Source organism: Amblyomma mixtum, chromosome 3, assembly GCF_055824585.1.
Source record: "Amblyomma mixtum isolate Tamu chromosome 3, ASM5582458v1, whole genome shotgun sequence".
Classification (NCBI taxonomy): Eukaryota; Metazoa; Arthropoda; class Arachnida; order Ixodida; family Ixodidae; genus Amblyomma; species Amblyomma mixtum.
In genome coordinates, this window is record NC_143014.1 from 57514955 (window position 1) to 57658381 (window position 143427).

Consider the following 143427-nt stretch of genomic DNA (forward strand, 5'->3'; position numbering starts at 1 on the left):
GGCCCTTTTTTTGTGTGCGGGGTTTCATGTCGTACTGTTCTAGGTGCCCAGTTGGAGCGCATTTTCTTTTGTCACAATGCATTGCATCAGTGCCGGTGCAGGAAAGTCTCACAGCATCTTCTGCTACTTTGACGTTTTCAGCGCCTCTCTGTCACCTGGGTACAGATGCTTATTACTGGTCCGTGAGATGTGAACACCCGTTGTTGCAGATGCGCCATCACACGTCTTATGGCCCGCGAGAGGCTTCGAAATGCACTGCAGTTTGTTTTTTTTAACACAGTGACCACCATGATAATGCGCTTTAACTTTGTCGAGGTTTTGTCTAATTTCGACTTCATTCCACACAGCTATTCGCTGAAGCAGACTTTTATCGATTGGTCTTTTTTTAAGACCTGAATGTCTATTTTTCTCCTTGATTAATTTTACTGGACTACTTGCTTTATGGACAGTTCAGGCCGGGATCCATAGTGTCCACATAAAGAGGCATGACCATATTCGTTCTAGTATTGTCACAAACTTGGCTTTTCTAAACAGAGGTATGAAACGCCATATGCACATATTGATGCAATTCGCCCTTCAACACTGGCCTCCGTGAAAGACATCTTGCTGATGAGTACATGGCTTGAAAACACATGCCGTCTACGAAGCCGGGAGATTAATTCACTCTCCCGGCGCCGCAGAGCACAACATTGATCCATGGGTGCGCCATGGTCGCGTCCATATATGCACATATATGGACGAGTCCATATGCATATATGCATTTTGGCGGAGGCGAAAAAAACAACGCAAGTGCTGATTGGTATCAGTGGTGGGGTTTAACGTCCAAAAGCTGCACATGGGCTATGAGAGACGCCGTAGTGTCGGGCTTCAGATTAATTCAGGTCAGGTTGGTTAATGAGCAGTGACATCGCATAGCATCGACACAGGTGTTTGCATTTCGCCTCCATCGAAATGCGGTGAGTACTGAGATTCGTCCTTAATAAAAATTAAACTGACGACTACTGTATGCAGTGCCCATTTGGTCACAGAAAGTGGAGTGGCATTGACTGCGATTCACGCGCGTTTAAACGAATTCTATTCGCGAGGGAACCGTTGCAGTATATATCCATTCTAGCGGCAACGCGGCTGTGAAAAGCTATCCAGGACGTACGAGCCTGGAGAGGTCTTTTACTTGCAAACATCCTGGCGAATGTGCTCTTGTTATTTCCCCAATGTTCGCCCCTCGCTGGGCGGTAAACTGACAAATTTTCGATTACTATAGAGAAACCCTGATGGGCACATTCGAATGGTATTGATTGTGATGGAGGCAGTCTGCTGGGATCGGCATGGCTACGAGGTTAAGCTAACGACATGCGTCGCCGATTAAGCCAGACTGTAGTCAGTTCAGGGTGAACACAGTGGCATATGCAACATATTGTTACGTCTTGAGATTTCTTCCCGCGAGTGTCTGTGGACTCGCCAGACCTTTCTAAATTTTGCATTTTTCAAACAAGCGAAAGCTCTGGAACGCGGCTTAAGGCTCGAGTAGCGCCTTGTATACCTTATTATACAACGTACAGCCATAAATGAGATTCATCTTCATCGCTGTCGTCCCCGTAGTCATCATCATAGCCCAACTAATGATGGTGCAGGGTGCAGGACAAAGGACTCTTCCCATATTCCTTCATTAACCCTGTCCTGCGCAAGCTGCGGCCACCCCAGGGATATTTATACCTGCAGAATTCCTAATCTCATCCATCCACCTGATTATCCAACGCCCATAGCGCATACGTTTGCCTTCTCTTCGAACCTACTCCGTCACGCGAGGCGAACTGAAATTAATTCACTGTAACTTTTAATAACGTGCTCGATAATAATGCGGAGCCCCCCCCCCCCCCCCCCCCCCCCCTCATTTCGACTTGGCTAGCCCTGCAGGAGTATAGCTTTAGCGAGCAAAAATACTGAATCTTTAAAGGAATGCACCCACAAAGCCTTAGTTAGCGCTGCACTCAATCAATATCACGAAGCCGCAAAAATATATACTTTCTTTTCCCTACTTGTATTTTCTTTTTGTCAGCCTTCCAGCATGCAGCGCATTCACCTCCTGTTCGTTGCTGTCAGTGCTGCTTTCGAATACCCCTATCTTCACATCTGTATACTCTCCGGGTCAGTAGCCAAATACCGACGCGCGCCTCGCGGAAGAGCCTGCGGAGGCTTTGGCTCGATCGTCTCCATCTTTGGCTGCAGTCCAAGGCAGTGCCGAGCGTACCCAGTTGCCTTCAAGAATGTGCGAAGGCATGCGTGAGGAAAAGATCAGCGACGCGCTGATCCTGGGGTTTTATGGGCCTTTCTTTGTCCTTGTCCCTCGTTGAGCCGTATTCTCTTCAACTACGAACCAGCTAGCCCGAACCAAAGTAGTACAGGTACCCTTGTTTTGCAATGCCTGAAAGAATTCGTCCGTGCGAAGAACACATCCTCGTTTCCCTTCCAGCGACAAGAGCGGCGTGCCGGCGGCCACTTTGTAGCAGCGACGGCGCACGCTCGTCGGACGACGTTCCCCCGCCCTCCTCACGGTCGTGACGCGAGCGTCACGTCAGGGCCGGGCTGTTCCAATGGTGGCCGCTGGACAGGCGGCAACACCTTACGCAACCGACAGCGGCGCACATGCCGGAGACTACGCGGCGCCCCGGTGCTGACGCGCTAACATCAAACGGTTGAGACCCGTTGCCTTCAGCTGAAACCAGGCGCAACAAGCTCTGCAGCAGTGTGCAAAAAGGTAAGCTCTACAACGGTGCCTTCCTGCGTAAATAGTCGCTGTAAGGCGAGAGAAACGTCGAGTAGATTGACGGCAGTGCCACGCGTTACCCGTTGTCACCGTTGACAAGACCCTCATACCAGTGTTCCCGCTTCCCTTTAGAATTCATCTGACTTCTCTGTACAGAGGTGGGTGAAGACTAGCACTCCACCTCCCCCCCCCCTTCTTTTTTTGAGGGGCAACCTGATGAACCGCGTAAAATGAGAGAAAAAAAAAACAAAAAAAGCGTTACATTCTGGATCATTCAGAGAGAATTTTGTGCAGTGTGGCAATCTTCAGGAGGTGTTGTTTGAGGCAGAGAGTAATAATGGGTCAAACCGGTAAACAAGGCTCTGCAAACAGGGCAAGTCATCCCGACGTACAGTCCAGGCTATAATATTACCGAGCACGCTTCGGTGATCGAACTTGCCACACGTTACCTAACGCAAATTAGGAGGTACTTCTTACACATCTTGGCACACGTCACGTCACTGGTGAGTTCGCGTATGAACAGAAGACACACTCATATCTCCTCTACGGAACATGTAAGAAAATTTAAAACGCTGAAGCGTGCTTCGTAATATTTTGGCCGAACCTAGCTGTATACATGCAATACTGGGTATGTAAGCAACGTAGGATAATAAATTTACATATAGTATAGGCTAATAGGCAGAGAGCGAATGACCAAAAGTACCTGTAAATACTTCCACCCACACTTACACATAAAGCCTGGCGAGCGCTTTGGAGCTTGCAATAAATACTGTATACGAGTGCTATTGTGGTGCCATGAGACTTCTACCTTCCTTCTGACCTAAAATATGCGCCAAAATATAATCGGTGCCAGAGCGACGCGTGTCAAGAATATGCACAGACATGTGCATGGGCGTTGCGCATCCCGACTGAGTCAACTGAGAACGACGGAGAAAGATGTTTTGCATGGACGGGAACCCGACGAGGGTATGCATGTGGAAAGGGGGGTGCGTTATACAAGCTGTCCCGCGTCACGCGTGGCCGAGTCCCGCGCAGGTTGTTTGCTCTCCCCTTCATGCGTGCCTTCGTGAAATCGAGCGCTCTGCTGACGAGCCATGGCGCTTTTTTTTATTATTGTTCTGCTACTGCGCAGCAAATGACCTTCTGTTGTTTACGCGCCCGTTTCCGTTCGGACTTTGCGCTCCGTACGAGAGAGAAGAAAGTTGCCGTACGCCCTTTTAAGCGCGGGAAATAGACGAACGTGGGTCCTTTGAGCTTGGCCCGTCCACTATTTCCCTCTTTTGTGTGCACGAGCTTCTTTACCTAAGCTGCGCCACTCACGGGCGTTATTATGGCTACTTTGCATGTGAGAAACTGCTTTCCTCTGATGACGTAGCGTTCATCGACTTTTGAATATCGAAACTCGGGTTGCCATGCAAAAAAGTTCCGCGGACTGGAAAAAATGACCATACCATGAGCCTATGCGCAGTTACCTCAAGGGCAGTCAGTCACCTTCAGTTAACTGCGCAGCTGAGGTATCTGAACGCTGTTCGCTTCGTGGCGAAAAAAAAAAAAAATTAAGGACGCCGCGCTGTTGGCGCCTGTTACCTACGGCTCTTTGACCCTTTACGAGATTGAAGGAGGAAACACGCAACTTTGTAAGCGAGCTGGCACAGGAATGCCATAGCAAGGCACGACGCAGTGCATGCTGTTGTTTCTTTCCTCCTTATATGTCTGTTGCGTGTAGCTACGGACACAATAACTAAAGAATTCCTGCGTCGCTTAATAAAACTTTGTAAACCAGAATCAATGCAATAATAACCAAAAAAAGGTTAAGCCCGAGGCCGTTCCTCCCGCCCCATAAAATTGGAACGTCGCAAGGAACATGGAAGCGTCTTTTGCAACAAACATGCTGTAAGCTTCATCCGCCAGTTTGCAACTATGCTGCCAACTGGCAGCATTCGTGATTTAGTCGGTTTAGTCTCGCTTTGCCAGCCGCCTGTGGCGTATTGTGAGAAACGATGGGCCACTTTAATATGTATCGACCTGACATCGTAGTCAGCGTGCTTGTGGTACTTGCATGCGTACGCACACTCGCACACCCGCACGTACGAATAAATGTAGGTTCGTGCCAGTGGTTCTCGACGCCATCATTTCTTTTTGCGTTGCGAGCGATGAGGAAACGGAAGTTTTAAACAGGCGAGAAGCTGCAAATTGCATAATTTTCCTGTTCTAGGTGTTTTGGCTTTCGCTCTATGTAAAGGGTCATCCACTCTTAGGGTGAACTTCAGAGTGTGCGGCCGCGTTCTTCGGAGCGCCAATGCGTCAGTCCTGGCCTTGCGTTAATTAAAACGAAGTGGCAGAGCGACGCGAGGCCTCGCCCCCAGGTCCTTCTGTGCCTGTACCACTTTGCTTCGATGCACGGTCGTGTCGAACGCACGGCCACTCCGAACAGCGTGGCCACATACACGCGTGTTCACCCTATAAGAGTGGACAACCCCGTACGTGAGGTACATGCCTAACGTTCCTTTTAAAGGAATGCTGACGCTTAAGAATTTACGGTTGACAAGGTGAGAACGGTCCACGGCAAACCAGCGCCAAAGGCGCGACGTTAAGAGAAAAGATAGACGGTGCGCACAAGGATCTGCTTTACCACTTATCAACTCACCCATGGCATTCAACGCTCCCGTCTTCTGTCTTAGCCTCGGATGAAGTTGCTTTCCAAAGACAAAGCAACAAAAAACTAACAATATCAGTGTTTTAAGGAAGAAATGAATCAACTGCGTATGTACGCATTCTCGTCACCTTCCCTGTTGCCCCAAAGAGCCGCCTGCTGATCGCCGCCCATTAATACGCCAGCGCGCTACACCTACGCTGAAAGCTCGAACACGTTTAAGCGTCAGCTTCGTGACGGCGGACAAAGCACGTGCGAGCCCGTCCTCGAAGGATCTTCGAGTCGCTTCGCGGGCGCGTTCTCTTGCGAAACTCGAAGAGCGCGGAAAGCGGATTGATTCATCGCGATATTTTCGCCCCCTTTGTCCTCTGCAGACGAGGCGGCCGCACAGCGCGTTCTCACTGAGCCGGTTGCCCTCGGGCGCAGGATCCCGCATAGCAGCGTGTGTATGCACGCGCCCGTCTACACGCGTTTCGCGCCGCTCACGCCACATTCATCGGGCAAATGCGAGGGCCACTTTCCGCGAGTGCGTCCCTCACGCCCCTGTTTGTGGAGCTGCGGTGGTGAGGAGGCGCGTGCTTCGGCGTGGGCGGGCGTCCGGCGCACGCATGCCGGCACTCTACACTCTTTCATGCGAAAGCAGCGCCTCATTCTATAAGAGGCATGCTTTTGTTGGTCATCTCTCTCTCTCTCTCTGGGCAACCTATGGTGTCGTGTTTTCGTCACAGGGCCTCGTACCCGAGTGAGCTCGTGGACAAATATGTGCACTGTGCCGTTCGTTGGCCCATTCAGGGACGCGTCTAAACCTGCAACGCCGTAAGACCTCCCCAAGGTCGTTTAGGCGGAAGGCTGTTTCCCCGGGCTTTTTTATACTGCGTGGCATCCAGGAGGATGCAATTACGCTGGAGTGCGGGATTCGTGCTGCCGGAGAAAGGCGCGAATTACCGTTCGCTCGGTAATTCGCGCCCTTCTGCGAGGAAAGGGCGGCGTGACGGAAGCGGTCTGTAGCTGTGCCGTTTTCAATTCAATTCAATTCAATTCAGTTCGTTTATTTCACCATATACATGGTAGGAACTCTTGGGCAAAAAGCTCCTCGAGGCAGCTTGACTGGCCCCAAAAGACCACAACAAGGCAGGCCAGCGTGGCGATACAAACACCAAGGGAGAAAAAACAAATATAAAATCGAAGCTGACATGTTCATACATGAGGACACGCAATACAAATCAAGTAGGTAGACAACAGTTAGTATTGCAATAGTGCAGTCAGTCACCAATGAGCGTATTAAATTAGATGTTCAGTGTACATTCTAGATGCAGGAGAAACAGCATTTGAAAGTTCAATATTATACCAATTTCAATACTAAGTCAGACATTTTCTAATGTGGCGCATAAAGGAAAACATACTGCATGCATAAGTGGAAATAATAAAATAAGAAAAACCAGCTTACACATCTTTAATTTCAAAAGCAACAACTACATTAGATATAACAAAACCAACATTTTTGAAGTGAGAAGCATTCAAGGCAGTTTTTAAAACTTTGTCATAATGTGTTAAGAAATTGCTGCCTCAACTGGTTTATCGTAGGCTTAGTAGGAAATAAGCCTACTACTGAAACTTCTGCACTGAAACTTCGAAACAAGAAATAAAAATGCATCACTGACTGCAGTGGAAGTGAACTTTCGGGATATTTTGTTACACTAAATGTAAAAAAGAAAAAAAAACGAGGGAGGATTCAAAAGAATCCGAAGCCTGATGTAAGAGTGGTAAGAGTTCTGAATGCTAAATTTACCGATTCAGCAGGATTATTTACGTTCATGTGGGTGCTGTTCGCGTCTACCTCCCTCGAATAAATTCCGAGCTCCTGTTTGACCGCCATTTCGGCTTACGTCAAAGAAATGCCCGCCATCCAGGTATTCACATTTGGGCCGCTTGCGCTGGCCTGTGCCACAAGTTATCTGACATCCCTTCCCCACAGTCGCTCCATAGCCGCTATTGAAGTGGCGACTGTGTAACCAAAAACTGAGAGCTCGGCTTTTCCTCTCTTTAAGACGATTTGATGGTATTTGTCGATTTTTATGCGCTGCAGAGACCTGTCGCGACAGGCGTGCTAAACTTCAATAATTAGAAGACAGTGTGCTTTTCTACACCTTGTGTGTCAATGCGTGGTTTTCCCTCGCATTTCGTCAAAATAAGCTCGAAGATCGAAGTGGAATATTCGAAATATTCGTATCGAAATTTTCGAACGCGGTTTCCGGAGCTGCGATGCAGCAGACAGCGAGTTTGCGAACAGCTCGTTAGCTACGCGGGGAGGAAAAACTGTCAGCACTCAGACTGCTACCGGTGTGTCGCCCCAAGCCGATGCAAGGTGCCGCCGAGCGTCTCTGCAGCGCCGGAATGAACCGGCGGGCTCGGCGTGACAATGGCAGGCCACTGCAGCGGGCCGTGACCCTGAAAAAGGCATCGCGCGCTTCGTTTCAGGGACGGGGACACCCACTCATTGCCACGGAAGCGTGACAGCGACATATCGACGGCGCGCCGTCGATGCTCTGGAATGACGCATTCCGTAGAGTCTTTGAAACGCGTCGTGTTACGTATAACAGGGCGAACAGCAGGGAAGACAATGGAAATGCGTTGCGCTTCTTTTTTTTTGTCTCTTACGAATATCAGCGAAACATTTAGCCACGGAAATGCGACACATTTGATGCAGAAGAGCTGGAAGAGCCTGTGATCCTGGACCGGTTAGAAAAGTCCTTCTCCGTCTGTCCCTCTGATGACATAAAGGAGCAACTAGTCCCACCTTCCGTCGTTAAATCGTTCCAAAATTGTTTTTCCGGAAAGCCGTGCACAAATACCGATTTTTGCATTGCTGCATTGAACTTTTTAAAGAACATAAGTGATAGAGAAAGCGAAAAACTGAATTTATTTGCGCATAAAACTCCAAGATAAATTATTGAAAGTGCAACAGAAAGTTCGGCTTCACTGCAAACCGTTTGCGGCAGTTAGGCTTCACTGTGCACCGTTTTTCAGCAGTTCTTGGTTGCGGCAAGCGTGTTTGCACGGAAAGTTCGCTTTCACACGTTATCGCCAAGAATGGTTGGAAGTAACAACTTCTGTGAAACAGCCGGTCCGGCAGCTGAAGGGTTGCGTTGGCACTAATCTCAAAGCGGAGTACCGCGCACAGCGCCACACTATTTTCTTCGCATCACGTCCGCTTTTTTTTTTGTGGGTGCTTTTTGTTTTGTTGACCTCTTACCGATTGAAGCAAATGAAGCAGCGATGTGTAACTATAGCGCGAAAAGTGATACACAATGAGACCTGGCACCAAATTGTCGAATATCCTTCCGAGGGGAAGGATGTTGTATTTCTGTTGCTAGGCTGAAGGTCTTCAGCTATCCGATTCTCCACTATGTTCAGCCTGAAGTTCAATGCGTCTCCTTCCAACCTCTAAATGGACGACCTGGAGGTGAAGGCGAAGGATAGTCGGTGTTGACCCTCGTCCACTGCTGGCATGTTGAAACGCCATCGTCTACGGAATACGTCGACTCCGAAGTGAAGCCCAACAACTCAGTGGTAGCACCCGTACTATCACAGGAGAGATTGATTCCTGCTTCTAAATTTGAGGAAACATCGACACACCTTCGTTTTCGGCCCGTTATTCTAGGAAGAATCGTCCGCTTGGCAACCTTACCCACCGCAGGCTGTTCAAATTATTTTCGCGCAGATTTATTGTTGGCCCATCAAGATGTTTTTTTTTTTTTAGTGTGTGTAGTGGCATATGCTGATGGCAGCGTACAGCAGAAGCATTGGGACAACCAAGCTCTTCTTCGCGACGGGGTGGAAACCTGCGCGAATGATGACGTGTCCAGCTCGTCATTTGGGGAGCGATACGAATTGTGTGGACAAACCCAGCTCGTCTTGGGTAGCGAAGGGTTATTTGGCTTTAATAATGTCTGTTGGAATGCTGGTACATCATTATGAGCGTTTCAGCGAATACTTTTAAAAACTACAGCTTCTGAAGCGAGAAGATAGTCTTATGGGCAAGCGTGGTGGCAGACGTCAGAAAACAGGCGAGGTATATTAATCATTAACTGTTTAACTAAAATGTTGAACTAAATGTAATTTATCATTTAAGTTAGGAGAATCATTGCAATTAGATCTTTCGGCGGTCAGTGCCAGCGATATCGGTTTCTACGTTTCAAAAAATTACGACTATGTTCGGCGTCGCGGTGCAAGGTATTATGGCTTTTCCGGCGTGTTTGGCGAATAAACGCGCTCAGCCTCACCCAAGAAAAACCTCCCGTTTGCTGCCACGTGACGCGTGCGCCTCTGAGTGACGCTGTTCTCTTGGATGGGAGCTTTGTGCGTTTTATGGCCGCCCGATTTTGGTTTAACATGCCGGGAGGGCCAGAATACCTTGCACCGCAGCGCCGATCAGGATCGCGTGCAAGCGAAACTCACGTCAGCGAGAACGTAATATAGTTTGTCTGCACAAAATGTTCAGATTTCAAGCTCTCTCACGAGTCCAAAGAGAGCGTCGGTGGCAAACAAGTCCAAGCATCATCGTATGCGCACTACATGAGCTTACTTTTGATCCGTGATTGTAAGCGAAGTCTGTCACAGTGCATTTGAGGTGGCTAACTTTGCACTGAAACTTGATCGCAGCCATGAACCAGCAGTATAGCAATAGCAGCTGTGATTTTTGGTGGCGGATTTACGGGTCACTCCTTGAGAGGCGGTTAGTTGGTTTGGGGGGGGGGGGGGGGGGGGGGGGGGTACTGCATGTAATTCTTGGACTTTTTCTTCGGGAAGAAATGGGTTAGAGCATGGTTTTCCAAAGTAAACTTTATCTCCTATACTTTCATAAGTTGCATAGAAACGACAGTGCATAAAAATAAAAGGTGCTCTCCACGTCACATATTTATTGTTGCGAAAGTAACACTACGCGAGTCGCCGAGCCATTTCGCGGAGCTGACGAAAGGCTATACTGCGCATGCGCGAGGAGCAGTGACGTCACACGGCGCCCAGCTGGTGCTCCGCCGTCGTCGCTGCGTGGGTGGCTCAGAGGTGCCGCCGCCGCGCTCGCCAGTTGCGCATGCGCAGTAGCAGCGCACAGCTAGCGTGCCGGGGCCGCTGCCGCGAGCTCTCCATCGCCTCTCTCTCCTCGTTGCTTTCGCAATCCTCAAGGTTTAACCAGATCTAAACCACTGCCAATTCTTTTTGTCTTTTTGTGATCGTCGCCATTGTTATCATCTTGCGTAGCGTTTCTACATCTCAGCTGGGCCAGCCGCCCTTTGTACAATGCAAAAAGATTCAGCACCACAGCGGCCATTTGAAACGCCCAACAGCCTTGGGACAGCACGTCGTTAGCATGTGTAGGACTTGATATAATGGTGCCAATAAAACGTCCCGTCAGTGCCTGCGTTTGGGCTTCTCGCTTACTTAGCGAACTTACCTAATGATTAAACCATCCCGCAAACAAGAAGCATTAAGAGAGGTTTAAAATGATCAGCTAACTCAGAGCGCCGCTCCAGAAAAATCACAAGACATCCGCTAGTTTTTCTGCTGTGCCATCATCTAGCTTTTCACACTGACAGTCTGAATGTTCAGATAGACTTTCGGGTAGAAATCGGGTTTTACCCGAAAACGAAGGGCCTTAAATATAGTAGGCAGAGTTTAACTAATACATTGGGAACTAGTGTTTACTTAACGAGGTGCCCTTACCTTGCACGCTGCCGACCTGAATCCGCAAGTTCGAAGGAATTTTCATTTCTTTGGAGGAGAAATTCTAGAGGCCCGTGCACTGTGCGATGTCAGTGCACGTTAAAGAACCCCAGGTGGTCGAAATTTCCGGAGCCCTTCTCTACGACGTCTCTCATAGCCTGAGTCGCTTTGGGACGTTAAACCCCATAAACCAAACCAAAACAACCTTCTCCTCTTAATGACACCGTCAGTGCACCAGTGGGCAGCACAGATGTGCGCAGAGGGGGGGGGGGGGGGGGGGTTCTTTCCGTCAGGTGCGGTTAGTGGCAGCTCCACCCCACCCATCTCTTTTTCAGGACTAGCGCGGTACTGCGCAAATAGACAAGAGCAGAGAAGAGCAGAGGCGCCACAGATCGTTACTGTAGCGCTCCCTCCTTGTCTTCTTGTCACTATCATGTACTGCGCAAAACGCAACGTAAACTGGCGCCAACAACGAATAATTCCGTCCCTGCTCACGTAATCGACCAAATTTTTGACCCCATGGGAAGGCTATCGGGAGCGACGACTCCGCCAATCCTCCTCAAGACACGATCGAAAGTTTCGCATAGTTTACGAATTAAATCCACAGTCGCGGCTAGTCTAATTGGCGACGATCTTAGTTGGGCTGGCGTAAAGAGGAGAAGGGGCTCCTGGGCCCGCATCACGCCTGTGGGGCGCGGAGCGCGTCACGTAGCGGTGCATCCCGTGACTGTTTACCATCAACACCGACGGCGAATGCTGGCATCGCCTCTACACGCACCGCTAGGCGCAGCCTCGCGTAACGAGTGGACGATTAGCGGGGACTTCCGGCGGCGACGGCGGTCGCATCCAGCGCGCGTCGGCCTTGGAGCGGGCCGCGCGGGCGTCGGCAGCCCGGCCGGTTCCCCGGCTCGTCCGCGGGATCCAGGTAAGGCGGTCAAGCGGCCTCGTTCGGCAGAGCACTGCGCGAACCCGCTCCGAGCTGCTGCTGCTGCTGCCAGCGATCGCGGGCACTGCTGGATATCGGGCGCCGTCGACCGAGCCGACACGGGTGCGTACTTGCGGCCGACTGCGCCGAGCACACGCCGCCCACTGCACGGGCTCGGGTTAACTATAGGGTTTCTGGGAAGCGAGCAGACGCAGGCGCGAAAGTCATCGTTAGGAATAACGGGTCATGCACTTTGGGCAAGCAGGAAATCCCACGCGGGAGCCACGTTTAATGTGAGCGCATAACCTGTCTCGTCGAGGGCATCGCTCCCGGAGCGTATATGGCGTCGTCGTCGTGGGCAGTCATGCACCTCTGCGTCAAGAATTTCCTGCTTATTGTCCGTCCTTCTCGTTCTTCTTTTTCCGATTGAAGCACAGAACGGAAGGGGAAGGATGAAAAAGGGCGGTACTTTTCCACTCGGCTTGCGCGTGCTTTTGTTCCTTTATTCACCCCGAAGCGCTTTACTGACAGTGCGCGAAGAGCGCGGCCTTGGTGCACGATGCCGTGTTCTCATTTATAATTTATATTACGCCGAAGAGCTGCTTCCATTGTTTTCAGCGCGATATATGCACCCGCTGTCCGCGCATGCTACCGTGGAGCCCTTTTCTTTTTTCATTTGGCGCTGAGTGTTCACGGCGCATGTTCATTTTGCGCATGTGCTGTTAAGGGGGCTGTAGTCAGCCAAATGTCTGTACGCTTGGAAGTTGTTTAGGTTCACGCCCGTACTGTGGCGGCACGTGGCAGCCGTGCTTCTGGCCTCTGTGCGGACTCTTCGCCCCCGCAGGGCCCGCGTCATCTAAACGAGCGCTTGTCCGTATAATCTGGCGTACATATGAGTGTCCTTGTCACGAACTAGCGTGATTCCATTAAGTTACGTGTGCATGACCAAAACAACTCCTGTTGGAGTGGCCTATATAGTCCATTCTGTTTGTTACTTTTAGACTGCTATGTTTCTTTTCTGCGCTGCAAAGATATTTCGTAAAAGCAAAACTGGATGCAAAGAACGCGCTGCGAATCCCAGAAAAGTTGGATGCCTGTAAATCAGTGTGGTTATAGCCAAAGACCGCGTATCCAAAACACCTCTTCCAGTTTTGTCACACGATGCTGCTTGTTGTATATGTGTTCGTTTGATTGTGCTTCTCGAGTCTTTTGAAGCTTTGTGTTCGTAACCGTTTCTATGCCCTCCAACACCCTGCCCGCGCGCTTGGAACTACTTTTAACCACATATCTCAGAATAAAATGCAAATCGAGCCTGTAAGTAGCGATTATCACCCTTAGGCAGTCGCGGAGAAAGAAAAAATAACAACATAATACGCTTAAATCATTCCGCATTCATAACGGAACTATATATACAATGATGCCGTGCGAAGAGGTAGTTATCTGACAATCGCGTCTTTCAGTTATACGCCAACGTAAGTGAAGGAGTTAAAGTACCGCTCAGTGCAGCGTGTCCGTGACAAGGCTAGCATTCAGCGCCGGATAATCGACACTTGTCATGATGCAACAAGCGACTTTGGCACGAGGCCATGAATTCTCGAAGGCGGTTGTAGCTGAGCCAATTAGCAATCCCCTCCTTGCCCGTGTATGAACGTGCGCTTGCCAACAACACTGAACAGGGTTGTGTCGAAACAGCAGGTTTCGCTGAGTTGTTCCGTCCGACTGCGGGATCAACGAACGAATCAGAACACTCTCGCAGCCGTTGTAAAAGAAACATTTCGCCAGGACTTGAAAGGCACGGAGTGCGAAATGACGTGATCGGGAGGAGCCTGTAGAGTTTACTCGAGTTAACTTTTCTTTTTTTGTTTTGCAAGTGAAAACACCTGCCAGAACTGCTGGTAGGGGCTCCCACCTGTAAAAATAGTGTTGTTTGTTTGAACGGAAAAGAGCCTATTTCGCACGTATGGGCTACTTGTAGCACCGGTGTGGACATGACAACGGGCGGCACGCTGTTAGACTGAAACAAAAGCAAATAAACAAGCAAGCAGAGAAGGAAGGAAATATTTTCAGGATATCTAGAATGCGTTGCGCGTTGGTGGGGGCACACATTTTCGCGCTCAAGTGCGACGCGCCGCGCTGCAATCTATAGCTGTGCCAGGTCAACACTCGCATAAACGAAACTGCGCAACATCCGCGAACGAGTTGGAGCAACGCGACGTGCCGCGGGCCGACGTCCCTAATGCATGACATACGGGCGTCGAACGCATGGCCACCAAAACATGCCGCGGCACCGACGCGCGACTCCCTCGAGCGACTACGTTGCCTTGGCGACGGGTGCTCAGCGTACGATAGCCGTCACGCGAGGTCGCAGATGCGAAGGAAAGCCCAGGACGATCGGTCGCGGTCTCGCGCCAGTGCACGGAGGCACACACGTATATAGGTATGATGTGACGACGTCGCCGCCATTCGGATGGGGAATTCACTCTTCCGTCGCCATATAGGCTGGGATTAACTGTTTAACGACCCCCGCCCCTATGTCGATGATACAACCGCTGCTGTCCCAGCTTATCTAACACTGAACAATTCCTTTTCCCGTATACGGATGCGGCACCTAGAAGATGCGGAAGTACGCGCTTGCACTAGCGATATGCATGTTGCACGATGAGAAGCCGCATATAAGCGAGATCAGTGGGTACTCGTATCCGGCAGCGCGTTTCGTAGTGCTGCCTGTGCGACCCCTATGCACCATAGAGCTGATATACCAACTATGCACACTATTTTGTCATCTAGCCATTGTCAACGCAAGCCGGTCTGAGCAAGTTTAACGCTTGTGGCTGCATTTGTTATTGTCTCAAGTGCTTTAGTGCACTTTCTTTGAAACAAAAAATCACCTGAAAAAAAAAAAGCACTAGCTTTTTTTTTTCCCAAAAAAAGTGGGAAGGTAGCACTGTATACAGCCACGTCGGTAGTTTCGCGACAGCTGGAAGGCGCTCTTTCGCTCGGTCTTTTTCACGATGACGACAGCTCTGCGCGACGATTCCTCCTCGTGCGTTTCTTGCACTCCCGCACGCACAGCTGTTGAGGCAAGGAACAATGCTTCCGCGGCACCCGATACGTCTACAGTTACCAGACGGAAAGCTCCTCTGTCAGAATGCTCCCGCTTGAGTGTCACATGAGCCTGAAATCCCGGCGATGCGATACCGATTTCGCTTGCCTAGAGCCCTCTGCATTGCTCGAACTGCTGCTGCCACAGAGGTTTTTTTCTAGGCTTGGGATCTCGACGAAGCAGGTGAAGAGGAACCGTGGGAACGGGGAGCGGCAACATAGTTGAACAGAATGGATATATAGCATGTGGCATGTGTTCCGGGAAATGAGCTGACAGCGCGAACAGGAGATTGAAAATCCCTCCCCCCCCCCCCCCCCCCCCCCCCCCCCCCCACTCCTCCCTCCGGTATTCTGCCTAATTTATTCCTTACCGAGAAATAAAATGCGGAGAGGGCGCGCTGCAGCAGGCGCCCGCGGCTCTTGCCTTCTGCGCCGGTGCATCGCCTTCTGGCTGGGAACAGCTGCGTATAACATTGGCAAGGAATGCGAGTGCTTCGTCCGGCTGAAGCAACACACGCTGCGCAGTCACGAGTGCCTCGATCGGTGCCGTCGAAAAGCGGCTGACAGAGATGGGTGCTGTCCGCAGGTTGGCTCCAACCGAGGGAACCGTGAGTGAAGGCCGAGGCGCCATGGCGCGGCCCGTCCGGATGCTCTCTTGCAGTAGCCTGCTGGTGGCCACCGGAGTGGTGCTGCTCGGTAAGTCAATGTCTGCCGCCACTCCGGCATTATGCGTAAACTTTATACGGCGTTGCGAACAGCTTGGGACTCCATCATAGGGTAGGGTCAGGTGAGCACTGCTCTTCATGCTTGGGGCAGTGCATGTACACATATTTCTCTGTTTTAATTTTTCCTGCGAACACTTTGCTCAAGAAACTCGTGCCTTCGCCTGTACCCGGAGAAATTTAGCGAAGCTCAAGAAATTGTTACTGCTTATAGCGTCACTCATCCTGTGTCTGTCCTTCCTTCAGTTTTTTTTCCTCTTTTCATAAGTTTCAAGTTTATTTGGCCCCAAAAGATTATAATGCTAAATTGCGCGGTTTACCGTTCCACTGCGACACATGATTATGAAGGACGCCGTAGTGGATGGCTCCGGATTAATTTAGACAACATGGGGTTCTTTTAACGTGTGCCGACATCGCACAGCACATAGGCGTTTTTGCATTTCGCCTCCATCGAAGTGCGGTCACTGCCGCCGTGATTCGGTCCATCGACCTTGGGATCAGAAGCCGAACGCCACAGCCACTGATCCACCGCAGCGGGTGGTCACATAAAATTTGTACATTTATGTTAAATGAGCCCAGAAAAATCTCCCATAGTGAAGCACTGTACCGGGACCTCTTTAACTGCGTAAAATGAGGTAAGATGGCAGCAGCGATAACATATCACATGTGAGCAGTACTGATTAGAATACAATGTATTGAAACAAATAGAATAACGCAAGGTGGTAAATAGTGAACAAAAAAAAGCAAAAAACTAACCTAAATCGAAATCAACGCAAGGGCCAAGTCAAGCTTTCTTGGATATAACTTTTAATTGCGATGCAACTGTGGAATATTGTAAGATAGTATTATGAACATATTGATGGGAATGGTTTAACCTTTCGATGCATAGCAAAATCTTGCATTGAAAGTTTGTCCTGCGCTCGCAACGAGTAATTAAGACTTCCATACAAAACCAGTGGGCTGCGTTTTTGACTAAATATGAAAAATTACAAGCGTCCCGAGGGAGGTTCTGCGGATATATTGATTGTTATGGAGCAATCTCAAGATATGCGGAAAAATTTCATTCATAAACAAGTTCCCGTTGAAAAAAATCTGCTTGTCCAGAATTGCTGTTTATGTGCATGCACTGTAGAAATACCACTACAAATACAAAAGTGCGCTGTACTAAATTTTTAACGCCGCAAGCTTCCACATTGGTTTTTAATGGTGCTCATGGAATATTTCATTAAGTGGCAAGGTTAGATGACAGAAGAATAAAAGCCCCGCCACGGTGGCTAAGTGGTTACGGCGCTCGGCTGCTGACCCGGAAGACGCGGGTTCGATCCCGGCCACGGCGGCCGAATTTCGATGAATGCGAAATTCTAGAGGCCCGTGTACTGTGCGATGTCAGTGCACGTTAAAGAACCCCGGGTGGTCGAAATCTCCGGAGCCCTTCACGACGGCGTCTCTCATAGTCTGAGTCGCTTTGGTACGTTAAACCCCAATACATAAACCAAATCTGAAGAATAAAAGGTTGATATGAGCGATTGTACAAGTGCAGCGATGACCTAGATTTGATGTCCAGATTGTTCCATACTTTAATTTATGCAAATCATGGATAAATGTGATTATGCAATGCTTAGTGCGGACTTTCGGGGCTACTTCTTGATGAGAACCTTGTAACACTGGGATTAGCAAGATCTTGTCGATATATAAACTGAAGGATATTAAGATCGTTGAGAAAACAATGCGCGGAAATTTCGTAGTTATGCACATGACTGGGTCGGAAATGGGAATAATATAAGGTTGCTGAAAAAAAGTGCAGAAGCGTTGTCATCGTATGAAAGTAATGATGCGCAGGGCTTCGTTTTGTGAAGTGTTGTCGCGGTGCGATGTTGTACGAATGATACGTGAGACTGAGTGTTGTGATAAAATAATTAAGATGGCTATGAATGAAAGCGTAGTATAGTGTTGTTAGGCTTGTCAGATGGAAATAATGTGAGGCCTCTAAGAGAGCTCCGATGCCGTAACCAGTTTTTTGCGAAGAAGAGCAGTATGTAGGTAAAATTTTAAGGAGACGTGAAGTTGTTGTCTAAAAATGATCCAGACTTAACATTACGTAGTTTCATGTGCGCAGTGGTCCCGCAAACTTCGCTCTCAGGTTTCCTCTCAATTTTTTTTTATGTTCACGCATCCGCAGCGTAAAACTTGCGGGGGGAGGATAAACCAGGTCTCTTTTCCCACGGCTATAATTTCACAAATTATGTACTTTTATCTTTCTTGCATCAGTAAAAAGAAGCGCGGATCAACAGCACATTGTTTAAGGAACGAAAATTCCTGTGTTTTTGTTTCAAGCTTCTGCAAGGCATCTAGAAATAGTTTGATTTTTTTTCCCCCTTCTGCGTAACATAACCAAAGAGCATCAGAATCAACAGAATACGGCGAAGGAGTAGGGTGGGAAAAATGGTTGTGGCGGACCTGCTCCCCATCAACGTCGTTTTACGTGCCGAAAGCTTAGAGAAAACTTTAAGCATTATATAAGTACAAAACTTTGGACAATAATAATGCTGTTGGATCTCGATCCCAACCTACAGAACCTGCAGGGAGACCGCTAGGCTGGGATTTTCCTGCTACATAATATCATTGCACAATGAAGATCAGCCAAATAGCGGTCTTCTCAGCTGGCTTTCGACTGTCTGAAATTGGACGATAGACGAAGCTGTTTCACAAGCAAGGGTTCTACGCTTCCCCCTCGGGGAAGCCTGGAGCTTCTGAGCCGGAAGCTTTGATGTGATCTTTAGCACAAAGCAACAAGTACACAGTTGTATTTGTTGCTTTCTACTAAATATGTAAGCTTCAACAAGTACACTGTTTCTGTTAAACGTCTCACGTGCAAGATTAAATGGGCTTAAACCACTGCAGTACAGTCGTGGTCAAAATCTTTGCGGCAAGCGGATTCGCGAAAAAAAAAAAATGTTTCTGCACCGCCAGGCAACACAGGTCAAGGGAATGCATGAGGGGAAATGCGTGTTCCGTCTGACCGAACAAACCCCAGCTGACTAGCTAGCGAGGCAAGGCAAAAATATTTTTTTTTTCATGCATGAATCCGCATCCGCAAACTTTTGTCCACTCACAAAAGGCCGCCCTTTGAAAAATTTATATTTTGAGGGAGGCAGCTTGTCTACCGCTTTGTTTCGCAGTGCCTCATAAAGAGATTAATAGCGCTCGACTAGTTTCATTCTGAGGCCACAGTGTTGTATTGAAGCGCCGTGTGTTCGGAGTCCTGGCGTTCTCGAGTTGCTCGTGTGAGTTTAACTTCTTCCTTTTCTGCTTCTTTCAAGCCGCGGTTGGCATTGCGGTCGCATGCCACGATCTCGACTACTTTCGAACCAAGCAAGAGTGCGAGCACCAGTTCGAGAGGGAGATTCGCAGGAGTTACGATGAACACCACGACCAAGTCAGAAGTCGGGAGGTCGCCTGCTGGTGAGGCTTCCCGTTTTTCCTCTCGTCCGAGGCCCTCTTCTACACCATTCATTCTTTCAATCATTTCTTGCTGCTCTCTCACATTGTGCAGGACACATCTCACGTAATTTGTGCTAGGGGTGAAAAACTTAAACTTTTGACGAATGTAGAATGAACCAACATATATTGGTGCTACTAATTAGTTACAATTAAGTATTGAAGTCTTAAATCGTTACAGATGCACGAAACGTTTCGTTTATAAGTTTTTGCTGAGCGCCGAAAGAAACCACTGATGGCGCAATTCGTGATAGGATAACAGTACTCTGTATGTTCCTTCCACGCTATGTAGGAAGCGCGCGATAAAGACTGCGCGGTGTCAGTCGCGTCGAACCGCGTCACCCGGTACACACATGCTGCGTGACCTTCTCTATCCCTCCCGCGCTGCGGCCCCGACTGCGTTGCGCACCGCTGCTCGCTGTTCCAGCAGAGGCGGGGCAGAGGAGGTGACGTGTGGCACGTGCGCTGTGAAATGACGTTCACTGGTGGCCATGGCTATGCATATGTAATAGCCGGTGCCAGTGGGCGCCCAGCACTACTGCAGGTGCGTGATTTTCGACTCACGCGAGAAATGGCCAAAATTTGTCGGGCCACAGAGCCGAAGGTAATCTCATTTTCGAAATTCTACAGACCGATATGGCAAGCTATAGGTATCTCAATTGACTATCTTGACTAGCGCATTCAGACGAGATTAAGAGTAGACAGGCAGGGAAGACGCTACACAGGACAGAAGATTCTTGTCTTGCCCTCGTCTGAATGCGCAAGTCAAGACGCCTCGAACGATCAACCAACTTGCCAAATTAAGAGTATTTGCTTGTATGACTAATTCTAATGGCCGCTGCAAATCTTCTAATCATAACCAGATGATGGTCGCTACAACGTCTTGCGTCAGCAGTGCCTGTGTACTTACTGTGGGTTATGCTTTAAGTTGCCGTAATATATCGGCCACCACAGGGCAGCAAAACAATCGAATGGAGAATTGTGCTTGTGAAAGAAGCACCAGATAGAGGGCTTGGACATATGCTTTTCAGCAAAACACAAGCTAAATTGGTTGTTGCGCTGTCGTCTTTCCGGACGTCTGTCCTTGTCCTGGGAGTTCTCTTGTTCGATTATGTGGAGCCAACTATAGTCGAATTTCGATAATTCCAACTCGAAGGGGATGCAGATCTGTTGGAATTGCGCGGAGTTCGAACTGAAGGGAGCTCCTTCGGAACGAGTGGCTGATGCGCGGTATAGGCCTTTTAGGGAGCGTCCGGCCTGAGCTCAGCTGAAGGTTGAAGTGATAGATCGGTATGGCCTCCGACGAAATAAACCGGTCCCCCGCCACATCAGGTGCGCGGCAAAAGAAAGGATGAAGGAAAAGGGAGGGGAGCTATACAAACGCCATAACGGATAGGCAGTACCCTGACTTGCCATAACGGAAACAGGGCAGCATGGGTAGGGCACACCAGGCAGTGGGAACACAGCTGGCGACAAGCGGCTTATGCTGACGGCAGTTGCGAGCCGTACGGGCAAACGGAACCAGCGGCGCCGTGATAACTGTTTGCCAGGTGTTTCAGGGAAGCCCGCTACTAATTAAAAAACAAAGTTGTTTTTGGTAAAGAGACGGTTTTTGCGGCATAGTAATGCTAGTGTTGGCGGACACGAGAAAAGAGGCGAATAATGTTAGGTAGCCGAGTTATTAAAATCTAATAGTTAACATATAAACTATTAAAGATAGGTGCATAGTTTCAATGAGATATTTGTAGCTGGCCATTAGTAATAACCATAACAGTTTGTAGAATTTCGAAAACGATTACTCTCGACGCTGTGGCTAAACAAGTTTTGGGCATTTCTCGCGCAATTCGATAACCACGCGCCTGCGGTGCCCGCGCAGCGACGTCCATCAAACCGCCTCACCCCATGGCGCGCATGCCCCGTGACTTTCTGTTCCGCCTCGGCTAGAGCAGAGGGGAGCGGTGAGCACCATGGAAAAAGGAAATAATTTAGGAAAGGCCGTTACGCCACATTTTTTGAACTCTACAGTAGGATACAACTTAAAAAAAAAAAACAGCAGTTGTACCACTGGGCCACGGTCCGCGGCATCCGGTATTACACCGCTGGTCAATCACAACAGTCAATGAAATAAGTTTTTTAATGTTTGGCTATGTATTAAACAAACAAGGTACCAAAATTCTAGAGCTTACAATTTTTTTTTCTTGTGATTAGCCTCTTGTTTAGGTAACAAGACAAGTTATAACAAGCATGCTTCTATGTCGTGGAGGAATGTTGCGCGGCGGTGCTGAATGAGGGCGGAGCTTAACCTCAGACTTGTGTTTAGGCGCTGCAGCCCAACGTAACTACTGGCTGCGCCATCGGCCAAAGATTCCCAGTTGTTCCACTTGCGAAAACACGACTTGAGGCGCACTTTTTATAATTCAGCTTGCACAGCGAGGGAGGCGAGAGCCTATTCTAAGCTTTCCTTCCTGCATGGGTGAGTACCGGAGCGCAGGCGGGACAGAAAATGTCACGTGACGTGTGCATCAGTTTAATGGAGGTCGCTGAGCGCGCACCGCAGACACGTGGTTTCGCTGAGCCATAACAGTGAGGGTAATCGCGTTTTCGAAATTACGAAAACTGTTATGATTATTACAAATGGCCTGCCACAAACCTCTAATTGCAAACAAGTGACATCGCCTCTTCGCACTAACCCCAAGTCCGAATTAGCGACATTCCACTTGTAATCATCACAACTAAGCCGAAAACGCTAGCGCTTCAACGGTAAAGAGGCGGAAAAAAAATTGAGGAGGTGGGAGTGGTATGTCACTTCCGTATTACAAGTCGCACGCCAAGGCAGCGAATTCGTGGTAAGTTGCTCAATGATTGCGAAAGCTAGAGGATTACCAGCATATTCGGCCGCTGATTATTTGCTGACGGAAGCTGCGATTAGCTTCCCTGTGCTGGCGCACTCAAGCTCAAATCACGAACGCTGCTCCAAGGGAAACTGCAGTTATATGCTGTCTAGAAAACATTTATCGAATGTATCTGCATTGCGCTCTGAAAGCTTCTGCAATAAAGGAGTAAGACGCAATAGTGCGCAGGAAGCAGCTTTGCGCATGCCTGACCTATCTGCTGCGACACAGTAGACACATTGAATCAGCAAATGATGTCCGAATAGCTTTTTCTGGGAAAAGGCACGTGTAACTCTTACGGCAGCACCCCCCCCCCCCCCTCCCCATCCCCCTTTTAGCGTTTATCTCGGAGGACGAACTCCGACAGCTCTGCCGGCGCACGTTTCGCCACGGCAGCTTGGAGAGCACTGTCAGTTGCACCTGATTGCAAGCGACTGAGTCAACCCGCTTATGTAGCGAATTCATTGGCACTGGTGTATTAAGGAATATCAGCCTAGAAAGTTTTCATCACTTTTGCCAAATCAACAGGCGCAAAGTTTGCTCTTCAGACTGGTAGGAATAGAGTGGCAGTCAAGCATTAGGCAGACCATCAATATTTAGAAGGGAAGTACTTGCTCTAAGTCCTCACTATATGAACACAATTATCATACCTCAAACTGAAAGATGTCCTGAACAAAACTGGCTCTTGTCCTCACGTCAGATATAGTTGCAAGCACTTCCAGTGGTTTTCTAGCACACTAAGCCTCAGACATGGTGAACGCTATGGGCATTGAAAAAATAAATTAATTAAAGACCAATACCAACCGTTACAAATGTAAATAAAAGCCAGAAAATTCCAAGCAAAAGCACATAATTCCAACTGCACTGTCAGTTAAAAAAATATGAGTGAATTAAACCGAGTCGGAGGTGCGAAAGCACTTGAGGCAACACCGCCTCGAAGGCAACCGCATGAAAAGACATGACATGAGCAGGGCGCGTCCATCGCCGCCGCGCGGTCGCTCGCGCCGATGGCTCCCGCGCATCGGAAGCGGGGACGGCGCAGCGCGTCGGGGACGGAATGCGAAGAGTCCATTTCCTGGCGCAACAACGACCAGACCTAGAGAGGGAAGAGGCAGCTCCCCCCCCCCTCCGTGCTCTCTCCACCCCTCTCTCAGGGGCGTTGCGTGAGCCGCGGAGGCTTTGGGTGGAGGCGGTGACGGCTGCTGACGCAGTCGCGCTGTCAGCGCGCGGGAAGAGCGGGAAGGGGGCTGCCGTTTCCATGCGTTGACGGAGCAAGGCACAAGGCCTCCGCCGCTGGCCCGTCAAAAAAGAAGGTTCAGGTCTCCCAGATACCTTGAGTTTTTCAGCTTTGCTAGTGAAGTAGCACTTTCGCTCTAAAAAATGAGTGCTCAGCTGCCTGCTGAGCAACTAATTTTGGAATAAGGGAACTCATGGCTTGCATGCTGTATTGCTAGCGAACAGCACCACTATTGAATGAGTACCATATGCTTTAGTGCATGCATGCCTTTCAAATTTTCTAGGATTACATAGATGTTTGGTGGATATTGTTTGGCCAGTTACTATATGCTCGTCGGTTGGGACTGCCTAAAATTCAGGTATGTGGAAGGAGTGCCCACGTAATTTGAGGCTTTTGTCATGCTATGTTCTGAAATAAAGTGAACAGGTAATGAACCTGAAAACTGAGAGTCATATGTCACTCAGTTAAAAAAGATACCCAAAGGCTTTAGCACAAAAGCAGTTTCCTCAAGGTCTCACAGGCATCATGCACACTCAAACAGAGCTCCCATCCAGGGCATACTTCGGAGGCGTGCTTTCTGCAAGAGCTAATTGAAGCATGCATTTATCAGTTCTGTATATCACTGCTTCTTTCTGAATGCACACCTGCATAAACAGGGTGTAAAATTTTGCTTCTTTTTGTTTCCTATCTTTCAGTGCACTGATGAGGGCAAACCAGTGCATCAAGAATCTGCACGATGCAAAACGTTGCGACGACGTCAGCCACGAAACACTGGCCCATTTCTCTCGGAAGGCCCAGAAATGGAACTGCGAGAGCTTCGACTACACACCATGTGGCTCGGGTGCCTCCATTGCCAGTGCTTCAATCTTGCTGCTGGTTGCCCTCGTGGCATTCGTTGTAAACAGGTCATAATCAGCTGCAGTGTGGCAATTGTTCTCACAGCACACCTCTCCCATCTACACTGTTGTGTGATTTCATGTGTCAAGCTTCCAGCAAATATGTGCTATGAATCTCGCATACAAATACATGAGCAAAAGTGTGAAGGAACTGCAAGTAATGCATGTGTGATTATAAGTAGCGCAAGTGTACACATGCTGAAAGCACAATACAGTGAAAACTGAATTTGCTACATTGTCAAATATGAGAGATATGTGTACAATCTTGCTTTAGAAAGCAAAGATACAACCCAAAATACATGCGGACTCCAGTTTTAGACTTAAAAACCACTTCATAATGTCAGAATTTGCATTTACCGCCATCAAATGTTCACAGCTCAGGAGCTTGCAATTTTTCACTGGCTACAAGAATGAACACAATTGCATGTTTACAGGTTGCAAGCTTTGTTGATATAGACGTGCGACAAGTTGGATGGCTCTGATTGAGAAAATTCATCAGGAGTACATGTTTGAAGAGCCAATGTTAACAGCACTATTCATGAACTCACTGCATGAAGCATAAACTAAGAGAAATTTTCCTAACTGAATTTTATAAGCAATGGCTATGCAAGTCTGGCCAAACAAATATGCATTATGTTGAATATTGTTGGATTTCATGACTTCATTTTGATTTAATGCACTCTATGAATGCAGTTGACTGCAGAGGCACTGCTGGTTACACATGCATGCATTATCACAATATAGTTATAATTTGGTAACAGAAAATACAGCTAACGTTAGTAAACATTCCTGTATAAAAAGAAAATATATGGGCTTGCGAACTACGCTAACATGAGTAACTTCAGCAGTTTAAGTCATTTCATCAATTAGCCGTACTTTCTCTGTGCAGTTTAGTCAGCTGCATTTCATATGCACAGGAAGCCTACTTTAATTACATTCTGCCTTGTTTTTGTCTCACTGGTGAGACTTACAGTTAATGCAATTTTTTTGTTGCTAACTCACATTCAACAATGCTTTTCTTTTCTTTTTTGATTCATTAAGCAAGCATTTTCGTAGCTCGGCTGACAACCAGCCATTGGCAGTGGTACGCACACGGCATGATACTTCACTAGAGATATCTAATGCGAATTGAGCTCTCATAACATAACAGTGAAAAGTACTACATGCATTGTAGTTCATATATCTAATAATCAAAAATAATATCTGAGTGTTGCCATGCAAAAAAGTAACTAGATGTGGCAGAATAACTGCTAAGTACTGAATGATTTCCTGGTCATGCACAATGCAAGTTGGTACCAGAAGGGAAAAATACTGTATTTACTCCAGTAATTTGTGCCCTCGTGTTATTTTTTGCTCACCCCTACTTTATTACCAGGGTTTATAAAAAAAAACTTTTTCTCGCATATTTTACGCTCCCTGCTGTGCCAGACCACCAGCATGATATTAACTCTATACCAGCATGCACCCGAGTGCGTACAAGGCAGCTGGGCTTGAGAAGATCGGCGCGGCGGTATCGCTGTGTGCGGCTGCGAAAGGCGCAAGAGGTGACAAGCCGAATTGCGCACCATTTACCTGGCTTGCTCGCGCTAGTTGTTGGTTTCCTAAACGAACAATTGCGGGAGAAAACATCCGGTAACTGCCGGCATGCGCCAGAATCCGAAACTACTGAAACCTTTGCTGTTCGGTTTGCCAGTAGTCAGCCGGGCCGCATGGGAGGGCATCGTTTCATCACCATTTACCTCCATTTGCCTATGACTGTTAGCTTTGCAATTGTACCGTTGCGCATTTATTGCTTTGAGCTGCATACGCACCGTCATATGCCCTGCTGCAGGGCACTACATAACATGGACGGGAAGTGGGAGGGGGTATGCGTTGCATATTTGGAGTCAACTTTTTTTCTTGGTCTGCGAGGGTTGTGTGTTGGGGGTCGGCGTATAGTTTTGTAGGACATGTTTGCAAAATCTTGGTGTAATTTGCGAACCCCCTTTTTAAAGAATTATTTAAAGAAAAAAAAGTGCGCAAATTACGTGAGTAAATGTGGCATCTCAACAAATGAAGCTTATTTGCTTTTAAAATGCTCGGAGCAGTCACCTTCATGGCCATAGGATTAGAAGAAAATGAACATCACATAAAACACTTCTTTACACTGTTGCATTTCATACAATGGTAATATGATGACCAGTGACATGTCAAAGCAGAATTGCATGAGTTATTTTCCAACAAGAAATGTAAATAAAGACAAGAAATAGTCATGATCTCCGATTCTTAAAAGAATAAAGAGTTAAAAATGCTTTCTTGTGTTGAGTATAATGGCAACCATGAAGCGTGCTGATCAGTAGAGCGTTTTGTAAAATGCATCATTCTTATTCACTATTCGCACAAGTGGCACAGCCTGTAGGTGCTGCATGTTATCAAAATATGCATCATTAGTGCTTTTTAATTCAAAGGAGCAAACCTGTGCCATCTAAACTCTGCTCATTTTGTGCAAACAAGGCTGTGCTTAAGGAAAAGCAGGGTACATGTGTAAGCTACACTTATTAACATGATAAACCACTTCCTTCACCACGGTGTCCCTTTGGTTAGTTCTCGCAACCTTCATAAATGCAGTGATGGCTGGATTTATATGCTTTGCGGCATTTATTTTCACAATAGAAAGACAAATTACTATGATTTATGTGCATTCTCGGTCATTATAAAGGTATGCTAGGAAACTGCTTTCCTCATTTAACGCACAGAAATGCCAATATAGGGTGTCTATATGCACCATGAATATGGACACAGAAATCCATAAATCAGCCTCAATAGGCTGCAAGAAAAGTGATGAATAATTTTTCACTTGTAACTGTGCAAAGGAACTTCCACAAGAGTCAAGAGAAAAGCTTCCATGCAGCATCAAACACATAGCCATGTAATACTACGCATTTTATAATTACGTACATGTACTCTTGCACTATGGCATGTTTCCAGACTAGTTACAGCGATTCTGCTTGGGTGGGCCAGCTTGACCATTGGGACATAGGCGTAGCAAGGCAAACAGGGCCCATTGCTAACTTTCTTCATTAAAGTAGAAAGTCTGCAATGTGTCTTCTTTGTCTCTCTACGCCCGTGTCCCAATGTTCAAAACGGAAACTCTTGCTTTTCCTGCTCATGGGGCACAGAAAGTTTTGCAGCCCATGCGTTTAAGAATTTTTATCACATCTGTTTTCCCCAAGCTTTTAGCTACTTAAAGCACCAAAAGTGAAATCTATGTCCAAACAAACTCCGGTTCTGAAGCAATTCAACATTCTCAATTACACTCATAAGCATAGCATGTACAATATGTAGAGTCTTTGTCAAAAATATACAGCCCATCACGTTTGTTCCTGGGCTGTGAAGTGTGGCTTACTTTGCATTTTCAACATTCTAAATCTTTCAAAGTTGAGAGGAGAACTCGTCCTCACCTCTACAAAGAGTAGGACACCTAGGGTGCAGAGCACTCCACTACATAGCTTAGAAGTGATTCACTTGTGCTTTGTATTTCTGACAAAGGCTGTACATGAAAAAAAGCACACTGCAAAAGGGAACAAGGGCACAGAAAAGCACAGAAAACACAGGCCCGATGCCTGTCCTGTGCTTTTTATTCGTTGCACCATACTGTTTGACTACGGACCAACTAGCCGAGACCAAAGTATTATATAACATGTACAATGATTTAGTATTCATTTTGTATTCTATTGCCTCAAATGGTATTCCAAGATGCAAGGTTATGAAATCTACAAGCTTCTGACAAATAGACCTCCTGCAGCCTGCATCACCGGCACATGTGGAGCTGTTGTAGTGGGCGAAACATCTGACTGCTGTCAGCATGGTGGAAGAGGTACCCGGGGCTGCTTTAATTACATGAGCAAGGGCAGTGAAACGGGCTTATATCAATTCCGTCAGAATAACAATTTGGAATGGGCACTTTTGCCCACCTAGATGCACCCCTTGACATCACACTGCTGGCAAGCAAGGATAGTCTAATACTCTGCAGCACATAATCAGGATAAAAGCACACAATTTCAAGCTAGCCTGTGCACTGGGATTCTAAATAACCACTTGTTATTTAGTTTTGTTAACTCCTGAAAGTCTTGGGGGCCCTGAAGCAACAGACAAGGCCAAAAATGACAAGTGCGAACCTTGATACCAATTAAATAAACAGAAAAAAAAAGGAACAGGGGAAAAGAAATTGGATTGGTTTATGGGGGTTTAATGTCCCAAAGCAACTCAGGCTACGAGGGACGCCGCAGTGAAGGGCTCTGGAAATTTCGACCACCTGGGGTTCTTTAATGTGCACTCATATCGCACAGTACACGGGCCTCTAGCATTTCGCCTCCATCAAAATGCGACCGTTGCGGCCGGGATCGAACCCACGTCTTTCGGGTCAGCAGCCGAGCGCCATAACCACTAAGCCACTGTGGCGGCAGACTCTAGAGCGGCTGCTAGTAAGCGCAATAGGGTAATAGTTGCTTCTGACCGGTACCCATATTTATAAAATGGGAACAAGTCATGCTTTTACAGCGAGAGCAGTTTATCAGACACCTTCCTCAACTGATGATGATGAATAACCCTGTTTCGTGTGGCTCAGGAAGTGCATGACAGAAGCTGGTAGGGGAGGGCTACTTGCAGCGGCAATGCACTGGGCTCTCCCAGAGGTGTGGGTGAGGGAAAACAGGGTGGAAACTGGGAGGAGAGGTCGAGGTTGTGTAGCCTTGATTCTAGCAAAGGTGGCATTTGCAAATGCTACACGAGGGTGCACAACGCTATATAGCATGCACACTTTAGTGCATTACGAAACATAGCGTAAGCATTGTTAATTCTTTTCTGGCTGCGTGGGGCCCCATCAGTACTGAGGACTGTAAACAGAAATGGCATTTTACTTGACAGTGAAATAGTACTGAGCACTTTTGTGGTAATTTTTTCCAAAATCACTACTTAGTGCCTAAAAAAACCAAGTAAGCAATGCTAAGTTCAGCAAATAGTTTATTTTACAATGTTACCCAAACTGTATGAAAGAAACTACACAAAGGAAAAAGTCTTCAAGGATTTCTGGCCAACAGAAAACCTTCAGGAACGTGGGTTGCAGAGATAAACATACATACAATGAGAAAATTAATTTCTTGCAATATATTTTGATTGCACTGCACCACAGCTTTCCATCCAACTAACAGCACTGCAAACGTCCCTTTCTACATAACTAGGATCAGACATGATAAGCTGACTTGCTGAGATGTTCCCACTTATACCGAATTATTATTTGGATGTCTGTAGTCGTCTAGGCCATCTCATACAGCCATTTCTAGCACAACATTTAGACCATCAATTTTTTTGCCCCTTCGAACAGAGGTTCTTGAATGACAAAATGTCCGCAGCCTACACAATTTGACATTCAAGAAGAAAAAAAGACAAAATATCAAAAAATATCCACAGTCACTTTTCGAGCCCTCTAAGAAAAAACACTTATGGATAAAAAAAACAAGTAGCTGAGACATCAGTGCAAATACTGGTTCAGAGCACAAACTTTTAAAAAGATTAAAAGGTAATCAATGACAAAGGTGCAATGCTCATATTGGATTAAAAAAAGCTGTGCGTCACCAAACACTGACAAAGGGTTTAGTACACTTGACTAGATAAGGCAACTTCACATAACACTGTCAATTATCGACAACAGTAAATTGTGCAGCCAGCATGGGCGTACAAAGAAAAATCAAAAGAGAAAACATGGAAAATTTGCTCATCCACTGTGCAAGACTAATTGCTCCAAATGTGTACACAGACAAGGAAAGTTCAAGCACTTTGAATTCAAACTGCAACTCTGCAACAGCCATGGAACATTCTCATTTTGAAGAGTTGTTTACTCGCTCACCCGCAGTGAGCACAAGTGACTGTTTCTGAATACAAAGCAGATGGCATCCTGTTTTATTCTACACACGAATTCCAACATGATGGCTTGTTCTACATTATGGCTCCCTGCATTTTCTCATTTTCCAATCAAACCTTTCTGCACACTTCTCCTGCCAGTGTGTTCAGCAATAATAGATAGCCATCAGCATGCCTACTAATGGCTGGCAGTAGGAGAACATTACATTAAGTACTGCATAGGATAATGAACAGCATTTTGGTTGCCAAAATGATGAGATTATGCAGCAGCAACACTTTGTAATGAAACTGTTTTTGGTGAACAATATGTGTAGTGAAAGGAAAACTTTGAGACTGAAATTGACCTAGGCCATTAAGGGTGGTGGAGGAGCAGCAAAACAATGTCTTGCACTCTCTACAAAACATATCAATCAATAACAAAACCAGGACAACACCGATACTGCAAACCCACACATAAGGAAGTGAATGTATCATGCTACTTTGCTACTGTGACATCAGTCACTCTTTAAAATGATAAGGCAAAGTGCGAAATACTTATGACAACAAGCTCACTCCAATACCTGTGCCCCTTAAACTGAGGCAAAACTATTAGAGCAAGCAAGTGGGAGAAAGCAACTTAACCTCACAGTGCTCACATGTACAGATTTTGGATTCACAGCTAGAAATTTATGAAGCATATCTTTCAACTGCCTGCCAGCCTCCAATCATTGCACCTGAAGTGCTACAAAAATTGGGCAAAAAGCATACACATATGATTCACAAAGAACTTAAGGACTCAAAGTCAAAAAAGAAAAAAAGCAGCACAACATATTCCTCTTTACGGGAATCTCAGGGTCCAAGAGGAAATAAATTGGGCATGTTCAGCATTCCTTACACAAACATGAAACTTTTAATTACTCCAGCTCCTGCGTGACAAAAATTTTTTCACATACACTTCACAGTACTGTCCTGAAGAAACACAATCATGTTACTTATGTAAATAGGCCACAACTGCTGCACAACAGAATTGAGCAATTCGCAACTCATGCAGGAACGGTTGGCTTCAGACCTTTATGACTGGGCCCTTGCTGTCAGCTTTGGCCTCGTGCTTTGTAGTATGCATGTGGTGCTTCAGCATTTCAAGCTGGCGCACACGTGTGTAGGCTGCTGAACCAAGGAGAACCAACCCATTGCTAACCCACCACAAGACAGACTTCAGTTCAGAGAACCAGATTACAGCCAGCACTGTCTGCGTGCAAGCTTTCGCAGTGCCGCTGACGTTGTGGGTAAGAGGGGATGTAACATGAATTTGCAACATAGTGACATAGCCAATCAGAAAGCCAAAGACTCCACTAACAAGCATAAGGCTCCAGAACACAGGGTCGGCTAAAAAGGGAAAGTTGTAGATGACAGGCACCTCACCAAAGAGTATGACTAGGGGAAAGAAAAGGATAATCGCGTTTACATTGTTGTAAAAGGTGAGCAGCGATACGCTGTTTTCAACTAGCGGCAGCATTTTCTTCGTGTAGATACTGTACATTGACAACGTTGCACTGGCAAGCACACCACACGTCACACCAAACACAGACAAAGATCCCATCTGACCTTCCTGGTTCACACCCAGAAGAAAACCGGCCACGATGACGCCGCAGCAAGTGATGGCGGGAACTGACGTCGTCTGGCGCAGCACAAAGTAGGTGAACATCACGTTGAAAACGGTTGTGAGAGATCGGCTGACGGTGTAAAAGGCAACACCAACGTGCTTCAGGCAGAGGTTGTTGAAGGTAACCATGGCAACGAAGAAACCAGAAAGAGGCATCAGCGTTTTCAGTGTGCTGAAGTCGTGGCTAACTTTCGGAAACCGAAATAAGCTCGGAAGCTTCTCGCTCAGGAAGCTCAGGATAATGCACAAAATATAGGACACGAAGCACTGGAAGAACGTGATGAATAGCGGGGCGTCGAGCTTCCGCTTCTTGTCCGACAACAGGGAGTTGTTGATAAAAACGAGTGATATTGATATTAACCAATATGCACTGACAACGCCAGCAATTTGGAAGTACTTCATCGCAATCGGCCGGTCACCCATGTTTCAATGCGCTGCTTGGGAGTGTAACTGAGGCTACAGGATGCCAGGAACAGCGCTATCGGGACGTTTACAACAGTAGGAGATGATGCAACACGTAACGAGCATTCACTGTAAAACACTATCACACCGTTTCAGACTGCCGCGTCGGCCGTGTCGCGTCTCCAAATTTGTTCCTTGAGGATCGGATTGGCCTTTCAATGGATTCGCCTGCAGTGTTTGGTGGCGTCACCTAGTGACTCTAAAAAAAAAAAAAAGATTATGAAAAACTTGTTAAGATACTTCATTTATTTTTGCGATAAATTTTTGAACATAAAGTTTTAAGGGAGTTTTAATTTAACCCTTTGTGCTTCGTAAAAACAAGTCATAAACAGTGGAAGTTGTCGCGCCCTCTAAGGAGTAAATGTTATACTATAGTGATACTAGAAATAGATAGTTGGATGTGATGAAAGGGAAGGCGCAGTACTGTACTAATACTGTGTTTGGGTTTTTGATCACATGCGAAGCACAATGCTTGCTAAATACCTCGACTATTTCTACTCAAAACAGAAGTATACATGGGTGTTGATGATGATACCAGCTCAAAAGCGCTTTCGGTATCAATGGCGCGAGGTTTGAAAAGGTTTGCGCCGGCGCCGGTGCATACGACGCGTGTCGCACAGCGATCATTTTTAAAAAGCGCTGACGCAGAAGACGAGTGTCGCGCTGGTTTTGACAAGGCAGCGTGGCAAGCAAAGCATTCCGCGCAGCGTTTTACAAGGCGCCGGTGCAGTGACGCGCCAGCTTTATTTGATGCCTCTCTTTTTCCCTGGGGTTATTGCATTGCTAGAAAAACATGCCCGTACAAATTCTTCAAACAGGAACTGTTCTGGGCCTAAATCTCAGTGTTACAACAACAAAAACGTTCGACAAAATCGTGTATACAGCGCAGAGCGAAAGACGAACATGATTCTGGCTCTTTTATCGTATCGTACACTTACTGCAGGCACAGCCCCGTTTCAGTGGAGGTGAAATGCAAAAGAACGCTGAGGTGCCCATTGAGAGTGAGACAGCTACGCTTTTACCTTCCTCATTACCAATTTTTATGAATGAAGGTGTGAAAACGGCTGGACTTGGGGTGCTTAGGGTGCCTAGACGCAAGGCGCATGGGCATCGAGACGCCACTAGTCGGACTAGAGTTGGACTGGGGAAGAGCGCTCCCGCGACGCTGCGTCCAGACCGGCAACTGGTCATGTGTTCTCATGGGTATTGCAGCCAACATGACAATGCCTGCGTCTCCTAACCCTTGTAAATTTGCGATTCAGAGTCTTGCATTCCAAGTAATGCCTGTAACCATGTTTGGTTGTTAGCAAAAGGCTGTGCCTGCAATAAGTGTACGATACTGTAAAAGCGCCAAAGTCGTGTTAGCCTTTCTTCTGCACTGTATACTTCCCTTCTGAGTGGAAAATAGTCGAGGTATTTTGCGAACGCCACCCTTCGCATGCGTTGTGGTCGTTTCGTAGTGCTCTTGCTCAGCCTAACCGCGCGCGTAACTGCACTTTTTTTAAAAATTTAATTAGTTAAACCAGACCGGAATACCCGGGTTCGAATCCGACCACGGCGGCCGCGTTTCGATGGAGGCGAAACGTAAAAGGCACCCGCGTGCTGTGCGATGTCAGTGCCCTTATAGATCCCCAGGTGGTCGAAATTATTCCAGAGGCCTCATACGGCACCTCTTTGTCTCTTTCTTTTTCCACTCCCACCTTCCCTCCCTTCACTTACGGCACGGTTGAGGTGTCCACAGAGAAGTAAAGATACTGCATTTCGATCCTTTCCTCAAAAACAAGAAAATTCAATATAAAAGCGCAGAAAGCTGACGGGCTTAATTGTTTCTCGAAACATTCAACCTTCCCTCTCATAATGTGTAAATAGAAGAAGCGAAACTACAAGGGCGATTCTCTAGTTTATCCTTTTCGCAAATATATACTGTGCTCTCCCGCAGAAAAAAAAAAAGGATAGGCGGCGAATGAAGGCGATCATCATGTTCCGGCCGCCGAGCTGGGTCCCAATATTAATAACGGCCACAACTCCTGAAAAAGAAAAGAATTCACTGCTCATCTAGAGCTCTCCCTTACACATCTCTGACATAGTTATAGCACGCGATCTGCAAGTCTGATTTAAGATATAAAAATTTATGCACATGTGTAGTGACGCTCGCTCGCTTTCTTAGTGTTCTCGCACCTCTAAACAGTGTACTCCCTTCCAATTCCAAGAAGGGACATTTGCAATTAAGATAAAAAAAAATGACTGGCGGTTTAGTCTTGTAAGCATGAAATACTGTGTGAAAACGCAGTTTTTTGCACGTGGGCACCACCGCCACGTACCTGAAAGCGCGATTGAGGTGTCCACTGACTCAGGGAGCCAGTTGTGCTCGTCTTCAACTTTTTCATCGCCAATGCCAATTTACTCAAAGTACACAGGTGGCCAGCGAAGCGAACAGCTTTTAAGCGCCATGAATGCACAGACTGTCGCTGCGCCCACTTTACAAAATACTGATGCGCTGCCTCAGGCCAGTGCTGCCGAGGCGCGCTGTCAATTTCCGAACAAATCGACGACTTCTTGAGCGGAGGGGGCGCACACAGCCGACCTCTACGGCACTGGGGGTCGAACGCTGCTGCCCCACATGGGTCGCGTCACGGATATGCAATGCTGTTGCTCTCGCGGAACCGAATGCCGCGCATCCCACCGCCGGTCACTGGGCGTCCGTCCAGAGCTGGACCAAAGGGCGCCCATCGGCAGGCTTATCACGCCAACGCGGTCGATACGTGCCAGCGTTCATGTTTTACGCATCCGGCGGCGCTCGGCGGATGCCACCCCGCTTCGTCGCGCACCACTGCCGCCGGGTTGGAGTAGCCAGGAGGCCGCGCTCCAGCAAGGTCAAGCCGAACACGGTGCGACGCGGCAGTGTGCCGCCGAGATCCCACTTCGGCGTCGTAGCCGTGTCTCACCCGTTGTATAACACACACTCTAACCATTTCGATGCCGAACGCGTGGGGTGCACGTACTTTTACACTGTTTCGTGCCGTGCCTGCAAAAAAAGACCTTAAATCTTGCGTTCAGCGCCTGAACAAAGGCGCGAAGTTATTTTGATTTCATGATACTGCGTGAGCAACTTAATAATGATTTTATTGGCCCGTGAAAGGGATGCGGTCGAAGCTCTTTTCTCACTTTCAAATGTGTTGCCTGTGCTTTTATCTTGCGATACGGGGGCATAGCGACTTTTGTGTGGCGCTCTCGGTGGGAGCCTATGCGTCGAGACAACTAGTTTCTCCCTCTGGAGTCTGGTGGAGCTGGTCTTCAGCACTTGTTTGTCCATCAGCTTGTACAAGGTTTTTAATTTTTAAAATGGCAAACCATCCCTTCCTTGCAGCTACATGTGGTTAACAGACGATTAAGTGTCCATTTGGCTATTCTGTTCGCGCCCACTGGTCACGCGTGAGGGGCTTTGGTGGAGATTTCTTGAGGAAGTTGCTGATACATTCCATTTCCTTACTGTAAGTTTTTCCTTAAAGCAGATAATAAAAGTACTTATTGAGAAGTTATTTACTGTACCGATGTATTCACAGCCTTTCCTCGCCTTTCTTGACAACGGTGTATTAAAGTGGGACAACAGGTGTGTGTTCAATCGGCCGGCCGCAAAGGTTTTTTTTTTTTTTTAAACTTCACACGTCGGCTTTACAAGTCAAAACGTAGCTTCGTACTAAGGGGACGTTTGTGCCATGGTCAGTGAACTGCCGCCTGCCACAGCTATGGGATCAGCATGCCTGTTTGAAGTTAAATTATTCCAAAAATTAACAACTAAGTACTTAACATGCCGAAATGTGGCGACCTGGTAATTATGTCTCGGTTCAGTACACAGTCAGCATATAGTGGAATTTTGAATGTCCCACCCAAACCGATATTATCTATAAAGATTAAATTCAGAACTGGTCCCAGCACGGATCCTTGTGGCGTGCCAGCATTACAAAAACTATTGTTCCTTTCCAAATACCTCTCAATACTACACACCTGTTACCCACTAACGTTCTATGCTTCCTTACCGCGGCATTTCTGCGTCATTGCGCCCTAGTTGACTGTTTGCGCTCTTTCATGTATGTATTTTCCATCGTTTCACCTATACCTTGAGATATTTGTACTCTGCCGCCCTGGGTATCTGATGATGTGATGGCTTTATATTGAAACTCCTGATCACTGGTATCGCTGAATGTCATCAAGCCCGACTTATTTGCGCTAAAAGTAAAACCTAAGCCGTCTCCTTCTTGTCCACAACTATTAACTGTCCGTAAATCTCCTTGGCTGTAAGCTAATAATACAATACCATCAGTATGCATTAAACCCGGGAGCCAATTTACCGCCCTTGCAAGCCTGCCCTGAACAAAACGTCCAGGTTTCGCTTCCCAGAACCTCCTTTCTCCTTCTGTGCGGAGATGCTTGCCGTTCTAGAGGCACTTTGCTCAGTGGCCGCCGTTCCCCTACTACCCACGGCTCGCATTGTCATCCGCACCGACGCCCTTCACGTCGTACGCCTACTACGACGCGTCAGTCGCACCCCAGGCATTTGCTAGGACATCCATCGTCTCACGGCACGCATCCAGCAGCCAATACGAATTGAGTGGGTCCCACGAGACCTCCTGAGTTCGCAAAGCCGTGCAGATTTTGCGACCCACCTTGTGACCCCAACTTCGTCTTCGCCTCGAGTCCTAACACTGGATGACACCACTCTCTTTTTTTTTTTAAAAAGGAACACCTGCGGCGCCGCACACGTGCTCTAATCCCTCCGTGTGCGGTAACCGTCCCCCGTGGTCTTACCCGTGCAGAGGAGGTTGCGCTTCGGAGGATCTGGGTCGGGGTTGCCCTAACTCCAGCCGTTGCACGAAATTGGCCGCAATTCGAAGGTGTATATCCCCGCCCCAGGTGTCCAGTCTGCAAGAACCGAAATCTTGAGGCCGACATTCACCACCTGCTGTGGGTTTGCCCGGCGTTGAAGCCGACACGAATTCGGCACCTGGCTGCAGCGAGTCTTTGGCCCGACAATAGTGCTTCATACACCGCTTGGACACAAGGACCTCATCATAGTTCACTGCTCGATTTCATTAGATCAGCGAACCTATACTCATTTATTTAGGCATCCTCATCTATCATTACATACCGTTTTATGCACTGGGGCAATCAAAATCGCTTAAAAAAAAAAACTCGGGAGCCGAGAGATTATATTCTAGATTACTTTCTTGTAGCCTTCTTTCCATATTTATCATACAAATAATGAACAACCCTGCTTTAATCATTTACGTTTTTCAACCAGCTTGCTTGTACTGAACTCTATATTGTACTGATTGCCCACCTGCTACGGTCTCTTACTGAGACTGGCAGTATTGTAAATAAATAAAATAAATAAATAAATATCATCCCATTTCAGATCATCCAAAAATGGCTCATGTCACTTTACACTTCACGGCATCGCAAAAGTTATCGATTCATTGAAACTCACGTCATCTGCAGGCATTGACGGCATCAATGCAAAGGTTCTGAAAAACACTAAACATGCAACAAGCAAAATTCTACCACATACCTTTCAGCAGTCTGTATCAACCGGCACGGCACCTTAGGACTGGAAAGTGGGCAGGATAGTTACAGTCCTCAAGAAAGGCCCAGGTAACACATATCGTTCCACCTCTCTCATAACTGTGGGTTAGAAACTCATAGAACACGTTATTTACTCACATTTCATAAACCTCAGAGCACGGTTTTCAGAAAGGCCTGTCCTGCGACACACAGCTGGCATTGTTTTTAAACGAAGTTACTTCCAATTTTGTTCCCGTTGTTGCACTCCTTTTAGATTTCGAAAAAAAAAAAAGTTCCTCACAAGCGACTCCTACTAAAACTTTCGAGATTAAACTTGAGCTCTTCTGTATTTCATTGGATCAAATATTTTCTCCCTAACCGCTTGCAATTTGTTTACGCTAGCGATTACTCTTCCAGCTTCATCCTTGTGGTCTCTGGTGTACCACAATGTCCCGTACTAGGCCCTCTTCTTTTTCTCAAATATATTAATGACCTACCCAACTGCACCTCTTCTAACGTCCGTATTTTTTGCCCACGACTGCGTTATTTACCGTACCATATGTGATCTATACTGACAATTTAGCGCTTCGGAACGACCTGGAAAAAGTCGAGGAATGGTGTCGAATTTGGCTAATGACTCTGAATGTTAACGAAACAGCTCTAATTACCTTCCACACACGTCAGTACTATCCTTCCCACAACTACTTACTGAATTGGTTCGCTATCTCTTCAGTCCCCTCCTCGAAATATTTAGGTGTTCTCATTTCCAGCGGTCTCAAATGGTTTCCTCACATTATAAATATTACTAATGTTGCTAACCGCACTCTTGGCTTCCTTCGACGTAACTCAGCTCATGCGCTTTCTCGCATAAAACAACTAGCCCGCGTAACCCTTGCGAGGCCCAAACAGGAGTACGCTTGCGCATTATGGGACCCGTATCATCGTAACCTAACCGCTACCATCGAATTAAGTCAAAACCGTACTGCCAGATTTATCTTCGCTGCTTACCCTCGCGATACAAGCGTCTACTCTAAATGTTAATGCTGGTCTTCCAAGCTTACAAGGGTGCGCAAAAATATCTAGACTGCTTGTTCCATAAATTCTATAATGCCTTATAATTTATCACGGCAGTCATCATGCCAATTCACCGGACCTCCAGCCTCATTACCCACACCATGGCCGTTTAGCCGCCACATGCCTGAACAACGACCCATCTCAACTCCTGTTTTGCTAGGACTGCTATCGACTGGAACGATCCTCCCGCAGACGCCATCCTTCGCTCTGACCCCAGCCATTTCAAAACCGCTATTGAACGACTTTTTCTGTTAATCATGTCTAGTCCACTCCGCCCCCATGAGGTCTTTAAGTTACTGGAAATAAATAAATAAACTGTTGTCGCACTCCTTATCTCTCGTCAGGCAATTTGAACTCTATTATCTCGATAAATTTCATTTAGCAATTCTATTATCGCACGACCGATACCTTCATCTCTGAGAATGCTCCGCAGGAGCTCCCATGAATTAAGGTCCGTTCGCGACCCTAGCTATTTGTATGCGTTGAATAAGCACGAACAGGTTATCATCTAAACGCCTACCGCTGCTTAACCCCTTCTGACGTTCTTCCAGTACTTTATTACTTACTCTCTATGTCTGCATTTTTAATACCTTTTTAAATTTTACTGCTGGCATTGCCAGCCTATAAGTAACTGCCGTTATCGTAATAATCGGTCTGATGAATTTTGTAATGCCGTATATCGCATTTCTCCTATAGATAAAATTAATTCTACTCTGTCGCCAGCTGTCCGGAATTTTCTTATATGATATGACTGTTTCCAATTCTTTTAAAACATTTCCTTAATGCTTGGACTACATTCATTAATTAGCTTGATTGGAATTTCGTTTATCCCCGCTGTTGTGCATTTAGGAATATTTGCTTCCGCTTCTGCCGGTTGAGATTGTTCAAATCTAAACTCCTTTCGATTATGTTGCCCTCTATTACTTCTCCTTTCAAGGAATCGCCATACTGTCCTTCGTAAATGGCTCTGCTATAACTATTATTTCACTGACCTACAAGCGCTGACACGCGGCGCTAACCGTAAAGGAGCAGTTTTAGGCCAAGACTACAGGCGCGGTTGGCTGTGTACGGTGAAGGGCGCACGAAAGAACGCGACGCAACGAAGGCAGCGGAAACTTTTCCCCTTCCTTCCCTCCCTCCCTGCATCCCGTCCCCTCTTCCTCAGTTCACAGTACACTGCTCTTGCTCTTTGTGTGGGAAAGGCGTCTTTGACCACATACCATCATCGGAGTACGAACACACGCTCAACAGTGCACCCTTCTGCTGTGCTTTGAAGCAAGCTATTCACACTGCCGAATACGCGAGCGAAGAACAAGAGCTCAGCTTGCAGTAGCTGTGTCATTCAGAGCTCGCGATATGCCACAAGCTGTATAGTTTCTTTATCGTCAGCAAGCAGATGTATGCTTGATTTTGTGTTTAACATTAGATAGCAGAGGCCTTTAGTATAGCGGAGACGTAGCGACGTAGGCGGATACAGGTTTACTGGACGCCGGCTGCGCACGTGCGGCTACGCAGGCACCCTAGGGAGGGGAGGGTTTATTTAATGGAACTAAGGGAGACGGCAACCCCTGTTTTATTCAACTGACGTCATGACGGCAGCTAAGTTGGGGCCACGCGCGTCTTGTGACCGTCGCGCATCCGATTGATGCGTCACTTTTCTGACATTCTACGCGAGAAAAGGAAATTGGCTATGAGGAAAAGAAAGGCGCAGTAACAGTTCCACCTCAACCGCACATTGAGGGAAGAGGTGAAAAGGAGTGAAATAAAGAGAAAAAGAAGTGGTGCAGTTGAGGGCTCCGAATTAATTTAGACCCCTTGGTGTTTTTGACTTGCACTGACATCGCTCAGCACACGGGCGTCTTTCGCATTTCGTCTCCACTGTAACGCAGTCGCCGCAGTCGTGAATCGATCACGCGTCCTCGTGCTCAGCAGCCGAACACTATTACCAATCAGCCACCGCGACGGGTTCCGCATGAGCTTCTTTGCCTCTTTCTTGACGCCATATACAGTTCGAACGATGAAACTTGTGGCAGTTGCTGAGCTCTATTTTTGCAATGTTTCGCGCTGACACTTAATGGACTCCCGATAAAAGGTCGACTGAAATAAGCAGAATGCCTACATAGAATGTCAGTAAACGCAAAGGTACATGACGCAAATGTGCAATAGTTCCTGTGCTTTCGTGAGGTGGCACGGCAGCACCCGCGCATTTCAGGAAGCAAGAGAGAACCGAAAGAACTGGCATGCGATGGCGGTTTTTCGGCGACAGTCAGTGAGCGAGACGATGGAGGCCGTTCCTGGTACGGAGCGGGCACGGGAAGGCCCGTGCGGCACGGCGGCACGGGAAGGCCCGGGCTGCCCTGGTGGCGCGAGTCGCCATGGCTACGGCCGTTACTAGCAACAGCGGAGGCGGTGGCCGCGGCTGCCGCAGACGCGCGATGGACGCGTACGGGGCGGGCGGCCGGGAGTCGGCCGTGTCGCTCACCTGCCCGGCCTGCCGGATCTCGGCAGTGTCGTCGCGGGCACGTGCCATGTGCCCGTTCTGCGGCTCCTTCTATAACCGGGACGCGAACTCCAACACATCCCTGCGCAGGAGGACGGCGCCCGGAGACAGTCTGCCGCACATAGTAAGTCGTGGAGCAGCGCGCACTTCAATACACGTGCATGCATCGCCACAGCAGACGACAGTCAGTTGGCAGGAAATGTTCCATTGGCTTACTCCCAGCTTTGCCTTGCGCACCGTCATGTTCTGGCCGCCCAACCAATCAATCCTGCTTCTCAGCCTAGTGACAGGGCATCCTGTCCGGCCTTGGCAGTGGCCAGTGTTGACACCGCTGTCACGCGTCAGTGCACACAGCACTACCAAACGTGAAGCGATATTTAAGCCGTGCAAACTATAGCCTGGTGGTTAAAGGTATGGGAAGATTACGTTACGTGTAAAACGGGGCTACGCTCGTGTACTGGATCTAGAAAAACAAAAGGAATGTGCTACTGAGACGGTAACAAAAACAATCTTTTCCCCCAAAATGTCTGTTCCGCTCTTACGTCCAGTATCCCCTTCACAGAAGCCCCACATGTACGTTTGCTGCAGATGTCGAGTTTAGACAAGCTTTACTCGTCGCCTATAGGCTATGTCGATCGCACAGTGACTGCACGCGTACCTCGCGGCCTTGCTCCTCCGTGCCACGTCAGCACCGGTATGGGTGTTGATATAGTGCCCTGGAAACGAGTTTTGTTCCCCAAGGCACAATGTGCACGGCATTTCGAGAAAACCTCTGTTGAACTAGAGCTAGCTACTTAAAATTAGTGTGCCCATTAATCGGGATTAAGGAGCACACTACGCACAATGTGGAAGTGCAGGTGTTGACGCGTACACGTTAGTTTTGCCTTCTACCTCGTTTGACGATTAACGTTACGTCTCGTTATGGAAGAAAGTCCGCTAACAATACGTAACGTACATTTCGAACTAGTAAGACACGTCCAGCCTTTGAAGATTACAGAGCCGAAGGAGCTTGCTTCTGGACCATGCAGTGTGGGTTGTTATGCATGGCCAGCTAGCGTTCCAAATCTCTTGAAGGTATGAGGAACTCTCGTCCACGGATGCTACACTACACTGCTCAGAAACAAACTTTAACCTTTGGATTTTTACTTTTGACAACGGCTGTACGTACCGGTAACGTGCGGTGTGTGCTTACTCTGGTGTTATATCCGCAGAAAAAGCCATCTAGAGCGATGCGAGAATATGCACACCTGTGTTTTTGCAGTGAGGTCGGATTGATTATGACGCAGTTTCACAGCGCAAAAAAAAAAAAAAAGAAATGGCCTGGTCATCTGCTTGTATGCCTGCAAAGTTTCATTATAAGAAACCAGATTGCTCAATTTCTAGCCGTATTTTAGATAAGAATACAGGAGCTTGAACAAGTGGCACTTCCAAAACTTTTTGAGTTTCGAACCAGAAAGCAGTTCGTGCGCAAACTGGGTGGACCCGTGCGCTGGTCAACCTAATTTGCGAACGGACTGATAGCGAATCGTCACCCGATATAAGTACGAACACCTTTGTGAATATAGCCACTGTAACACCGTTCATTTTTTTCTATCAACAATCGAACATCGTTTGAAATGACCTTGCGTTGAGAAATGTTCTTTAAATGCGAATGTAAAAACTTGCATCTGAAAGGTATCAGGAAGCTCCAAACTTCCTTCATGAAAAGCAACAGGCTACTATGTGATTTTTTAAAAAAAGATCTACATGTGTAAATGCAGCCTCAGTGAGAATTAATAGGAATTTTCCCGGTTGTTCCACCATTTTCGAAACGCGCTCGTATTGGTCGAGCATCACCCTCGTTGCATTCTGGATGTTCCCAGTTGTGCCAAAGCTACGTCCATTGGACTACGCTTAGATGGCGAGGACAGGGAGGAAAATACTATTCATTGACACCACTCAAACTGGCGTTGAATTTTTTCTGAACGTCCCAGTATATTACATCGAGATCTTCAGGTGCCAAATGCACTGCGCTTGATTTGACGACGTGACGGGCACGCGAAATTAGTACCCTCAATGTATGGCGACGTCACCATGACGTTCAATTATCTGGCGAGGTAGTATGTCATGAATTGCCAGGTCACAACAAAAAAAGGAAGCGTTAAGACAAATTATAAAGGAATGCATTGGATAGGTGCTCTCAGTTCATGAATAGCGCTCGTCCCTGTCTGCTCCTTCTTTGTCCGTGCTGTTTTAACGCTTTCGAAAAATGTCAAACGTGCACCAACTAGTTCGATCCGCCGCCCTTATGAATAGAAGCCTACCAGTATCTCTTAAGAGGAAAATATTCAGTACCTACGTATATTTTTGCCAGTACTAACCTATTCGGCAGAAACTTTGAGGCTAAAGAATAGGCTTGAAACAAAAATTAGGACAACGCATCGAGTCTTGAAAGGCCAAGTTTAAGGGACAAGAAGAGAGCAGAGTGTGTGAGAGAACAAGCGTGAGTTGATGATATCAAATCGAGAAGATGAAATGAACATTGGCAAATAATGTAACGAGGAGAGAAGATAATACATTTTGTGAGGATAGGGTGACCGTAACTGGCGCTGGACTGGGCTAATTAAAGGTGAGTGGGAGAGGCTTTTGTCATGCGTTGGACGTCGTTGGGCTGATGGCGGTGGAGTCAAAATCAGCAACGTTATTGTGCCTGGAAAAGGCAAAAATATCTCAGGAGCCTGCCAGTTTGAGCGGACCCATGACCAGACGAACAGCCACTGGTCAGTATCAAGAAGGAAGCCAAATGTGCGGTTTAGAAATAAAAGAAAAACAAACAAAAAAGTGATATTGTTGGGTCTGTTAACGTCTTCTAATGTTCTTTTCAAGAGAATTGTTGCCCTTTGACTGTGCGGCTAAAAAGTCACTTTCACACGGGCCATTTGGAAACTCTGTGAGAACTCCACTAACGGCCGTGATCGAGAGATTTGACGTCGACGCCGTACGATGCTTGATACTTTACTTGTTGCCCCAAACAAAATGTACAAAAAAGGTCCGTGTAGTATTGATGAAAAGGAGTGATGTGACAGGTGCTAAAAATAAGAAATATGCGGCGCAGAGCCAATCCTGTATCTTAGCTTCTAATGTGATTACAATCTGAGTCATAGCTTCTAATTTTGGCAGCTCTCACTGCCGTCAATTTTAAATCGCTGATATATTCAACACTCTCTTAATGGTGACACCGGCAGCAAAAGTGGGGTCTCTCCACGCTAGTCAGTAGTAGTGTTACTGTATAAGTACCTAGAGATGCGTGTTTGCTTTCCCTGCGGCGCTCGCGCCTCTATTGGCTAAGTGCGATCACATCGTTGATAAGCATACCCTCATTGCGGAGAAGCCAGCTTCTTTGCATCGTTTAGCACTGGACCATTGCTGGCAGTCCATTCGTACACCAGCTGTTCTCATGCTTTGAGGCATTTTATTTTCTGCGAGTGCACATGTTTACTGAAAACGCTGTTTTCTTGCCAATAACACGCAATTTTATCACAAGTGTTTCTAGATTGTTAAAAAGAAAACATTTGTGATTTGGTGTTTACAGCAGATGGCTCCACCCATCTACCACATGGCGAATATTTTGTTCATAACTCATTAAAATAGGCCTTGGTGCAGCCGACACATTATTAGCAAGCTGTGCTATTCAATGTCATAGTAATCTGCCTAGAATAAAGAAAGTTGGGTAGCCAGAATCAAGCGGACTAAGCTTGCACTTGCCCTAACCACTGCACTAAGTCCGGCTCCTGGATGCGATAGTGTAGGCTTTTCCTCATAATTTGGATGCTAGGGGGAGCAGTATGGCCGACCTACGCGCAACTGTGGGCACTATACAGTAAATCTAGTCAGTAGGCCAAGCGGGCTTACGCCTGACGCTACGTACTTAATGCCACGTTTTTTTTTTGTGGCCCTGTCGCCAGAAGAACAAGCAGGTAAGAGCAATCCTGAACTCCGCACATTGTAACTTATGCAAAGGGTTGGCTCTGAATAGCGCAGTGTTACTTCCGGCCTTGTTTGACAGATGGCCCAGACATCCGCTCACTACTGAGGCGAAAGGCAATTCGTGACCACAGCAGAATCCCTGCCACGTCTCGCCATCACCTATTTAACTGAATGATATTGCGCGCCGATGTAGAACAAGCTTAAACAGGCGCACAGGAACAGGGCGTTGACTGCCGTTCTGAAAGGAAACGAAAAAAAAAAGCTGAGGTGAGCGCAGCTGTCACTCAAATGTCGCTCAACTTGCCTTAGGAGGCCGGAAGATATGGCTGAGTTCAGTTCGTTAATAATTCTAGATGCCAGCGGCTCTGGAAGCACGTGACAACCGTTTGTTATGACGAAAGGAGAGGTCGGCGAACTGGTCTGTTGTGTATCAATGAGACGCAATAGATGGGCCTCCCAAATGGCTGACATACGCACGACATTTCGACCTATTTGGCTCCTTTCATGCCTTATGAATTACTTGAAACCTTTACCTGCAGTAAAATTCATACCGCGGCATTATGCTCCTGTGCACGAATCACGACAGAGACAAGACAACTACACATGATTTCAAAAAAGGAGGAAGAAGTTCCAGACTAACAGCAACATACTCGGATTAAAACCATTATGATGTGGATGGGTTCGGATGTTGCATAGTTGCAGAAATTTAGTCATCTTATTGTGTTGTTTGTGCTGAAAAGCAGGCATCTAGGTTTGAATGTGACTTTATCACGGAACATTTAGAAAAACCAAGAAAAACCTTTTCAGCCGCTTGTCACTTGTAGGTTACCATAAGAGGAGGCGCGAGCATGGCTGGACCAGTAGGAGCAGGTACCAGCACTCAACAGATGGCGGCACTCGTGAAGATTCAGCTAGTTGTTCAAGAATTGCAACAATTGCTCAGGAATTTGGATTCAACACTCTTTGTGTTTCGATAGTTGCATAGAAGTAACATGTTTTCTGCAGAAATTATCATAAGATTGTAGTTTCTGCTATGATACACGGTGCTTTGTAAATATATAGAAATTCCGCGAAAAACAATACGATGAAGTATGTAACTCCTTAACCGAAAATTCAAACCATGAGCACCATGATCATTCCCCGCACCCCCCCCCCCCCCCCCCAAAAAAAAAAAAAGAATAACGGAATTAAACTGAACTGAGATTAGACCGAGGGGTTCGAATTGGGTTGCATTCGTTGAACACACCTCGGCGCCGACGTACAGAATTTTGCGTATCATTGTTCGTGAAGTTTCTCAAAATGCCCGCATCTGGCGCAGCAGTAACGAACTCCGGCCACCCGTTGTGTTCGTTATTTGATTTATTTGTTCCTTTAGGAGATAGAAGGAGCACATTAAAAGCTCACATGCAAAAAAAAAAAAAAACACTTGAAAGCGCAAGAAAAAAAAAAAACCCAAAAAGTTGCATATTTCAAGTTCCCTACTACAAGTCGTCTGTTTCGCTCTTTCATATCAAATCTATATGTATCTCCTTTCGCTTCATGTTCGTGCCGTCTGCATCGACGTGCTCTACGTTCGCCCGTGCGAACGTAGCGCACGGACTCCACTCAAACTTTCGCATCCAGCATGCTAATGCCAAATAGCCAGAGCAAAGAGAAGCAGGCCAAAGCGACGTGGTAACAAGGATCGCGAAGAAAAATGGGCGATCTGTCGGCCCCTGTCACCAATAACTGTCACCGGAGGGAGCCCGCGGATGTCACGTTGGAGGCCGCGCAACGTATGTGTGTGTGTCCTGCAGGGCGTGTGCACACCTACATCGTGCCGATTGCCCCGCTCATTTATACGTCATGCGGAAAGCGCACGTTCTGTGCTGTTTCGCGTGGCTCGCGTCGAATCGAGTGACCTCTGCATATCTGATTCGCCACCGCTCATTGGCATGGCCACGTGCGCCTACGCAACAGAAACGAAAGGAAATGAGAGGCCTGCTAGCAACTGCGCAGCACGCATGTGCGAGAAAAAAAAAAGAGGAGGAGGTCATTCCAGAGCCATCGGTTCGAATGCCGCGCATTCGATTGGCCCAGTCTCCTAGACGACCACTGCGTAAACAAGATCGACGCAGCTGAGGGGGGAAAAAAATAAGGAAAAATAAAAGGGAACTGCACAATCAATGTCACGCTTGTTCGGCGGACGGAACGTCTATATCGCAGCGTTGTCGAGTAAGGTATAAAAATACGCTTCCGTTTGAAACCTGCATGCTGACATGGTGGAGGGGAAAAGAATAAAAGGAAATCAGAGAGACATTGTGACTGCGCTTCTCCGTAAAAGGCAGTACAGGGGCGCGAAGAGGGAGGCGTATGCGGTTGAAAAGCTCCCCGCTTGTGCTGACACGCTGTAGCTGACATGTGGCAACTGCTTGACGTCGTGTCATTAATAGCTACCCGCGTCACGTGCGCACGTAAGGGGATGACAGGACGAGGTATCGCTCCCATTTGACCTTTTCTTCCAGCTGTAACCGAGACAATCCGGTGAGATAAGACTACCTAATTACGCTAAGAAAGATATGGGCTTAGCTTGGGCTGGAGGAGACGCACGGACGTTAGTTATGGAAATTTTTTTGATCATAGAACTTCAGTGATAGATCGCACAACTGTGGTATGAATTGCCCGTCTCGAAAAGCGTGCGAGTACTTCCTCGCGTGAAACGAAAAAAAAAAAAAAGAGAAAAAGAACTCTGAATAGAAGTAGATTCTCTTAAGTTGTGGAAAAAGGTAATGGCTCTGATGTATGTAATTCACATTGCTGGCACCCCTTCCGTTACAGTGATGCGGTTTGGCAGTCGAATAGCGAAATGCAGAAACCGCAAGAAACGCAGTCGAAGGAAGTTCGATAAAATTCACGCGGTATGCGGTTCTCTGAATCACGTCATGTTCTCGATGCACAGATATCTATATCTTTCGCGCTACCTGTACTTAAAGTGTATTCTCAGCCCAGCCTCTTAACCGTTGATCAAAATGTCAAATGATATGTTAAGTTCATAAGACGACTCATCAGCTTCGAATAACGTGATTTCTTTTTTTGTCATTGAGGAACTGCTTAATTCACTACCACGCATGTCCCGCCACGGCGGCTCAGTGGTTTTGGCGTCCGGTTGCTGGTACCAAGGTCGCGAGTTCGAACCAGGCCGCGGCGATCGTGGTTCGATGAAGGCGAAGTACAGAAGCACCCGTTTGTTGTGCGATTTTAGCGCACATTAAGGAACCTCAGGTGGTCTATAACAATCGGGAGCCCTCACTGTGGCGTCCCTCATATCCCATGTGTCGCTTTGGAACCTTAAACCTTACAATTTACAATAACATGCATGAACGTCTGCCTATCCAATATAGTCTGCTAGTTCAATTAACGGTGTCCTTCATCTCTTCTAAAATGATTCCTCATCAACTTATACCGAAGGTGGTGCGCCGGAGACTGTTTACTAAAAGGATAACATTAGATTTTCAACTTCGTACAGTGTTAACGGTGGTGATCATGAGCTTTGGAAGTAATATGACGTGCTTGGCTGGCACAAATGTAGAGAACCGATACCACACCCAGAACAGTGTTCCGGCACGCCGCAGTTCCGTCGTAAAACCTAGGTAATCCATTTCGAAAACAACATTCAACGAATTACCATGAAAAGTACCCGGTTAACGGGTCAGTGCGCGCGACCACACATGCATACGTGAAAACGGAACCGTGACCTTCCGCCAGTTGGTACGGACCGTCTGTGCCAAAAGTAACCAGACAACGGGGTTGGCTTCTCATTCGTGTAGTGGAGCCCTTACGGCACTCCTAAAGACCAAAAGTTACCGAAAGGTGAAGACAATGGTTCTCCTTACCTTACAAATTTATAGCTTAAAGGGTGCCATAAGTGCTCCTCTACGCGGCTGAGAAAGAAACCTCCCGTTGTTGATTGCTTTCGCTAAGGCGGTACCAGTATGTGCAGATTTGGTGACAAAACGCTTGAGAGTTTCACTTGCTCAAACACTCCGTTACGTTTCGGGACATTTGAGGTACAATGAAAACGACGCGCGATCATCAGCGAGTCTCTCGTTCCTAACCAAACCAATCAAAGCGAGTTGTGTAAGTGTCCGCGGTTCCCAGCTGCAGTTTTCTAGAATTTACAACCGCATGTTATCTGATTGAAGCTGTGAATAAATTTTAAAGTAGAACACACGGTTTTTGTGGGTCGACATCGAGCGTTGCAAAGGTCTACATTTCGAGATCTCCTTTTTTTTTTGTATTTCTGCGTACTTATCTTCTGCTGAAAGTTATTACTATTCTCGTGAACTACACATTCATGGGAGGCCATGTAAACTGCAATTATTAGAGTCATCCGATAATCCAGGTAATTTCATTGCGGGTGAAAAAAGTGAAGAAGGCAATTAGAAATGACATGTTTACGCAAAAGGCGTACTGGCGCTAAAAAACGAAGACAACACACACAACAGGACAGGACTGGCGCCAGTCCTGTCCTGTTGTGTGTGTTGTCTTCGTTTTTTAGCGCCAGTACGCCTTTTGCGTAAACATGTCATGCTACAACCAACTAGCTCAAATCAAAGTATTGCAATTAGAAAGCATGGAAATATTGTGTGTGAACGCACAACTTAGAAAACTTCTAATATTGTGCTAAGTCTTTCGTACGATGATCAAGACGTCAAGTACTGCCATGAAATGAAGCAAAGGCCAATTAGTCGGCTTCAGTGAAAGCGAAGTTGTTTATGGTTTATAGGGCTTTAACGTCCCAATGTGACTCAGGCTATGAGGAACGCTAAGTTGTATTGGGCTGCGTAATTTTGTCTTTTAAGATTAAGACTGACAGGAAAGAAGAATTACACTCCGCTTTCGCAAACAGGGAAGGCTGAGGTTTGTTTGTGTTCCCATGCGAAAGAGCTAGCCATTCGAGTGTTTTCGAGTGCTGCCCGTCGGCAAGATCCCTTTTGTTTTTTTCTACACTGTTGTTCGGGTCATTGGCTAAAAAAAAAAATACGTCGCGTCCTTGGGAGCCTTGCGCGGGGTTGCACGTCAAGGTCTGCACTAGTCACGGCAGCTTGCGTAGTCACGGCATATGCAATGCAGCCGTCCGAACATGCCACATTTAGTTCGCCGATTTCTCTTGAAACTCCCTCGTGTTCCACCGCTTGAAACAAAATAAACTTCTGCAGAGTTAGCTGAGTCGCTATATACTTGCACGATATATGAAGGCACCGCACGGCAGTCCCCAAAAAAGACGCCGTTTCTCAGCGGGCGGGTAATTTTCGTGGGCACTGGGCTCATACATGCAAATGGTCTTAAGAATGGGTCGCGTAAGTCTCCAGGCTCAAGGATGTTATCGAAGTGAAATTGTGAGCAGGCGCTCCACTGATTAAGTGCACTGGCTGCTTGGCGTGGCGTTGTTAATTTTACTGAAAGAAAGGGCGGGTAATGAAGCGCGGCTAGGCCAGTTATTTGTTTTGAACTCCACGCATGTCTAGGTTAGGCAGAACCTTGGCATCAGATTCCTTGCTCCTTCTGACAGGTGAAGTGGTGTTATGGTTCAGGAAGCAACATTTTGCGTGCCTTCGCTAGTAGGTATGCCTCACGCAACCCCAAATGTCTTCATTTTGGCGAGACGAGACAAATGCGGTCTACCACGCTGTGTGGATTGGGTAGCCGTCGAAGGCAGGAAGAAAAAAATAGGACGCTGGCCATGACCGGAGTTAGAGAGGAGGGCCTTAGAATATGCTGCTTCACTTTCTGAGGACATTCGGACGGAGTGACACGCTGTGGTAGTTGTTGCGCGCTTCTACGCATGTGCGCGCACAACTCCTCATGTTTACCATGTTTATTTTACCTAATTCGTTTCCTCCATGTACAACCGGAATACAAACAAACAAACAAACAAACAAACAAACAAACAAACAAACAAACAAACAAACAAACAAACAAACAAACAAACAAACAAACAAACAAACAAACAAACAAACAAACAAACAAACAAACAAACAAACAAACAAACAAACAAACAAACAAACAAACAAACAAACAAACAAACAAACAAGCAAGCAAGCAAGCAAACAAACAAACAAACAAACAAACAAACAAACAAACAAACAAACAATCAAACAAACAAACGAACAAACAAACAAACAAGCATATATGCAAACAAACAAACAAACAAGCATATATGCAAACAAACAAACAAACAAACAAACACAACAAGCTTTATTAACTATTCTCGTACTACTTAAGCTTCATTCTGTCTGCCTCGGTAGGATTAGAGGGACGTCATCGAATAATGGAATAATAACCTGCAGGCATTTGTAAGTCCTCAGGAAAATTCTCCCCATTTCCTTATTAAGGTAGTGATATGCATCGATGACACTGAAGTCTAGGTACTTCCCCTTCTTCCGGTCATCTGTCTTCAGTACGCCTACACCTGAAGACTAAAGGTGCAGGCTGTCGATATTAGTTTGGAGCTCTCCGCTACGGCGTGATTTGTGGCCCACAGTATTGTTTCGGCGCGTGAAAACCCATCACCTCGTTAACACTGTCAGCGCTCCTTTTTAATTGCGTGGTGCTTCACCTGGCCTTGCATAACTGCCCATTTTTCCTGCGCAGGACTCCCAGCGTTCTCTGGTGCGCGTCACCGGATTCGGGCCGCTCATCACGGACAGCCTGGGCGCTATACACGCGTACATTACGGGGCTCATCCTGCGGCCTCCGTCCCCGGGCGCCCTCTACTCGTCGCTGCCGCCCGTGCAGCACGACGCCGAGCGCCGCCTCTGCACCCAGAGCGCCGGTTCGCCGCCGGAGCCCGCCAAGGACGCTGGGTCGGTCTACGGCCGCGAGCAGCTGCTGCTCGAACCCGAGTACCCGGTGCGCCGCAGGGACGTCCGCGAGATCAGGCGAGTGGTCTGTCTGCTGTTTCTGGGAGGGGGGAGTTGAGTCAACGCCGTGAACCTGCATCGAGAGCACGCTGCCACAAGGAACAAGCTTTACAACTTCCTCCGGTTTCTTCCCAAGCGTCTCTTCTTAATTTCACGCCGAATGAATCCATGCAATACGTTATCAGAGCTTCCTTGAACGAACGAACGAACGAACGAGCGAGCGAGCGAGCGAACGAACGAACGAACGAACGAACGAACGAACGAACGAACGAGCGAGCGAGCGAGCGAGCGAGCGAGCGAACGAACGAACGAACGAACGAACGAACGAACGAACGAACGAACGAACGAACGAACGAACGAACGAACGAACGAACGAACGAACGAACGAACGAACGAACGAACGAACGAACGAACGAACGAACGGTCGAACGGTCGAACGGTCGAACGAACGGACGGACGGACGGACGGACGGACGGACGGACGGACGGACGGACGGACGGACAAACGAACGAACGAACGAACGAACGAACGAACGAAACTGGCTTTCTTAGATCTAAGCAGCCTTATTAGATATATGTGCACAGGATTGAAGTTAGCTTTTTTTGCAGTGCTGCCACGCACGTGCCTTGTGGTACAGCATCCGCTTGGCCACACAGAAGTGCATATAGGACAGTTCAGACAGCTTCAGACAGCTCTGAGATAGTCAAGTAAACCAGTCAAGTAAACAGTCAAGTAAACGAGTAAAACAGTGTCAGAAATCTGAGCACATATTGCGCAGCAAAAAGGGAGAGAAAAAAAACTTGGTACTTCAGGAGCACCTGACAGCCCAGGTTTTTTGATGCACCCAAGTTTATTTCGAGCTGAATTCGAATTCATCTGTTTTTTCCCCCTCGTTTTGAAAAACAGCCAACTGAGCGTTCGATCGGTAATTGCATCCGATTTGAGTGCTCGTACGCAGTTGACTCGGGGATCATATCTGAGCCGAGCGCATGAGCGTTCGGACCCTAAAAGAAATCAACGCCGCATTCAAAGCTGTGCCACCAGCACAAACTGGTTCGGGAAGTGTCATGCAGAGATGGTTCAGGTCAAAAACATACCGAGAGCAGCTTGACCAATGCGAATGCAGAAGCATTCTGTGCGCTTTACTTCCCATACAGTAAGCGCTCGGCTAGAGGTTTGTTGCCGTTTACCATTCATCGTGAGTGAATTAGAGCTACGATTATTTATATATGTAGTACATGTTAGCAGCTATAGTTGTCGCAGTTGTAGTTAGCCATTATTTCTTATGGCGGTATGCCTATAACTCGCTGCCCAAGTGCGAGAGTGTGACCAGTCGCTACTCGCTACTCAAAGCTTTTTATTTTATTTTATTTATTTTTTCTTTCTGGTACCGAAATAGGAGCAAGAACAAAAGACGAAATGCCTGACGATGGCTCTTGCACCTTACAGCTCAGTCACTGCAGAACTTTCTCGAAGGTAGTCGGAGGAATTTCATGTGGCTAAATTCGTGAAGGCGAATCCGTAAACACCCCATCTCCAGTCCTCCTCTCCGTCCAGCATTTTCATTGATAACCATGAAGTTCTTCGATATTTGTTCATTTTCAATTGGTTTTAAATCCCGAAAACGTATTCAGTTCAGCTAGCGACGTAACAGCTGCGAGCACAAGGCTTCATGTACGTACACATCGCGTCATAAATAACGAGAACACGGTTCTGATTTCAAAGAGCACTGATCCATGACCACATGAAACTTCGCCGGCATACTCTGCAAAGTTAATGCGCCTATGAACCATATTTGCGCGCTATCATGCATCAATGCCAAAATTCTAATGCCTAAGACGCCAGCGTAATCAGGTTACGAAATGTAGGTCCACTTACTTCTTGCGACTGGATCGTGCCGTGCACACGGAGAAGTATTAATGTGTGCACCTGTATCTGTGCGTGTATGAGTTTGATAGTGAGCTCGTGCGTTCGAGCATGCGTGCCTGTTCTTACGTAATAAGTATTGCAGAAATTTACTGCGTTCACACAGTTTTGCCCGTTGAGTGAGTACCGCTAAGGTATAATCTAAAAAAATTTTCGCGAATTGAGACTCGGTACCCAGCATCATGCAATCAACAGGCTGACCAAATATTTAGGGGATTTATATATTATAAATATTTATATTATATTCCCCTAAATATTTGGTCAACACTGTTCCCACTTCGAGTTATTGATCAATTGGCTCTCGCCCTACCATAAGCTTGACGTACCGGTTAGCTCAATTGGTAGAGCGACTGCTCCGGTGAAGCCGTGGTCCCGGGTTCAAACCCCGGACCAGGACGAATTTTTCTTTAACCGCGAAGTTTATCAGAAAACTGTACAGCTTTCCTTTGTAGCCGTATGGCTGCGCTCGGGTGGACGTCAATGAGTAATTACTCCCTTAATACAAATAAACAGGCTCTGTTCAAATTGGCGACCTTTGAGGGCCACGAAGAAGACAGTGTGCTTCGGACATTTCGGGCGGATGTCCTGCGTCATCGCCGTTGTCGCATGAAGGCTGGCATTAAGGAAGGCAGATTCTGAATTTAATTTGAAGCTGCAGGTGGTGAAAGGAAGGGGATATTCCCTAGTAGGCCATCGAGGTGCTGTGGCGTGGGTCTGTTGGCTAATTGGGTCCATATTCACTTGTGAAACCTTAAATGAGAGTGCGGGCCTGCGGTGTTGATGGAGGTGGTCATATTGTGTTCAAAATGTACAGGGATATTTCTCTCCTCGTTTAAAATCAGCAGCAAATGTTTACTGCACGCGTGTTCTCGAAAAGAAAACCTAACCTACCCATTACTACCAGCGGACAGTGCATGTCCTCTCATACCTTGAGACGTTTAAGGCAATTTGGTTTCGTGATCGAGCCGAAATAATTTTTTCCTCCACACTCGCCTACCATAAAATTGTGCTGCTGATAGTTATTTTAACACGAAGGGGCGCACGCCATTACGCACGTCCTGCACGTGGCCGGCTTGACGAACAGGGCCACTCAAGTTAACCAACCCGCTGCCTACATTTACCGCCATGAATTTCTTCCCCCTCTCAGTGTAAGCTGCTGGCTTACCGGAAGGAACTGCTCGATTTGTGCGAACTGAACTTTCGAGTGCTCGACGGCCTTGCCTTCACGGTACGCAAGCGATGCTGTTGTGTGTTCACCGGGAACGGCGAAAATACACTGACTTTTAGCCTAGGCTTGGAAGGCCGTCACATTGAACAGATTGGGTAATATCTCTTGAGCGCCGAATTTTCTTTGGATAAAACTTTTTGGATGTGTCATGAATATTTTCCATTGAGAAGACACTGTGTAATGATAACGCTATGGTTTTCTTATTGATGAAGAAATTTCGATAAGTAGTCAAGTTTTCGTTTATCAACCATATATGCAGAGAACTCGTTGAAGAGGGCCGAGCGTCATGCTGCTATTCCAAAGTGCAAGAGTTCTACGAACAAACGTTCAGTTCATTGGTCGAGCTGAACGCGCTTTTTAAGGTGAGCTACACGGAGCATTAACAGCGTTGTTAAGTGTGTGTCACAAAGGCTTTGTGCAAAAACGAATATTGCACAACCCCTACGACCTGCCGCGGTGGTTCAGTGGTTAGGGCGCTTGGCTGCTGAGCCGGAGTGCCCGGTTCCAGCCAGGCCGCGGTGGCCGCGTTTCGAGGAGGCGAAACGCAAAATGTGCCCGTGTGCTGTGCGATGTCAGTGCAGGTTTAAGATCTCCAGGTGGCCAAAATTACTCCGGAGGCCTCCATTACGACACCTCTTTTTCTCTTTCACTTCCTCCTTTCTCCCTTCCCACACGGCGCGGGTGAGCTGTCCACCGATAAGTGAGACACTTGCTGCGCTGTTTCCTTTCCTCGAAAGCCAATATTCAATTTTCAAGCTCTCAGATCGTGTCCAGATGTCACGCGCTAATGATTAAGGCTGATAAATTCTATAAAAGGCGGTCAAGAGCGGTCCCTTGCAGGCTTTCTTTATTGATGCTAATAATTAGGAAATTTGAAAGCCCCGTCGCGGTGGCTCAGTGGTTACGGCGCTCGGCTGCTGACCCGAAAGACGCGGGTTCGATCCCGGCTGCGGCGGCTGAATTTCGATGAAGGCGAAATTCTTGAGGCCCGTGTACTGTGCGATGTCAGTGCACGTTAAAGAACCCCAGGTGGTCGAAATTTCCGCAGCCCTTCACTACGGCGTCCCTCATAGCCTCAGTCGCTTGGGGACGTTAAACCCCAATAAACCAAACCAATTTGAAAGCTTGTTCTCACTGTCTTGTTTACGATTATGTACGTTCCCTGGTGTTTACTGCTGCTCAGTTTTTCTTGTGTCCATTTTTTCTCCACAGCTTTCGGTGAACATTTTCTTTTGGTGTACATTACTTTTCACTTTTCTAGGAAAACCCAAACCAGGACAATGCAAAGCTTGAAGATCCCGAAATTAAAACCGATTTGCTGCACGTTGTTTATGATATGTTGGAAGAATTGGTAAGCCTTTCAACCCCTCTCATGTTGCCAATATTTTTGCAGTTGGTCGCGGAAATCCTCAATTTATGTCACTTTTTTACAGCCAGCATACGTCAGCAAAGCGGTTTTGAAAGGAATTATTAACTCTTTACTTGCCACCGATATCAGGTAATCGTTTGAGATGCGTTTGTCCAATGCGCACAAGACAAAAATTGGCTAAACATTGATTCCACGCTCTAGCCAAATTGGCATATCATAATTTCTACTCTTTTATTTTCAGGCTGAAATCAAAAGATGACACGCGTGCTGTATATATGCTGCTTCAGGTATTGTTTAGTTTTGATTTGTTGCATCCCTAGTTTTAGAACTGATTTCCTCTCATAGCATTGCTGGTGCAGCGATGTAAGGTACTTTTTACTGTCATTTCAGAATCCAATTTTCAGTAGCCAAGCGTCGTACACAGTATTCGCACACCTTCTGCGTAAAGTGGTGTCCTTAAAAAGTTCGGATCACCAACTGCTCATTCACTGGTTTTCAAAGTTAGTAGCATTTCACCATGCTTTCAACGTGTGTTCACATTCACCTGCTCAAATTATGAGCCTTACCTGAATCAACTGAATAAATCTATAAATATTTGATTCTGTGCCTTTGTGTTTCTCAAGAGCAATTGTCTCAGGAATGAAATGAATGTTTTTATCTCGCGATACAGTATCCCTAATAAATTCGGTGCATTGTAAGTTGCGACAAGGCACAGCTTTTTAGGTTTTTTCGTTTAATATGCCCTACTTGCAGGGGATATCACAAACAAAAGAGGACCGCATAAATATCAAGTATCGGGAAGAAAAAAAACAGTTCAAAAAACGAGACGAGATATTGACGAACTCCCAACGCCAATCCGCCCAGCAACGCACAATGTACAGACACAAAAGTTCACGGGATGCTGGTGTGCGGGAAAAAAAAAAAAATATTTCGACGCAGTCACCCAAGCCAATCTACCGCAATGTCTGAGGCCATGTGGGAACGTACTATATAACGTACAGCTGCCGGGTAATATTACCCGGCAGCTGGGTCGCGAGGCAGTGATGCAATTAATTTTTACTGAGAGCACGCATCCCGTGAGCTTTCTGTGGGGTATAGTACATTAATTATGAGCATATGTGAACAGTCCGATGACTGATGTCTTTTATAGTTCCTGAAGGTTTAGGAAAACATTTCTGAATAATGTTAAGGTTAACTGCTACTCAGTATTGACAAAACAAGCTCACAAAAATGAGACCCTGCAGAAGCAAAGGATACATGCCTTACTAAACTGCTGTTAGGAAATCAATACGTACATTCAGGCCGGAAGAAAGGCGCACAACGCCCGTGAAAAAAAAAAAAAACAAAAAAACAAAATATGTAAGCACTTTTTTTTTTAGCCGCATAAACAATAAACATGATTCTTGTTTCCGGGCAAAGGGTCTATCAAGCTTAATATATTCATGAACCGGTTGTAAAAGAATGCATCGCTGCAAATTAGGAATTAATGGCTGTGTGTGTTCGCGTTTCATTCCGGCCTGACCGCATAGCTCATTTTATTTGCAGAACACGTTACAAAGCTCATTTTCACCTATTGTCATTTTTTGTGTGGGCATGGGTTTTACGATGCTCTGCGAGAAAAATAATTATCGGAAATAATTTTCCGAGAGTACGCTTAATGTACTTATGCTCGTGAGGTTTCAACATAGCGCCTGTGAAGACTTTCCATTCGAAGAAGCTGTATAGCTTGGCTCAAAGCACTGAGCGCATCAAGAATCGCTCAGCCATTCTTATTTGTTTATTTATTTTTTTGCTGTTACGTCCTCCTGTCTTTCAGCTCTTCACCTGAGAGACTCCGGGCTTTAGTCAAGCGCCTCTTGCAGTTCATCACCATCAGAGAATTTCCCCCCGCAAATGGGCACAAACTGCCCTCTATTAGCAAGAGCCGGTGGTGGATTCCATGCGCAACCAGAGTGCTGGCTTTGATCAGTAGGTGTCCTTTAATACACGACGCGTTTGTTTTTGGCAGCGCCGCGATTCTGGCGTACAGACCTTTCTCACTGAACTCAAGGGAACATTGCTTTTGAGAAAAGCTGCAACTACGGCATAAATTTATATTAGACTGAGACTTACAAGATTGCTTTTACTTGTCATGTAGAGCTAGACTAAATTGATTCCCTCCCATATTTTCTTTTCTGGCAATGTTCTTTCTTTAATGCGTTCAGGCTTGCCTGTGGTGGAAACAAAAAATAATGACACGCAGCTACATGGTACACTAAATTTGACGAAGATACATGCTACTGATGCTTTGGACCACTAGACGCATCTTCGCAGATTAATAGTAGAAATATAAGCACAATCATGTGACCGTGTGCTTTACTTTTGTTGGCAATCCTGATGCAAACGAAATCCATCGTATTGCATGCCTGTAAAGCGGGTTCCTTTTCATGCTGATGTGCACAAGGAGATGCCGACTTTAAAACACCATTGAGGAGCACTTTTTTTTTTTTTCACGTACACTAATCAATTCCGCACGAGTTGTTTAGAAATAGCGAGTCCGATTATTTATGAACGTCAAGTGAAGAAAATTAAATAGGCGGCGAAAGCCTAAAAGCGTAAACAATGGTTGGAAAGGACGCGTACAGAGGAAGGCGCAAAAGATCGGTGGTACGTGACATACACAATAACTAGGTCAAGCAGACAGTTCTCCTGTGACTCGAAAGTATTATAATGACCATATCTCATCAAAACAAGTGGTTAATATAAGAACTAAAACATGTCTGCCATGTGGTGCGTTTTGTTCAAAAGTATGACTACACAAAACATTTTCGGCGAACAGTCAACCTTTTAACGACGGCGGCACTTAATAAATACACAAAAATATTTCAGTAACTAAGGCAGAAAGCTGGGATAGATAGACAACACAGGCGCTAGCGCCTGTGTTGTCTTTCTCTACCCTGTCGTCCTTGTGTTTTTTAGCGCTACTACTATGTCCTCTCAATTTCAGTAACGACGAGACAAGCCGTATTCTTTCCCGATGTTGCAAGATCGAAAGGAAAACAGATGCGGTCGTAACCACCCTAAGAGGCCACGTTTTATTTGTGCTAATTCAAAATATAAGCAGCTGCACCCGTACCAACCGCATCGCTCGCATGCCAAGAAAAATCACGCAATTTGATACAGCTTGCGCAGCCGTGCCTCGGCTATCGCTCGCAAGCGGAAACTACCCATCATCTCATTCTCCGAGCAATGTGCCAACGAAGCAGACAGTGCGGCAGAAGAGCGCAGCTAGCAAAACAGGAGTAAAGTTAAGTCGTTTATTTACATGACAGATATGGGTGAGCACGGGTAAAAAATAATTTGAAATCACTTGAGGGACCCTGTGACCACCCTTTTACGAGGCATACAGCAATAAATAAATGTCAGTATATTGGTAGAATCGCAGGTATCAATAGGTTAGACATTTCTCATATAGCACTTTTTACACGCATAGAGCATATGCATGTAGTATATGTTATACACGCATGGAAATATAGTTAAACAGTGTTACATCGATGTTTCCTCTCACGTTAAGACGGCAAGAATTACTCGCAAGCTGTTCTTTCCACATTCTGTACTTAAAGATAGCAGGTAATATAGCAAATGTGGCATTCTAAACCATAGCATCTTATTTCTGTAGTTGCTGCGGCAAAAACTAATAACCCATTCTTCTGTGCTTTGGAGGGTATAGGTTGGCGTAATTTGCGTGAGGCAAGGTAAGTTTCAAATCTTCGGTGATCATATTGCAGAGCTCATTTATATCCGGTTGCTAAATATTAATCATCCAAGCTATGAACTGAAATAGTCTGGTAATGTGAAAATCGGTGATCGGTAGGTGCATGGTAGGCATCATTAGCTATGTAACGGACTGCTTTTTTTTTTTTTAAAGGACGGACACCGCCGCATTTGTGTTTCCAGTTGGTCTTTGCGACACAATTTAATAAATGTTCTCGACGTTTCAGATGCTGCAAACAACAAGAAGAATCCCAACATTTTGACCTATACTGAATTCTACAACAGTGCCTTAGACCACATCGACCTGATGTCCGAATACTACCGGTGGCAGTCTCCTGGCAAGCACACTAAGTAAATCATTTCTGTTATTTGTACACATATAAAATCTCTTTGTTGATACAATTATGTCTTACAGGAGTTCGCGAGGCAATTTGAGAACGAATGCAATATGATCATGACTTTATGAATATAAAGCCACTGCTATTCGGAGCCGGATTAAACCACTCACTTTCACTTTTCACTCTACCAAATATTCTGCACTTTTTTAAATAAATGCACAAATTTTGCTCTGTTAAGCCTGACAACCGAATAAGAAATCAGTGTGTTCACCGTGAGCAGCGACAATGTAGTCAGCATGTTTCGCGTGCTACAGGTGATGCGAATGCATGAAAGTAAAAGTTATGTGCGACTCGGGCTAACAATGTCGCCAGGCTTATAATTATTTTGGGTTAAACTAAATTTAAGAGTAGTGCAGATGCGCTGCGGTCGCACTTAAGACGTTGATATTTTCGTGCAGGTTTTCGTACTGCCAGTACCCTTTTATTCTGAGCATCGTGGCCAAGAAATCCATCTTGCAGAGAGACTCGGAACAGCAGATGATATTAAACGCGAGGGTAAGCACATCGATTGCTTTAGAACATCGCGTACTCTTGCGCAGTGACAGTTGCACAGAATTTAAGAAGAAACCGGCTGGCCTGCTTTAGAATGTGCGCGTGGCGTTCGTTCCATGTTCCTTTCGCGCAGCGTTCACTTCAGCTGAAGGCTCCACGTGATGCTATACATTCATATAGGTGGAGGCTTGCTAATAGACGCAATACGGACGCCAACACCTTCGCTTCTTCACGACGTCGTGGCGTGGAGGAAGCCTGCAGAGGACTTTCTCCACAAAACTATCGCATCACAGCCGTTGAAGGAGAATGCTAGGCAGGTAGCCCTTGGAGTAGGCGCTCTCATCAAAAAGAGAGAGGGGATGGGGGAGGAGGGCAGAAAGTATGGGAGTTCTTTTATTTATATTATCAAGAAGACACCTCTAAATTCTTGTCGATTTTTCTGTCTCGCAGAGGAGCCTGCTAAACCGGGCGCTTCACCACCAGGCGCCGGATATTGATGTGTTCTTTCTCAACCTCAATGTTCGACGGTCTCATCTCGTGTCAGACTCCCTGAACGAGGTAAGCAATCAACCGCGGTGCCTGGTTTTCATGCCAGTGACTGAGCACAGTCTGGAATAGCTGAGAAAGATGAAACAACACTCATTTCTTCGTTGCCTCAGATTGCCCGGAAACAGAGTGATCTGAAGAAGAAACTAAAAGTTACCTTCGTGGGCGAACCAGGCCTGGACATGGGAGGCCTCACAAAGGAGTGGTTCCTGCTGCTTATCAGGCAGATATTCAGCCCTGACTACGGTGGGTGATTTATCCGGCGGAATTAAAACTAGAAATGCTCGTTACTAATTGACCAGTCGTTGTTTCACGGATATTTGCAGGCATGTTTGTATACCACAACAAAGCAAGGTGCTACTGGTTCAGCACTACGCAACTCGGAAATCTACGAGAGTACAACCTTATAGGCGTTATATCCTTTACTGTGCACTCTGCAGGATGATGCTGAGCAAATTGGTTCACATCGAGTATAACGAGGTGGTTCATATCTAGTATAGCACTCTTATCGTCTTGCCTATCTTGTGAACGTCCCTAATGCGGTATCTATCTTGCTATACTGTGTGCCGCCTGGCACAAGCGCATCTTGTCGCTTGCAGTGCGCTTTCATAACTGAAACTGCAGCGGGTGTACAGCGAACGTGGTGTATTCCTTACATTTCGCACCTAATGGGGCTCGCTGTCTATAACTCCATCATTCTGGACCTCCATTTTCCCACGGCGTGCTACAAAAAACTGCTCAACCCTCCCGTCGTTCCACACAACATTGAGAATTCGTACGTGGGAATCTGCAAGTTCACGACGGACGACCTGGCCGAAGTGATGCCGGTACGGCTGACTTGGCTTCTCTGTTTGCTTTTCAGATTACTTTCGTAAACAATTACAGGGACTCGCCAGATGAGCTGTCTATGACCCTAAATGCTAACCGCGTTCGATATGGTAGAGGGCTGATCACATAAATACAGACTTGACAGAATGATCTTCAACTGTTTATTTCCTTCTTGTTTGTGCTTTAATTTTTAGTCAGGTGCTCTTCTGATGGATGGATTTTTGGTCAGGTCTAGTCTAGCACGATAAAGATACTTTTGATTGTACATTGCCTTTTTTCTTGATGCGCCATGCATTAGTATATTTGTTAACCGTGGGCTTCTGTAGAAATTGCAACGTATATATAGGTGTTTGCGTTTTTGTCTGTACCATTTCCGGTACTGCCTCGTAGGAAAAGCGCCAGCCAGGAGCTCTTGCCTTTTGTCCCTTCATCTAAGGGTCGCAGATTCCCACTCTTAATATGTTTGAGTTCAAATCGGAAAACAGTTAAGTCGGCTTGATGTTGCGTATAATGTTTATTTTTTTCACAGATGGGTGTAGGACGTATCTGACCTAACTTGTGGGCCCAGCCATGCAATTCGCGCAAGACGATATCCGGTGGGTTATGAGCCATTAAGCGGATATTTGATGAATAAAACGCTCCATAAAGGGGGAATATAGGGGTCAGGTGGTCACTTCTCTTCCCCTCTCATGGAAACTGCGAAGGTGATGAGAGACGGCACTGGAAGAGCAGACGGCTATGCGCGAAAAAACGTAAACAGTGACAGCGTGGAGGGCATACACTGAACTACAGTGTTCTTCACATTATTTCCGCCGATATAGAATCCTAGATGGGCAATCTTTTTCCTTTTGATGGAAAACTTTGAAAATATACTTTACCAGAAATATGAAGCAGAAATCCATGGATATTGCTTTACAAGCGGTTGACAAAAGGAAAATGGGTTATAAAGGTTGTGTAGAGAAAAATAAGCCAGGTATAATGTTTGTACAACGCCCTTCTCCTCCACTGCGCAGTGGGCGTTTTCGTTCTACGTAGGTCCCGGGCCCTCTGCTTTATTTTTTATTCTTTGCCTGAGCGTGAATTTGGTGAACGAATGGCGGCTAGTTGACGTCTGCGTAGCCTATTAACTTCTTTTATACATCTCGGAAGAAATTCTTCGGTGTGAGAACATTTTTTTCCCTTGTACTGATCTCTTCTCTGGAACACAGCGGCACCAGGGTTCGAATGACGAACTTGGGCAACCTATATGGCATGCTTCGCATTTAATTTTTTTTCATTGATATACACCTGATGACAGTTTGAAAGCGGCAAGACTGACCTCGGAAGTGCTGTGCACTTTAAACAGCAAGTTAATCGCATTAGGCAAATTAGTTCGCAAATGACCAAACATGTCCTTGTTCAAATCAGGTAACAGTGGTGTTTTTTCTTCTGGATCAGTTTATCATGGGCCGCTGTTCACAAGATTTCCCTCACGTAAGAGCACATGCCCGTGATTGGCCGCTGCACGAGCGCTGGCCAACAGTGATGTGCAACTAAAAAGGCTCCGGCCAACCATGGACTGCACTTACGCAGAGGTCTTATGAACCTCCTCCCAGTTTTTTTTTTGCTTGTAATATATTTGCTCTCGTTTAAGCATGGGATTCTCGGTCGCAGTATTCATCACCTAACGAAAAAAAAAGTACATTTCTGCATGCGTCTCCCTCTTTCCAACTTTCCACGCTCAGGACGTTGCTGTGGGCTTGAACGAGCTGCTGGCGTACGAGGGCAACGTTGAAGAGGACTTCTGCATGAATTTTCAGGTACTAGAAGGTCCCAAACACTTTCTGCCTTTGCGCATTTTGCGTCTACTTTTAACTGTGTGCCCGCAATTGATTGTTTTTTTCTCGAAAAAAGGTATCCGTCGAAGAGTTTGGAGAAGTAAAAACTCACACACTCAAGTACGGCGGTGAGGACATTCCAGTTACAAGCGAAAACAGAGCAGGTGAGCCGAAAATTGTCCAGAAAAGTGTCTGATAAGAGATCATGCGTGAAATTAGTGGAGGCAATGATTGCCATGCGATAAGGTTTCGTTTTTGTGTGAAATGTTTGTCTTGTGAAGACGCTACCTCTATGAGTGACGGCTGCGCTCCATAGCGCACTGAAGCATGGTATCAGCGCAATGATACCAAGACTGAGGACGAGCAGACGAGTGTTTGACCGTCTTCAGTCTGCTCGTCCCTGTCTTATCTCCAGCTAGTGCAGCTGTGCTCGCTATATGATATCCATATCACAAACTTTCACTACGCGTAAGCAACACCATAATGCATTGTATGATAAAATACTCGGAAATCGGATACAGGATGCTGATCTATACCGAGAAAAGTAAATGAGCTGACATACAACTGAATGAAATGGTTTCTGCGCGCGACCTCGAGCATGAATACAGGACTGGTGTGAAAACGACACTGCGCTATTTTGCCTTTTGCGCAGAGTACGTAGATCTATACGTGGACCTGGTTCTCAACAAGGCCATCGCTCAGCCCTTTAAAGCCTTTTATCTGGGATTCCACAGCGTTTGTGCTTCTAATGCGCTCATTGTAAGTAACATAAAAACGAAAAGAGAAATTAAATTATGGCCCCCTCACAGTCTTCTCACAGCCCGCGGTTGCATTTCCTCGAACGGCAGATGCTTCGCCCTGAAGAAGTTGAAATGCTCGTCTGCGGGTGTCCGAAACTGGACCTGGATGAACTGCGGAAAGTCACCGTGTACGACAGCTTCGAAGAAGACGAACCAATAATCAGGTAAGCAAACCGTTTCTTGCAGCATGAGCAAAGAAGCTGTGAAAGGAGACACAGACACAGAAGTCTAATCTATTATGACCTTGGTCCTGTATTTTTCTTCGCATCTGATTTTAAGTTGGAGCGATTGGAAAGCCGTAACAAGCAGCTCTCTGTCTCTGTACCGACCACTATCAAACACGTAAGACGAGCGAACCCTGTGAATGCCGTGGTATTCCTTTTACGCGCAATACCGGATGGCGCATACTGTAACTACTGTAACTGTTGCATTTGTGGCAAGCTGTGTACAGTTGCCAGCCAAGAAGTCCGTACGGTTCAAAGCAATGGCTGGTGTAGACGCAGATTTTTGCTGCAGAAGCCTTCATGCCTATACTGGTTCCTTCGCCGAGGCTGAGCGCGGAATGCGGCATAATAGTGAGGGTCATCATGCACTTGCTTGTTCCAGAAAGGCGCAGTGTGATAAGGTGGGCTTGGCGCCTTATAATACAGTGACGGCTGGGGCTCTGAGCAGTCAGCGACGAGGTCCGAAAAGGAATACACGAATGCTGCGGAACTTGAAACGCGTTCGTGCAGCCTTTCACAGAGATCCGGCCACTCAGCGCAACGTAATGCACGAACTCGTCAAAGAGCTGACGCGAAGCTCATTGCGCCGCTGGTGGATGTTTTAAAGTTTCGTAATTATAAGCTGTAGGCGGTGCGTGAGTTGCGAGACAGCGATAAGCAAAAGAAGCGTGGCTCCTGCTTTAAGATTCTTGGTATGATGAAACAAGAGCCACCCTTGGTCCGACACTTGGTACTGTCAGCTGAAGCACTCCTTTTCTTTTTGCTTATGAAGGGAAACAAGATAAAAATGAAGAGTCAGAAGAAAAAGTTTGGTATTTCAAAGGAAAATACCGGAGATATAAATAAATAACTAAATGCCTCGAAGAAGAGGCTTCGTACAGTGCGCATAAGAAAAAGGAAGACATTTATAATTGTTATTTTCATGAAGCACATAAATTTTTATCGTTCACACTATACACTGTAATAAATAAATGTGTGCCCTATGATTACAAATCCATCAGAGTTTACTACAATCACTAAATGCCTTTCAGTTCAAGTTCGCAGCAAGGTTAAGGAGACACGCTATACTGGACATAGGAAACAAGCATTGGTGTTGCTAGAATGGAAGCTTGGGCGAGTTGTTTACGGTTCACTTGCCACATAGCGCTGAACAGACACGGACACAAGGAGACAAACAGGACGGATAGCGCCCGTCCTGTGTGTCTCCCTGTGTCCGTGTCTATTTTGCGCTATGTAGCAATGTAGCAATTGGCGTTGCTTTTTCGTCCAAATTTTTTTGCCAAGCAACGTTCCCGTGATTATGATCTCTCACAGGATATTTTCGTGCAATCAGTGGTTCACAATGTTCGAAAATCTTTGCTGCCTGGCTCAATGAGGTTTCAGTTTTCTATCGGCAGCTGCACACAGCTTATGGAAACGAACTCCTCTAATGCCTCTTAGAAGGGAATAATCCCTTGTGTGGTGAAATGCATTGGCACCGTAAACAGCCAGTAGGCAGCAGACTCGAGACAGAGCGAAAAATCGGGTGAAAGAAACGTAAAGAAAAAGCGAAGTAGCTATTCAAGACTATTACCTAAAATCGAACAAACTTTTGGCTTCTCATCAAAAGCGCACACTCACTACACTGTTCGCGCATTAACTCAAAATCCTATAAAAGCAGGATGCATGCTCTAATAGCGATCTCAGTGGCTGTTTCAAAATATTCTTTTTTTTTTTTTTGCCGTGAACTTGTATCGGTGGTTTGTTTCTTGTGCTCAGGGACTTCTGGGAAATCCTCAAGTCTTTCAACCCGGACGTGCAGAAGCAGTTCCTCCGCTTTGCAACGGGCAGCGACCGAGTGCCCGTCGGAGGCATGGGGGAAATGGCGTTCAAGATATCGGCTCAAAACAGCAACACAGACATGTAAGCAAACTCATGGTATGAGGAAGTGTTGTTACATATTGTTAATTTTAGGTCTATTCACAAGGAGACTGAATTTCGTAAAGGAAGTGTCGGATCACTGCGTTAATAGGTTGTCGCTACAAAAATTGTACGCCATTTCTTGCCATGCAAGTTCCAAGCTGTGGAAAATCCATATTCCGCACATCTTGGGCTTGAAATTTTTTCCCTGTATTTAAAACACGGGTAGCGCTTTTGTGAAGAACCGTTTGTGTCGTCGCCATGAGAGGCTTCAACATTTCATATTCAGAAGTGTTTATTCGTACAGGATCACATTCATGGTATACAGCCTCTCTGCAGCTTGTTTTCAAACTTGCTCTTAACAAGCAGAGTTACTTGCCCTGCTCGTAAGGTTTTTCTTTAATTATCTTAGGAATAAAGTGCAGTTGACGCAGGAAGAGAAAATACATTACTTTGAAACGCAATGGACGATGTTTTTCCGTAATTCCACCTCTATATTCGAAGTCGTCGATTAGCCCTTTTATGCGTAGCGTAAACTGGCCACCCCTAACCCCCTAACAATTCATTGCATGCATATTTGAGCCTATCGATTGTTTGATTGATTGATTCATTCATTCATTGTGACGTGCGCTTTAGCGCATTTCGCACGCGATAATTTAGTCAATAATAGATATACATTTAAAGCCGCCAGCCGATCAATATTCCTGAAGAACTTTCAGCCGCTTTGAATTATTTTACTGCGCCGGAACTTATAGTGACCATTCGCCGCATGCATTTAGCCGGTGTGTGTTTGTCTGTCTGTTTACCTGAAGCCGGTTTCATGGCAGGCTGCTTACCAGCACACCGTGTGGCGGGCAATCTACCCAGGTGCTTACTCGTATATACAGGGTGTTTCAGGAAAGACTGAGAAATTCTCGAAAATAGGTTTTTTGAGGCAAAAAATAGGGCTTTTTCAATATAGTATTATCACTGTTAGCGGACACCAGAAAACCGGTCAATCCTTTTATGTAGCATGCGGTTAACTAACTTTTGATAACTAACTATTAGACTTAGGCTCTTAGTTACAAACAGAGATTTGAAGCCGGTTGTTAGTAATAGTCATATCAATTTTTTAAACTTAGAAAACGCGATGAGCATTGGCGCTGTGCCTCGACAAAATTAGGCTTTTTACATGTTACGTTCACTGGAGATTCTAAAAAATCTAAAAAAATGAAATGACTAGTATTAACGACCGCCTACTAATCGCCTAACCGCTAACTAATCGCCTAATAAAGGGTAAAAGTCAATTATAAAAAAATTGAGTTAACCAGCTTAACCAGTTGCGGTGTACGCCAACACTGGTACTACTATGCCGCAATAGCCATATTTTAACGCCAAAAAGACTATTTTGAAAATCACTTAAACACTTATCTGAAACACCCTGTATGTACCTGGGCAGGTTGCCCACCACTTGTTGGGCAGGTAAGTAACCTGTCCACACTGTCAGGCGGCAGCTCAATTAATCGCGACAGTCTGCTCGGGAAGAGCAACGAAGAACTGCCATCCGGGAACACTGTATCTGAACACTGGAACCGAAGTGTAAACCGAACTGCTAGCGCACCTAATTCGCATTTCACTTAATTACGCAAATCGACCATTATTTTGTAGCGAGAGCTACACTACGGCAGCCGCTTTGCGAGGTCAGCGTGGCTGCGCGCTGAGCCATGGCACCACGGGCAAGGCGTCGCGCCTAACGGGCGATGGCGTTCCTTCGTAAAATTGAAAAATGGTATTTGAGGAAAGGGAATACGGAGTAACTGTCTCACATACCTCTATGGACACCCGAACCGCGCCATAGAGGAAGGGATAAACAGTGGGATCAAAGAAATGGTTTGTGGTATATGAGGGTTTAACGTGCCAAAGCGACTCAGGCTATGAGAGCCGCCATGGAGAAGGGCTCCGGAAAATTCGACCTCCTGGGGTTCTTTAGCGTGCACTCACATCGCACAATACAAGGACCTCTAGAATTTAGAATCCTTCGAGATTCCAGCCGCCCGCCTCGTCAGTTGTGCGCATGCACGGAGTATCGTCAGAGATACGGCGGGTATACGAGGGGGTACCCAAAAGAAACCGGACTTATTTTTGTTTGAACTTATTTGTTCACATTTTAAGCACAGACCTTCAATCTCCTTTAAAGTATTCCCCACTTGCAATGATACGCTTGTCGAATCTTTCATTCAATTTTTCAAAACATTGTTTAAATTCATCTTTTGTGATGCTTGACAGTGCCTCCGTCGTTTTTTTCTTCACCTCAGCAACACCAGCGAAACGCTTTCCATTCACCTATTTTTATCATTCTAGGAAATAAAGAAAGTAGCATGGGGCAAGGTCGGGAGAGTATGAGGGTTGAGAAATATGGGTCATGCCATTTTTGGTCCAAAATTGTCGTAGAGACAGGGCTGTGTGAGCAGGGGCATTGACATGATGGAAAAACCAGTCACCCGACTGGACAAATCTAGCCGCTTCCACCGCACACTGTTGCCCAATCTTTTCAAAACATCCAAGTAGAAAGCCTGGCTAACTGTCTGACCCTGCGGAACAAATTCTCAATGGACGACTCCTCTCACGTCGAAAAAACAAATCAGCATTGTTTTGAGCTTTCGTTTCACCTGACGAGCTTTCTTGAGGCGAGGGGAATTTGAAGTTTTCCATTGGCATGATTGTTGCTTTGATTCAGGATTCGATTCAGGAACACTTGAGTTGTCCCCATAGCATCGTCCTTGTAAGTCTTTCTTAATATTGCAAGAATTTCCATTCAACTTTTTCCGAGCAAAAATCAGAATTTTACTGGCGCACACTCTTCAAGAAAATCACTCATTGCAAAAACGACATTCACACAAAACAGTCGTCACTCTAAAGCTCTGCCTAAACTAGTCTGACCTCCTTCAACGACGGCACTCGGCTTACTGACTCTCGAATGTTCGTTCTATGCGCCCCTAGTGGCAAAACGCGGTACCACAGAAGCTTTACCGACCAAAAAATTTAGTCCGGTTTCTTTTGGGTACCCCCTCGTATATATCCCAACGATACGGAGCCTGTGGTAGAAATGGACAGCTCGGAGGAAGCTAGGGCTCGTCGTAGGAAAGAAGGCAAGAGGAGGCGGCGGGCCGAGGAGACCGAGGAAGAGAGCGCTAAGCGTCTCGATAAGCGACGTAAGGACGACGCGGCTAGACGGGCCCGCTTAGCGGACGTCAGTGCATCCACGACGACAGATGACGATGAATTCAGTACTGCTCCTCTGAAAGGAGCTAGACTCTCGCTACTCGACGAGGTTTAACCAGAGCTAAACCACAGCCATTTTTTTTTTCCTTTTCGAGTTCCTGTCTCTGCTTCAAGCTAAAAAATTGCGGAAACACTAACTGCGATGTTGATGTAGAGACTAACGGCGGATCCATCGGAACGAAGAAATTTATGGCAAGAATCATTGCTTCAAGTCTGTAGCAATGAATGCTTGCCTGTTTCCCCTGCCCTTCCGCACCCCCTCCACACACACAGATACACTCCACAAACGCACACACAAAGAATCAGACATACCCCACAATTTTTTGGGCGTTTTGATTGCTCCCTAACAGGGCTTACTCATATTAACCAAACGCTAACAGTCTTGCCTGTATACGTGCGCAGGTTACCCGTGTCCCATACCTGCTTTAATCAGCTGGTGCTGCCCAAGTACAAAAGCAAGGAGATCCTTCGGGAGAAGCTCACCATTGCGATCTCCAATGCCGAAGGCTTCGGCCTCGAGTAGGACCAAGACCAGCCACCAGAAGCGGACCGGAATGGGGCCTTACAAAGTTTTTCCACTTGTAAACAGGGCACCCTAATCGTACACTGGGGCCGTACATGAATGTAAAGGATTGTACAGCATACTTACAAGTGCGCCTCACAGTGTTCGTCTTGGTGTAGAAGCCTTTCTCACATGGCCCTTCGAAGGTGACACAGAATGCTTTCGAGTCAGTTTTTTTTTATCTATTCCAATACAACCAATGTGCAGATGTGCAAAGCGCACAGCGGTTGAGTGCCGCTGCTGAAGCAGCGAGAGTATGCCCTTTTATATCTTGCGGTGGGGACCTTCAAAATATCGAGTGTCATGTATCACACCATTCTGCTCTTTCATATCCATGACTCCGGAAAGAGATAATACAATATAACTCGAAAAACAAAGTTTTGAAGTGAACTCTTTTTGGTAAAAGACGGGAGCAGTCAAGTGGTAGATGGTGATTGTTACGAGGATGCGACAATAAAAGAACGTGTTTTAAATACGCTCACGACCAAATGATTCCAAGGCCTTTTGTACAGGGGAGAGGTACGAAAGCAACCCGAGGCTGGCCGGAAAACCCGCCCCTTGGGTTTGTTATGACTGAGTGGTCAGAAGGACGCCGAAATTTTTGTTGATTTTTTTTTGCGTTATTACTGTACTGAAGAGATATCGTGGAATGCGGACGAACTACGCAGAACAAAATGCGTAATTTTTTTTTGCAAGGCATGCAAACAAGAAAAGAATTCATTTTTTCCTCTGTTTTCGTGATTTCATGGCTACTTGAAGAATCTTCGCATTCTGCGTGGTTCGTCCAAATTCTGGTGCCCCTTTTCTCAATACTGAATAGCTACGACACTGCCCTTTCATCTCCCATAGCCTCATTAGAGCTTCTTCGGGTATCATTTTGAGCAATCATCATTATAGAATATATATTTATGTAACGTTATGATAATGGCCCAACCGACAAAAATTAGCAGACATAAGCTTAATGACTTGGCGCATTAATCAGCGAAAGCTGACTGACCTCAGTGGCCGAGAGGTGTATAGTGGCAGGCCCGTTTTGGCGTCTGTATTCTAACGTGCATACTCGGCACAGTTTGAATTGCGGTGTTCGGTTCGATCGCGTTCTCGGCACTCTTCAATGATCCCAGGGCCCACTTGCACGAAGTAAACGAGACAGTCTAGTTCCGAGTGGTGTCTTATTTGCAGTCGTAACCCTGAATAAGTTTTGAGGAAAGGAAGAGAACATAACTGACTCTTTGGGTCTGTGAACACCTAAATCGCGCTTTTTTGGGATGGTGGTTCCTACCTACAAAGTGAGACAGTTATGCGCCTTTCCTTTGATCAAAACTAACGAAGGGTTTATACAGCGAATAGGAAAAGACTGGGACACTGCGCTGTAGCCGCTCCATGCTTCGCTCCATACACTCAGATCGCTCAACTCTTGTCGAGGCAGATCTCGTTTTCTCGGCTTGTGTCTACACGCTTATAACACAGAGATATTTAAAATAATCCATCCTTTCAGTGCCACAAAACATTGCGTATGTTGATCTTTCTTGTGTTCGAGTCTTCAAGACAACACGTAGTAGATAAAAAATTATGCAAAACTGCGGAAAAACATTGCTGGAAAAGGCATATACGAAAAAAAAATACGCGGTAAACGGCATTGAGTGAACGTTAACTGACTTACACATTAAAACTTTTTAGCGACTTTGACGAGGACCTGGGCACGAAATAGCGTGGCTTTTAGCATACGGCAATAGATAAAGTTTCATCCAGAAGCTTATTGAAGATTCATGTTTAGAAGGCATGCAGGTGAAGCAAGCGCGAAGTTAAGCTTTGTATAGATCGTAATCGGGAACGACTACAGGGAAGTGCCAAGAAGCGTTTACATGTGTTGGCGAAGGGGCTCCAGCGTGGACAAAAAGGCAACGGGGTGCGAACAAGAACATACCTGGAATCATAGTATACTTCAAAAAGCACGAATCGTTGACCACTCGAGGAAGGAATGAGCATGGAAATAAATTTCATTATACGTCCATCAAAATGTTTAATTTACTTGCACTAGGTCATGCAGAACAAGTGTCGCAGAATATCCTCAAAAGCATCCTGAATAGCACCAGCAGACGCAAACAGGGCTCACTTTCATTTGTAATAAGATTGCGCAACACAGCCAGCACTGTCGATGGTACACAATATCCTTTATGCAATATAGCAAATTATATTTATTTATATTCTTCTATTTTGTTCTTTAAACTTGATGCTCTGGATGCGGACACGGTGCTCATTTCGATGTGATGTTTAGCAATTAACTGCCTGTATGAGCCGAAGATGAAGCATTAGAACCACGCACTTAGACAGGATTTTTTTTGGGTGCCGGCCGAAGGTAGATTCTTGTACCCTGGGGGAGGGGGGCTGCGGGTGAGGGGGGGAGGGTAATGGGTTCTGATTTCGGGGAGTGGTGAGCCCGGGCCCTCTGGGGCCCCGCCTTAGATACGTGCCTGTTTGACTGCTATTCGTGCGTGCAGTTGCGTGGTATTTATATGCGGAGAACCTTGAATCCCTCCACACGCACAAAAAATATTCGGCTCAAGTGCAAACATTGTCAACCTCACAACAGCTGTGCGAACATTGGTGCCGCTCCTCCGGGCTGTTTGCTTGTAAAGTTCCGATAGTTCCAGTCAGCGTACAGTCAAAACTGGCCTAAACTCGATCATTTACGGCAGCAGGTTATGGGGTTGCGTGAATAAGATCTAACACTGTGCACAAGACAGTAAAAGTGCGTGAACACGAACTCAGATTACCTAAGAAATCCCATTGTCGTGCTTAACTACAGCTGTGCTTTCCACCGATGAGTGTCCGACCGACGCCTGCCTCCAATGCTTTCCAATGTCTCTAGTGACGCCTGCTTTCCAATGGGTACAAGATTCCACTGGTCTGGTGCTGTTTTTCTGGGGTAAAATTCTCGGGGAAACGGACATTTTGTGCAGTCTCTAGCGGTGGAAACATCTTAACCGTAGCGGTTTTAGTGAAGCTCTCCTCGCGCAATTAAAATCCAATAATCATCATCACGGCTGCGTGATCCGCATACTCCTCTCATCGCCAAATTTATCAGGAAGGGTATGTACGAAAAGACAAACATTTAACCTTTCCACCTGCTTTTAAAGTCTGTTCTAGCGCCGCGTGCCGTTTATGATGAACCCCATTCTTGCTTAGGGATGTCATTGCAATCTCTGTTACGCCCATTTGCAAAATCCCGCGAACCTCTGTGCCTGTGTAGATGCGAAAAAAAAAAGAACCCTCTTAAACATATGCATGAAGCGAATTGCCGTTGAGAGGGAGCATTATTAGTGCGGAAGCAGAAACCCGGAGGTTCAAAGCCTAGCAAAATCGCCTATTGCCGATTTATTTCCGCAAGGAAAAAAAAGGCAAAAGAAACAAACGACACCACCGAGTGGTAGTCAAGAACGCAGCGACGCGAGCAGTTGAGTTTCAATGGCTGCTGTGCGAGACCACTAGGCTATACTCTCGTGCTGCGGATTGCATATCGTCCTCTTCATCAACTTCCATCTGCTCAATCCGGCGGAACTGCCCAATCATCGTCGTCTTTTACTATAGCACAAATCCGTGCTTTCGGACTGATGAAATGTCGTAAACATTCTCATTAGCTTTTTGAAAACTCGCTCATTTATACCGCTTACAACGGCAACTCCTGGAATTTTATAGTGCAATGCCGGTATCGGTGCTACTTGATGAAGATGGCCGAAATTTTATCGTCAACCATAAAAACGCAATGATGAAAAGGAAATAAAGACAGGTGTTCGGGCTGGGAGTAGCATTTTAATAAAATTTCTGGTATGAAAGAAGCTCGGTGTTGATCCGGGGTCTTCCTTGAGCTTCCATGAGTACGTATGGCTGGTTGCGTGGTTCCTTCCGTGAAGATCGAATAAGTCATCCCGGAACCTTTCGTCCTTAGTTGTTAGCACCGTGATTTTCTCGCTTGCTTATTCCAGACCTCGAGCGTCGGGCCTTTTTGCGGCCACCGCTTGCCTTCTTCCGGCCCCGCTTTGCCATCGGCTCACCAGTGTCAGTTTCCGTTGTGTTCCGAGCCTCCTTGGAGCCTTGCCTTTCGTTCCCGGACCGGTCGCTCTCCATGGTGAGGTGAGGTCGGTCTCCTTGGGGTACGGCGGCCGGTGCTGTCGGTGCTCGAGAGAGCCAGGAACAGGATTCTGCGAGGACAGGTGCGGGCAGCCTCAGGTCTCGAAGTGATGGGTAGCCACGCTGCCGCTGCTGAAGCGTGGCAGGGACCGGAACAAGCCGCAGCCTGTCGGCGCAAGGCTCTGGGGAAGCGGCGGGCGCGATCGCCGAGGGCCTGAGCGAGCGTCGCAGCTCACGGCCAGCAGGGCGCTACTGCGCGTGGCACGCGAACGGTGCTGGCTTCCTTGTCTTCTGCTCGCGCTCACATGCCTGCGACGGCGCATTGGGGAAGAAGTGCTGAAGTCACTGTGTCTCAACAAACTGCGCGTATAAAAAAGAAAAGCGAATTACCTTGAGAATACGTAAAGTACCACGAAAACAAAAAAGAAATGTTGGTCATCGCTAGTTGTTGCAGTCTTTAGTATGGGAAGATGTTCAATGAAACGCGGGTGAAGGGCCTCAACTGTATAGAAGAAAAATCGCGCCACCCTGCCGGTTGCCACATTCACACGCTTCCGACCCGCTGTTCTCTGTGGGCGGCTTGGTCTCGCGCTCGGGGTGCGGTCCTCACTGCTGCACCTTCTGAAGGTGTATCGATGAAATGCTCAACAGAGGCGTAGAATGCACAGCTGCGTATAAGGGCTTCCGATTTACCGGCAGAGGCAGGGGCGCGACTTCGGTGGCTTCGGAGGCGACTTCGGAGATGTACAAAGCCATCTCCGGGCATTTGCCGGTGGAGGCGGCGAGAGCGTCTGCAAGTCGTAGCTGCTGGGAGCTATAGTAAGTTTCAACCCTGGGCTCACCTCTCACCTTTGCGGCTCAGTCCGGACGCCTAATGATGATGACGGTCGGCCGAGTCGAGACGGAAGGGGAAACAAGTTTTTCACAATTTTCACTGCTACCTTGCGTTTAGTTGCTCTTGTATTTGTATGCTGAGTGGGCATGGATTCATCTCTCCAGACACACAAAAACACCAAATATTCCACTTAAGTAAAAGGATTGTAGTAAAACACGTTGTTGGGCTAGTTGGTGCAGTGAATTATGAAAGATAACAGCAGCTAAAAGAAGACGCCCATAGGAAAAGGGGAAGGCGACAGGAACCAGCCTCTTTCTCTTTATCTTCCCAGTTTCCTGCGTGCATATTCTTTTTTCTGGTGTTATTTTCCTTAATGAAATAAACGCATTATCAATGTACAAAAAACTGCGCCAACATTGGTGCCACGCCTCTTTCTGGGCTGTTTGTTAAGTGCCTCATGTTACAGCCAGCGTACAGTCAAATGGGGCTTAAACACAATCTTTCAGGGCAGCAGGTTCTGGGGTTGCGTGAATAAGGTGCAACAGTGTGCACCGGTGCGTGAAAAGCGACGCGGATTACCTGAAACAAGCCCTTTGCAATGCTGTGCTAGAGCTGTGCTTGATTGTCAAGACTGCGCTTAGCAATGCCCGCTGAAGTCGAGCATTATTGTGGAACCAAGGTTGACAAAAAGAGATTTCCTTTTCAATGACTTTTTTGCTTGTCGCTGCTATGTGGCAATAAGATCGACCGTGAGACAACAGCAATTGCTGAGGGGTCACCGATATGAAAAACAGCTGCGAAATACGGCCAAATATTCAGGTTGGTTAAATGTTCAGGGGAACCCCCAAGGTGTAGTAGATTTGTTTTTCACGGTTGGCGCCTTGAACTTGTGAAGTGGGAGCTATATGACTGTACCATCCTCCAGTAGAGCATTAGCATTTCCACACTCACAGCCATTGTTGTTGTTGTTTACCTCAGTAAACTTGGCACATATGCCCGCGTGGGGATTGGCCATGGTGCGGTGATGAATGCGAAGGAAGTATTTGTGCAGGAAAAAAAAGCGTGAGGCGGCGAAGTAGAATAATGGAATGACTGAAACTAGAAACGAAAATTATATTAATTGTTGAAAAATTTATATCAATTAAACAAATTTGAAGTGCCTGGAGTAGAATAACATACACTTTTGGACATGGGGCAGAATTTTGTGTGCAGTTAACGAGGTAAGTGACCAGTTGCAATAATGTAACCGTGAAGGTAGCTGCAAGGTAGCAAACAGCACTGAATGACCATCCTTTGGCGCTCGCATCGAACGAGAGAAAAGCTGGAAGAGACCCTTAGAGTCCTACAAGAGAGGCGAAAATGTTCTATGGTTTCAACTTCTGCACATGAGTCACAAAGGTATGTTGTAGCGAACCCCCATCTGCATAAGTAGAAATTGAGGTGGGAGACTCTGCATTGCAAAAGCGTCATGGACACTTCACACAGCCTTGAATTACACGGCCGGACATTCCATAGGTACCTTAAATGCTGAAAATCCACGGTATTCAGCAACGGATCACCCAAGCTGGCTGATATATGTTGGAACCGCTGGAAACGGGAGGTCACCAACAGAATGAGGTGAGGTACGGGATAGATTAAACGGGCAGTGAGAGCTGACCTTGCCTCGTTGAAATATATACCCGAATGACCAGGTACCCAAACAGAGCGGACCTCCGTCACCGCGCGGAAAAAAAAAAAACCTAAGGGAACGAATCAATAGAGAGTATGCGGAAATTCGGAGAGGGACTAAAACTGAAAGGCAGTCTGCAAGGGTAAGAACCCGTGCTGCATGCCTCGAAATTTTGAGAACTTCTTCGTATGTCCAGAAGCAAGATCTCATTGTTTCACCGGAAAAGTGCGTGCTAGTGGCATTTACATGGAAATGCATGACTCCATATCGGGTATGCATCGACGATCACATCATTTCTTACTGCAAATCTCATCGTTTCTTAGGCATCCTGCTCGACCGCAGTCTGTCATGGAACCCGCATTGCACCCTACTGAAACAAAGGTTAACATCTATCGCTCACTTACTCCGATTTCTAGGCGGAAAATCATGGGGCAAGTCAGTCCAGTCAATGCTGAAGTTGTACAGAGCACTATTTCTCGGATTCTTGAGGTACCCGGGTGCTTTCAAATACGTTCAAGACAAATTTGCTGCCCTTCACACAGTGCACGGTCGGGCCCTTCGCACATGCCTGGGTCTCCCTCAGAGCGCATCAACGCTGGGAAGCATTGCACTCGCCAAAGACCACCCGATTTCGGCGCATACTGCTCTAGACTCCCTCCGAACACACGTACGTCATATTTCAAGGATTCCACAGCATCACCTTGCACCTGTGCCTCTGCAGACACCACATTCTACATTTGCAAAAGTAATAGCAATGCAACATACGTCCATCCCAAAAGAGTTCACCCTGGCAGTACGACTTCCCTTTCCACTGTGGTGTCTGTGGCTCCCATGTGGGCGCCAGGCTATTCCGGGCATAGCAAAGAAATAAATGTATCAGCGCCAGCCCTTAAGCAACTAACACTCTTTATGTGCTGCACTTTGAATATTGGCACCGTAGCCGCGCCTATACGGATGGCTGGATAACCACTACTAATTTTGCTTGCTCCGTGGTCGTTCCTGGGCGACAGACGAAAATTCTCCAACTAATTTCGCATAGGGCTACCTCTACTGGAGCAGAATTGTCCGCACTTCTTGCAAAGCACATCTCTGAAAAATCGCCTCAAAAATGGACTGTTTTCTGTGATTCTAAAGCTCTTCTATAATGTCTTCAATCTGCTTTGAGCCATAGCGACCATGAGCAACTTATAGCGGAGGTACGACACCTGCACCACCAGAGAATAGAACAGGGTCACGAGATGATCTTCCAGTGGGTACCAGTCCATAGTGGCATCGCTGGCGACGCCTTAGCTGAAGAAGCTGCTCGATCGGCTCACGATGTAACCAACATTGTCCGCATACCACTAACGAGAGCTGACGCAGCAAGGCACCTTCAACTGCTCGCCCAAAACGTGACTCTACAGTCGTAGTCTACCCCTCGAGCTTGGACACGCCGCTCGCACCACTTCGACCCCTTGCTTCAACTTGAAATCCCATTGGGCTTCCCTCTCTCTGATACTACGCTGTTGTGCCGCCTGTGGCTGGGTGTGGCGCTGTAAAATGCCTATTCCAATCTCATCGCAATGGCAGACTCTCCTGCGTGTGAACAGTGCGGTAGCGATGAAATGGTCTGGCTCCTACTCAGTGAGTGTCCTCGTTTTGAGTAATAGCGCGCCTTCCTGGCTTCTACTGTCAGCCGCTTGGACTCTCGTTCTTTAGCAGAATCCAAGATTCCAGGGCCTTGGACAAAACCTTCCTCAAAAAGGAACGCGGTGGAAGCGCTCCTGAGCTTCTGAAAGGACCCGGGGTTGTGTTCGGGTCGATAAACTTTAAGCTCTAAGTGAGCGCCTCTGTCCCCATGTAGTAGTGGTCGATGGACACTTGAAAAACTAATTTCGTTGACGCTCTTTTTCCCCTTTGTCCCAATCCCCACGTTTAGGGTAGCCAGCTGGGCATCGCCCGGTTAACCTCCCTGCCTTTCCGACATTCTGTTTCTCTCTCTTGAGAAAAGCTAAACCAATCGCCAAAAACTCTGCAAAGAACACAGGAGTATAATCAGGGATATGAACGGAATTGCTTCAAGCCAGATCCTGCGAATGTATCCCAATCGCCGCCTTCTCAGAGCTGCGGTAGGCATCAGTGGAAAGAACAGTATAATGAGGAAAATTCTGTGGGTGTGCAGTAATAGTTTCGGGAATATGTGTCGCATGGGCGGAAAAATATGGTCCTAATAGAAGACGGGGCCAGCCTGCGTGTCAGCAACTCGTTCCAAGGAGATCAGATCGACCTGATGCGGGGCTAACAGGTTCTGCGTGAACGGAACTTGCGGAAGCTTATAACGTGATCATTAGAGGAAAACAGGTGTGATTGGGATAGAAAAATGGAAGTATTAATGCCGCGGGCCAGATCAAAGAACCTGAGGAAAGTACGCACCGTGAGATGCGGGAAGTCGGAATATAGATCGGGGATACAAGGTTCCAGATAAGAGAGAGCGTTTGAAGCTGATTTTGGGAGCCCAAGACAGCGTCACAGGGCACGCCTTTCCAGTAAGGCTAAGGGCTGCAGCTTGTAGTTTGGGCTACCAAAGAACACGACGCATCCGAATTCCAGAATCGGTCTCATGTAAGCTGTAAGCCTTATACAGAAGCAGTAACATGTCGCGACACATGCCAGTTTTGTTTTTTTGCCTGCCCTTGTCAATCGGTCCAGAGCCCGTTCCCTTTTAATTACATTATTCGTGATATGCTTGTGCCAGTCCAAACGTGGGTCGGAAGTAACACCCAGCAATTTGACCGACTCCACCAGCGGAATTTGGGGTGGAGTGGCAGACTACCGAGATGTCCATTCTTCTTCTTCTCCTCAGTAAAGAAAAAAAAAATTGAAGTCGAATAGCAGAATGGCTGAAACTAGAAATATATATTAATTTTTGAAATTTTTAAATACATAAACAAGTTACAAAAACCAGGAATAAAATAAAATACACTCCCATTCTTCACTTCGCTTCTTCTTTGCTTCTTGCCCACTAGGTGCTTCTTCTTTTACCGAATTATGTCGGCACAGACGAGGCTGTCTGCAGGTGCGGGATTTAGTCAAGACTATGGAGGACAAAACAAATAAGAATTATAACAGTTACGGAACTAAGCATGGCTTTCAAAGTCGGTTGTGCCGTAAATCTAACATTTTATGCTTTATTTATTCACATAGCCACATGAAAAGTTGATCGTCTTATACATACTCCACGACGATGGCGTCTGAACAATTGCTTCGACCCATTTAGCAAAAAAAAAAAAAACCTGCCCTTTATTCTCCACATATACATTCAGGGAATAAACACCACATTAAAAGAAACAAACATTTCCACAAATACATACCACTGAATTCTGCCGAACTGTCCTTGAAACGAAATCAATGGCTGCTTTCCAATGCGCACAAGCATTATCTTGGTTTGGTGCTCAGTTTTTCTGTGGTAGAAGGCTTGGCAAAACGGGCCTCCATCCAATCTCGAGTGGTCCAAAATATGTTAGGCGTGGCGCTTTTTGGTCAAGCTGTGGTTCCGCCAATAAAAGCCAATAGTTATCAGGGCTGCGCTGTCAACACACTCCTCCTGTGGTGATATTAATGAAGAAGGGCATGGACGAAAACCTTAACCATTCTGCCTGGTCTGAATATCTGTTCTGGCGCCACTTCCAGTTCCAACTGTGCTATAGTGAGCGCAGTGGTTTCTTAAGGTTGTAATTGCGATCGCACAATACTATCGGTTAAAACAGCGCCTTGTTACTCGGAAAATTTGTTTAGTGGAACGCGCGTTGTTTGCTGCTACTTGATGAAAATGGAGTAAATTATGACGTAAACGATGCAAAGGCATTAGAAAGACAAGTGTTTGGGCGAGGAATAGCAATTTATTGGCATTTTAGCGATTCAACTATCCAATTTCCTTTTTCCTGGACCAGCTCCATCTGAGACTCCACACAGCTTGAGATGCTGTCTTGGGCACTAGGGTGGCAGAATCAGGTGGGTGCGCTTCGCTGGCTGGCTTGCTAGACGCGCGCTTAATTTACGGCCAAGAAGGAAATAATAAAGGATCACGGCGTTGTTCCGGGGTCTTCTTTGAGTCACTCCTTCCCAGTAGATGGAATAACTCTCCCCGGAACCTTCCGTCCCTAGTTCTTCTTGGCCCCTCGCTTTGCATGCTTCCTTCCGCCAGATTTGGAGCGCCGGGCCTTTTTTCGGCCCTTTGCGGCGCTAGCCCCAGATGAGTGGCTTGAGGAACGGTGGCGGCGCCTTCCTCCGCGCTTCCGCCCTCCGCTGCGCCTTGACGTCGAGCGGGACCGCCGCCGCTTTTTGCCAGCCGTCTTGCCGGTGGCACTAGGGCCGGAAGAGCTTGCACCCGACCGCCCACGCGACTTGGAGCGACGCTTCCTGCCACCCCTGCGGCGTGGACGACGGTTGCTTTCCTTGCTTTCGCTGCCACCACCAGTACTCAGGGACCTGCTCCTTCCTAGGCGGCGCCCCGCACTCATCCGGGCACTCCCGTCAGTAATGGTTGATGTAGAACCAGCCGGGGAAAGACCTGTCTTCCGGCGACCAGTCACTGTCTTCCTTTGAACGGCTGAAGGCCCGGGATCCGCATTGCCTTGGACATCCGTGGCGTTTTTTGGCGGACGCCTCTTGGCCGCGGCGGCGTCCTTTCCAAGTGTCGGGTTGCGCTTAGACCGGGGGGTGACTTCCGCAGCTCGGTTTGGCGAACGACCCGCATTCTGTCCCGCGCGGGCAGTGCTGCGTTTCGGAGTCGCCGAGTCGGCCGTCCCTGCGGCCATAGCTGTCTTCCTCCGGCCCCGCCTTGCGTTCGGCTCACCTGTGTCTTCGTCCGTTAGGGCAAGCCTCTGCTTCGAGTCTTGCCTTTTGTTCTTGAGCGGGTCGCTGTCCATGATGTTGGTCAGGTATGCCTCTCTGGGGTACCACGGCTGGGGCTGTCGGTGGTCGGGGACAGCCAGGCACTGGATTTCGGTTGGAAAAGTGCGGGAAGCTCCGGACCGCAGTGCGCCTTCGAGGTCCCTGCTGGGAGGCTGCCGGTGGTCTTCGTGGTTGCCCAAGGGTCCTAAGCCATGGCTAGCCTTGCTTCCGCTGGTGACGCATGGCAGGGGCCGGCAGAAGCGGCAGCCGGTCAAGGCAAGGCTCAGGGCAAGCGGGCACGCCTGCCGATGGCCTGAGCGAACGTCGTAGCTCGCGGTCTGCAGGGCGGTACTGCGCGTGGCACGCTAGCGCGACTGGCTTCCTTGTCTTCTGCTCGCGCTCACATGCCTGCGGCGGCGCAGTGGGCGAGAAGTACTGAAATAACATTGTTTAATCAAACTGCATGCACTAATAAAGAAAGGAGAGTTAACTAGTAAGGTCCTAGAAGTACCATTACTGAAATGACATTTTGGTCTTCGCTTTTTAAAGCAGTGTTTAGAATCGAAATAGAAATTTGTTGCATTAACCGCGGGTGAATGGCCTAAAACCGGGAGGAGGCGGTGGGGGAGCTGACATATCGATCAGCCGAGAGGCTGGAAAATAGAATGAAAACTGAAATATGATACAAACCGATGATTCAAATTTAATTTTTGTTAAAACAGAGTAATATTTGAATATGGGTTTGGGGCTTTGTAAAAACAAAATTAAAAAAGAAAAGAAGTGATGTTGGGACATAGATTATAATTTAAAGAAAATAAAGCTAGAATAAATTTTAAAAATCGTAGCTGCCTCGGATTTGAAACAAAAGCTGCATGGTGGAGCAGATATATTCCGCTGTCTATATCTGAATGAAGGTGCTGTTAATGAAAAAACTACCCCAGCTGAGATGATGAAGTCTCAGTGCCGGAGATAAACTTGGAATAAAAAGAACCAAAGCTATACCACAACACAGAAACAAAGGCCCTTTTTGCCACTGCTTGTTGTTGCAAGAGAACTGACTTGTGTAAAGTGCTGCGAAATGGCTTAGAACTGAGTGTTGTCGGCGTAGTGGCGAAAAATCTATGTCCTCAAGATAACTCGAAGATAAAGATGCGAATATAATTCATTAAAGTTTAAATTTTTAGAGCAAGAAGATGAACTGACTAAGAACGAACGATTTCGAGGACAGAATATGAAAAATTCAAAAAATGGCGCTGAGAGACGAGATATAATTGAACAGAAATAAAAATGTAGTGAATTTTGATGAAATAGCTTCCTTGATTATCACTGTGCCAAAATTGACGAGCTCAGAGCGTATGAATATTATGAATGAACAGACTGAGGAATAATGGGCGAAGCGGAATACTTGAAGGCGTTTTCCTCAGCTTCGGAAACTGGCCACCGCATTCCAGAAACGTTCTTCAGGCTTCCTGCGATGGCATTGATGCAACACCACAGCAGAACTCCTACTAACACATTCAGTATTTTTGGGACAGTTTTATGTTGCCACAGCACCACGAAGTTAGCTGCAACTGCTGCTTCGCGCCTTCACGGGAAGTGAAGATGTGAACGAACATTTAACACGTACAAAATAGTTTGTGTGGCGTTCGGGCAACCTGCTGGTTACAACACGGCTTACAGAATGAAAACAAGGAGGGCGAAGGGTTTATATAAATATCTTTTATTTGTAACGGCTTTCCTGTATGCTCTTGTTTTTTGTCACAAGTGTTTTTTTACTGGCCGGCACCATCGGATTTTTTTCTTTATGGCGGTTGCAATTTCGTGTGCACTGGCCGCTTTTGAAATTTATGTAATAGGCACAAAAAATATTTGCTCCGTTACAAAGTCCATTTTTATTTTGGGGGAGCAGCAGCCATCAGTGGGAAGTGGTTGTTGCTGGGCCTGTGTGTTTTTTTGTTAAAACGTCAGGCTTGTGGTACCCGCGACGTCGTACTCTTAGACTCTACGCCACTGAGAAGAGGCTCAAATGCGAAGTATACTCTGTAATTTCGTGTAGATGCGCCCTTTTTTTAAGCCACCTTTTTGTATTGGCGTTGTTCATCTGTAGTGAATACGCCCTTCTCATTTTTGTAAGCGTTGGAATGATAGATTTATAAATGGGGAAGAGCGGCTTTATTTATCTCCCAACAGTAGTCGCACTTTACGGCATGGAAAGATTTTGACCAAAAGGTTACACCTACGCTGGGGCTGGGAAGTTTTAATGATATCTTATTGTTGTTGAAAACTTTTATTGTCCAACAGATAAGGACCACACTACCTGGGCCGCTCTGTCTCACCCCCCTTTACGGGGGAGGGGACTTAGGAGCGGCCGAGCCGCACGGGATAGTCGCAGTCGATGCTGGCCGGGTTGTTTTCGCCGGCGGCCTCTTGTGCCAGTTGGACGGCGGTGAGTTGGAGCTCAGGGTCCGAGCTCCGCAACAAGGCTTCCCGGGCTTCCCTACTGCTAATGTTTTGCGCCTTGCCTGGGGAGTAAGGGCACTCCCAAATTATATGGTCGAGGGTTCCTCTCGCCCCACACTTTTTACATTTATCGCCCTCGCAATCCGATCTGATATGTTTATTTAGTACCGGGTTTGGGTATACTCCAGTCTGCAGGCGTCTCCACGCCGTCGCCTGACTCCTATTTAACGCCGTGTTTGGTGGGGGAAAACACCTCCGGCATTGCCTGTAGTGTTCGGTAATCTCTTGATACGAGATTAATCGCCCTTCTCTATCATGTTCGGCCTGAGCCAACCCTTCCTGTACAGCTCGGAGGTAGAGATCTCGAGCTGCACTGTGGGCCGCCTCGTTACCGCTGACACATTCGTGCGTTTTAATGATAAAGTCTTATGTGTCCCATAATCTCAAAACTCGTCCGCCATCCGCCGGCTATGACGCGAATTTAGTTAGGAACATCTTTTGACGCGGCACAGAATTTCATTTCGTCGCCGCGGTATGAACTCACCTGTTCATGGCCACCATGAAATGCTTGGAAATGCGGATCAAAATTTTCGCCCGCCAGCGTTCGACCCATGGCAGTGCCTGCATCACCATTATACGTCAACATGCGCAGAGTGCAGTGCACCGGGACTCCAGGTGGTGACTCAGTGCAGTCAAGCTGTAAATGGGCCTCGCGCTGCCTTTTCAGTCACTGGCCACGGCAACACTGGAAGCAGTCGGTACACATGTTCATCTACATTGTGCCTTTCTACACATCAGGCTTTCGCATCCCGACACGTAAACAGAGGTAAGTGTCTCTGCCGAATTTTTAAGTCTAACACAGAGCGACGATGGCCGCGTACGAATGAAATAAAAACCCTTATTGTAACAGGTGAAGCTGTTTTTGCAAGCCTAGTCCTCTAAATGCGTACTAGATTAACCGGTTCAAAAGCGCCACCAGGCATGGTTGGGACACAAAATTTCTACCAAAATATTTTTCCCGCAGACAGCGATGCGAGAGGCAAGAGGACCCAGTTTTTTAGCCCTGTGGGAAAATAAATATCAACGTATAAAAACTGTCGTCAATCAAGAATATTTTAGTTGAAAGCATGAATTTTGTTATGAGGGTTCTGATATTCAAACTTCGTCCTTCTGGCAATATTCTGACGACGTGCAAAACAAGACCTCGACACTCCGCGACAGACATGTAGGCAAAACGAACAGAATTTTTTTTTATTGAGGAGCATTATCTTGGATACAGAAGGTGAGAGTAATCGAGTGGCTGATTGTTCCTCAGCATCAGTTACCTCCGACATCGCCGCACAGTAAGGTGAGGGAGGAACAGGAGGCGTTTAACTCAGAAAGCACGAGTGTCACCGTGGCAGCTCGCAGCAACAGCATCATCTGGTGCAGGTGTTAGCTGATAAAAACATGATAGCAAGAATTCATCTAGAAAAAGTTTTTAGGTAATTTACTCAAAGCTTCATTAGACGGGTATGACTTGAAAGCACTTCAAGTGCCTTCAAGCCTTGCTTTTTTGTCGCCGATGCTTGTCTGTCGATGGAAGCTACGGTAGACTCGAAATAGGTGCACATGGTGCAATATTCGTTCATGTTACTGCTTCTCTGTGTCCGCCTCTTGGCTTTTAACGTCCACCATGGAAAGCAAAGACGAGGTTGGAGACCTTGAGGGGGTGTCAACAAAGAAAGAATGTGAAAAAGAAGAGGAATGATAAACGACATGAGAGGTAATTAAAGGACAGAAAATACAGTAGAGTTCTGCAACTCTTGTTGCTACCCAGAGAATGTTCTCCTGTGATGGATTTGATATTCTTTTTTAACATGCCAGTACGGACAAGCTCCAAGGGTAAAACCGCTACCCAAACGAACAAGTTGCAAGGGCGATAGGTAGAAGCACAATTCGAGAAAGAAGTTTTCGTCACTGATGACAGGGCCGGACACGGCGCTTAGAGAAAGTATCTTGGGCACCGATAACCGATACCAGCAAAAATTGTATTTCCAATGTATAATTTCCGATACATTTACTCGAAACTGTAGCGTCGATACTTTGATGCAGCACTCAAATCAACAATATTAATAAAGCTGGTTACATGCTTTGGTAGTTTCAAAAATTTCTCCGTGATTTCTGAAATGCTTAGGTCTGGCCCTTCGCACATGCCTGGGTCTCCATCGGAGCGCATAAACACTGTGAAGCATTGCACTCGCCAAAGACTACCCGATTTCAACGGATATTGCTCTAGACTCCCTCCAAACGCACATACGTCATATTTCAAGGATTCCACAGCATAACCTTGCGCCGGTGCCTCTGCATAGACCACATTCTGCATTAGGAAAGGTAAAAGCAATGCAACAGTCGTTCATCCCAAAACAGTAAACCCCTGCAGCACGACCTCCCTCTCCACTGCGGTGTCTGTGGGTTCCATGTGGGCGCCAGGCTATTCCGGGCTTAGCAAAGAAATGAGATTTAGCAGCGCCTGCCCTCGAGCAACTGATGCTCTCCAGGCTACACTTTAAATATTGGCACCGTACCCGTGCCTTTACGGACGGCTGGATAACCTCTACTAGTTCTGCTTGCGCCGTGGTCGTTCCTGCGAGACAGACGAAAATTCTCCAACTAATTTCGCATAGGGCTACCTCTGCTGTAGGAGAATTGCCCGCACTTCTTGCAAAGCACATCTCTCAACAATCGCCTCAAAAATGACCTGTTTTCTGTGATTCTAAAGCTCTTCTATAATGTCTTCAATCTGCTTTGAGCCATAGCTACCATGAGCAACTTATAGCGGAGGTACGACACCTGCACCACCAGAGAATAGAACAGAGTCATGAGATCATCTTCCAGTGGGTACAAGTCCATAGTGGCATCGCTGGCGACGCCTTAGCTGAAGAATGCTGCTAGATCGGCTCACGATGTAACCAACATCGTCCGCACGCCACTAACCAGAGCAGACACAGAGAGGCACCTTCAACTGCTCGCCCAAAACGTGGCTGTAGAGTCGTAGTCTACCGCTGGAGCTTGGACACGCCGCTCGCACCACTTCGACCCCTTGCATCAATTTGAAATACCATTCGGCCTCCCTCTCTCTGATACTAAGCTGCTGTGCCGTCTGTGGCTGGGTGTGGCGCTGTCAAATGCCTATGCCAACCTCATCGCAATGGCAGACTCTCCTACGTGTGAACAGCGCGGTAGCGATGAAATGATCGGGCACCTACTCACTGAGTGTCCTCGTTTTGAGCAATAGCTCGCCTTCCTGGCATGTACTGACCTCCGCTTGGGCTCTCGTTTTTTAACAGAATCCAAGATTCCAGGGCCTTGGACAAAACCTTCCTCAAAAAGGAAAGCGGTGGAAGCGCTCCTGAGGTTCTGAAAGGACCCGGGGTTGTGTTCACGTCGATAAACTTTAAGGTCTAAGTGTGCGCCTCTGTCCCCATGTAGTAGTGGTCGACAGACATTTGAAAAAGTAATTTCGTTGACACTCTTTTTCCCCTTTGTCCTAATCCCCACGTTTCGGGTAGCCAGCTGGGCATCGCCCGACTAACCTCCCTTCCCGGCATTCTGTTTCTCTTTCTTGAGAAGAGCTAAACCAATCGCCAAAAAGTCTGCAAAGAACACAGGAGTATAATCAGGGATATGAACGCAATAGCTCCAAGCCAGATCCTGCGAATGTATCCCAATCGCCGCCTTCTCACAGCTCCGGTAGGCATCAGTGGAAAGAACAGTATGATGAGGAAAGTTCTGTAGGTGTGCAGTGATAGTTGCGGGCATATGTGTCGAATGGGCGGAAAAATATGGTCTTAATAGAAGACGGGGCAGCCTGCGTATCAGCAACTCGTTCCAAGGAGAGATCGACCTGATGCGGGGCTAACAGGTTCTGCGCGAACGGAACTTGCGGAAGCTTATAACGGGATGATTAGAGGAAAACAGGCGTGATTGGGGTAGAAAAATGGAAGTATTAATGCTGCGGGCCAGATCAAAGAACCTGAGGAAAGTACGCACCGTGAGATGCTGGAAGTCGCAATATAGAGCGGGGATACAATGTTCCAGATAAGAGAGAGCGTTTGAAGCTGATTTTGGGAGCCCAAGACAGCGTCGTAGGGCACGCCTATCCAGTAAGGCTAAGGGCTGCAGCTTGTAGTTTGCGCTGCCAAAGAACAGGACGCATCCGAATTCCAAAATCGGTCTCATGTAAGCTGTAAGCCTTATACAGAAGCAATAACATGTCGCGCCACATGCCTATTTTTTTTTGCCTACCGTCTTCAATCGGCCCAGAGACCGTTGCATTTTGATTACATTATTCGTGATGTGCTTGTGCCCGTCCAAACTTGGGTCGGAAGTAACACGCAGCAACTTGACCGACTCCACCAGCGGAATTTGGGGTGGAGTGGCAGATGATGATGATGATGATGATGTCCTCGGGCTGAATGGCACATACCCACGGCGGGGGATTGGCCAGGGTGCATAGCGGATACAAACGCACTCATGTACAGGGAACGGAGTATATTTAAATCTAAAATTTTGGGACGCAGGGCAGACTACCGAGATGTCCATTCTTCTTCTTCTTCTCCTCAGTAAAAAAAAAATAAACTAAGGAGAATAGTAGAATGACTGAAACTAGAAAAATATATTAATTGTTGAAATTTTTAAATAAATAAACAAATTAGAAAAACCAGGAATAAAATAAAATACACTTCCATTCTTCACTTTGCTTCTTCTTTTCTTTTTGCGCACAAAGTGCTTCTTCTTTTACCGAGTTATGTCGGCACAGACGAGGCTGTCTGCAGGTGCGGGATTTAGTAAAGACTATGGAGGAAAAAACAAAAAAGAATTAGAACAATTACGGAACTAAGCATGGCTTTCAGAGTCGGTGATGCCGTAAGTCTAACATTTTGTGCATTATTTATTCACATAGCCACATGAAAAATTGATCGTCTTCTACATACACCAAGACGAAAGTGTCTAAAGAATTGCTTCGACCCGTTTAGAAAAAAAGCCTCCCCCTTATTCTCCACATAAACATTCAGGCAATAAACACCGCATTAAAAAAACCAACATTTCCACAAATACACACAACTGAATTCTGCCGAACTTTCCTTGAAACGAAGGCAAAGGCTGCGTTCCAATGCGCACAAGCATTCTCTTGGCTTGGTGCTCAGTTTTTCTGGGGCAGAAGGCTTGGAAAAACGGGCCTCCATCCAATCTCGAGCGGTCTGAAATATGTTAGGCGTGGCGCTGTTTGGCCAAGCTGTTCTTCTGCCAATAAAAGCCAATAATTATTATCAGGGCTGCGCTGTCAACGCACTCCTCCTGTGGTGATATTAATGAAGAAGGGCGTGGACGAAAACCTTAATCATTCTGCCTGGTCTGAATACCTGTTCTGGTGCCGCTTCCAGTCCCAACTGTGCTATAGTGAACGCAGTGGTTCCTTAAGGATATAATTGCGATCGCAGAATGCCATCGGTCAAAACAGCGCCTTGTTATTCGGAGAATTTGTCAGTGCAACGCGCGCTTTTTGCTGCTACTTGATGAAAATGGAGATTTTGACGTCAACCATGCAAAGGCATTGACGAGAATGGCGTGAAGAAAGACAAGTGTTTGGGCGGGGAATAGCAATTTATTAGCCTTTTAGCGATTTAATTATCCAATTTCCTTTTTCCTGGACAAGCTCCATCTCAGACTCCACATAGCTTGAGATCCTGTCTTGGGCACTAGGGTGGCAGAATCAGGTGGGTGCGCTTTGCTGGCTGGCTTGCTAGACGCGCGCTTAATTTACGGCCAAGAAGGAAATAAAGGATCACGGCGTTGTTCCGGGGTCTTCCTTCAGTCGCTCCTTCCCAGTAGATGGAATAACTCTCCCCGGAACCTTCCGTCCCTAGTTGTCCTTGGCACCTCTCTTTCCCCGCTTCCTTCCGCCAGATTTGGAGCGCCGGGCCTTTTTTGGGCCCTTTGCGGCGCTAGCCCTAGAGGAGTGGCTCGAGGAACGGTGGCGACGCCTTCCTCCGCGCTTCCGCATACCGCTGCGCGTTGAGGACTTCGAGCGGGACCGCCGCCGCTTCTTGCCAGCCCTCTTCCCGGTGGCAATGGGGCCGGAAGAGCTTGCACCTGAACGCCCGCGCGACTTGGAGCGCCGCTTCTTGCCACCCGTGCCCCGCGGACGATGGTTGCTTTCCTCTCTTTCGCTGCCACGAGCAGTACTCAGGGACCTGCTCCTTGCTAGGCGGCGCCCCGCACTCATCCAGGCACTCCCGTCAGTGATGGCGGTTGTAGAACCAGCCAGGGAAAGACGTGTCTTGCGGCGAGCAGTCATTGTCTGCCTTTGAATGGCTGAAGGCCCGGGATCCGCACTGCCTTGGACATCCGTGGCCTTCTTTGGCGGACGCCTCTTGGCCGCGGCGGCGTCCTTCCCAAGTGTCTTGTTGCTCTTAGACCGGGCGGTGACTTCCACCGCTCGGTGCATTGAACGACCCGTATTCTGTCTCGCGCGGGCAGTGCTGCGTTTCGGAGTCGCAGAGTCGGCCGTCCCTGAGGCCACAGCTGGTTTCCTCCGGCCCCGCCTTTCGTTCGGCTCACCAGTGTCTTCCTCCGTTGGGGCCAGCCTCTGCTTCGGTCCTTGCCTTTTGTTCTCGGGCGGGTCGCTGTCCATGATGTTGGCCAGGTATGCCTCTCTGGGGTACCACGGCTGGGGCTGTCGGTGGTCAGGGAGAGCCAGGCACCGGATTTCGGTTGGAAATGTGCGGGGAGCTCCGGACCGCAGTGCGCCTTCGAGGTCCCTTCCAACCGAGAGTCGATGTGGCTGCTGGTCTTCGTGGTTGCCCCTGGGTCCTAAGCCATGGCTAGCCTTGCTGCCGCTGGTGACGCATGGCAGGGCCGGCAGAAGCGGCAGCCGGTCAACGCAAGCCTCAGGGCAAGCGGGCGGGACTGCCGAAGGCCTGAGCAAACGTCGTAGCTCGCGGCCTGCAGGGCGGTACTGCGCGTGGCGCGCTAGCGCGACTGGCTTCCTTGTCTTCTGCTCGCGCTCACATGCCTGCGGCAGCGCAGAGGGCATGAAGTGCTGAAATCACATTAATGAAACTGCATGCGCTAATAAAGAAAGATGAGTTAACTAGTAAGGTCCTAGAAGTACCGTGACTGAAATGACATTTTGGTCTTCGCTTTTCAATGCAGTGTTAAGAATCGAAACAGAAATTTATTGGATTAACCGCGGGTGAATGGCCTAAAATTGGGGGGAGGGGGTGGGGGAGCTGACAGAGGCTGGAAAAGAGAACGAAAACTGAAAGATGGTACAGTTGGCCTTAATAAGGATTCCCTGCAGTATCACTCGGGTTATTATACTCTCAGACAACCTTTCTGTTTTGGCAGCGCTCGAAACCTCGAGTGATACTCCTATGAGCCGTTCCCTTCAATTTTTTATTCCTCCACATGTTTCAGAAGTTCGCTTTCACTGGGTTCCTGGGCACTGTGGCATTGTTTCTAATGAGAGGGCTGATTTTTTAGCAAAGTCTGCCCTTGATGGTCCTATTGTCCCTTTCGTCCAAAATACTGTTCACTTGACTCTAGCACGCTTTCAGCGATTCCAGCGTTTCCACACCTTGAGCCATGAGCCTCTCCTCGCTGCAGCGGATTTTCAACACCTGGCATTTCCTTGGAGTGTGCGGATGTGCAGTTCGAGGCAATGTGAGGTGTCCATGACCCTTTTGCGCTGCAGGATACCGCGGCTAAATCTTTATTTATGCCGATCGGGGCTTTCGATATCCAACCTTTGTGAGTCTTGTGGCGAAATTGAGTCTATAGAACATTTTTTCCTCTCCTGCCGGCGGCTCGCTGCTCTCCGTAGAATTTACTTGGAGATCCCCCTCGCTCGGCTTGGGCTTCCTCTATCTATTCCGATTCTCTTATCCTTCGGGGCAAGCGCCAAGGGATATGCCCTGAAACCAGTGTTCGATTCTATTCACGATTATATAATTTCATCCGGTAGATTCCTCTGCTAAAATGTGAATTCACAACTTTTCTTTCTCCGTATTTTTTGTTTTGTACAAATTCTAGCTCTGCGTCCCAAAATTTTAGATTTAATTATACTCCATTCCCTGTACGCGAGTGCGTTTGTATCCGCTATGCACCCTGGCCAATCCCCCGCCGTGGGTATGTGCCATTCAGCCCGAGGTCATCATCATCATCATCATCAAATGGATGATTCAAATTTAATTTTTGTTAAAACAGAGTAAATATTTAAATACGGGTTCGCGGCTTTGTAAAGGCAAAATAAAAAAAGAAAAGGAGCGATGTTGGGAGATAGATTATAATTTAAAGAAAATAAAGCTAGAATAAATTTTAAAAATGGTAGCTGCCTCGGCTTTGAAACAAAAATCTGCACGGTGGAGCAGATATATTCCGCTGTCTATATCTGAATGAAGGTGCTGTTATTGAAAAAACTACCCCAGCTGAGATGATGAGGTCTCACTGCTGGAGAGAAACTTGGAATAAAAAGAACCAAAGCTATACCACGACACAGAAACAAAAGGCCCTTTTTGCCACTGCTTGCTGTTGCAAGAGAACTGACTTGTGTAAAGTGCTGCGAAATGGCTTAGAACTGAGTGTTGACGGCCTAGTGGCGAGAAATCTATGTCCTAAAGATAACTCGAAGATAAAGATGCGATTATATTTCAATAAAGTCTAAATTTTGTGAGCAAGGAGATGACTTGTGTAAAGATGATTGACTTCGAGGACAGAATATGCAAAAGTGGAAGAATGGCGTTGAGAGACGAGATATAATTGAATAGAAAAAAAATACGGTAAGTTTTGATGGTGTAACTTGCTTGATTTATCACTGTGTCAAAACTGAACTCCGAGCGTATGAACAACATTAATGATGGGACTCAGAACAAAACTGGCGAAGCGGAATTTTTAAAAGCCTTCTCCTTAGCAAGGAAAACTGTCGATGGGATTCCAGAAATGTTCTTCAGGCTTCCTGCGATGGTGTGGATGCAACAGCCGAGCATAACGACTACGAGCACATTCAATATTTTTTAGACAGGTTGATGTTACCACAGCACGGCGGAGTCATCTGCACCTGCTGCTTCGCGACCTGCCGGGAATCGAAGATGAGCACGAACATTTAACACGTACAAAATAGTTTGTGTCGCATTCTGGCAATCTACTGGTTAAAATAGCTTACACTAGGAAAACAAGGAGGGCGAAGAGTTTATACAAATATCTTTTATTTGTAGCGGCTTTCCTGTATGCCCTTGTTTTCTGTCCCAATTGTTTTTTTACCGGCCGGCACCGTCCGATTTTTTTTCTCTATAGCGGTTGCAATTTCGTGGGCACTGGCTGCTTTTGAAATTTATGTAATAAGCAAAAAAAAAAAATTTGCTCCGTTACAAATTGCATTTTTTTGGGGGGGAGCGGCAGCCATCAGTGGGAAGCAGTGGTTTCTAGGCCTGTGTGTTTTTTTGTTAATACGTCACGCTTGAGTTACCCGCGAGGTCGTACTTGGAGACTCTACACCACTGAGAAGAGGCTTAAATGCGAAGTATAGTCCGTAATTTCGTGTAGATGCGCCTGTTTCTTAAGCCGCCCTTTTGTATTGGCGTTGTTCATCTGTAGTGAATATGCCCTTCTCATTTTCGTAAGCGTTGTAATGATGGATTTATGAATGGGAAAGAGCGGCTTTATTTATCTCCCAACAGTAGTCGCACTTTACGGCATGGAAAGATTTTGACCAAAAGGTTACACCTACGCTGGGGCTGGGAAGTTTTAATGATATCTTATTGTTGTTGAAAACTTTTATTGTCCAACAGATAAGGACCACACTACCTGGGCCGCTCTGTCTCACCCCCCTTTACGGGGGAGGGGACTTAGGAGCGGCCGAGCCGCACGGGATGGTCGCAGTCGATGCTGGCCGGGTTGTTTTCGCCGGCGGCCTCTTGTGCCAGTTGGACGGCGGTGAGTTGGAGCTCAGGGTCCGAGCTCCGCAACAAGGCTTCCCGGGCTTCCCTACTGCTAATGTTTTGCGCCTTGCCTGGGGAGTAAGGGCACTCCCAAATTATATGGTCGAGGGTTCCTCTCGCCCCACACTTTTTACATTTATCGCCCTCGCAATCCGATCGGATATGTTTATTTAGTACCGGGTTTGGGTATACTCCAGTCTGCAGGCGTCTCCACGCCGTCGCCTGACTCCTATTTAACGCCGTGTTTGGTGGGGGAAAACACCTCCGGCATTGCCTGTAGTGTTCGGTAATCTCTTGATACGAGATTAATCGCCCTTCTCTATCATGTTCGGCCTGAGCCAACCCTTCCTGTACAGCTCGGAGGTAGAGATCTCGAGCTGCACTGTGGGCCGCCTCGTTACCGCTGACAGATTCGTGCGTTTTAATGATAAAGTCTTATGTGTCCCATAATCTCAAAACCCGTCCGCCATCCGCCGGTTATGACGCGAATTTATTTAGGAACATCTTTTGACGCAGCACCTAATTTCATTTCGGCGCCGCGTTATGAACTCCTCTGTGCATGGCCACCATGAAATGCTTGGAAATTTGGATCAAGATTTTCGCCCGCCAGCGTTCGACCCATGGTAGTGCCGATATCACCATTATACGTCAACATGCGGAGAGTGCTGTGCACCGTAACCCCAGGTGGTGACTCAGTGCAGTCAAGCTGTAAATGGGCCTCGCGGTGCCTTCGCAGTCGCTGGCCATGGCAACACTGGAAGCAAGCGGTACACATGTTCATCTACCTTGTGCCCTTCTACACATAAGGCTTTCGCATCCCGACACGCAAACAGACGTAAGTGTCTGTGCCGAGATTTTAAGTCTAACACAAAGCGACGATGGCCGGGTACGAATGAAGTAAAAACCGTTATTGTAACCGGTGAAGTTGTTTTTGGAAGCCTAGTCCTCTAAATGCGTACTAGATTAACCGGTTCTGAAGCGCCACCTCGCATGGTTGGGACCTAAAATTTCTAGCAAAATATTTTTCCCGCAGACAGCGATACGAGAGGCAAGAGGATCCGTTTTTTTTAGCCCTGTGGGAAAATAAATATCAACATATAAAACTGTCATCAATCAAGAATATTGTAGTCAAAATCCTGAATTTTTTTATGAGGGTTCTCATATACAAACTTCGTCTTTCTGATAATATTCTGACGACGTTCAAAAAAAAGACCTCAACAGTCCGCGACGAACATGTAAGCAAAACGAACAGAAGTTTTTTTAATAAGGAGTATTATCTTGGATACAGAAGGTGAGAGTAATCGAGTGGCTGATTGTTCCTCAGCATCAGTTACCTCTGACATCCCCGGACAGAAAGGTGACGGAGGAACAGGAGGCGTTTAACACAGAAAGCACGAGTGCCACCGTGGTAGCTTGCAGCAATGGCGCCGTCTGGTGCAGGTGTTAGCTGATAAAAACATGATAGAAAGAATTCTTGTAGAAAAAGTTTTTAAGGCGAAAGCCTTTAATGTCTCATCGTTGTAAGCAGCAGTTGTCGACAGAGAATGTCACGCTTTTCAGTTGGTCTAAACGGTCGTGACGTCACAGTGCGCCAATTTCAAACAAGGCCAATTGTACTTTGGCTAGTAACCATGCAACCAATTGAAGGGACCATATAGAGATGCTCCAAGTAAGTGGGACTGAGGTTAGTTAATTGATTAATTACCCAATTAGGCTAATTAACTTCTCTAGTCAGGCCATATAAATAAATAAAACCTAGTAAGAAATTGGTCGAGCTCGGGAATCGAACCCCGGTCTTCAGAGCGCGAGACGAGCATGCTCTCCACTCCGCCATGCCAGCTCGATGGTTTGGAATGAACAAAGGCACGTCTGGTGAATACGGTGTCCTCCCTCACTGCCATCCTCCTCCCTTTTCTTCCGGCGAGGTTTAGGTGTCCACCGAGATATGAGAGAGAAATACATTTCCTTTCCTCAAAAACCAATTTACCGACGAGCGAGGCGTAGAACCGAATGGGCGATGGCGTTCTATGGACTCCCTGGCAGCGTTGCAAGACGCTCTCGCGTTCCACTCTTAGAGGCGAAACTTAACATCTTAACCACACATCAGTGACCCCACTTTAGGTCAAAAAAGTACCCCCCCCCCCCCCCCCCCCCTGAATTTTGACGGGTGTCCACCGAGATATGTGAGACAGTTACTGCGTAATTTTCTTTCCTCAAATACAATTTTCATTTTCTTCATTACGGGCCATCTTCGTCTTTCTTCTTTCACTCCAACTTCCTCCGTTCCTCTACGGTGAGGTTCAGGTGTTCACCGAGATGACAGAGATTTACTGCGCCATTTCCTTTCCTCAAAAACCGTTGCGTTCAAACGGCAAGGCATCGCGCCGAACGGGTGGTGGCGTTCCGTGGACTCCCTGGCAGCGCTACAACACGCTGTCGCGTTCCACTCCTAAAGGCGAAGCTTAAGCTTAATTAGCAGTTAATTAGTATTCATGCATTAATCAGTAATTAACAATTAATTAGTGATTTGTCATCACTTAGTAATTAGTACTCAATTACATGTGACGCCACCAGTGCCACAGAAGCACTGAAAGTGGTGCGAAAACGCTTTCGCCTCTACGCACTTTAGACAGTCGAAGTGCCCCCTGATTTTTAGATAATTTACTCTAAGCTTCATTAGACGGGTTTGACTTGAAAACACTTAAAGTGCCTTCAAGCCTTGCTTTTTTGTCGCCGATGCTTGTCTGTCGACAGCATCGGCTCCTCCTTGTCCGCCTCTTGGCTTTTAACGTCCACCATGGAAAGCAATGACGAGGCATTGGAGGCAAAGGAAGAATGTGAAAAGGAAGAGGAATGATAAAGCAACATAACATGCAATTAAAGGACAGAAAATGCATCAAAGTTCTCTAACTTTTGTAGCTACCCAGAGAATGTTCTACTGTGACGGATTTGATATTATTTTTTAACATGCCAGTACGCAGAAGCTCCAAGGGTAAAACCGCCACCCAAACGAACAAGTTTCAAGAGCGAGCGGTAGAAGCGCAATTCGAGAAAGAAGTTTTCGTCACTGATGACAGGGCCGGGCACGGCGTTTAGAGAAAGTATCTTGGGCACCGATAACCGATACCAGCAAAAATTGTATTTCCAATGTATATACAAGAATCCGATGCAGAGTTGAGTTCCGATACATTTACTCGAAACTGTAGCGTCGATACTTTGATGCAGCACTCAAATCAACAATATTAATAAAGCTGGTTACATGCTTTGCTAGTTTCTGAAATGTCTCCGTTTTTCTTTTACGTGTCATCCTTGCGCAGGGGCCATGCTAAGAAATTTCTCCGTGATTTCTGAAATCCTTAGGTCTCGCCCTTCGCACATGCCTGGGTCTCGATCGGAGCGGATCAACACTTAGAAGCACTGCACTCGCCAAAGACCACCCGATTAATACGTATATTGCACTAGACTCCCTCTGAACGCACATACGCCATATTTCAAGGATTCTACAGCATCGCCTTGCGCCTGTTAATCTGCAGAGACCACATTCTGCATTGGGAAAAGTAATAGCAATGCAACAGTCGTCCATCCCAAAATAGTTCACTCCGGGAGCACGACCTCCCTCTCTACTGTGGTGGGTGTGGCTCCCATGTGGGCGCCAGGCTATTCCGGGCACAGCAAAGAAATAAAATTTATCAGCGCCAGCCCTCCAGCAACTGACACTCTCCATGCTACACTTTAAATATTGGCACCGTACCCGCGCCTACACGGATGGCTGGGTATCCTCTACTAGTTCTGCTTGCGCCGTGGTCGTTCCTGCGAGACAGACGATAATTCTCCAACTAATTACGCATCGGGCTACCTCTGCTGGAGCAGAACTGGCCACACTTCTTGTAAAGTACATCTCTCAACAATTGCCTCAAAAATGGATTGTTTTCTGTGATTCTAAAGCTGCTCTATGATGTCTGAAATCGGACTTGAGCCATAACGACCATGAGCAACTTGTAGCGAAGGCGCGACAACTGCACCACTAGAGAATAGAACAGGGTCACGAAATGATCTTCCAGTGGGTACCAGTACATAGCGGCATCATTGGCAACGGCTTAGCTGACGATGCTGCTCTATCGGCTCACAATGAAACCAACATTGTCCGCATACCACTGACAAGAGCTGACGCAGCAAGGCACCTTCAACTGCTCTGCCAAAACGTGACTGTACTGTCGTAGTCTACCCCTGGAGCTTGGACACGCCGCTCGCACCGCTTCGACCCCTTGCTTCAACTTGAAATCCCATTCGGCCTCCCTCTCTCTGATACTACGCTGTTCTGCCGCCTGTGGCTTTGTGTGGCGTTGTCAAATGCCTATTCCAATCTCGTCGCAATGGCAGACTCTCCTGCGTGTGAACAGGGCGGTAGCGATGAAATGATCGGGCAACTACTCAGTGACTGTCCTCGTTTTGAGCAATAGCGCGCCTTACTGGCTTCTACTCTCTGCCGCTTGTACTCTCGTTCTTTAACAAAATCCAAGATTCTAGGCCCTTGGACAAAACCTTCCTCAAAAAGGAAAGCGGTGGAAGCGCTCCTGAGGTTCTTAAAGGACCCGAGGTTGTGTTCGCGTCGATAAACTTTAAGCTCTAAGTGTGCGCCCTCGGTCTGTATGTAGTAGTGGTCGATGCACACTTGAAAAAACTAATTTCCTTGACACTCTTTTTCCCCTTTGTCCCAATCCCCACGTTTAGGGTAGCCAGCTGGGCATCGCCCGGCTAACCTCCCTGCCTTTCCGACATTCTGTTTCTCTCTCTTGCAAAAAGCTAAAGCAATCGCCAAAAGCTCTGCAAAGAACACAGGAGTATAATCAGGGATATGAACGGAATAGCTCCAAGCCAGATCCTGCGAATGTATCCCAATTGCCGCCTTCTCACAGCTCCGGTAGGCATCAGTGGAAAGAACAGTATAATGAGGAAAATTCTGTAGGTGTGCAGTGATAATTGCGGGCATATGTGTCGCATGGGCGGAAAAATATGGTCCTAATAGAAGACGGGGCCAGCCTGCGTATCAGCAACTCGTTCCAAGGAGAGATCGACCTGATGCGGGGCTAACAGATTCTGCGTGAACGGAACTTGCGGAAGCTTATAACGGGATGATTAGAGGAAAACAGGTGTCAGTGGGATAGAAAAATGGAAGAATTAATGCCGTGGGCCAGATTAAAGAACCTGAGGAAAATACGCACCGTGAGATGCGGGAAGTCGGAATATAGATCGGGGATACAAGGTTCCAGATAAGAGAGAGCATTTGAAGCTGATTTTGCAAGCCCAAGACAGCGTCGTAGAGCACGCCTTTCTAGTAAGGCTAAGGGCTGCATCTTGCTTCTAGTTTGCACTGCCAAAGAACAGGACGCATCCGAATTCCAGAATCCGTCTCATGTAAGCTGTAAGCCTTATTATTCAGAAGCAGTAACATGTCGCGACACATGCCAATTTTTTTTGCCTGCCGACTTCATTCGGTCCAGAGCCCGTTCCATTTTAATTACATTATTCGTGATGTGCTTGTGCCAGTCCAAACTTGGGTCGAAAGTAACACCCAGCAATTTGACCGACTCCACCAGTGGAATTTGGGGTGGAGTGGCACACTACCGAGATGTCCATTCTTCTTCTTCTTCTCCTCTGTAAAAAAAAAAGAAAAATCTAAGTAGAATAGTAGAATGACTGAAAGTAGAAATATATATTAATTGTTGAAATTTTTAAATACATAAACAAATTAGGAAAACCAGGAATAAAGTAAAATACACTTCCATTCTTTACTTCGCTTCTTCTTTTCTTTTTGCGCACAAGGTGCTTGTTCTTTTACCGAGTTATGTCGGCACAGACGAGGCTGTGTGCGAGTGCGGGATTTAGTAAAGCCTATGAAGGACAAAATAAAAAAGAATTAGAGCAATTACGGAACTAAGCATGGCTTTCAGAGTCGGTGGTGCCGCAGATCTAACATTTTGTGCATTATTTATTCGCATAGCCACATGAAAAGTTGATCGTCTTTTACGTACACCACGACGAAAGCGTCTAAAGAATTGCTTCGATCTGTTTAGCAAAAAAAAGCCTCCTCTTTATTCTCCACTTATACATTCAGGCAATAAACACCACATTAAAAAAACCAACATTTCCACAAATACACACAACTGCATTCTGCCGAACTTTCCTTGAAACGAAGTCAAAGGCTGCGTTCCAATGCGCAAAAACATTCTCTTGGCTTGGTGCTCAGTTTTTATCAACGTTCCTAAATTACTAAAGTAATCTAGTAACGTTGGTTTTTCTGGGGTAGAAGGCTTGGCAAAACGGGCCTTCATCCAATCTCGAGCGGTCCAAAATATGTTAGGCGTGGCGCTGTTTGGTCGAGCTGTGCTTCCGCCAATAAAACCAATAATTATTATCAGGGCTGCGCTGTCAACGCACTCCTCCTGTAGTGATATTAATGAAGAAGGGCGCGGACGAAAACCTTAACCATTCTGCTTTGTCTGAATACCTGTTCTGGCACCTTTTCCAGTCCCAACTGTGCTATAGTGAACGCAATGGTTTCTTAAGGATATAATTGCGATGGCAGAATGCCATCGGTTAAAACAGCGCCTTGTTACTCGGAAAATTGGTCAGTGCAACGCGCACTTTTTGCTGCTACTTGATGAAAATGGAGATTTTGACGTCAACCATGCAAAGGCATTGACGAGAATGGTGTGAAGAAAGACAAGTGTTTGGGCGGGGAATAGCAATTTATTAGCCTTTTAGCGATTTAATTATCTAGTTTCCTCTTTCCTGGACCAGCTCCAACTGAGACTCCACATAGCTTGAGATCCTGTCTTGGTCACTAGGGTGGCAGAATCAGGTGGGTGCGCTTCGCTGGCTGGCTTGCTAGACGCGCGCTTAATTTACGGCAAGAAGGAAATAATAAAGGATCACGGCGTTGTTCCGGGGTCTTCCTTCAGTCGCTCCTTCCCAGTAGATGGAATAACTCTCCCCGGAACCTTCCGTCCCTAGTTGTCTTTGGCACCTCTCTTTCCCCGCTTCCTTCCGCCAGATTTGGAGCGCCGGGCCTTTTTTGGGCCCTTCGCGGCGCTAGCCCCAGATGAGTGGCTTGAGGAACGGTGACGACGCCTTCCTCCGCGCTTTCGCCCGCCGCTGCGCATTGAGGCCGTCGAGTGGGACCGCCGCCGCTTCTTGCCAGCCCTCTTGCTGGTGGCACTAGGGCCGGAAGAGCTTGCACCCGACAGCCCACGCGACTTGGAGCGCCACTTCTTGCCCCCCCTGCGGCGCGGACGATGGTTGCTTTCCTTGCTTTCGATGCCACCAGCAGAACTCAGGGACCTGCTCCTTGATAGGCGGCGCCCCGAACTCATCCGGGCACTCCCGTCAGTGATGGCTGATGTAGAACCAGCCAGGGAAAGACGTGCCTTGCGCCGAGCAGTCACTGTCTTCCTTTGAACGGCTGAAGGCCCGGGATCCGCACTGCCATGGACATCCGTGGCCTTTTTTGGCGGACGCCTCTTGGCCGCGGCGGCGTCCTTCCCAAGTGTCGGGTTACTCTTAGACCGGGCGGTGACTTCCACCGCTGGGTTAGGCGAACGACCCGCATTCTGTCCCGCGCGTGCAGTGCTGCGTTTCGGAGTCGCAGAGTCGGCCGTCCCTGAGGCCACAGCTGGTTTCCTCCGGCCCCTCCCTTCGTTCGGCTCACCAGTGTCTTCGTCCGTTAGGGCCAGCCTCTGCTTCGGTCCTTGCCTTTTGTTCTCGGGCGGGTCGCTGTCCATGATGTTGGCCAGGTATGCCTCTCTGGGGTACCACGGCTGGGGCTGTCGGTGGTCAGGGAGAGCCAGGCACCGGATTTCGGTTGGAAATGTGCGGGGAGCTCCGGACCGCAGTGCGCCTTCGAGGTCCCTTCCAACCGAGAGTCGATGTTGCTGCTGGTCTTCGTGGTTGCCCCAGGGTCCTAAGCCATGGCTAGCCTTGCTGCCGCTGGTGACGCATGGCAGGGCCGGCAGAAGCGGCAGCCGGTCAACGCAAGCCTCAGGGCAAGCGGGCGGGACTGCCGAAGGCCTGAGCGAACGTCGTAGCTCGCGGCCTGCAGGGGGGTACTGCGCGTGCCGCGCTAGCGCGACTGGCTCCCTTGTCTTCTGCTCGCGCTCACATGCCTGCGGCAGCGCAGAGGGCAAGAAGTTCTGAAATCACATTATTTAATGAAACTGCATGCACTAATAAAGAAAGGTGAGTTTACTAATGAAGTCCTAGAAGTACCGTGACTGAAATGACATTTTGGTCTTCGCTTTTTAATGCAGTGTTAGGAACCGAAATAGAAATTGGTTGGATTAACCGCGGGTGAATGGCCTAAAACTGGGGGGAGGCGGTGGGGGAGCTGACATATCGATCAGCCGAGAGGCTGGAAAAGAGAACGAAAACTGAAAGATGGTACAAACGGATGATTCAAATTTAATTTTGGTTAAAACAGAGGAAACATTTAATACGGGTTCGCGGCTCTGTAAAGGGAAAATAAAAAAAGAAAAGGAGCGATGTTGGGACATCGATTACAGTTTAAAGAAAATTAGAATAAAATTTTAAAATGGTAGCTGCCTTGGCTTTGAAACAGAGATCTGCATGATGGAGCACATATATTCCGCCGTCTATATCTGAATGAAGGTGCTGTTATTGAAAAAACTACAGCAGCTGAGGTGATGAGGTCTCACTGCTGGAGAGAAATTTGGAATAAAAAAGAACCAAAGCTATAGGACAACACAGAAACAAAGGCCCTTTTTGCCACTGCTGGTTGTTGCAAGAGAACTGACTTGTGTAAAGTGCTGCGAAATGGCTTAGAACTGAGTGTTGACGGCGTAGTGGCGAGAAATCTATGTCCTAAAGATAACTCGAAGATAAAGATGCGAATATAATTCATTAAAGTTCAAATTTTGAGAGCAAGAAGATGAACTGACTAAGAACGAACGATTTCGAGGAGAATATGAAAAATTCAAAAAACGGCGTTGAGAGACGACATATAATTGAACAGAAATAAAAATGTAGTGAATTTTGATGAAATAGCTTCCTTGATTAGCAGTGTGCCAAAATTGACGAGCTCAGAGCGTATGAATATCATGAATGAACAGACTGAGGAATAATGGGCGAAGCGGAATATTTAAGGGCCTTTTCCTCAGCTTCGGAAACTGTGGACAGCATTCCAGAAATGTTCTTCAGGCTTCCTGCGATGGCATGGATGCAACACAGCAGCAGAACTCCTACTAACACATTCAGTACTTTTGGTACAGTTTTATGTTGCCACCGCACCACGAAGTTAGCTGCAACTGCTGTTTCGCGCCTTCACGGGAAGTGAAGATGTGAACGAACATTTAACACGTACAAAATAGTTTGTGTGGCATTCAGGCAACCTGCTGGTTGCAACACAGCTTACAGAAAGAAAACAAGGAGGGCGAAGGGTTTGTATTAATATCTTTTATTTGTAGCGGCTTTCCTATATGCTGTTCTTTTCTGTCACAATGGTTTTTTTACTGGCCGGCACCGTCCGATTTTTTCTCTATAGCGGTTGTAATTTCGTGTGCACTGGCCGCATTTGAAATTTATGTAATAGGCAAAAAAAAAAATATATGCTCCATTGCAAATTTTATTTTCTTTTTTGGTGGAGCCGCAGCCATCAGTGGGAAGCGGTTGTTTCTGGGCCTGTGTGTTTTTTTGTTAAAACGTCAGGCTTGTGGTAGCCTCGACGTCGTACTCTCAGACTGTACGCCACTGAGAAGAGGCTGAAATGCGAAGTATACTCCGTAATTTCGTGTAGATGCGCCTGTTTTTTAAGCCACCCTTTTGTATGGGCGTTGTTCATCCGTAGTGAATGTGCCCTTCTCATTTTTGTAAGCGTTGCAATGGTAGATTTATGAATGGTGAAGAGCGGCTTTATTTTTCTTCCATCAGTAGTCGCAATTTACGGCATGGAAAGATATCGACCAAAAGGTTGCACTTACGCTGGGGCTGGGAAGTTTTAATGATAAAGTCTTATGTATCCCATAATCTATAAACCCGTCCGCCATCCGCCGGCTATGACGCGAATTTATTTAGGAACACCTTTTGACGCGGCACCGTATTTCATTCTGGCGCCGCGGTATGAACTCACCTGTTCATGGCCACCATGAAATGCTTGGACATGTGGATCAAGATTTTCGCCTGGCAGCGTCCGACCCATGGTAGTGCCGATATCGCCATTATACGTCAACATGCGGAGAGCGCTGTGCACCGTAACTCCAGGTGGTGACTCAGTGCAGTCAAGCTGTAAATGGGCGTCGCTGTGCCTTCGCAGTCGCTGGCCACGGCAACACTGGAACCAGGCGGTACACATGTTCATCTTCCTTGTGCCCTTCTACACATAAGGCTTTCGCATCCCGACACGTAAACAGAGGTAAGTGTCTCTGCCGAATTTTTAAGTCTAATACAGAGCGACGATCGCCGCGTACGAATGAAGTAAAAACCCTTATTGTAACAGATGAAGTTGTTTTTCGAAGCCTTGTCCTCTAAATCCGTACTAAATTAACCGGTTCTGAAGCGCCACCAGGCATGGTTGGGACATAAAATTTCTAGCAAAAAATTATTCCCCCAGAGAGCGATACGAGAGGCAAGAGGATCCGTTTTTTTAGCCTTATGGGAAAATAAATATCAACATATAAAAATTGTCGTCAATCAAGAATATTTTAGTCGAAAGCCTGAATTTTGTTATGAGGGTTCTCATATTCAAACTTCGTCCTTCTGGTAATATTCTGACGACGTGCAAAAAAAAGAGCTCAACACTCCGCGACGAACATGTAAGCAAAACGAATAGAATTTTTTTTTATTGAGGGGTATTATCTTGGATACAGAAGGTGAGAGTAATCGAGAGGCTGATTGTTGCCCAGCGAGAGTTACCTCTGACATCGCCGGACAGTAAGGTGAGGTAGGAACAGGAGGCGTTTAACTCAGAAAGCACGAGTGTCCCCGTGGTAGCTTGCAGCCACAGCGTCATCTGGTGCAGGTGTTAGCTGATAAAAACATGATAGAAAGAATTCATCTAGAAAAATTTTTTAGATAATTTACTCTAAGCTTCATTAGACGGGTTTGACTTGAAAGCACTTCAAGTGCCTTCAAGCCTTGCTTTTTTGTCGCCGATGCTTGTCTGTCGATGGAAACTACGGTAGAGTCGAAATAGGTGCACATGGTTTTGGTGCGATATTTGTTCATGCTACAGCTCCTCCCTGTCCGCTTCTTGGCTTTTAACGTCCACCATGGAATGCAATGACGAGTCTTGAGACCTTGAGGGGGCTTCAACAAAGAAAGAATGTGAAAAGGAAGAGGAATGATAAAGCAACATGAGACGTTAATTAAAGGACAGAAAATGCATCAAAGTTCTCCAGATTTTGTAACTACCCAGAGATTGTTCTGCTGTGACGGATTTGACATTCTTTTTTAACGTGCCAGTGCGCAGAAGCTCCAAGGGTAAAACCGCCACCCAAACGAACAAGTTACAAGGGCGACCGGTAGAAGCGCAATTCGAGAAAGAATTTTTCGTCACTGATGGCAGGGCCGGGCACGGCGCTTAGAGAAAGTATGTTGGGCACCGATAACTGATACCAGCAAAAATTGTATTTCCAAGGTATATACAAGAATCCGATGCAGAGTTGAGTTTCGATACATTTCCCGAAACTGTTGCGTCGATACTTTGATGGAGCACTCAAATCAAGAATATTAATAAGGCTGGTTACATGCTTTGCTAGTTTCAGAAATTTCTCCGTGATTTCTGAAATCCTTAGGTCTGGCCCTTCGCACATGCCTGGGTCTCCATCGGAGCCCATCAACACTGAGAAGCATCGCACTAGACTACCCGATTTCGACGTATATTGCCCTAGACTCTCTCTGAACGCACATACGTCATATTTCAAGGATTCCACAGCATTAACATTGAGCCTGTTCCTCTGCAGAAACCATATTCTGCATTAGCAAAGGTAATAGCAATGCAACAGTCGTCCATCCCAAAACAGTAATCCCCTGCAGCACGACCTCCCTCTCAACTGCGTTGTCTGTAACTCCCATGTGGGCGCCAGTCTATTCCGGGCATAGCAAAGAAATGAAATTTATCAGCGCCACCCCCCCAGCAACTGACACTCTCCATGCTACACTTTAAATATTGGCACCGTACCCGCGCCTTTACGGATGGCTGGGTATCCTCTACTAGATCTGTTTGCGCCGTGGTCGTTCCTGCGAGACAGACAAAAATTCTCCAGCTAATTTCGCATCGGGCTACCTCTGCTGGAGCAGAACTGGCCGAACTTCTTGTAAAGTACATCTCTCAACAATTGCCTCAAAAGTAGACTGTTTCCTGTGATTCTAAAGCTGCTCTATGATGTCTTAAATCTGCTTTGAGCCATAACGACTATGAGCAACTTGTAGCGAAGGCGCGACAACTACACCACCAGAGAATAGAACAGGGTCACGAAATCATCATGCTCCAGTGGGTACCAGTACATATTGGCATTGTTGCCAACGGCTTAGCTGACGATGCTGCTCGATCGGCTCACAATGAAACCAACATTGTCCGCATACCACTGTCAAGAGGTGACGCAGCAAAGTACCTTCAACTGCTCTCCCAAAACGTGACTGTACAATCGTAGTCTACCCCTGGAGCTTGGACACGCTGCTCGCACCACTTCGACCCCTTGCTTCAACTTGAAATCCCATTCGGCCTCCCTCTCTCTGATACTACGCTGTTCTGCCGCCTGTGGCTGTGTGTGGCGTTGTCAAATGTCTATTCCAATCTCATCGCAATGACAGACTCTCCTGCGTGTGAACAGGGCGGTAGCGATGAAATGATCGGGCAACTACTCAGTGACTGTCCTCGTTTTGAGCAATAGCGCGCCTTCCTGGATTCTACTGTCCGCCGCTTGAACTCTCGTTCTTTAGCAGAATCCAAGATTCCAGGGCCTTGGACAAAACCTTCCTTAAAAAGGAAAGCGGTGGGAGCGCTCCTTAGGTTTTTAAAGGACCCGAGGTTGTGTTCGCGTCGATAAACTTTAAGCTCTAAGTGTGCGCCTTCTGTCCCTATGTAGTAGTGGTCGATGGACACTTGAAAAACAAATTTCGTTGACACTCTTTTTCCCCTTTGTCCCAATCCCCACGTTTAGGGTAGCCAGCTGGGCATCGCCCGGTTAACCTCCCTGCCTTTCCGACATTCTGGTTCTCTCTCTTGAGAAAAGCTAAAGCAATCGCCAAAAACTCTGCAAAGAACACAGGAGTATAATCAGGGATATGAACGGAATAGCTTCAAGCCAGATCCTGCGAATTTATCCCAATCGCCGCCTTCTCAGAGCTGCGGTAGGCATCAGTGGAAAGAACAGTATAATGAGGAAAATTCTGTGGGTGTGCAGTGATAGTTGCGGGAATATGTGTCGCATGGGCGGAAAAATATGGTCCTAATAGAAGACGGGGCCAGCCTGCGTATCAGCAACTCGTTCCATGGAGAGATCGGCCTTAAGTGGCGCTAACAGGTTCTGCGTGAACGGAACTTGCGGAAGCTTATAACGTGATCATAAGAGGAAAACAGGTGTGATTGGGATAGAAAAATGGAAGTATTAATGCCGCGGGCCAGATCAAAGAACCTGAGGATAGTACGCACCGTGAGATGCTGGAAGTCGGAATATAGATCGGGGATACAAGGTTCCAGATAAGAGACAGCATTTGAAGCTGATTTTGGGAGCCCAAGACAGCGTCACAGGGCACGCCTTTCCAGTAAGGCTAAGATCTGCAGCTTGTAGTTTGGGCTACCAAAGAACACGACGCATCCGAATTCCAGAATCGGTCTCATGTAAGCTGTAAGCCTTATACAGAAGCAGTAACATGTCGCGGCACATGCCAATTTTGTTTTTTTGCCTGCCCTTGTCAATCGGTCCAGAGCCCGTTCCCTTTTAATTACATTATTCGTGATATGCTTGTGCCAGTCCAAACGTGGGTCAAAAGTAACACCCAGCAATTTGACCGACTCCACCAGCGGAATTTGGGGTGGAGTGGCAGACTACCGAGATGTCCATTCTTCTTCTTCTCCTCAGTAAAGAAAAAAAAAATCAAAGTCGAATAGTAGAATGGCTGAAACTAGAAATACATATCAATTTTTGAAATTTTTAAATACATAAACAAATTACAAAAACCAGGAATAAAATAAAATACACTTCCATTCTTCACTTCGCTTCTTCTTTGCTTCTTGCCCACAAGGTGCTTCTTCTTTTACCGAGTTATGTCGGCACAGACGAGGCGGTATGCAGGTGCGGGATTTAGTCAAGACTATGGAGGACAAAACAAATAAGAATTAGAACAGTTACGGAACTAAGCATGGCTTTCAAAGTTGGTTGTGCCGTAAATCTAACATTTTATGCATTATTTACTCACATAGCCACATGAAAAGTTGATCGTCTTATACATACTCCGCGACGATGGCGTCTGAACAACTGCTTCGACCCATTTAGCAAAAAAAAAACTTACCCTTTATTCTCCACATATACATTCAGAGAATAAACACCACATTAAAAGAAACAAACATTTCCACAAATACATACCACTGAATTCTGCCGAACTGTCCTTGAAACGAAAGCAATGGCTGCGTTCCAATGCGCACAAGCATTATCTTGGCTTGGTGCTCAGTTTTTCTGTGGTAGAAGGCTTGGCAAAACGGGCCTTCATCCAATCTCGAGTGGTCCAAAATATGTTAGGCGTGGCGCTGTTTGGTCAAGCTGTGCTTCCGCCAATAAAAGCCAATAGTTATTATCAGGGCTGCGCTGTCAAAACACTCCTCCTGTGGTGATATTAATGAAGAAGGGCATGGACGAAAACCTTAACCATTCTGCCTGGTCTGAATACCTGTTCTGGCGCCACTTCCAGTCCCAACTGTGCTATAGTGAGCGCAGTGGTTTCTTAAGGTTGTAATTGCGATCGCACAATACTATCGGTTAAAACAGCGCCTTGTTACTCGGAAAATTTGTTTAGTGGAACGCGCGTTGTTTGCTGCTACTTGATGAAAATGGAGTAAATTATGACGTAAACGATGCAAAGGCATTAGAAAGACAAGTGTTTGGGCGAGAAATAGCAATTTATTGGCATTTTAGCGATTCAACTATCCAATTTCCTTTTTCCTGGACCAGCTCCATCTGAGACTCCACACAGCTTGAGATGCTGTCTTGGGCACTAGGGTGGCAGAATCAGGTGGGTGCGCTTCGCTGGCTGGCTTGCTAGACGCGCGCTTAATTTACGGCCAAGAAGGAAATAATAAAGGATCACGGCGTTGTTCCGGGGTCTTCTTTGAGTCACTCCTTCCCAGTAGATGGAATAACTCTCCACGGAACCTTCCGTCCCTAGTTCTCCTTGGCCCCTCGCTTTGCATGCTTCCTTCCGCCAGATTTGGAGCGCCGGGCCTTTTTTCGGCCCTTTGCGGCGCTACCTCCAGAAGAGTGGCTCCTGGAACGGTGGCGACGCCTTCCTCCGCGCTTCCGCCCACCGCTGCGCGTTGAGGACTTCGGGCGGGGCCGGCGCCGCTTCCTGCCAGCCCTCTTGCCGGAAGCACTGGGGCCTGAGGACTTTGAACGCGATCGCCCATGCGACTTCGAGCGACGCTTCTTGCCCCCACCGCGGCGCGACCGGTGACTGCTTCCATCGCTTTGGCTGCCCACTGCAGTACTCCGAGATACGCTCCTTCCTCGGTGGCGCCTCGCACTGCCGCCGGTGGTGGCCGATGGAAAACCTGCCGGGGAAGGACTTGCCTTGCGGCGAGCAGCCGTGGTCGTCGTCTGAGTGGCTGAAGGCCCGGGATCTTCACTGCCTGGGACATCCGCAGCCTTTTTTGGCAGACGCCTCTTCGCAGCGGCGGCGTCCTTCGCAAGTGTGGGCTTGCTCTTAGACCGGGCGGTGACTTGCGCCGCTCGGTTTGGCGATCGACCCGCATTCTGTCCCGCGTTGGCCGCGCTGCGTTTCGGAGTCGCAGAGTCGGCTGTCCCTGGGGCCACAGCTGGCTTCCTACGGCCTCGCCTTGCGTTCGGCTCACCAGTGTCTTCCTCCGTTGGGGCCAGCCTCTTCTTCGATCCTTGCCTTTTGTTCTCGGGCGGGTCGCTGTCCATGATGTTGGTCAGGTATGCCTCTCTAGGGTACCACGGCTGGGGCTGTCGGTGGTCGGGGACAGCCAGGCACCGGATTTCGGTTGGAAAGGTGCGGGGAGCTCCGGACCGCAGTGCGCCTTCGAGGTCCCTTCCAACCGAGGGTCGACGTGGCTGCTGCTGGTCTGCGTGGTTGCCCCAGGGTCCTAAGCCATGGCTAGCCTTGCTGCCGCTGGTCACGCATGGCAGGGGCCGGCAGAAGCGGCAGCCGGTCAAGGCAAGCCTCTGGGGAAGCAGACACGGCTGCCGAAGGCCTGAGCGAACGTCGTAGCTCGCGGCCTGCAGGGCGGTACTGCGCGTGGCGCGCTAGCGCGACTGGCTTCCTTGTCTTCTGCTCGCGCTCACATGCCTGCGGCAGCGCAGAGGGCAAGAAGTGCTGAGAGCACATTATTTAATGAAACTGCATGCACTAATAAAGAAAGGTGAGTTAACTAGTAAGGTCCTAGAAGTTCCGTGACTGAAATGACATTTTGGTCTCCGCTTTTTAATGCAGTGTTAAGAATCGAAATAGAAATTGGTTGGATTAACCGCGGGTGAATGGCCTAAAACTGGGGCGAGGGGGTGGGGGCGCTGTCATATTGGTCAGCCGAGAGGCTGGAAAATAGAATGAAAACTGAAAGATGGTACAAACGGATGATCCAAATTTAATTTTTGTTAAAAGAGAGGAGACATTTAAATACGGGTTCGCGGCTTTGTAAAGTCAAAATAAAAAAAAGAAAAGGAGCGCTGTTGGGACATCGATTATAATTTAAAGAAAATTAGAATAAAATTTTAAAATGATAGCTGACTCGGCTTTGAAACAGGGATCTGCATGGTGGAGCACATATATTCCGCTGTCTATATCTGAATGAAGGTGCTGTTCTTGAAAAAAACTGCCGCAGACAAATTCGGAATAAAAAAGAACCAAAGCTATAGCACAACACAAAAACAAAGACCCTTTTTGCCACTGCTTGTTGTTGCAAGAGAACTGGCTTGTATAAAGTGCTGCGAAATGGCTTAGAACTTAGTGTTGACAGCTTAGTGGCGAGAAATCTATGTCCTAAAGATAACTCGAAGATAAAGATGCGAATATAATTCATTAAAGTTTAGATTTTGAGAGCAAGAAGATGAAGGGACTAAGAACGAACGATTGCGAGGACAGAACATGAAAAATTCAAAAGATGGCGTTGAGAGACTAGATATAATTGAACAGAAATAAAAATGTAGTGAATTTTGATGAAATAGCTTCCTTGATTATCACTGTGCCAAAATTGACGAGCTCAGAGCGTATGAATATTATGAATGAACAGACTGAGGAATAATGGGCGAAGCGGAATACTTAAAGGCCTTTTCCTCGGCTTCAGAAACTGGAGACAGCATTCCAGAAATGTTCTTCAGGCTTCCTGCGATGCCATGGATGCAACACCGCAGCAGAACTCCTACTAACACATTCAGTATTTTTGGGACAGTTTTATGTTGCCTCAGCACCACGAAGTTAGCTGCAACTGCTGCTTTGCGCCTTCACTTGAAGTGAAGATGTGAACGAACGTTTAACACGTACAAAATAGTTTGTGTGGTGTTCGGGCAACCTGCTGGTTACAACAGAGCTTACAGAAAGAAAACAAGGAGGGCGAAGGGTTTATATAAATATGTTTTATTTGTAGCGGCTTTGCTGTATGCTCTTGTTTTCTGTCACAAGTGCTTCTTTACTGGCCGGCACCATCCGATTTTTTTCTCTATAGCGGTTGCAATTTCATGTGCACTGGCCTCTTTTGAAATTTATGTAATAGGGAAAAAAAGAAAAATATTTGCTCCCTTACAAACTTCATTTTTTTGGGGGGGAGAGCGGCAGCCATCAGTGGAAAGCGGTGGTTTCTAGGCCTGTATGTTTTTTTTTGTTAGAACGCCAGTCTTGTGGTACCCGCGACGTCGTACTCTCAGACTCTACGCCACTGAAAACAGTCTTAGATGGGAAGTATACTCCGGAATTTTGTGTTGACGCGCCTGTTTTTTAAGCCGCCCTTTTCTATTGGCGTTGTTCGTCTGTAGTGAATATGCCCCTCTCATTTTCGTAGGCGCTGCAATGATAGATTTATGAATGGGGAAGAGCGGCTTTATTTATCTTCCATCAGTAGTCGCAATTTACGGCATGGAAAGATATCGACCAAAAGGTTACACTTACGCTAGGGATGGGAAGTTTTAATGAGAAAGCCTTATGCGTCCCATAATCTCAAAACCCGTCCGCCATCCGCCGGCTATGACGCGAATTTATTTAGGAACATCTTTTGATGCGGCACCGAATTTCATTTCGGCGCAGCGTTATGAACTCACCTGTGCATGGCCACCATGAAATGATTGGAAATGTGGATCAAGATTTTCGCCCGCCAGCGTCCGACCCTCGGCAGTCCACGCATCGTCATTCTACGTCAACATGCGGAGAGTGCTGTGTACCGGGACTCCAGGCGGCGACACAGGGCAGTCAGGCTGTAAATGGGCCTCACGCTGCCTTCGCAGTCGCTGGCCATGGCAACACTAAAAGCAGGCTTTACACTTATCCGTTCGTCTACCTTGTGCCCTTTCACACATAAGGCTTTCGCTTCCCGACAAGTAAACAGAGGCAAGTGTCTCTGCCGAAGTTTTGGGCCTAACACAGAGCTACGATGGCCGCGTAGGACTGAAGTAAAAACCCTTAGTGTAACAGGTGAAGTTGTTTTTGGAAGCCTAGTCCTCTAAATGCGTACTAGATTAACCGGTTCTGAAGCGCCACCAGGCATGGTTGGGACATAAAATTTCTGGCAAAAAAATATTCCCGCAGACAGTGACACGAGAGGCACGAGGACCCGCTTCTTTTAGCCCTGTGGGAAGGTAATTATCAACATATAAAAACTGTCATGAATTAAGAAAATTTTAGTCGAAAGCCAGAATTTTGTTATGAGGGTTCTCATGTTCAAACTTCGTCCTTCTGACGATGTGGAAAACAAGACCTCAACACTACGCGACGAACATGTAAGCAAAACGAACAGATTTTTTTTTTATTGAGGGGTATTATCTCGGATACAGAAGGTGAGAGTAATCGAGTGGCTGATTGTTCCTCGGCATGAGTTACCTCTGACATCGCCGGACAGTAAGGTGAGGAAGGAACATGAGGCGTTTAACTCAGAAAGCACTAGTGTCACCGTGGGTGCTTGCAGCAACGGCGTCATCTGGTGCACGTGTTAGCTGATAAAAACATTATAGAAAAAATTCATCCAGGAAAAATTTTTAGATACTTTACTCTAAGCATCATTAGACGGGTTTGACTTGAAAGCACTTAAAGTGCCTTCAAGCCTTGCTTTATAGTCGCCGATGCTTGTCTGTCGTTGGAAACTACGGTAGACTCGAAATAGGTGCACAAGGTGTTGGTGCAAGTGCAATATTTGTTCATGCTACAGCTCCTCCCTGTCCGCTTCTTGGCTTTTAACGTCCACCATAGAAAGTAATGACGAGGTTTGAGACCTTGAGGGGGCTTCAACAAAGAAAGAATGTGGAAAGGAAGAGGAATGATAAAGCAACGTGAGACGTAATTAAAGGACAGATAATGCATCACATTTCTGCAACTCTTGTAGCTACCCAGAGAATGTTGTGCTGTGACGAATTTGATACTCTTTTTGACCATGCCGGTATGGAGAAGCTCCAAGGGTAAAACCGCCACTTAAATGGACAAGTTACAAGGCCGACCGGCAAAAGCGTAATTCGGGAAAGAAGTTTGCGTCACTGATGACAGTGCCGTCCACGGGCCGTCCACGGCGCTTGGAAAAAGTATCTTGCCTACTGATAACCGATACCTCCAAGAATTGTATTTCCAATACATATACAAGAATCCGAAACAAAGTTGAGTTCCGATTCATGTACTCGAAAGTGTATCGTTGATACTTTGATGCAGCGCTCAAATCACCAATATTAATAAAGCTGGTTACATGCTTTTCTAGTTTCAGAAATTGCTCCGTGATTTCTGAAATCTTTAGGTCTGGCCCTTCGCACATGCCTGGGTCTCCAGCGGAGCGCATCAACACTGAGAAGCATTGCACTCGCCAAAGACTACCCGATTTCGACGTATATTGCCCTAGACTCCCTCCGAACGCACATACGTCATATTTCAAGGATTACACAGCATTACCTTGCGCCTGTTAATCTGCAGAGACCACATTCTGCATTAGCAAAGGTAAAAGCAATACAACAGTCGTCCATCCCAAAACAGTAAACCCCTGCAGCCCGACCTCCCTCTCCAGTGCGGTGTCTGTGGCTCCCATGTGGGCGCCAGGCTATTCCGGGCACAGCAAAGAAATGAAATTTATCAGCGCCAGCCCTCCAGCAACTGACACTTTCCATGCGGCACTTTAAATATTGGCACCGTACCTGCGCCTATTCGGATGGCTGGATAACCTCTGCTAGTTCTGCTAGCGCCGTGGTCGTTCCTGCGAGAGAGACAAAAATTCTCCAGCTAATTTCGCATCGGGCTACCTCTGTTGGAGCAGAACTGGCTGCACTTCTTGTAAAGTATACATCTCTCAACATTTGCCTCAAAAATGGACTGTTTTCTGTGATTTTAAAGCTACTCTATGATGTCTTAAATCTGCCTTGAGCCATAACGACCATGAGCAACTTGTAGCGAAGGCGCGACAACTGCACCACCAGAGAATAGAACAGGGTCACGAAATCATCTTCCAGTGGGTACCAGTACATAGTGGCATCGTTGGCGACGGCTTAGCTGACGATGCTGCTCGATCGGCTCACAATGAAACCAACATTGTCCGCGTACCACTGACAAGAGCTGACGCCGCAAGGCACCTTCAACTGCTCGCCCAAAACGTGACTGTACAGTCGTAGTCTCCCCTGGAGCTTCGACACGCCGCTCGCACCGCATCGACCCCTTGAATCAACTTGAAATCCCATTCGGCCCCCCTCTCTCTGATACTACGCTGTTCTGCAGCCTGTGGCTGGGTGTGGCGCTGTCAAATGCCTATTCCAATCTCATCGCAATGGCAGACTCTCCTGCGTGTGAACAGTGCGGTAGCGATGAAATGATCGGGCACCTACTCAGAGACTGTACTCGTTTTGAGTAATAGCGCGCCTTCCTGGCTTCTACTCTCCGCCGCTGGGACTCTCGTTCTTTAAAAGAATCCAAGATTCTAGGACCTTGGACAAAAGCTTCCTCATAAAGGAAAACGGTGGAAGCGCTCCTGAGGTTGTACCCGGGGTTGTGTTCGCGTCGATATACTTTAAGCTCTAAGTGTGCGCCTCTGTCTCCGTGTAGTAGTGGTTGATAGACACTTGAAAAACTAATTTCGTTGACACTATTTTTCCCCTTTGTCCCAATCCCCACGTTTAGGGTAGCCAGCTGGGCATCGCCCGGTTATCCTCCCTGCCTTTCCGACATTCTGTTTCTCTCTCTTGAGAAGAGCTAAACCAATCGCCAAAAGCTCTGGAGGATATGAACGCAATACCTCCAAGCCAGATCCTGCGAATGTACCCCAATCGCCGCCTTCTCACAGCTCCGGTAGGCATCAGCGGAAAGAACAGTATAATGAGGAAAATTCTGTAGGTGTGCAGTGATAGTTGCGGGCATATGTTTCGCATGGGCGGAAAAGTCGGAATATAGATCGGGGATACAAGGTTCCAGATAAGAAAGAGCATTTGAAGCTGACTTTGGGAGCCCGAGACGGAGCCGTAGGCACGCCTTTCCAGTAAGGCTAAGGGCTGCAGCTGGTAGTTTGCGCTACCAAAGAACAGGACGCATCCGAATTCCAGAATCGGTCTCATGTAAGCTGTAAGCCTTATACAGAAGCAGTAACATGTCGCGACACATGCCAATGTTTTTTTCCTACCCTCTTCAATCGGTCCAGAGCCCATTCCCTTTTAATTGCATTATTCTTGATGTGCTTGAGCCAGTCCAAACTAGTGTCGCAACTAAAACCCAGAAATTTAATCGACTTCACCAGGGGAATTGGGGTCGAGCGGCAGACCACCAAGGTGTCCATTCTTCTTCTTCTTCTCAGTAAACATGGCACATGCCCAGGCGAGGAGGTTGGCAAAGGTACGGGGTGAATGCCAAGGAAGTATATGCGCCGGGGAAAAAAGATCTAAGTAGAATAGTAGAATGACTTAAACTAGAAAAATATATTAATTGTTGAAATTTTTAAATAAATAGAAAATTTAGAAAAACCAGGAATAAAATAAAATGCACTTCGATTCTTCACTTCGCTTCTTTTCTTTTTGCGCACAAGGTGCTTCTTCTTTTACCGAATTATGTCGGCAGAGACGAGGCTGTCTGCAGGTGCGGGATTTAGTAAAGACTATGGAGGACAAAACAGATAAGAATTAGAACAGTTACGGAACTAAGCATGGCTTTCAAAGTTGGTTGTGCTGTAAATCTAACATTTTGTGCATTATTTATTCACATAGCCACATGAAAAGATGACCGTCTTATACAGACACCACGACGATGGCGTCTGAACAATTGCTTCGACCCATTTAGAAAAAAAAGCCTCCCCTTTATTCTCCACATATACATTCAGGGAATAAACACCACATTAAAAGAAACAAACATTTCTACAAATACATACCACTGAATTCTGCAGAACTGTCCTTCAAACGAAAGCAATGGCTGCTTTCCAATGCGCACAAGAATTATCTTGGTTTGGTGCTCAGTTTTTCTGGGGTAAAAGGCTTGTTGCCAAGCCTTTATTCAATCTCGAGTGGTCCAGAAATATGTTAGGCGTGGCGCTGTTTGGTCAAGCTGGCGCTGCGCCAATAAAAGCCAATAATTATCATCATGGCTGCGCTGTCCCCACATTCCTCCTGTGGTGATATTAATCAGGAAGGGCGTGGACGAAAACCTTAACCATTTTGCCTGGTCTGAATACCTGTTCTGGCTCCGCTTCCAGTCCCAACTGTGCTATAGTGAGCGCAGTGGTTTGTTATGGTTGTAATTGTGATCGCACAATGCTGTCTGTTAAAGCAGGGTCTTCTTACTCGGAAAATTTGTCAGTGGAACGCGCTGCTTCTTGATGAAAATGGTCAAAATTTCGACGTCAACCATGCAAAGGTAATGACGAGAATGGTGTGAAGAAAGACAAGTGTTTGGGCGAGGAATAGAAATTTATTAGCATTTTAGCGATTGAATTATCCAATTTCCTTTTTCCTGGACCAGCTCCTTCTGAGACCCCACATAGCTTGAGATCTTGTCTCGGGCCCTAGAGTGGCCGAATCAGGCTGGTGCGCTTCGCTAGCTGGCTTGCTAGACGTGCGCTTAATTTACGGCCAAGAAGAAAAGAATAACAGGATCACGGCGTTGTTCCGGGGTCTTGCTCGAGCTACCATGGGAACAGATGGCAAGCTGAGCAGCTGCTTCCCAGTTGATGAAATAACTCTCCCCGGAACCTTCCGTCCCTAGTTTTCCTTGGCACCTCTCTTTCCCCGCTTGCTTCCGCCAGACTTGGAGCGCCGGGCCTTTTTTCGGCCCTTTGCGGCGCTACCTCCAGAAGAGTGGCTCCTGGAACGATGGCGACGCCTTCCTCCGCGCTTCCGCCCACCGCTGCGCGTTGAGGACTTCGGGCGGGGCCGGCGCCGCTTCCTGCCAGCCCTCTTGCCGGAAGCACTGGGGCCTGAGGACTTTGAACGCGATCGCCCATGCGACTTCGAGCGACGCTTCTTGCCCCCAGCGCGGCGCGACCGGTGACTGCTTCCATCGCTTTGGCTGCCCACTGCAGTACTCCGAGATACGCTCCTTCCTCGGTGGCGCCTCGCACTGCCGCCGGTGGTGGCCGATGGAAAACCTGCCGGGGAAGGACTTGCCTTGCGGCGAGCAGCCGTGGTCGTCGTCTGAGTGGCTGAAGGCCCGGGATCTTCACTGCCTGGGACATCCGCAGCCTTTTTTGGCAGACGCCTCTTGGCAGCGGCGGCGTCCTTCGCAAGTGTGGGCTTGCTCTTAGACCGGGCGGTGACTTGCGCCGCTCGGTTTGGCGATCGACCCGCATTCTGTCCCGCGTTGGCCGCGCTGCGTTTCGGAGTCGCAGAGTCGGCTGTCCCTGGGGCCACAGCTGGCTTCCTACGGCCTCGCCTTGCGTTCGGCTCACCAGTGTCTTCCTCCGTTGGGGCCAGCCTCTTCTTCGATCCTTGCCTTTTGTTCTCGGGCGGGTCGCTGTCCATGATGTTGGTCAGGTATGCCTCTCTGGGGTACCACGGCTGGGGCTGTCGGTGGTCGGGGACAGCCAGGCACCGGATTTCGGTTGGAAAGGTGCTGGAAGCTCCGGACCGCAGTGCGCCTTCGAGTTCCCTGGCGGTAGACTGCTGGTCCCTGGCGGAGTTCCCTGGCGGTAATCTGGTGGTCTTCGTGGTTGCCCCAGGGTCCTAAGCCATGGCTAGCCTTGCTGCCGCTGGTAACGCATGGCAGGGGCCGGCAGAAGCGGCAGCCGGTCAGCGCAAGCCTCTGGGGAAGCGGGCTCGGCTGCCGAGGGCCTGAGCGAACGTCGTAGCTCGCGGCCTGCAGGGCGGTACTGCGCGTGGCAGGCGATCGCTGCTGGCTTCCTTGTCTTCTGCTCGCGCTCACATGCCTGCGGCAGCGCAGTGGGCAAAAAGTGGTGAAATCACTTTATCTAAACAATCTGCATGAACTAATATACAAAGGATAGTTAACTAGCAAGGTCCTGGAAGTACCATGACTGAAATGACGTTTTCGTCTTCGCTTTTGATTGCAGTGTTTAGAATCGAACTGGTTGTTGTTGCAAGAGAACTGGCTTGTATAAAGTGCTGCGAAATGGCTTAGAACTGAGTGTTGACGGCGTAGTGGCGAGAAATCTATGTCCTCAAGATAACTCGAAAATAAAGATGCGAATATAATTCATTAAAGTTTAGATTTTGAGAGCAAGAAGATGAAGGGACTAAGAACGAACGATTGCGAGGACAGAATATGAAAAATTCAAAAGATGGCGTTGAGAGACGAGATATAATTGAACAGAAATAAAAATGTAGTGAATTTTGATGAAATAGCTTCCTTGATTATCACTGTTTCAAAATTGACGAGCTCAGAGCGTATGAATGTTATGAATGAACAGACTGAGGAATAATGGGCGAAGCGGAATACTTAAAGGCCTTTTCCTCAGCTTCAGAAACTGGCGACAGCATTCCAGAAATGTTCTTCAGGCTTCCTGCGATGCCATGGATGGAACACCGCAGCAGAACTCCTACTAACACATTCAGTATTTTTGGGACAGTTTTATGTTGCCTCAGCACCAAGAAGTTAGCTGCAACTGCTGCTTTGCGCCTTCACGGGAAGTGAAGATGTGAACGAACGTTTAACACGTACAAAATAGTTTGTGTGGCGTTCGGGCAACCTGCTGGTTACAACAGAGCTTAGAGAAAGAAAACAAGGAGGGCGAAGGGTTTATATAAAAATTACGAGGAACTTTAGCGGCTAAAGTGCTGAAAGGCTAAAGCCTGAGTGCTGCATTCTGCTACGCGATTGTTCACTTCACATTTTGTTGGTGCATTAATTAACTGCCAATTAATGACGCTTAAGCTTCGCCTTTCGGAGTGGAACGCGACAGCGTGTTGTAGCGCTGCCACGGAGTCCATTGAACGCCACCACCCGTTCGGCGCGATGCCTTGCCCTTTGAACGCAACGCTTTTTAAGGAAAGTAAATGGCGCAGTAATTCTCTGTCGTCTCGGTGGACACCTGAGCCGAACTGTACAGGAAGGGAGGAAGTGGAGTGAAAGAAGAAAGAGGGGCCGTAATGAAGAAAATGAAAATTGTATTTGAGGAAAGGAAATTACGCATTAACTGTCTCGCATATCTCAGTAGACACTAGTCGAAAATTGTATTTGACGAAAGAAAGTTGCGCAGTGACTGTCTCACATATTTCGGTGGACACCCGTCAAAATTCGCGTGTGGTGACATCACGATAATTTGGACCAATCTGAAACGCGGAGAAATACGCCTTGCTCGTCAGTAAATTGGTTTTTGAGGAAAGGAAATGTATCTGTCTCGCATATCTCGGTGCACACCTGAGCCTCTCCGTAATGGGAAGGGAGGAAGATGGGAGTGAACGAAGACACCGTATTCACTAGACGCACCTTTGTTCATTCGAAACCATCAAGCTGGAATGGCGAAGTGGTAGCGTGCTCGACTCGCACTCCGGAGAGCGGGGTTCGATTCCCAAGCTCGGCCAATTTCTTACTCGGTTTTATTTATTTATCTGGTCTGACTAGAAAGGTTAATTGGTTAAGTAAGCAATTAACTAAACTCAAACTTACTTGGAGCATCACTATACGATCCCTTTAATTGGTTGCATGGTTAGTAGCCAAAGCACAATTGGCCCCGTTTGAAATTCGCGCACTGTGACGTTACGACCGTTTCCACCAACTGAAAAGCGTGACATTTCTTGTCGACAGCTCCTGCTTACAACGATGAGGCATTAAAGGCTTCCGCCTTAATATGTTTTATTGGTAGCGGCTTTCCTGTATGCTCTTGTTTTCGGTCACAAGTGTTTCTTTACTGGCCGGCACCATCCGATTTTTTTCTCTATAGCGGTTGCAATTTCATGTGCACTGGCCTCTTTTGAAATTTATGTAATAGGCAAAAAAAAAATATTTGCTCCCTTACAAACTTCATTTTTTTTTGGGAGAGCGGCAGCCGTCAGTGGAAAGCGGTGGTTTCTAGGCCTGTATGTTTTTTTTTGTTAGAACGCCAGTCTTGTGGTACCCGCGACGCCGTACTCTCAGACTCTACGCCACTGAAAACAGTCTTAGATGGGAAGTATACTCCGGAATTTTGTGTTGACGCGCCTGTTTTTTAAGCCGCCCTTTTCTATTGGCGTTGTTCGTCTGTAGTGAATATGCCCCTCTCATTTTCGTAGGCGCTGCAATGATAGATTTATGAATGGGGAAGAGCGGCTTTATTTATCTTCCATCAGTAGTCGCAATTTACGGCATGGAAAGATAGCGACCAAAAGGTTACACTTACGCTAGGGCTGGGAAGTTTTAATGAGAAAGCCTTATGCGTCCCATAATCTCAAAACCCGTCCGCCATCCGCCGGCTATGACGCGAATTTATTTAGGAACATCTTTTGACGCGGCACCGAATTTCATTTCGGCGCAGCGTTATGAACTCACCTGTGCATGGCCACCATGAAATGATTGGAAATGTGGATCAAGATTTTCGCCCGCCAGCGTCCGACCCTCGGCAGTCCACGCATCGTCATTCTACGTCAACATGCGGAGAGTGCTGTGCACCGGGACTCCAGGCGGCGACACAGGGCAGTCAGGCTGTAAATGGGCCTCACGCTGCCTTCGCAGTCGCTGGCCATGGCAACACTAAAAGCAGGCGGTACACTTATCCGTTCGTCTACCTTGTGCCCTTTCACACATAAGGCTTTCGCTTCCCGACAAGTAAACAGAGGCAAGTGTCTCTGCCGAAGTTTTGGGCCTAACACAGAGCTACGATGGCCGCGTAGGACTGAAGTAAAAACCCTTAGTGTAACAGGTGAAGTTGTTTTTGGAAGCCTAGTCCTCTAAATGCGTACTAGATTAACCGGTTCTGAAGCGCCACCAGGCATGGTTGGGACATAAAATTTCTGGCAAAAAAATATTCCCGCAGACAGTGACACGAGAGGCACGAGGACCCGTTTCTTTTAGCCCTGTGGGAAGGTAATTATCAACATATAAAAACTGTCATGAATTAAGAAAATTTTAGTCGAAAGCCAGAATTTTGTTATGAGGGTTCTCATGTTGAAACTTCGTCCTTCTGACGATGTGGAAAACAAGACCTCAACACTACGCGACGAACATGTAAGCAAAACGAACAGATTTTTTTTTTATTGAGGGGTATTATCTTGGATACAGAAGGTGAGAGTAATCGAGTGGCTGATTGTTCCTCGGCATGAGTTACCTCTGACATCGCCGGACAGTAAGGTGAGGAAGGAACATGAGGCGTTTAACTCAGAAAGCACTAGTGTCACCGTGGGAGCTTGCAGCAACGGCGTCATCTGGTGCACGTGTTAGCTGATAAAAACATTATAGAAAAAATTCATCCAGGAAAAATTTTTAGATACTTTACTCTAAGCATCATTAGACGGGTTTGACTTGAAAGCACTTAAAGTGCCTTCAAGCCTTGCTTTATAGTCGCCGATGCTTGTCTGTCGATGGAAACTACGGTAGACTCGAAATAGGTGCACAAGGTGTTGGTGCAAGTGCAATATTTGTTCATGCTACAGCTCCTCCCTGTCCGCTTCTTGGCTTTTAACGTCCACCATAGAAAGTAATGACGAGGTTTGAGACCTTGAGGGGGCTTCAACAAAGAAAGAATGTGGAAAGGAAGAGGAATGATAAAGCAACGTGAGACGTAATTAAAGGACAGATAATGCATCACATTTCTGCAACTCTTGTAGCTACCCAGAGAATGTTGTGCTGTGACGAATTTGATACTCTTTTTGACCATGCCGGTATGGAGAAGCTCCAAGGGTAAAACCGCCACTTAAATGGACAAGTTACAAGGCCGACCGGCAAAAGCGTAATTCGGGAAAGAAGTTTGCGTCACTGATGACAGTGCCGTCCACGGGCCGTCCACGGCGCTTGGAAAAAGTATCTTGCCTACTGATAACCGATACCTCCAAGAATTGTATTTCCAATACATATACAAGAATCCGAAACAAAGTTGAGTTCCGATTCATGTACTCGAAAGTGTATCGTTGATACTTTGATGCAGCGCTCAAATCACCAATATTAATAAAGCTGGTTACATGCTTTTCTAGTTTCAGAAATTGCTCCGTGATTTCTGAAATCTTTAGGTCTGGCCCTTCGCGCATGCCTGGGTCTCCAGCGGAGCGCATCAACACTGAGAAGCATTGCACTCGCCAAAGACTACCCGATTTCGACGTATATTGCCCTAGACTCCCTCCGAACGCACATACGTCATATTTCAAGGATTACACAGCATTACCTTGCGCCTGTTAATCTGCAGAGGCCACATTCTGCATTAGCAAAGGTAAAAGCAATACAACAGTCGTCCATCCCAAAACAGTAAACCCCTGCAGCCCGACCTCCCTCTCCAGTGCGGTGTCTGTGGCTCCCATGTGGGCGCCAGGCTATTCCGGGCACATCAAAGAAATGAAATTTATCAGCGCCAGCCCTCCAGCAAACACTTTCCATGCGGCACTTTAAATATTGGCACCGTACCTGCGCCTATTCGGATGGCTGGATAACCTCTGCTAGTTCTGCTAGCGCCGTGGTCGTTCCTGCGAGAGAGACAAAAATTCTCCAGCTAATTTCGCATCGGGCTACCTCTGCTGGAGCAGAACTGGCTGCACTTCTTGTAAAGTATACATCTCTCAACATTTGCCTCAAAAATGGACTGTTTTCTGTGATTTTAAAGCTACTCTATGATGTCTTAAATCTGCCTTGAGCCATAACGACCATGAGCAACTTGTAGCGAAGGCGCGACAACTGCACCACCAGAGAATAGAACAGGGTCACGAAATCATCTTCCAGTGGGTACCAGTACATAGTGGCATCGTTGGCAACGGCTTAGCTGACGATGCTGCTCGATCGGCTCACAATGAAACCAACATTGTCCGCGTAGCACTGACAAGAGCTGACGCCGCAAGGCACCTTCAACTGCTCGCCCAAAACGTGACTGTACAGTCGTAGTCTCCCCTGGAGCTTCGACACGCCGCTCGCACCGCATCGACCCCTTGAATCAACTTGAAATCCCATTCGGCCCCCCTCTCTCTGATACTACGCTGTTCTGCAGCCTGTGGCTGGGTGTGGCGCTGTCAAATGCCTATTCCAATCTCATCGCAATGGCAGACTCTCCTGCGTGTGAACAGTGCGGTAGCGATGAAATGATCGGGCACCTACTCAGTGACTGTACTCGTTTTGAGTAATAGCGCGCCTTCCTGGCTTCTACTCTCCGCCGCTTGGACTCTCGTTCTTTAAAAGAATCCAAGATTCTAGGACCTTGGACAAAAGCTTCCTCATAAAGGAAAACGGTGGAAGCGCTCCTGAGGTTGTACCCGGGGTTGTGTTCGCGTCGATAAACTTTAAGCTCTAAGTGTGCGCCTCTGTCTCCATGTAGTAGTGGTTGATAGACACTTGAAAAACTAATTTCGTTGACACTATTTTTCCCCTTTGTCCCAATCCCCACGTTTAGGGTAGCCAGCTGGGCATCGCCCGGTTATCCTCCCTGCCTTTCCGACATTCTGTTTCTCTCTCTTGAGAAGAGCTAAACCAATCGCCAAAAGCTCTGGAGGATATGAACGCAATACCTCCAAGCCAGATCCTGCGAATTTACCCCAATCGCCGCCTTCTCACAGCTCCGGTAGGCATCAGCGGAAAGAACAGTATAATGAGGAAAATTCTGTAGGTGTGCAGTGATAGTTGCGGGCATATGTTTCGCATGGGCGGAAAAATATGGTCCTAATAGAAGACGAGGCCACCCTGCGTATAAGCAACTTGTTCCAAGGAGATCAGATCGACCTGATGAGGGGCTAACAGGTTCTGCGTGAACGGAACTTGCGGAAGCTTATAACGGGATGATTAGAGGAAAACAGGTGTGATTGGGATAGAAAAATGGAAGTATTAATGCCGCGGGCCAGATCAAAGAACCTGAGGAAAGTACGCACCGTGAGATGCTGGAAGTCGGAATATAGATCGGGGATACAAGGTTCCAGATAAGAAAGAGCATTTGAAGCTGACTTTGGGAGCCCGAGACGGAGCCGTAGGCACGCCTTTCCAGTAAGGCTAAGGGCTGCAGCTGGTAGTTTGCGCTACCAAAGAACAGGACGCATCCGAATTCCAGAATCGGTCTCATGTAAGCTGTAAGCCTTATACAGAAGCAGTAACATGTCGCGACACATGCCAATTTTTTTTTCCTACCCTCTTCAATCGGTCCAGAGCCCATTCCCTTTTAATTGCATTATTCTTGATGTGCTTGAGCCAGTCCAAACTAGTGTCGCAACTAAAACCCAGAAATTTAATCGACTTCACCAGGGGAATTGGGGTCGAGCGGCAGACCACCAAGGTGTCCATTCTTCTTCTTCTCAGTAAACATGGCACATGCCCAGGCGAGGAGGTTGGCAAAGGTACGGGGTGAATGCCAAGGAAGTATATGCGCCGGGGAAAAAAAGATCTAAGTAGAATAGTAGAATGACTTAAACTAGAAAAATATATTAATTGTTGAAATTTTTAAATAAATAGAAAATTTAGAAAAACCAGGAATAAAATAAAATGCACTTCGATTCTTCACTTCGCTTCTTTTCTTTTTGCGCACAAGGTGCTTCTTCTTTTACCGAATTATGTCGGCAGAGACGAGGCTGTCTGCAGGTGCGGGATTTAGTAAAGACTATGGAGGACAAAACAGATAAGAATTAGAACAGTTACGGAACTAAGCATGGCTTTCAAAGTTGGTTGTGCTGTAAATCTAACATTTTGTGCATTATTTATTCACATAGCCACATGAAAAGTTGACCGTCTTATACAGACACCACGACGATGGCGTCTGAACAATTGCTTCGACCCATTTAGAAAAAAAAAGCCTCCCCTTTATTCTCCACATATACATTCAGGGAATAAACACCACATTAAAAGAAACAAACATTTCTACAAATACATACCACTGAATTGTGCAGAACTGTCCTTCAAACGAAAGCAATGGCTGCTTTCCAATGCGCACAAGAATTATCTTGGTTTGGTGCTCAGTTTTTCTGGGGTAAAAGGCTTGTTGCCAAGCCTTTATTCAATCTCGAGTGGTCCAGAAATATGTTAGGCGTGGCGCTGTTTGGTCAAGCTGGGGCTGCGCCAATAAAAGCCAATAATTATCATCATGGCTGCGTTGTCCCCACATTCCTCCTGTGGTGATATTAATCAGGAAGGGCGTGGACGAAAACCTTAACCATTTTGCCTGGTCTGAATGCCTGTTCTGGCTCCGCTTCCAGTCCCAACTGTGCTATAGTGAGCGCAGTGGTTTGTTATGGTTGTAATTGTGATCGCACAATGCTGTCTGTTAAAGCAGGGTCTTCTTACTCGCAAAATTTGTCAGTGGAACGCGCTGCTTCTTGATGAAAATGGTCAAAATTTCGACGTCAACCATGCAAAGGCAATGACGAGAATGGTGTGAAGAAAGACAAGTGTTTGGGCGAGGAATAGAAATTTATTAGCATTTTAGCGATTGAATTATCCAATTTCCTTTTTCCTGGACCAGCTCCTTCTGAGACCCCACATAGCTTGAGATCTTGTCTCGGGCCCTAGAGTGGCCGAATCAGGCTGGTGCGCTTCGCTAGCTGGCTTGCTAGACGTGCGCTTAATTTACGGCCAAGAAGAAAAGAATAACAGGATCACGGCGTTGTTCCGGGGTCTTGCTCGAGCTACCATGGGAACAGATGGCAAGCTGAGCAGCTGCTTCCCAGTTGATGAAATAACTCTCCCCGGAACCTTCCGTCCCTAGTTTTCCTTGGCACCTCTCTTTCCCCGCTTGCTTCCGCCAGACTTGGAGCGCCGGGCCTTTTTTCGGCCCTTTGCGGCGCTACCTCCAGAAGAGTGGCTCCTGGAACGGTGGCGACGCCTTCCTCCGCGCTTCCGCCCACCGCTGCGCGTTGAGGACTTCGGGCGGGGCCGGCGCCGCTTCCTGCCAGCCCTCTTGCCGGAAGCACTGGGGCCTGAGGACTTTGAACGCGATCGCCCATGCGACTTCGAGCGACGCTTCTTGCCCCCACCGCGGCGCGACCGGTGACTGCTTCCATCGCTTTGGCTGCCCACTGCAGTACTCCGAGATACGCTCCTTCCTCGGTGGCGCCTCGCACTGCCGCCGGTGGTGGCCGATGGAAAACCTGCCGGGGAAGGACTTGCCTTGCGGCGAGCAGCCGTGGTCGTCGTCTGAGTGGCTGAAGGCCCGGGATCTTCACTGCCTGGGACATCCGCAGCCTTTTTTGGCAGACGCCTCTTGGCAGCGGCGGCGTCCTTCGCAAGTGTGGGCTTGCTCTTAGACCGGGCGGTGACTTGCGCCGCTCGGTTTGGCGATCGACCCGCATTCTGTCCCGCGTTGGCCGCGCTGCGTTTCGGAGTCGCAGAGTCGGCTGTCCCTGGGGCCACAGCTGGCTTCCTACGGCCTCGCCTTGCGTTCGGCTCACCAGTGTCTTCCTCCGTTGGGGCCAGCCTCTTCTTCGATCCTTGCCTTTTGTTCTCGGGCGGGTCGCTGTCCATGATGTTGGTCAGGTATGCCTCTCTGGGGTACCACGGCTGGGGCTGTCGGTGGTCGGGGACAGCCAGGCACCGGATTTCGGTTGGAAAGGTGCGGGAAGCTCCGGACCACAGTGCGCCTTCGAGTTCCCTGGCGATAGACTGCTGGTCCCTGGCGGAGTTCCCTGGCGGTAGTCTGGTGGTCTTCGTGGTTGCCCCAGGGTCCTAAGCCATGGCTAGCCTTGCTGCCGCTGGTAACGCATGGCAGGGGCCGGCAGAAGCGGCAGCCGGTCAGCGCAAGCCTCTGGGGAAGCGGGCTCGGCTGCCGAGGGCCTGAGCGAACGTCGTAGCTCGCGGCCTGCAGGGCGGTACTGCGCGTGGCAGGCTATCGCTGCTGGCTTCCTTGTCTTCTGCTCGCGCTCACATGCCTGCGGCAACGCAGTGGGCAAAAAGTGGTGAAATCACTTTATCTAAACAATCTGCATGAACTAATATACAAAGGATAGTTAACTAGCAAGGTCCTGGAAGTACCATGACTGAAATGACGTTTTCGTCTTCGGTTTTTATTGCAGTGTTTAGAATCGAACTGGTTGTTGTTGCAAGAGAACTGGCTTGTATAAAGTGCTGCGAAGTGGCTTAGAACTGAGTGTTGACGACATAGTTGCCATAAATCTAGATCCTAAAGATAACTCGAAGATAAAGATGCGATTATATTTCAATAAAGTGGAAATTTTGTGATCAAAAAGATGAATTGAGTAAGGATGAACGACTCCGAGCACAGAATATGAAAAAGTGAAAGAATGGCGTTGAGAGACGAGACATAATTGAATAGAAATAAATATACAGTATGTTTTGACGGTGTACCTTGCTTGATTTATCACTGTGTGAAAACTGAACTACTAGCGTATCAACAAAATTATTGATGTGACTCAGGGCTTACTGGCGAAGTGGAATTTTAAAAGGTTTCTCCTCAGATAGGAAAACTGTTGATGGGATTCCAGAAATGTTCTTTAGGCTTCCTGTGATGGTGTGGATGTAAGAGCGGAGCACAGCGACTAGGAGCACATTCAATATTTTTTCGACAGGTTGATGTTGCCACACCACCACGGAATCAGCTGCATCTGCTGCTTCGCGGCAGATGCACGGGAAGTGAAGAAGATGTGAACGAATATTTGACACGAAGAAAATAGTTTGAGTAGTAGCCGGCCAACGTGGTGGTTAAAATGTAGGAAACGCAAACTAAATATGGAGGGCGAAGGATTTATTCGAATATCTTCATTTGTAGCGGTTTTCCTTTATGCTTTTTTATGTCACAAATGTCTTTTACTCACCCGCACTGTCCGAATGTGTTCTCTTCGGCAGGAGTGCTTTCGTGTGCACTGGCTTGCTTTGCTATTTTTGCAATAGGCACCAAAAGAGGTGCTTGCTCCGTTCGAAAATTCATTTTTAGGGTGGTGGCAGCCATCAGGGGTAAGCGGCGGCTTCTAGGCCTGTGTGTTTGTTCGTTGGGACGCCCCGCTTGTGGTAGCCGCCACATAGTACTCTCATACTCTACGCCTCTGGGAACAGGCTTAGATGCGGTGTGTACTCGGGAATTTTGTGTTGATGAGCCTGTATTTGAAGCCCCTTTTGTATTGGCGTTGTTCATTTGCAGTGAATATGCATTTATCTTTGTCAGTGATACAATGATGGATATATAAATGGCGAAGAGCGGCTTTATTGATCTTCCTAACAGTAGTCGCACTTTACGGTATCTAAAGCTTTCGGTGAGGAGGTTGCAGTAACACTAGTTCTGGGAAAATGAAGAATGTGTTATGTGCCACATAATCACAAAAGACGTCCGCCGACTATGGGATGAAATTATTTCAAAACATCTCTTGACGTGGCACAGAATTTCACTTCGGAGCCGCGTCATCGTGGTCAACGCACCCGCACATGGCCACTATGCATTGCTGGGACATGTGGATCAAGATTTTCGGCCACCAGCGTCCGACTCTTGGCAGTGCACGCATCATCATTCTACGTCAACACACGCAGAGTACTGTGCACCGAGACTCCAGGCGGCGACACACAGCAATGGGGCTGTAAGTGGACCTCGCGCTAGCTTCGAAGTCACTGGCCACGGCAGCATCGGAAGCATTCGCACAACTGTTCTGTTCACCTGCCTTGTGCAGTTCTACATATGAGGCTTTCGCATCCCGACAAGTAAACGCAGGTAAGTACAGCTGCCGAATTTTTAAGTCTAACACACAGAGAGGATGGCCACGTAAAAATGTAGCGAAACCCCAGTTGTTACACATGTAGCTGTTTTTTGTAGCCTAGTCCCGTAAATGCCTGCCAGACTGTCTAGTTCTAGCATAAAATTGCTCGCAGAAAAATGCTTCTGCAGTGAGCAATACGAGAGTCAAGAGGAAGCCGTGTGGGAAAATAAATAGCAATCTATAAAAAGTTTCGTCAATCATGAACATCATTTGAAAGCCTGAATAAAACCTATAAAAACCTATAAAAAGAGTCGTGAATCAAGAAAATTTTATTTGAAAGCCTGAATTCTTTTATGAAGGTTCTCATATTGAAATTTCGTCCTTCTGGAAATATTCTCACGACGCGGAAAACAAGACCTCAACACTCCGCGACGAACATGTAAGGAAAACGAACAGAATTTTTTTAATGAGGAGTGTTATCTTGGGTACAGAAGGTGAGAGTAATCGAGCGGCTGATTGTTCCTCAGCATCAGTTACCTCTGACATGGCCGGACAGAAAGGTGAGGGAGGAACAGGAGGCGTTTAATTCAGAAGGCACGAGTGTCACCGTGATAGCTTGCAGCAACAGCGTCATCTGGTGCAGGTGTTAGCTGATAAAAACATGATAGAAAGAATTCATCTAGAAAAAGTTTTTAGATAATTTACTCTAAGCTTCATTAGACGGGTTTGACTTGAAAGTACCTAAAGTGCCTTCAAGCCTTGCTTTTTTGTCGACGATGCTTGTCTGTCGATGGAAACTACGGTAGAGTCGAAACAGGTGCACATGGTCCATTATTCGTTCATGTTACTGCTTCTCCTTGTCCGCCTCTTGGCTTTTAACGTCGACTACGGAAAGGAATGACGAATCTTGAGACATTGACGAAGCTTCAACAAAGGAAGAATGTGAAAATGAAGAGGTATGATAAAGCGACATGAGAGGTAATTAAAGGACAGAAAATACAGTAGAGTTCTGCAACCCTTGTTGCTACCCAGAGAATGTTCTGCTGTGACGAATTTGATATTCTTTTTGACCATGCCGGTATGCAGAAACTCCAATGGTAAAACCGCCACTTAAATGGACAAGTTACAAGGCCGACCGGTAAAAGCGTAATTCGGGAAAGAAGTTTTCGTCACTGATGAGAGTGCCGTGCACGGCGCTTGGAAAAGTATCTTGGGTACCGATAACCGATACCACGAAAAATTGTATTTCCAGTACATATACAACAACCCGAAACAAAGCTGAGTTCCGATACATGTACTAGACACTATGCCGTCGATACTTCAATATAGCTCTCAAATCACGAATATTAATAAAGGTGGTTACATGCTTAGCTAAGCTCAAAAATTTCTCCGTGATCTCTGAAATTTTTAGGCCTGGCCCTTCGCACATGCCTGGGTTTCCCTCGGAGCGCATCAAGACTGGGAAGCATTGGACTCGACAACGACCACCCGATTTCAACGTATATTGCCCTAGACTCTTTGCGAATGCACATACGTCCTCTTTTAAGGATTCCACCCATCACCTTGCACCTGTGCCAGTGCAGAGACCACAGTTTGCGTTAGAAAAGGTGATAGCAATGCAACAGTCGTCGATCCCAAAGCAGTTCACCCCGGCAGCACGACCTCCCTCTCCACTGTGGTGTCTGCGGCTCCCATGTGCGCGCCTTGCTACTCCGGTGATAGCAAAGAAATCAAATTTATCAACGCCAGCCCTTAGGCAGCTGACACTCTCCCTGCTATACTTCGAACATTGGCACCGTTCCCGCGTCGATACGGATGGCTCGGCAACCTCTACTACTTCTGCTTGCGCCGTGGTCGTTCCTGCGATACAGACCAAAATTCACCACCTAATTTCGCATAGGGCTACCTCTACTGGAGCAGAACTGGCCGCACCTCTTGGAAAAGTACATCTCTGAAAAGTCACCTAAAAAAATAGGCTATTTTTTTGTGATTATAAAGCTGCTCTATAATGTCTTCAGGCCCCGCCGCGGTGGCTCAGTGGTTACGGCTGTCGACTGCTGACCCCAAAGACGCGGGTTCGACCGCAGCTGCGGCGACTGAATTTCGGTGGAGGCGAAATTCTAGAGGTCGGAGTACTATGCGATGTCAGCGAACGTTAATGAACGCCAGGTGGTCGAAATTTCCGGAGCCATTCACTACAGCGTCCCTCATAGCCTGAGTCGCTTTGGGACGTTGAACCCGAATAAACCTAAACCAATAATTTCTTCAATCTGCCTTGAGCCATAGCGACCATGAAGAGCTTGTAGCGGAGGTACGACATCTGCACCACCAGGCAATGGAACAGGGTCACGAAATCATCTCCCCTTGGGTACTAGTCTATAGTGGCATCGTTGGCGACGCCTTACCTGACGATGCTGCTCGATCGGCTCACGATGGAACCAACATTGCACGCTGTTACGACCCATCTTGAGACCCGAGATGAAATGGTGGTGGATTCAACAGTAGCGGCCATTTCGACGGGACGTTTGAACCCCAAGATGACCCCACGGCTCGGTGCCAACGACCTTCTAGAAGGACCGACGACTGGGGAAGATAGGTTGCCCCTCGACTGAAAGAGGGGCAACCTATCTTCCCCAGTCGTCGGTCCTTCTAGAAGGTCGTTGGCACCGAGCCGTGGGGTCATCTTGGGGTTCAAACGTCCCGTCGAAATGGCCGCTACTGTTGAATCCACCACCATTTCATCTCGGGTCTCAAGATGGGTCGTAACAACGCATACCACTGACAAGAGCTGACGCGGCAAGGCACCTTCTACTTTTCGCCCGAAACGTGACTGTCCAGTCGTGGTCTACCCCTAGAGGTTGGAAACGCCGCCCGCACCTCTTCGACCTCTTGCTTCAACTTCAAATACCATTCGCCCTCCCCTGCTCTGATATAGCGTTGTTGTGCCGCCTGTGGCCACGTTTGGCGTTCACAAATGTTTTTTTTTTCTATCTCATTGCATTGGCAGACTTTCAAGCGTGTGACCACTGCGGTAGCGATGGAACGATCGGGCACCTAGTCTGTGACTGCCCTCGTTTTGAGTAAGAGCGCGCCTTCCTGGCTCCTACTCTCCATCGCTTGGGCTCTCGTCCTTTAAAGAATCGAAGATTCTAGGCGTTTGGACAAAGCCTTCCTCACAAGGGAAAGCTGTGGAAACGCTTCTGAGGCTCGTGAAGGACTCGGGGTTGTGTTCTTGTCTATAAACTTTAAGCTTTGAGCGTGAGCTCTCTGTCCTCTTGTCATAGTGGCGGATGGACACTTGAAAAACTCATTTCGTTGCTCCTCTTTTTCCTTTTTTCCTTTTGTTGCTCTCTCCTCGTTTAAGGTAGAGTGCTGAGCATCGCCTGGTTAACCCCCCTGCCTTGTTTCTCTCTCTCTCTTTTGAGAAGAGCCAAACCAATAGTGAAATTCTCTGCAAAGAACACAGGTGTATAGTCAGGGATACAAACGGAATAGCTCCAAGCAGGATCCTGCGAATATATCCCAATCCCCGCCTCCTCACAGCTCCCGCAAGCATCAGTGGAAATAAAAGTATGATGGGGAAAATTCTGTAGATGTGCAGCGATATTTTCGGGCACATGTTTCGCATGGGCGGGCAAATATGTTCGTATAGAAGACGCGGCCAGCCTGCGTACCACAAACTTGTTCCAAGGAGATCACATCGACGTGATGCGGGGCTAACAAGTTCTGCTTGAAAGGAACTTGCGGAAGCTTATAACGTGATGATTAGAGAAAAACAGGTGCATTTGGAATAGAAAAATGAAAGCATTAACGGCGGGGACCGGATCAAAGGACCCGAGGAAAGTACTCACAGTGATAAGTTGGAAGCCAGAATATAGGTCGGGGTTACGAGCTTCCAGATAAGAAAGAGCGTTTGAAGCCGACTTTTTGAGCCCGAGGCAGAGCCTTAGGGCATGCGTTTTCAGTAAGCCTAAGGGCTGCAGCCTGTAGTTTTCGCTACTAGAGAACAGAGCGCAACCGAATTCCAGAATAGGTCTCATATAAGCATTATAGAGAAGTAGTAGCGCGTCACGACACATTCCAAATTTTTTATTGCCTACTCGTGTCAACCGGCTGAGAGCACGCTCCCCTTTAATAACATTATTCTTGTTGTGCTTGCGCCAGTCAAACTTGGGTCGTAACTAGCACCCAGCAATTAAACCGACTCCACCTGCGGAATAGGGGTGGAGTGGCAGGCTTGCGAGATGATGATGATGTCCTCAGGCTTAATGGCACATACCCACGGCGGGGGATTGGCCAGGGTGCATAGTCCATTCTTCATTTCGCTTCTTCCTTTGCTTCTTGCGCACACGGTGTTTCTTCTTTTAACGAGTTGTGTCGACGCAGACGAGGCTGTCTGCGGGTGCGGGATTTCGTAAAGACTATGGAGGACAAAACAACAAGAACTACAATGATTACAGAACTATGCACGGCTTTCTGAGTCGGTGGTGCCCTAAATCGAACATTTTGTGCAATATTTATTTACATAGGAATGTCAAAAGTTGATCGCCTTCTACATACACCACGAGGATGGTGTCTAGACAATTGCTTTGACATGTTTAGAAAAAAAAAAACCCGCTCACGTTTATTCTCCAACATATTGCGTATTAAGGCAATAAGCACCACATTAAAAAGAAACTAACATTTCAACAAATACGCACGGCTGCATTATGCCGGTCTTTACTTGAAACGAAGGCGATGGCTGCTTTCCAATGGGCACAAGCATTCTCTCGGCTTGGTGCTCAGTTTTTCTGGGGCAAAATGCTTCGCAAGACGGGTCTTTATGGAATGTCGAGCGGTCCAAAATATGTTTGGCGTGGCGTTGTTTGGTCCAGCTGTGCTTGCGCCAATAAAAGCCAATAATTATCGTCAGGGCTGTGTGGTCCCCACACTCCTCCCGTGGCGATATAAATGAGGAAGGGCGTGCAGGAAAAGACAAACTTCTAACCCCTCTGCCTGTTTTTAATACCTGTTCTAGTTCCGCTTGCAGTCCCAACTGTGCTATAGTGAGCGCGATGGTTTCTTAAGGATGTCATTTCGATTTGTGTTACGACCACTTGCAAAGCGCCGCGAAACTAGGAATCTGTCCCCCGTGCATCTCTAGGAGAGGAAAAAAAAAGTATCACTTAACCATACGCATGGAACGAATTGCCATGGATAGGAAAGGCTCTTTATAACTCACACAATGATATCGGGTGAGACAGCATGTTGCTACTCAGAAAATTTGTCAGTGGAACGCGCATATTTTTGCTGCTACTTGATGAAAATGGCCGAAATCTTGACGTCAACCATGCAAACGCAATGACGAGAATGGTAATAAAAAAGACCAGTGTTTGGGCGGGGAATAGAAATTTATTAGCATTTTAGCAGTTTAATGATCCTTTTTCCTTTTTCCTCGACCAGCTCCTTCTGAGACCCCACATAGCTTGAGATCTTGTCTCGGGCCCTAGAGGGGCCGAATCAGGCCGGTGCGCTTCGCTGGCTGGCTTGCTAGACGCGCGCTTAATTTACGGCCAAGAAGAAAAGAGTACCAGTATCACGGCGTTGTTCCGGGGTCTTGCTCGAGCTACCATGGGAACAGATGACAGGCTGTGTCGCTGCTGCCCAGTTGATGGAATAACTCTCCCCGGAACCTTCCGTCCCTAGTTCTCCTTGGCACCTCCCTTTCCCCGCTTCCTTCCGCCAGACTTGAAGCGGCTGACCTTTTTTCGGCCCTTTGCGGCGCTACCCCCAGATGAGTGGCTCCTGGAACGGTGGCGACGGCTCACTCCGCGCTTCCGCCCGCCGCTGCGCCTCGAGGACGTCGAGTGGGACCGCCGCCGCCTTTGACCCTAAATTCGGGCAAAATTGAGGGGTCAGTATTCTGGAGCAGGATTTTGTTTGGCACTAAAAGGAAGCCTGGTGGGTCTTGAGTGAATTCCAAGCGCTTGCGCGTGGAGCGTTGCTTTGTTGTTTGGAACATCCCGTCTGTGCTTTCCTTTGTTGGTGGTTTGGTGCTGTGGGTTTGCCTTGTATGTTGATGTTGCAAGACAGGATATCAACGTGGACGCGAGCCCATCTCTTCCTGCCCAGCGGTCGGTTACGCTGGCCATTCGAGATTGTCTGGGGCGCGGAGGAGCTGTTGAGATCGAAGCAGCCGGCACATATGTTTCTACTGTGAATGGCTGCGAGCAACTTGAGCGTGATTACTTTCGGGCCTGCCGCCATGGACCGCACGCACGTAGAGGACCCAGGTGACAGCTGACTTCAATTACGGAGTTTGGCCGGTCGGAGTACAGGACCAAAACGAAGGGGCTGAAGTTTAAGCAAAACCAGGCCCCCTTTCCGAAGTGCCTGCACGTGTAGAACGCCGCCGCGGGGAGACGGACGTTATCTTCCCCAATTGCCGTGACCGTGCCGGGGAACAAAGGGCGTCGTTTCCTGTGGCTCTTTGGCGTGCCAAGCACCGCGACGGGCATCATTCGAACATCTCCAAGGACGAGGGACCACTTTCCGACCTCGAGCGGCGGGTGTCATTTGATGAACAACAGATGTCGGTGACCCGCGGGACTTTCGGCTGGCCGGAAACCACCACCTATTGCAGTCGACGCTGCCTCGATGGAAACCTTCTTTCCCTCAGACTCCACATGTGACGGGGGCGTGACCCTAAGTGCGGTGTTTTGTTTGTGTGCCCAAGTGAAAGCTCTAGCCCTCCCACTCTGGCGTGGGCGACCTCAACCTAGGGACTTTAGGGAACAAGAAGGGTATAAAAGTCGACAACGAATGCGGCAGGAGAGCCTCACTTCAGTCTCACTTCTAACCACCATGTTGTAGAAATGTAAATAAACCTATTTTCCTTTCGCCACCTACGAACCTCTTCGCTAAGCGGCACTCCTGTCCTGAACCCTCATCTCCAACACCACGATGCCTTCGTGTGGCGGTATTCGTGGATCCGCCGAGAGATGGAGGGAGGGCTGGAGAGTTTCTGCTCGGTAAGCAGAAGAAAGCCCTGTGAAACATCGGGCCATCCCGCTTACACATAGCTCTGTTCAGTAAATCGCATGTATTGAAGCTAAAAGAATCAGTCCCGTAAGATTAGTGTTTTTACGACGCGGTGTAGTACGATATGCGCGCCTTGTCCGCGGAGTCTGTATGTTACTATTATCACGCCGAACACATGACATATGAAGCGTTGCTGGAGTGTACTGTATTATCAGGGCAACTTAAATCAAGGCAGAGGGTGTCTGTGCTGTGTAGCAAAACGTAGCACACCTGCTCTTGCAGCAGCAGTTGCTTAGAAATCTCAAATATGCATTGTATTCGTGTCGATGAATATCAGGCATTTCAAAACGTGGCACTGAGCTACGCGATGTGAATGTTGCGTTGTACTGTAGAACTTGCCTCAATGGTGTTCAACTCAGCGCCGACAAAGGGCATGTTTAACTGTGTGTCATTATTGGTTACACAGGGGACAGTGGCTATCCGCTGGAGCCTTGGCTACTAACACCGGTGCCAGGCCACCCAAGCACTGCGTCTCCACAGGGGCTGTACAACACGGCACACGCCTATATGCTATCGGTGGTTGAGCGCGCCATCGGCGTGCTGAAGAGCCGCTTCCGGTGCCTGCAAAGGTACCGGACGCTCAATTACGAGCCGGAGCAAGCGGCTTGCATCATCGCAGCGTGTGCCGCGCTGCACAACCTCTGTTTGGGTGCCCCCTTCCTGCAGACGAGGATGATGCCACGGGCCCGGACGAGAATGGACCGCCTCTGCCAGACGGCTACCTGCATGGCACAGGAACTCGCGTGACGAACCTGCGGGGTGTATCCATAAGGAGCAGTGTTGTAGACCTGTTCCGGAGAACACGCCGCCAGAAGCTGGACTATCTCCGCATGGTACGTCGGCGGTTTTGGCGGCAGTCTCAGCCAGCGCAGTAGCAGGGATCAACTACTGCCTGGAAGCCTCCGGTGCCAAAGTGCTGACACTAGCTGCCGCTTCATGGAAAGTGCACTTGCCAGTATACCTCCCATTTCATCAGCAGTATGTCACACAGTTACTTGCTCACCGTCGGTTGTGCGATGCCGACGTGCACCTCGTTACCAACAGCAGCTTGAAAGTTGCCGGTGGCAAATAACCGAAGTGCACACAACACCTGCTGCCGCACCGACAACGCACGCACACCTGCCAGTTCATCGGCGAGTTCGCCGCACAGCCACACCGCATTCTGCTTCTCCAATCGAAAAAGACGCCGGAACAGCTCGTCCGGCAAGTCAAACGCGTCTTCATGCACTCTCCTTCATCGTTGCTCGCGTGAACCCACCTGCCTCTTTCCTGACGTCACTTTGCAGCATGGAACAGTTGCTTGTGTTCACCACCTATGCGTGTATTCATGTGTGTAACCACCTGCCTCTTTGCTGACGTCACTTTGCAGCATGAAACAGTTGCTTGTGTTCACCACCTATGTGTGTATTCATGTGCGTGGCACTGCATAAATGATGCGTTTTGGGTGAACAAGGCAACAAATGTTCTTGGTGTTTTTTGAAAGAGGAAGACCACACACACACTGTTTTGCATTGCATGTATTCAGCGTGCACATTTCACCAGTTAGGCACAGCATGGCACCCATTTCGACCTAGCAATGAGTGTACTGCATACAATGCAATTGGCACAGATGTAACGCATTCAGTAGTGCCTCGTGATGCGCAACTTGTGCCACACAGAGACGACAGAAAAGAATAGTTGTACAGTGGTAAGTATCACAAGTCTGACACATGCTGCACAAGCAGAAAAGACACATTCGCACATCGCTGTGATAAAACATGAAACACGACTAGAACAATGGGCTACTGTTGCATGGGACAGCGGTCGTAGTAGATTTAGCAGGACTACAAAAACCTGAATGCAAAAACATCCACAGATGTTGCAGCATGAACACAGAAGAAACACATTTAAATAGTACAGCTGATGCAGCATGAACAATGCAAAACACATTTACATATCACAGATGATACAGCAGGAGCAATGAAAAAATTATTTGCATATGCGTATCGCAGATACTGCAGTATGAATAATGTAAAGAACATCTACATATCACAGATGATATAGCAGGAACAAGGCAAACAACATTTGCCTACCAGAGATGCTATAGCATGAACAATGCAAAAACAAAAACATTTCCATATAACGGATGATACAGCATAAAGGCATGCTACTACTTCAGTTCAATGATTGTTGCATGGCTGCATCCTGCCTATGACAGGCGTGTTTGCATATATAAAAATTCAGACTGCACTAGTGTACCGAGTGAAAGCAGCGCACATCAGCGTGCATACGCAACATGTTGCTACGACATGTTAAGCCCCATAAAAACAAAAATTCTTGTACCTATAAATCGAAATGAGAACATCACAGTTGCAGGTGCAAGCATGAAATGTACGCGTGACGGAAGAAAAAGGCACGGAAAATTACCTGCGAACAACATGGTTGCATGTAGAACAGCTTTTACACCAGGCACACGGAAGGAAAAAAAGAAATGTGAATACACAGCGCAGTTTGAGCACCTGGCAGAACGCAACTAAACCAAAGGGAATTGAGACCAGCTTCTGCACCTGCCAAAAGCTTGGAAGGAAAAAGTGAGAATACATGTGCAGTTTCTGCGCCTGTCACTAGTGGGAAACAAAAAGAATTAAAAGCACACAATGTGTGTAGGCCAGAAGATGAAAAATGAAGATGAAAAAAGAATTTAAGCGGATGCGTCCGGCGACTGTGTGCGGTTGCGGACTACCAGGGTGAGTAGCCCGACACACTAGGCTTGTTCGATTCAGAACTGGTTCTCTGCACCAATTCCGAAAAAGTTCTGTTGGTGCCGGCGCAGTGCAATTCCAGTTTCTTGGTGCAGGTGCAGCGCGTCAGCAGCGTCACAAATCACTGGTGCGGAGATTTTCAATCGAGCGCGTGCACACACAGGCCTTGTCGTCTGCTATCCGGTTCTCGTCCGTCGTGGTGTGTTGTGTCGCGCGGTGCGTCGCATCTGTTTTTCGTGCCTCGTGGACGACGACATCGCCGAATCCATTTTTATGGAATTTTCTGAGTCGTCAGACAGCGAAGATGAGGAAGCCGACGTGGTGCTTCCTTTTGCAGCAACACAGTTCGGACAGACCGCAACAGAATCCCCAACTACTACGAAAGCGAGGTATTTCAGCTTCGAATTCAAGAGGCTGTTGAGGCTGTCGCGAGAAACGGGGAAAACTTCCTTCAGTTTGCCATTGATGTTAACAAACATTTCGTCGTCTGTGCGCGTCGTCTGCTTACGCCGTCAAACACGTGCACCACTATCCTGCACCTCCGTCTCTGACGGTGCCGCGGTTCTTTGCACCGAAGTGGCATCACGACTGCACCAAAATCAATCGCGGACGGTGGTGCAGGGGGCGCTGTGAATCGAGCGCTTTGGTGCAGCGCACCGTGAACCGGTTCCGGCGGTGCAGAGAACCACGGCTGAATCGAATGCAGCTACCGTGCAAGCAGCTGCTGTCGGGCCGACTCCTGTCCCCGCGACTCCGCAACAGCAGCTACCATCTGCTGTGTGGACGCTGCTGCCAGCTGCAGTGCGCCTGCCGCCTGCCACATCGCAGCTGCCACATCCGCCATGGCGGCAGTTTGCACAGCGGTTGCTGCAGCCGCTGCTGTCTGCATCTGCAAAGGAAAGGAGCTTGAACTGCACTACCCCGAGTGATTGAAGAGGGCTGGTTTCACTTCCACGGTAAACATGGTGCGGCCAAGCCCCACACGCGTGCGTTCCATATGGCAGCGACAGAACGCCAAGCTCTGGAAGCCATGTGTCAAGGGTACGCACTATGCGAAATAATGACGCGAAACGTAAAAAAAAGATTTGGTGGATGCTTAAGCTTCACCTTTTAGTGGAATGCGGTAGTATGTTGCAGCGCTGCCAGGGAGCCAAGGCATGGCCGTGCGCACAACAATCAGTCATTTTCAAAATTGAATACCCATGCATTATGTTATGTTTCTGTGCAAAAATCCGAACATTTTGTCTGCACATACCTGATTGTTGCTCTCAATGAGCCTTTCCATGGTGTTGAGCAGCCGCTGTTGGAACTCGGCGTCCTGGCGGTCTCGCGCCTCCGCCAGGTCAGTGCTGCGCCGAGTTTCCGCAGCAGCTGCTCCACGGCATCTTCCTCCGCCTGCCTACTGTTGCGAGGCGGGCGCCTTCTCCCAGAGCTTGGCCCCGGCTGTGGCTGCTGGGGGGGCTGTCAGAGGGGAACATGCACATATTACTCAATGCGGTACGCTGTAGAATAAGCAAACTGATCAGTACAATGTTTGAGAGAACTATGGACATGAATACACACGAACAGGCCCATACACATGCATACGCTGTCAGTGATGTAACGAACGTGCCATTGTAGCAACATATACTCTGTGCGCATTGATTACACCAATGGGTGCCATCACAGTCCCCACTGCAAGAGGACAAAACTTGCACAAGCTCCAGTGCCTGATGTACAGGAGAGTTTTGCGACCACTGTTGGATGATTTTGATTATACATATTGCTCTGCAAATCATACTAAGGCCGAGCAGCTTCCAACCCGGGTGCTAAGAGGCTACATATCTGCAGGCTGACTCACCGGCTTCTTCGCTCAGCTCCTCAGCAAGGAGTTCCCCCAGCAGCACACTGTCGATGCTGCTGATGCTGTCGTCTGCATGAAAGCATTACAGCACAACTGATCAGTGGACAGTTGCACCGAAGTGTGCAGTGCACCATAGTAAAATGAACAGCTACTTGATTTGCGGCGCTACGAGAACTAACAAATCCCTAGGAGCAGAACAAAAACACCACTATCAAATGTGGAAACTGCATGTACAACCTCCACTTCCTGCATTTGGACTACTCAAACCCTTCTCATAGGATTTAACTTCTTCTACCTCAGGCTCATCTGTTCCATGATATTCAAATCCACACAAGCCGCTAACAATGCGCACAACTTACTAGCCATACAGGTGATTGATGAAATGGTTTACCTACCCGCTGACATTGGAGACAGCGGTGGAGGCGGCGGCGGTGGTGGTGGTGCTGCTGCTGCTGCAGGGAGTGGTAGCGGCAGAGGTGGTGGTGCTGCGGAGGGTGTCGGTGGCGATGGTGGTGCTGCTGCTGCTGCTTCTGCTGGTGGCAGTGGTGGCGGTGGTGACGGTGGTGCTGCTGCTGGGGGTCGCGGCGGCGGTGGAGCTGATGCTCCAGGAGGCTGGGCCTGCGAGAAGGCAAACCGCTGCACGTTTACACATGCATATCCCGAAGTTCATCTTGATGGTACATTGTTCACAGCACATGACTTTGTGAAACAGTAAAGAATCCCTCATTACC

General features: G+C 47.4%; 4 protein-coding genes across 11 annotated transcripts in view; 2 read left to right on the forward strand and 2 right to left on the reverse strand.

Moving 5' to 3' along the window:
• The first annotated feature begins 2532 nt into the window (after positions 1-2532).
• LOC149350291 (uncharacterized) lies at positions 2533-26700 on the forward strand. 4 transcript variants are annotated; one of them, XM_089579301.1, is made up of 4 exons: positions 2533-2755; positions 15752-15861; positions 19208-19349; positions 24209-26700. In XM_089579301.1, exons 2-4 carry the CDS (start codon positions 15795-15797, stop codon positions 24423-24425), a joined length of 426 nt encoding a protein of 141 aa, XP_089435427.1. In that variant the 5' UTR covers positions 2533-2755; positions 15752-15794; the 3' UTR covers positions 24426-26700. The 4 variants fall into 4 exon arrangements, with proteins under 4 accessions (XP_089435427.1, XP_089435429.1, XP_089435428.1 ...); XM_089579303.1 differs by lacking the exon at positions 2533-2755 and adding an exon at positions 11926-12063; XM_089579302.1 differs by lacking the exon at positions 2533-2755 and adding an exon at positions 12034-12186.
• A 2693-nt stretch (positions 26701-29393) lies between these two features.
• Positions 29394-32555, reverse strand: nac (GDP-fucose transporter nac). The gene has a single exon (XM_089579299.1). It carries the CDS (start codon positions 32370-32372, stop codon positions 31350-31352), a length of 1023 nt encoding a protein of 340 aa, XP_089435425.1. The 5' UTR covers positions 32373-32555; the 3' UTR covers positions 29394-31349.
• Positions 32556-41450: 8895 nt separating this feature from the next.
• LOC149350293 (putative E3 ubiquitin-protein ligase HECTD2) lies at positions 41451-71945 on the forward strand. The gene is made up of 20 exons (XM_089576866.1): positions 41451-41668; positions 52144-52430; positions 55826-55928; positions 56828-56917; positions 57000-57064; positions 57177-57222; positions 57326-57435; positions 58752-58903; positions 60916-61039; positions 61485-61581; positions 62029-62136; positions 62238-62370; positions 62451-62539; positions 62790-62951; positions 64677-64751; positions 64846-64933; positions 65422-65528; positions 65618-65733; positions 67552-67695; positions 71356-71945. The coding sequence occupies exons 1-20, from the start codon at positions 41480-41482 to the stop codon at positions 71474-71476; spliced, it is 2406 nt and encodes an 801-aa protein (XP_089432992.1). The 5' UTR covers positions 41451-41479; the 3' UTR covers positions 71477-71945.
• A 67652-nt stretch (positions 71946-139597) lies between these two features.
• Positions 139598-143427, reverse strand: part of LOC149350294 (uncharacterized) — a 7349-nt gene continuing 3519 nt past the window's right edge. For 4 of the 5 annotated variants that reach the window (XM_089579308.1, XM_089579305.1, XM_089579307.1 and 1 more), the window contains 4 exons: positions 143092-143314; positions 142694-142765; positions 142109-142314; positions 139598-141742 (listed from right to left, as the gene is read on the reverse strand). In XM_089579308.1, coding sequence (XP_089435434.1) covers positions 142706-142765; positions 143092-143314 — 283 coding nt within the window. In that variant the 3' untranslated portion in view covers positions 139598-141742; positions 142109-142314; positions 142694-142705. The remainder of the gene's footprint in view (positions 141743-142108; positions 142315-142693; positions 142766-143091; positions 143315-143427) is intronic. The other variant, XM_089579309.1, reaches the window with a different exon arrangement.

What these genes read in the sequence shown, in the direction of transcription:
- LOC149350291 (XM_089579301.1), top strand. Translation starts at nt 15,795, where the DNA reads ATGGCGCGGCCCGTCCGGATGCTCTCTTGCAGTAGCCTGCTGGTGGCC. An exon ending in CACCGGAGTGGTGCTGCTCG is followed by an intron (nt 15,862 to 19,207) that starts GTAAGTCAATGT and finishes GCTTCTTTCAAG; the next exon opens with CCGCGGTTGGCATTGCGGTC. An exon ending in AGTCGGGAGGTCGCCTGCTG is followed by an intron (nt 19,350 to 24,208) that starts GTGAGGCTTCCC and finishes CCTATCTTTCAG; the next exon opens with TGCACTGATGAGGGCAAACC.
- nac (XM_089579299.1), bottom strand. Translation starts at nt 32,372, where the DNA reads ATGGGTGACCGGCCGATTGCGATGAAGTACTTCCAAATTGCTGGCGTT.
- LOC149350293 (XM_089576866.1), top strand. Translation starts at nt 41,480, where the DNA reads ATGGACGCGTACGGGGCGGGCGGCCGGGAGTCGGCCGTGTCGCTCACC. An exon ending in TTACTTGCCACCGATATCAG is followed by an intron (nt 57,065 to 57,176) that starts GTAATCGTTTGA and finishes TTTTATTTTCAG; the next exon opens with GCTGAAATCAAAAGATGACA. An exon ending in CTCATTCACTGGTTTTCAAA is followed by an intron (nt 57,436 to 58,751) that starts GTTAGTAGCATT and finishes CCTGTCTTTCAG; the next exon opens with CTCTTCACCTGAGAGACTCC.